This window comes from Rhea pennata, chromosome Z (assembly GCF_028389875.1).
Source record: "Rhea pennata isolate bPtePen1 chromosome Z, bPtePen1.pri, whole genome shotgun sequence".
Classification (NCBI taxonomy): Eukaryota; Metazoa; Chordata; class Aves; order Rheiformes; family Rheidae; genus Rhea; species Rhea pennata.
This window is the reverse complement of record NC_084702.1, coordinates 16,377,732-16,494,630: the sequence shown is the minus strand read 5'-3', so window position 1 is coordinate 16,494,630 and position 116,899 is coordinate 16,377,732. Positions and strand designations below refer to the sequence as shown.

Below are 116,899 nucleotides of genomic sequence, written 5' to 3'. Positions count from 1 at the left end.
ACACTATTAGTCAAATCACAATAAATCTAGTCAAAAGCCTTTAACAGAAAAGCAATGTTATCAAAATGGGACTGGAAGCAAAATACTGAGCAATGCACCATACTAATGAAACACCATTAAGTATAGTAATATACATCAATGTCAGACTATTGCCAGCTCAATCAAGCTGTATGATCCTTAATAAAACTCATTAGCTCGCTGACTGCTGTTGTAGCCTTTAATCCTAGTAAGACAGCTGTTGTAGCTTATGCTTATCAACAAGAGTGATGAAGTATGATCCAGTGTGAGCTGCCTTGAGGAATTATGAATGTGTTTGAAAGACATTCCCTCTGAAGCGTCTGATAGCTCATGCTATAGCCTCTACCAGCAAGCACAATGGAAGGCACAGAAAGTATTGCTTTTCTCCTTCAGTCCTTCATGAAGTAGCAAGTGAGGTTATGGAATTTGTCTTTAACTTTTTTTTTTTTCAGTCTCTCAAGCAGCTGTGATCAGAAGTCATGCGCTTCAGACAGTTGCAAAACTGAGGTTCTTGCTAAAGAAGCAGCTGGCCTTCCTTTGCTTAGGCAGATATGGATAGGTATCACAGTAACAGAATTTCCAGTTACAAATTTGAAATGAAAACATGAGGAGGTTTTAATACTAGTTTGACCATTAAAGACTGATATCTAGGGACAAGTCTTGAATTTGCCTGTTGGAAAACTCTGAGAAAAACATGCCCTAGATTTTTCTGCTTTTAAAGACTGGATCCAGTATTGGCCATGGACATCAGAGTATGGTACGGAATAAATGATGTTACTTTACAAGCATTATCTAAAGTCTTCAGGACAGTCGATGCCTAGCTCAGGAAGTGCCTTCCTTATTGCTTTGAAAGTTTTGTTACTGCTCTTGCACCATGACCACAGATCCCTAATCTTACTAACTGAAATCACATCCCTTGCCCAAAAGCCTACTTATAGTCCATGAATAAGCTCACTTGAATGGGGCAGGCATTTTCAGAAAAAATCTGATACACCAGTGGAATCGAGCTGTTGCTCACTTAAAAAATGCAAGCTGTGATTATCCCTGCCCAACTTGGATGGATCAGAAGGGCAATAAGGACTTTAACCTGGGGAGAAACTCATCTAGGTTTTGTCTTTGAGGAATTTCTGATCAACAGCCTCCACCATCATCATTGTCTAAAATGTTTGAGATTGGACCAAAAAGAAAGCCAAAGTATAAGCAACTCTAGCTTACTCACTATTCTAGTTCCCAGTGATGTTCTTTCAAATGCAGCTCAGTGTGAAATACGCAAATCCTCTTCAAGAAGGTGTAGGGAGTCTGTATCTTCCAGTGTGGGTGAATCATTCACCTTTGTACACCAGGCTGTGGAAATACAGTTTTTGTGTTTCTGGACAGAGTTTTTAAGTGTTTTTATATATGTATTTATATGTACACCATCAGTACTCAAGGGATGGAAAGCATAGCCCTCACACAAAAAGCTCTATAGAAAAGTGCTTTACTGTATTTTTGCAGAGGTTAATTTTTCCTGGTTTTCCACGGTAGGACTGCTTATAAAAGGGGACAGTAGCAATTTCTTGTCCAGTTAGAAAAAGAAAGTAGTATTTATCTGTGTGTGGAGCAGAGTCCTGCTAGGCAAGGCCACTGTCACCTGAGTGAGCCTGTTAGGGGACTGCTGGTGAAACTGCTCTGCAGGTGCAGAACTTTAGATTCCGAAGAAGCTCATGCCAGGAGTGTGGTGCCTCTGAAGGTTATGGCTGCAGCTAAAGGTGGGTTTCTAAAATTACAGATCTGACTCCAGAGGAATTCAGGCTTTTAAAACGCACTTCAAGTGTCTACAGTTCAAATACAACTTTCTGAGGAATTTCATTTCTTTCAGTATACTTGCCTTTGTCTTTTTCATTCAGCCACACTTTTTAGTGTTTGAGAGAAGTTTTGCAGTTTCTGAAAAGAAAAATCAGAATGGAAGTTTTCCACACTTTCAAAAAGTTACAGAACAATTGGAACGACCTCAAAACCTGATACTTGACAGTAAGTAGAAGTTGAAGAGAACAACGACTGCATAGCAAGGGAGCTCTGCACCTGTGTCCCTGTCAGCTCTCGGTCTGCACCCCTGGCAAGGGCGAATTACCAGTTTTACTCTTCCCGCGGAGAATGTAGCATTTGTCTGATGGGGACGGACAAACGCCATCTTCTCCGTTACACCGCGGCGAGCCGCTCCGAGCAGGGCGGTGCGGGGAAGGCGGCTGGAAGCGGCGGGACACCTCCGCCAGCCACGGGCCGCCCCGGCAAGCGGAGGTAGAGAAGGTGGGGGGGGGAGGGAGGGAGGCGGCGAGAGACACCGACGGCCGGGGGGGTCGGGGGAGGCCGGCTGCGCCGCGGGGACGGGGCTGGGGCGATGACTCAGAGCTGCCCGCGCGCGGCGGCGCATATAAGGCGGCAGCGGGCGCGTGGCGGCCGTTGGGCTCGAGGGCGGCGGCAGCGCGCGCGCGGCGACCGTTGGGCTCGAGGGCGGCAGCGGGCGGGCGGCGACCGTTCGGCTCGCGGGTGGCGGCGGCGGCAGCAGCAGCGCGCGCGCGCAGCACGCGGGGTGACAGTTAGGCTCGAGGGCGGCGGCGACCGTTGGGCTCGAGGGCGGCGGGGGCAGCCCCAGCGCGGGGCCATGGGGGCGAAGCTGCGGCTCCTCTGTGCCGCCGCCGCGCTGCTGTGCGCGGCGCAGCCGGGGCGGTTCCGCGCCCGCAGCGCTGCCGCCGCCGTGCTCGGCGGGGGCGAAGGGGAAGGGTACGTGGTGAAGCTCTGCGGCCGGGAGTTCATCCGCGCCGTCATCTTCACCTGCGGCGGGTCCCGCTGGAAGCGGCTCTCCCTGCTGGCTGTGGAGCCGCCGCCCGCGGCCGGTGAGTGAGTGGGGCCTGGTGGGGGTGGTGCGGGTAACAAAAACAAAATAACAGGTTTCAAAAAAAGAAAGGGTTGGGGGAAGCATGCTTTGTTCTGCCTAACTGTCCGCAGACCTGTGATACGCTCTCGGAAGTGGCAGGGAGTGCCTTCTGCCTTCCCTTCCTAAATCTTGGTACCTCTCTCGGCTGGGAAGGCCTGCGTGAGTTTTGCCTCTTCGTGCGGAGCTCTGGAGCGGCTCTGCTCACCGCCCTAGGCTCTGCCGCCTGGGTCTTAGGTGCGCGGTTGAGTTTGCTTCTGTGCTGCTCTGTGCAAAAGCAGAGTTAGCAAAGGGGAGGGTGAGTGGGAGTCTCTGCTTCGGTGCTTCCGTTTGCTTTTGAAACAGCAGCACATGCTTCAAGAACTGTTTTTTTTTCCAACTTCTATGAAACAGTTAATGGGTAAAATCTTTTTTCAGAGAATTTTACTGTTGTGTGTCCTAACTCAAACACGTTAAGAAAGCCTGAGCAGGTATTTTGTGAACTGAGAGTAGTTACAAACCACAGTAGTTTACCAAAGTAATTTTAAATGATGAGCTTCTTTGACTAGTGAATATAACATTTTTAATTAGGAGAACTTTGAAGTTATCACTAAAATATGTGAGAAAGGAGCATTTAGTGCTTTTGATTACTTAAGGTACTGAAAAATTGAAGAAATAAGATTTGACCTCAAGCAATCAATGCAGCACTATTCTGGGGAAGTTAACTTTTGAATCATAATAAATGATACACCTGGTATCAGATTGTGTTCTTTCCAGCATGTTTTGATTTCTTTTTTATTAACAGCAGCTTGTAAGAACCCCAGTCATGGAGAAGACACCCCACTGTGCTACATGCTAGCTAACAAGAAGTCTTTTCTTCCCCAAGAGACTAATGGGTAGTGGGTTTTGTATGCATTTGGGCAGTTATTCTGTTTGTTTAAAAGGTAGTGTATACCTATTAATTGAATTTACTTAAGCAAACATAATGTTCACTGGATCAAGTACACATGTTCTTTCAGCTTTTTCAGCTACCTGAAAAAAAGACATAAGACAACAAGACAAACAGTTATTTTATAGTTTTTTGACTTAAGAATTGAAGAAACTGCCTTGCCGCACGCTAGCTGAAACAAGCAATGCTTGTTGCTAGCTGAAACTTCTTTTACAGTAGCAAAAACAAGAGAAATGGTGTGATGTGTATGAGAATACAGCTAGGTTTTTGACAACACTAAGGTCAGTGAGGCCTTACAAATCAATTCTCTAGACCTATGCTATGCCTCCCTTTTTGTAGGAGAAGGAAAGAATAGTGAGTGGAAAGCATCTGCTGAAAATAGCTTTAGAAAAACACAATATGTAAGAAGCAGCTTATATAAAAACTCTTGTTTTAGTCCAGTGTTCAGTCCTTCCTCCCCCCCCCCCGCCAAAGTTTGTTCTTCAAATGATGCTAGTTTGTATGACTGGGAGAGGAGTGGTCTAATCTAGTTCATAAGTCACATGACAAAAATTTGGTCTCTAGTGTCTTTACAGCAAAATTCTATTGTAATAGAGCAGTGAATGTTATGTATTGATGCATCTAAACCAGCAACACTGTGGTTGTAATAAGATGCCTATACATCAGTCACAGTTCTAGCAGGGTACTTACTATGTCTAACAGGACCTGCCCTTCCTTATTAAGCAGCAAAGGTTTTAGAACAGATTCCCCTACAAGTAAACTCTAAATTATGGAATAGAGACTCTTCAGTAATGACTGTTCTCTTCAATAAAAATGATTTGGTTACTGCTAGCTGAATGTGTTTTTTCTGCTTTTAGAGCTATGTGCTTCTTTTGATGTTTCTTATAATAATATTTTAACTTTTTAAAAAAAGATCTTTTCTTTAAACAGATTTTATTGAAACAACAAGTAACAAACTGCTGGGAAACCTAAAGTTACAGTCATTTTCAGGTTCTGAACTGGAGCAGCTGCAGAGAAACAGCCCTCTGCTTGGATGGGAGACACTGAAAGACTTGTATAATTTAAATGATTATAATGAATATGCACCTGTGGCAGATGACTTCAAGGAATTTCTTCACCAGATAGAAGAAGCTGTTCAGGACAGAGGAGGAACAGGAATTGCAAACCCTGTGGGATCAAATAATTTCCCCTGGGCCAAGTATCCCAGAAGAAAACGGGAATCTCTGGGTTTGGCAGGAATGTGTTGCAAATGGGGCTGTACAAAAGCTGAGATTAGTACTATATGCAGAGTTTAAAATTCTCCCTGTGCTTATTTTAGATGCATGGAATCAGTGTTAGTAGCAGTGTTACTTGTCTGAATATTCTATGGAGGAAGAAAACTCACTGTATTTTATTTTGTCTGTAAACACCAGTAAATGGTGCAAGTTTTCTTTTTTTTAAAAAAAAAAAAAAAGAAAGAAAGAAGAAAAATCCACAAATGTAACTGTAATGATTTTGTTGCAGTAATTTTTGATCTATATTTTTTACTAAACCTTTACAGTTCCTTTTAATGTCTGATCTGTAAACTTATAGTACAAATTAATATCATATCCATTAAAAAGTAATAATACCAAATATTTTAGAATTGTTCTTTCTCTATCATCAGAAAGAACATCATGTGATGTTCTTGAGCTTAAAGTATTGGTACAGAGGTATACAAAAAGGGTGTTCTGCTGACTGAAACTTCTGAGAAAACTGACAAAGCTTGTTGATTATTTTGAATACTATTTTTCCCCTTTCCTTACAATTGTGGAGTTGGTTTATGCTATATCAACTTTTTCAGAATTTTACTGCCACACAGTAGCCTAAATATTTCTTCCTACTCACGGAAGGCCCTAAATGATTAGCAGGTGGAGTGCTAACACTTCAAATATTCCTGATTTACCTTACTCCCTCCCACCTTCCCCCCCCCCCCCCCCCCCCCCCGTCACTGCCTAGATTGGCTGTTTAATGTTTCAAATGACTGTTATTCTGCAGACATGTTTCTATGTTGTGCTGACCTATGCTACTTCAGATATGTTTCTAAATTGCTAATAGCTGTATTTGTAAATTGTTATTTCAACTTTTGTAGCTTCTGGACTTTTTTGCTTTCCACTGACTGTTCTTCCCAGCTGTAACAAGTTGTATTTCTAACTATGCTGATGATGACTTGAAGCTTTTTATTCTGACCTTGGTGGTGCTTGTGGTAATTAGTACCATAGCTTTAGTTTTGTATCACTAACTACATATTCATTAAACCATTCCTAAACAGCAGAGCATGTTTCATTTGACTGAGTAGTAAACTTCATAGCTTAGACTACCTGATCAGTACACTTCGCTGGTGATGCTTTGTTCTTCAAATTGTCTTTTGAAAAGTACTCTTTGATTAAACTAGTGCTTAATGAGGTTATTGCATTCCTTTATCACTCTTCCTCAGATATTATGGTTCCGGCATATAGACATCTATCTTTCTTTAAAACATATAAACTTTATTCAGGAGAGGCTAGGAGGAATAGGCATTCACTATGAACGTTGTTACCTTCCAGCTTTGTACAGGACTGAAAAGGACTATCTCTTTAGTCTTTATATTTAAATTTTGGTGATATGGTAATGATGTTTAGCAAGAAATGAGATGCCTTACTTTTTCTACTCAGGCTGAAAGAAAAAATTACTCTAAATTCTCCTGCAGTTTTCCTTGCAACTGCCTAGTTAAGGTTCTGTAGCCATTTACTTCCTAAACCTTAGATTAGAAAATCCAGCTACTCCATGACACAGAAAGCACTAGTTTTTGGCTACATCAAGATTTCCTATAAGAATATAAGAAGATCTTGACAGGAAATACTGTTTCACCCACCCTCACACCCAGGCTCAAGGGCTTTGGAAGTTCAGACTCTTTACTATGATAGAAACTAAATGCTACATGGAATCTCTAAGAAGAGCTACCGAAATAATCTAGAGAAAGTGCCCTGCTTGATGCAATTGAAAATTAGTCAGTGTGCTGTGTTCCTTTTCACTAGAAAATTTTCTGATAAACTTTTAGATTGAAATACTGGGAAAGGGGAGCAGTATGTATGCTGCTTGTTCAGCTTGTTTACTCCTCTACCACTGATCTGTCCAGATACACAGCATATAATACTGAGCAGGCTTTCCTCCTTTTGTGAAACAAAGATGTAGCTCGAACCCTAAGCTTGTGAGCCTAAATCTTGGACAGAACAACCAGGAGTTTAACTTTCAAAGTTAGACGTAACCTGGTGTTAAAACTCTAAATAACGTAGGAGGAAATTAGTGTTCAGGATGAACTGTTTCATGCTGAGACAAATTATAAATAGGAACATCAGTCTTTATCTCACATATGAGTCAAGATACATCAGTATGTGTAACCTGGAGAAAGGGTGTAATTTGTGGTTTCATGAGGCTGCTTAATAGTCCTACTCTTTAAAGGCTTTGGTCAACCATGACAAATATCAAATAAGTTGAATTAAAGTGAAATTAATTCTCTATTTTACAGTGTTGAAATATTTGTAAATTTTGAAATATTTACAGCATTGAAATATTCATTAGAGTATCCACAGGTTTTATTTTAAAGCAAATGGAGTCCTCCAACACTCTGGAGCTTTCTTTGATGGCAGATCATGTTTTTTGGTGGTTTCCCTACAGTATAATCAAAAGTGACAATTACGTATCACTCAATTGCCATGGGTCTAGTCCTGTGACAGGATACAATCTGTTTCTGATTACCTCACTTAGTGTCTAAACATGCTTTTGTAAGACCAGAAGCAAATCTATCACAAAAAATGAGGTGCCTGATTCTCAGTTACGTAGTGGAAGCAAGTGCATTTTAGTAAAGCAATACAGTAGAAGTGGGACTGTAGAAATCTCAGATGGGGAAAGGTTGATGCATCTGAGTTTATTTTGAATTATTCCTGCATTCCTAGTCTTTTTTTTTTTTTTTTTTTTTTTTTTTTTTTTTTTTTTTTGAGGGGAGGCTGTTAATGGCAAGAACAGACAACAACATAAGAAAGTATGTTTGTGTGTGGGGAGAAAACAGGGAAAGCCTAGAGTACGTGAAATAGTACTTCATGAGTTTCGTGAGTTGAGCCAACAAATAAATTTATAGGCATCCATCACTGGATACCACTAAGGTTTATAATATATTTTTTCCAACTGGAAATGAACTTCAGCTCATTCAAGGCTATTATTTCTCATAGAAGAGAAAAGACAGTTCTGAACTATTTGCTTTATAATTGTACTGAACATCATATTTCTCCTTGAGGTGCTACAAAATGTTCCTGGAAACTTATAGTAAGGATTTAAAGATGGGGCATTAGAATGAGTTATAATGATTCACTAAAACTATAGAGTAACTGTTGTGACTTGAAACCAAAAATCACTGCCAGTTATTTTTGTAGATTTTTTCCCCCAAAGAAAAGCAATAATATCTAGTACTAGCTTAGAGGAAGAGTGAGATAATGTTTATTTACTCCTCCTATTTAGTCATGTAACACTGCGGATAACATGGAAAAATGCAGGGATAAAGTAGTAGGATCAACTTTTTGCACATAATTTAAGCGGATCACTCTCTGAGCAGCCCAGCTTGCAGTGTTTATCACCTATGTCATCAACTGTATCTCTCTTTCTTCTAGAATACTTGGATCTAGGATACCTGATGATTTCCTTTCAAATGGCAATTCTTGTTTTTACTGTATTTTTCTGAGAAGCTGCTTCTGGTTGTTGATTTAGGTCATTTAAGATAGGTACATCTTCATTATCACCTGAAGGAAAAGACTTATTTGGTGACCTTTTCATAATGGTGGCCTGCTTTTCTACTGCTGTCCTACCTGGTTCAAAACCCAATGCCCACCTCAGCCTGAAATTTTCCATTTAGTCTTTAAAGTGGTGCCCAGCGACAGGGCAAGAGGCAACGGGCACAAACTGAAACACAAGAAGTTCCATCTGAACATGAGGAAAAATGTCTTTCCTGCGTGAGTGAGTGATAGAGCACTGGAACAGGTTGCCCAGAGAAATTGTGGAGTCTCCTCTGGAGATAGATACCCAAAACCTGCTTAGACTTGATCCTGTGCAAGGTGCACTAGGTGACCCTGTTTGAGCAGGAAGGTTGGACTAGATGATCTCCAGAGGTCCCTTCCAACCTCAACCATTCTGTGGTTTCCTTGTTCTTCTTGCCTTATTTAGAACCTATTTATAGAGATTTTATGTTCTAATTCCAAAATTTTAATAAAGTGGATGAACTTACGGACTCTAGGAGCAGGTGGCCCCACAAATAAAATTGCCACAGCAATATAGACAATAGCTCTTCCTGCTTCATTCCCAGCAGTGCCTTTGTTAAAGCCTGTCAGAATTCTTCATCTAAATTAGTAAGCAATACAAGGAAGGGTAGTTTGTCATACAACTAAAAAGTCAAGTACCTCAGACAATAATAAGGTGGAAGTTTGACAATACACAGAAATAGGGTTTAGTGGTCCTTGGTGGTACTAATGTGAAATTTGGAGTTTGGGTCATGGTTGAATGGGGATTTTCAGGACAGCAGTATTTCATACCAATGAATTTCCAATTCCCAGTTTAGGAGATGACTGAGTCTCTGTCGAGATCGGATTGTGATTTTTCCTGAAGATTCATTGCATGTCTGTACTGGGGGGTGGGGGTGGGGAGCGTTATGCCTGTCACTCAATTCCCGGACAATAGCCCCTAGCCAAATTATATGACATTTGTCAGTTTCATTTTGGCTGTTATGACAAAAACTGATTTGCATTAGCTAAAAGGAGGGAAAATTTAGTTTCCAGCTCATCTCTTGTATTCAAAGAATTGAAGTGACATGACAAGCATCTTTACTGGCATTGACATTATTTCTGCTGCCATTTCTGAAACAGGAAGTACATGTAAATCTAACGAATCCTAGAAACCTAGAAGACACAGCTCACACTTACTTCTGGTCCTATTTCATCAGTTTCTTATTTTACGGATTTTTTGATGTAAATCAAACAGAAAATGCTAGTGCTCCTGTGTTGCTGGAGTAGGTGTATATTATCATCCTGTTTGTTTTCCTCATTAGATAGACAGGGAAGAAAAAGTTAGCTCATATTTCTGGATGCTGGCAAAGTTGGAAGCAGACCCAGAGTAATTCTGGATGACTTTCTGAAACTGGTCTTACCTCCTCAGCAAGCAGCAGAGATGCAAGAGAAAATGCAGACTCCTTCCCTACCAAGCAAAACAGAGCCTGGATACATTTTTATCCAGCTACTGGTCCACAGTCACTCACCAGCATCAGCAAGTAGCTTCATTCCCACTGGAAATAGGCTCTTTTTCTCAGTTGTGCCACAGGTTGCCTTTTGCATTGAACAAACTTTTCACCGCAGAGATTCAACATGCAGCTGTATACATACATACAACATACAGCCCTGAGCGCAGCAGCTACAAGCACAGGAGCTGCTGGCTCCTCTCTCTGAATTTTTACTCCAGTAGTTCCTTGACTGTTACATGCGCCACTTTGTGTCACCCGCTGGTCTGATCTTGATGTCAAGCACTGTGCCCTTCTGGTAACACACTCCAGAGAGCCAGCACCACTAAAGTGGAAAGCAAGAGAGCACCAATATATGCATCAGCTTCTTTTCTCCCCTTAACCTCCCCGTCTACATTTCTCTGGTACTGGAGTTCTTCTGTATTCAATTTGCAATGCTAAATTTCTTCTTCAGTGACAGCTATTTTCACTTTTTAACCTTTAAGTGTATAAAGCCACATCTGTGTCTATGAATTTTCAAGAGCACATCATTGGTAAGGTGGCTGAGTGATACAGCAACTCTCTCACATACAGAAACTCGGATGAGAATCAAAAACAGGCGTTCTGCCGTCTACTACATGAAACAGACAGCTATTAACACACGCTACCTCATCAATAGCAACATACTTCCTTGCAGAATTAGTTGCATTAGAATTATCTGATGTTACAGGCAATCAAAATTGCAAAATATCACACTTCTACTTACTTTTTGTAGTAGTCAAAAGCATAAATCAGAAAAGACTATTTTCAGTATGACGCCTTCTACTTTTTTAGGGTTAACTCTTTCAGTGGCCTTTCATTTGCTTAACATTATAAAAATGAGAAATAAAAAGTTGGTGAGGGTATGTGAACCTTAATACATCTGTTTCTTCAGGAAAAGGTAGCAAATTTGGGGGTACTAGGAATGCTTACATAAAGCACTGGAACATAGTTAAGTGCATGATGATCTAGACATTTCACTTTTCACAAATTTTTATCTTTAAAAGAAAGTCCAGAAGGACATCGTAAGTTCATATAACTCATGTCCATCCCTTTGAAACCAAACCTTTTCCTTTGCAGAGTCTATCAAGGTCATTCTCCAAGGCCTAGCCTTTTCTTACATTATTTAGGCAAGTATTAGGCAGAACATTGTTGCCATTTTAGTTTCTCTAGATTGCCGTGTTGAGTTGGAAGACTTAAATACATAATGTTTCTTTCTGTATAGGTACACTCTCATGCCTTCCTTAGAAGAATCCAACTAATTTGTGGCATTTTTTTGAGTGATGGTCTATCAATCATCTACCTCCATTCCACATAACTGTATTGCTTTGAAGATTGGCAGATGATCATGAAATATCTGTCACTGTCCCTCATGCAGGCCTCAGACAAGGTGCTAATACACCAGATCGTTTTTGCTTTGGTTGACGAGCCCTTAGACCCAGTCATAGATCAATCTGCTGCCAGTGCAGACAAGTCCATGAAGGTAGGCCATCCGAGCAGTCCCCAGCAAGAGGCGCACCTTTGCCTCCTGAATTGCCTTCTCCAGGTTATGAGACAAAAAAGTGTTTGCTGTGCTTCTGGTGCTGCTGAAGATATGAGCTCAGCAAGCACAGAATGACTGTGAAAAACTAGAGAAATTACTTGCAGCATTTAGGAATAATATCAACAGCATAAAAACAGGGGCTGTTTGGTTATAGTGAAGGATCTGCCGTTACAGATGATGATTGCAAGCTGAGATGAGATAAAACTAACGTGTCATCGTAAAAACAAGCACACTGCGGCATACAAACAAGAATACTAACTGTAATTTATGTGAAATAATTCTCCTGTCTTGCACAAGGAAGGCCAGTAGTACTGTGTCCACTTTGTGACACAGCAGTTCAAGAAGGAGACAGTGTGGACACAGGAACAGAAATAATCAAAAGTATAGAAAATGTAGCTTATGAGAAACACTGAAGAAGTGGTAGTTGTTTAAGACAGAGAGGAGAAGACTGAGAGGGACCTACTAAAAGTTTTCAGTATGTAAAGATAGCAGCAAAGATAAAAGAAATATACATTTTTCATAACCAGTATAGCACCAAGAGCCATCACTCATTAGTTTAGATTATAGGAATATATCTTAGAATCACAGAAGATTTTTTTTTAAGAATAAAGTAAGCAAGCAGCAGAACAAACTTCTTGCAGAGGTAATGGGATCCTCACCATGGGATTATTCTGAAAGTATGTTGAGCAAACATCTATCAAGAATAACCAGAATATGACAAGGAAGAAAGGCCTGGAAAGGAACCAGAAAAAGGCATGTTTTCCGTGGTGTCATAATTATAAATTCTTCATAAATATCAGAGAAGAATTCATTCAGGGTACTTTCTTAGGAAGCAGATGAAGGTTGTACGGTAAAGGACTTGACTGCAATTGCTTGTTTCAATCTCTGTGTCTATTAGTCTAAAATATAGTTTAAATGTTAGAAGATTTGTAGATGTCTAGCCTGCCCAGAAGATCTCTAATCCTTTCCTCCTCAACCAAAGGAAAGTCTTCCCTTCTCCAGACTTTCTCCCTCACATCCAGGCTGCGGATTCCTGAGGGCTGCCCGTAGCAGTGAAGACTGCAGCGAAGAAGGCATTCAGTAATTCTGCCTTCTCTGTATCCCTTGTCACCAGGGCCCCCGCCCCATTCAGTAGTGGGCCCACATTTTCCCCAGTCCTCCTCTTGCTGCTGATGTATTTGAAGAAGCCCTTCCTGTTGTCCTTGACATCCCTTGCAGGACTCAATTCCAGCTGGGCCTTAGCCTTCCTCACAGCATCTCTACCTACTCTGACTGCATTCCTGTAATTCTCCTAAGTAGCCTGTCGCCTCTTCCGCATTCTGTGTACTTTCTTCTTCTGTCTGAATTTGGCCAGGAGCTCCTTGCTCACCCGTGCAGGTCTCCTGTCCCTTTTGCTACATTTTTTGCTCATAGGGATGCACCGCTCTTGAGCTTGGAGGAAGTGAGTTTGAATATTAGCCAGCTCTCCTGGACCTCCCTTTCTTCTAGGGCCTTAACCTGTGAGACTCCTCCAACTAGTCTCTGAAGAGCCCAAAGTCCGCTCTCCTGAAGTCCAGGGTTGCAGGCCTGCTTGTTGCTTAACTTCTTTCCTGCCAGATCCTGAACAACACCATCTCGTGGTCACTGCAGCCAAGGCTGCCCCCAACCTTCACATCTCTGAACAGTTCCTCTCTGTTGGTAAGGACAAGGTCCGTAGGACACCCTTCCTCATAGGCTCCTCCACCATTTGTGACAAGAAGTTGTCATCAATGCACTGCAGTAGCCTCCTGGACTGTTTGTGCCTTGCTGTGTTGTCCTTCCAGCAGATGTCAGGGTGGTTGAAGTCCCCCATGACCACCAGGGCCTGTGATTGTGAGGCTACTTCCACCTGTCTATAGAAGGCCTCATCAACTTCCTCTTCCTGGTCAGGTGGCCTGTAGTAGACACCCACAACAGTGTCCCCCATGCTAGCCTGCCCTTTGATCCTCACCTTTGATAAGCTCTCGACTGCCTCCTCCTCCTCCCCGCCTAGGCAGAGCTCAACGCATTCCAGCTGCTCTCTCACATAAAGAGCAACTCCACCACCTCGCCTTCCTGGCCTGTCTCTCCTAAAAAGCACATAGCCATCCATGGCAGCATTCCAGTCATGTGAGCTATCCCACCATGTCTCTGTGATTGCAATGAGATCATTGCTCTGCGATCGCACACAGATCTCCAGCTCCTCCTGTTTGTTCCCCATGCTGCATGCATTGGTGTACAGGCATTTCAAAGAGGTGGTCATGCCTGCAGGTTTCCCAGGAGGGGTGTACGGGGGTTGCCCGTAGCCATGTCCCAAATGCACATCCCCAGCTGCATGCACCCGTTGGAGGTCCCCCAACCCAACTTGTGTTTTGATGTCTATCCTGTCTGCATGACACTCCCCCTCCTACCTAATTGAAAGCCCTCTTTACTAGGCTGGCCAACCTGTTGGCAAAGGCAGATGTGCCCCGCTTGGTGAGGTGAATCCCCTCTCTCCCCACCAGTTGTTGGTCTTCAAACCATGTTCTGTGGTCATAGAATCCAAAACCCTGTTAGATGTTAGACAAGGTTGGGCAAGGCACTAATGCATGCACATACTAAAAAAAGAAGAAAGAACAAAAAGGTATACCAACACCTGATTTTGCTCAGCAAAGGATACATATCCCTCACCACCTTGCGTACCATTCATGAAGCACAGCTACCTCTCTCTCTGTGAGCTGGAAGCAGCACACTGTCCAGCCCACGGCATGGCTCCTTACAAACCTTTCGGTTTCTTTTCCGGGTTGCTTATAAAGGCGGCCCGTCCGCCTAAGTCAAATTCGGTGACGGTCATTTGGGAAACCAGATCTTACGTCCCCACAGTTATCGCTCAACCACAAGGGAGCGAGCAAGGGCAAAATTCAGCGCTTCCAGAAGACGGAGCGAGCTCTGTCGTCTGTGTGAAGAATTTTGCTCTTGCCTTCCGAAGAAGGGCGATGGAATATAGAGAGGCTATTATAATATAATAAAGAACTCACACATCCTTACCTTTACTTGCAAAGATGTGGAGGATGTCCACTGAGGATAGGAGAGCTCTTCGCGAGAAGGCCCTCGCAATCCTCTTCATGCGGCTTTGGGAGAGTCCAAGGTCGGCGAGCAATCTTCCATTACCTTCGTACCACTTCCCTCGTGCACCAATCGGGAAACCCAGGAACTCCACCTCGCCAGCTCTTGTCATCTCTTTCACCTGCTCCACCAGATGGCAATACTTCTGGACTTTCTCTGCCGCTGCGTCACTCAAAGATGTCATCTTGCTTTCGTAGCGTACCGTAAGGTCGACTACCTTCGCCCGAGATCCTTTCACCAATATCAAATCTGGCTTAAGAAGCTCGTTGTTCCCATCTCTGAAGTGGGGTTCTACATATACCTCCCACTCCAGCCTTTTCGCCTCCTTCACCAGCACTTCACACAAGATGTTATGCCTCCGGATCCGGGCATCCTGGACAGCAGGGCAGTATCCAATGATATGGGAGCAGGTTTCCCATTCTGCAGAACAATGTCTGCAACTCTTCGACACTTCAGGCCCCAGCCCACGCGCCAAATACTCCCTGGTGGGATAGACATTGGCGCGTAGCTGGATAGCCGTTAACAACTTCCTGTGAGGAATGCCTCTATAGTGTAACAGCTAATCATTACTGATGGTATCATTTTCAAAGTTCTTAATCCCACGGCCTTGAGATCTCAGATTGGCCCAGTTTTCAAACTCGCGTTTTCTCCACTTACTAGGAACTGGGTAGATGACTCTTGGGGCAGACCGCTCCCATTCCGTTGAGCCCTCGTCGCCTTCCGAAGCTGGAGGGGCAACCGCCAAAAACTCGCCGCCGACAGATGGAACTTGATCTGCTCTCCCTCCAGCAGCGATCCAAACTTTCCGAAACTCCTCTTGGATCCCTTCTCCTAGGACGACAGTCCTAGTGATGTTATCGCTGGAGCGAGCGATCCTCATCAAGCGGCGAGCCTGCAAAGATGGAATCTGGCTTGCAAGGCGTGGTAACCCAAAGCCGCCATCTCTATTGCTGGCATACAGGATGGCGTCGCATGTGCTGGGAGGCAGGTGAAGCCAGCGTTTCACTGCTGTTCTAATCTCCAGGTCCAGGGAATGGAGGTACGTAGCGTTTGCACCAGCATGATCTGCTGCATACAGCAGTCGAGGGAGCGCATATATCTTCAAGATTTCTACCTTCTGGAGTGGTTTTAGAGGGGCTCGCCCTATATTCTCTATCCACAAAGCCAGCTTCTCACGTAGCTCCGGACGGGCAAGACCGATCCATGGGTCTACCCCAAGGCCCAAATATCGCTCAGAGCTACCAGGCTCGATCATATCTAATTGAGAGCCATCGATCTTCCACGGATTGCAATCATTGATGACATAAGAGTCTTTTGTGGGCCTAATAAAGAATCCGTGGCATTTAGAAGCATTGACTTTCAGCCCCGTATGATGGCAAAACTCTTCCACCACTTCGATGTTCCGTTGCATATTCTCCCAGGAGTCACTCAAAAGGACCAGATCATCAGCGAACGCTAACGATGTTATAGAGCTGTCTCCATATTTAAACCCTCTTTCCAACTCTTCCAACTTACACAACAGAGGATCTATTGAAAGGTTGAACAGAAGCGGGGACATTGGATCTCCTTGCTTTACCCCGGTGAGGATGTTAATCTTTTCAGAACAGGTATTCCCGACTTCGATCCGGGTAACACTCTCCTTATACATTTCCGCGATGATATCACAAATGTGACTATCAACGCCCTTCTGACGCAAGACCTGGAAGATGTGTAGATGTTGGACCGAGTCGAAAGCCTTCGCTAGGTCCACGAAGACAACTCCCAGTGCCTTATGTTGTCGCTTGGCATGCTTGATTAACATTTGGAGAAGTGTCAGGTTTTCCGCACAGCCAGGAGAAGATATAAAACCCCTTTGACGGCTGTTAATCGGGCATGCACGCTGCAGCCGTGACGTCAAGATCCGTGAAAATAGGCGCAAAATGATCGACCCGATGGTAATGGGTCGCCAGTTGTTGATATCCTCTATTTTTCTCGGATCAGAGGATTTCGGAATCAGGACTGTTCTACATTCTTTAACCCAATCCGGGATCTTCCCGGCCAAGAGCCATAAATTGAACATCTCGGCCAATTGGCAGCCGTGGGGATCCATCTTCAAAGCGTCCCGCACCGACACGCCATCCGGACCGGGGGCAGAGGCTTTATTCATCTCTGCAAGATTTTTCGTGACCTCCACCGGGGAGATCATAAGCTTGAATGCAGAATTATCCGCCATTCCTACACTCCTGAAGGTTCCCAGGCCGCCGAAGGGCTTTCCCTCTTCCCACTTCTTTCGGAAGGAGCTATAAAGTTCCTCCATTGGAAGGGGGCACCGTAGTGCTTCGATGTTATCCAAGACGATACCAGCAAGCTTTCTCCGATCCAGATCGAATAGCTTCTGGTATCGGAGGTAATGGCCCTTCTTCACCGCCCTGCGTTTCATCCACCGTCTCTCTTCTCCCACAGGAACGGTTCTGGTCTGGTGCCTCCGATGTTTTTTCAGCTTCGCAGCAAGGGCATGCCCAGCCAGCTGTGAGAGACACTGCTCTGATGCCATCAAGACGATCTTCCCGCTGTCTTCGACACCCTCCAGGATCTTCTTACAAGCATCCTTCCAGATCGAAGACTGGGAACCTGAATTAATAGCTTCGGCAACATATCTTCTATACTCCTTCTTAACAAACTGAACCTCCATGCTCTCAACCGGTACATCCCCTGGGGCAGCCTTCTCCGGCGACGTTGTTGTTGATCTCGTTGTCGCCAGCTGCCGTCGCTTATCGCTGATTTGCTTCGCCGTTTTCATGGGCAAATGTTTGGCCAAGCTTATTAATAAATTTCTCATTCTTATACCTCTGTTCCAACTCGATCAATAGAGCTGTCTCCTCCTCCGACCAGCAGCTCTTGTGCATACCTTTCATCCCTTTACCCTTCGGACGAGCTTGCTCGATACGCTCCAGATTCCTAATTAGCGGATGCACAAGTCTCTTGTGCTGCGAGAGGCCGCTCTTCGTTTTGAACACTCTTCCGCATTCCTCACATCTCTCCTTCATATCCTCCAGTCCTTCCCCCTCTTCAGGTTCCAAATGGGCCCCTTGGCACCTCGGGAAGTGGCAGGCAATGCTATGATGTTTCTCATTAGTCCTCCCACACCGGGAGCACTGGAACAAGATTCTTCGCCGGCCGTGGGCTCTCCGAAGGTGTTCAATTAATGCCGCCATTTTCCCTATCCTGGTGCCGCAGCAAGGACATGCTGGATGTTGCTCTGGGACCTTCACAATGGGCGTACTCGCATCCATTGCATCCGGCCCTCTGGCACCTAGAATAGGACTAGTCACAATAGAAGGAGAAATTGCGGGCCTCGAGGGAGTCACAGGTACATCATCCTCCTCATCCCATTCCTGCCGGACTGACATCCCAGCTCCGACATTCGTGGGCGATTCGGTAGACGACAGCGCCTCATAAACCTCGGGCAGGTCTTTTACGCAACCAAGAAAGGAGGGGAGATCTCTCTCCCTCTCCCCGTCATAGGCCGAATTAAAGAAAGTCAAATTTTGTGTCAGGCGGACCCCATCACTTGATGTTATCACTGCAGGCAACGGCACTGCAGGCTCCGGGAGGATCTCTCCCGTTTGGGTGCCCACCGATATGAAATACACAACTCCTCTAGGGTTGTGAGCCATGTCTATGGGGGTTCGGATACAACCAGAAGAACCAATCCCCCAAGTTCAACTGGTGCGCCTTTAGGATAAGCCCTCAGGCAAAGGGCTTTGGACACGCAGAGCGGAAACCTGCGGTCGAGAATTTTGCGTCACCTAGAATACTATTGATTGGACGGTGAACTCAATCAATAGGGTGGAAGCGACTATAACACACACACTGGGGCAGAGGCCAACTCAGTTACCCAAAATAATGGGCATCTGGCGGGACCACGTGGAGGTGTGGCCTCTGCAGCTATGCCCAGTTAGTAACTACTGTCCCGTCTTAAGAGAGTCATAGTTACTCCCGCCTGCATGACCAGATGTTACTCAGTTCTCACCGCTACCACTTAGCTTGGCCCGTCCTCATCCCTTTCCAGAGCATGAGGGCTGAAATAACTCTGTGGAAGGTGAGAATGCTTCAAAAAAAAAGTTGCCTTTATTTCTGTGGAAAAAAATAATATTTGAGTATTTTGCTGTGAAAGACTCCAAGACACTGGAACTGGATCAATCTAAGTGAGGATTTACATTTCAAAGATTAGTTGAGGGGAAAGTGAGCCCACAATGGACTCAGGCATATACAGAGAGGCTATCAGAAAAGCCGTGATGAAGTCAAAAAGACAAGCACCAAAAATACACGCTCTGTACAATTCTGTGTACTTTTGCTGAAGCAGAACTGCTGCCCTCTGTGGGATGGAAGAACAAGCTGTACGACTTGCACAACTGGCCCTGTATCACCAAGCTTTCTACTCAAGTGCTACACAGTCTGTTACACATTTCATCTGAGATATTCTGGAAAATAATATGACCTCAATGCATGCATGCATTCTTACCTTTTCAAATCAAAACCCTTAATCTGATAATTAGCTTAACTCCAGATTAGGACACAGTACTATCCACAATTTCAAATGTGCCAGGCCACAACCTCTGCATAAATGTAACAAATGGAAGCAAGGTGCAGTGGCTGAAGAATTTTACTGAGCTAGCCTTCCTGTACAGAAACAGGTAGTTCTGAGGAGAGAGAGGTCACTTCAATCAGTCAGTCAGAGATTTACATGTCTCAGACGAGATTTGGGCAGAACACAAATGTCAAAAAAATGGATCCTAAAATAACGGTTCAAGTAATCATACTTCCAGTAGTGATCTTTGTTGCAGAAACTATTTGATTTTTTTTTTTTAGTAAAAAAGCACTAAGTTTGGTTTTAGAAATCATTACAAATTTCCCATTGTTACACCACTGTAGTGAAAAAAAATATTAACAAGATGCTTAAAATGCAGAATTGTCTATTTTACACACAAGAAGAATGTTCTTCGATGAACTGGAATTGTTATAGCACAGCTCCGTTCAGAAAATAAAATTTAACCCCCTGAAAAATAGATACCCAACAGACTGGCTATTGCCGTCTTGCAGTAGTCTAAAGTAATAATAATTTAATGCTATTTAGTCTTTCTCATTCTTTGCATTTTTTGCTGAATGTTGCATAAAAATTAAATTCTTACAGAATGACTATGTTTTCTTATTTAGCTAAAACTTTTAAAATCCTTTGTATCCCTGGATATCTTTTTATTGCCCAAAATAAAGCCACCTAGCACTTCAAGCATTTTTATCTTCTGCATTCTACTAATGCTCCTACTAATACTAGCTATAATTTTAATATTTAATATTTATACACTTTCTCCTAGTAATTGGTGTTGGTGAGCACTTGTCTGCCTTTTAGGGCAGAGACTCAGCTATGTCAATATTCTATTTTGGATGAACTTCTGAGTTAGCAGCTGCTGCCTCAATTACTTTATACTGTTCATATTATAACTGTAGCATTTGGCTTCTATTTTTTTTAAATGCTTTGCTGAACCGTATGACATAATATTGTGAAGAAACATTTGCAGATACTAGACATTCTGATTTCTCTCCTTATTACTCTCTGTGAAGAATATTTCACTTGCAGATTGAAATGTTTCTGAATTTAATTCAGGGTTCATGAAAGTCACTACAGCTAGTTACCAGAATTGAAGCCATATTGCCACCTACTATATAACATGGAGAGAAAATGCCCCTCATAAGATTGTTATATCTCCTATACTGTATTTTCCTCTTCATACCTACTAATTATCCCAGAAATTTGTTCACTAGTACAGGTAAAGATCCCTAATGATGTCAGAAGGTGTTGGGAGGAACACTACCTACAGTAACATTTAAACTTCAGTGGAATAGCACTTTCCACTCATGAAAGAAGTAACAATTTCAGGCAATCTGCTGAGAGAAAAAGATGCCTCATATGTGTGGGAAAAAGCAATTGAATTATATCAATTTTTTACTTCCATTGTAATACAGTAGCTTAAGTATATATTTGCATATTTGTACATATATATGAATATTTTGTACATAAATATGAATATGAGTGCCTCAGCACATTTGCTGATGATCCCAGGCTGGGAGGAGTGGCTGACACACCTGAGGGCTGTGCTGCCATTCAGAGAGACCTGGACAGGCTGGAGAGCTGGGCAGAGAGGAACCTCCTGAGGTTCAACAAGGGCCAGTGCAGAGTCCTGCACCTAGGGAGAAATAACCCTAGGCACCAGTACAGACTGGGGGCTGACCTGCTGGAGAGCAGCTCTGCAGAGAAGGACCTGGGAGTGCTGGTGGACAACAAGTTGACCCTGAGCCAGCAATGTGCCCTTGTGGCCAGGAAGGCCAATGGTCTCCTGGGCTGCATTAGGAAGAGTGTTGCCAGCAGGTCAAGGGAGGTGATCCTGCCCCTCATCTCCATCACTGCGTCCAGTTCTAAGCTCCCCAGTACAAGACAGACATGGAGCTACTGGAGAGAGTCCAGCTACGAGGATGATCAGAGGGCTGGAGCACCTGCCCTACGAGGAACGGCTGCGAGAGCTGGGCCTCTTCAGCCTGGGGAAGAGAAGCCTGAGGGGGGATCTGATCAATGTGTACAAGTACCTGAAGGGAGGGTGTCAAGGGGATGGGGACAAACTCTTTTCAGTTGTCCCGTGTGACAGGACAAGCGGCAGTGGACACAAACTGAACCTCAGGAAGTTCTGCCTGAGCGTGAGGGGGAATTTCTTCCCAGTGAGAGTGACGGAGCCCTGGCACAGGTTGCCCAGAGAGTTGGTGGAGTCTCCTTCTCTGGAGATCTTCAAGGCCCGCATGGATGCAGCCCTGTCCAACATGCTCTAGGTGACCCTGCTGTGCAGGGAGGTTGGACTAGATGATCTCCAGAGGTCCCTTCCAACCTTACTGGTTCTATGATTCTATGTTTGCATTTGTTCTCATAGTTTCCTTAATTTTAATGGCACTTCTAAAAACTTAACTGTTCAACAGCAGCATGACTTTGTTCAAGATAACTTTCATATATCTAAGCAATTCAAGATCACAAAGTAATACAAATGAAAAAGTGGTTTCATAGAAGTTTAACTCTGTTAGTTGTTCTAAATAACACCATTCTTACAACAAATCACAGGCAATTTGATAGTGGTTCCTCTCTTACAGACTTCTTTCTTTGTAAATACTGAAAAACAAAGTACTTCTTCATAGTGTAATAACTAGCTTAATGAAAACTAGATATTTAAAGTCAGACTTATTTTTAGGGAGTGTCCAGTATACAGCCTTTCCTCAGGCACACACAGGTTCCTTCCAAAACAGAAACACTACACATGGGTATTCTGAGAGACCCCACTAAACAGAGCAGCTTTCTTCAGTGGCTATTTAAAACATCAGAAACTATGTATTATATGTATTGTACATAAAAATACATGTATATATATTAAAAAATCCTGGCAGGTTGTGTCATTCATTAAAGTATTTTATTTTCACTATCCAAACTGAAAATAGATGCACAGTTAAGTTTCACGTCTTCATATGCAGTTTTCTAAAAGTTATCTCCTTCTTGTTCTGTTCATAAGCCAGGTGTTGAAGCATTTGCAGACAGCTACAAGCAGTATTTTTTTTTCCTAATTGGATCTGCACTTAATATATTGTAAACTTTTTATTCAAAATCAATTTTAGATACTTTTTTTCCAAACACCTTTTTACCAGTGCTGTCTGTCACTGATCAGTTCTCTGAGACCTTGCATAATACCTTAAGCAATTTCTTTTAGTATAATAATCCTTGGATTTTTCAGTCATATTAGGTCTCTGAATATTCTAGATTAAGGCAGAGGATATACAGTTCATAAGCATTTAGCAAATTTTTGTCATGGTATTACTTTTTCAGTGGACATTACTGTCTTTTCCATATATGACTATGCACTTCTCATTCCTGAAAGCTTCTTCAGTGTTTAACATCTGCCTTTTTTCATCAGTCTTGCTTCGTTTCTGCTCTTCGTCTCAGAACTCTATCCTTCACCTGTATATGACCATACATTTCTGAACAGCTTGCTTTCTTTAAGAGTTAATATTTATTCACGTTCCCTAAAGAAGTAACATCTCTTACCTAAAGAAGTAAGATCTCTTACCATACATTTCAAAATGGTTAAAGTTCCTCAACTAAAATGCAACAGTTAGAAAAAACCTTATTTTCCAAAGAAATCTTTTAAGTAATATTTAAATATCTTGGTACAGTTGTATTCATCAGGACATTCAACATTCTTTATTTCAGCTATGGAAGCTTTTGATCAATACTGCAGCTTGACAAGAATTTGGGGTTTTGATTATTCCTTTCTTTCTGGAAAGGTAACAGCTTCCTGAAAATTCATTCCTTCTCTGCTTATTACATGACTGTTGCAAGGTTGTGTAATACTTTTTTTAAATGAATTTTGAAGCTTAGCATATTCACACTGATAGACAACAAACTATTATAATACTTGACAATATGTTTTTGTAGAGATTCTTTAAGGTAGACTGTCCACTTGCAGAAAAAGTCTTTCATTTAAAGTATTTTATTCTACACCATAGCAGCAGTCATGCACACATAAAATAGTACTTTTTCCACAACAAATCATGACATTTTGGTTAGCATATCAATTACACTAAAATATGAAAAACAGAATGCCAATTTAAGAAAGTTTTTAAAGGAAGTAATTGATTCTTAATCCACAGATTTTATAACGTAAAAAATTTAGCATCATACAGTGCATATCTCAGTGTATGTGAGAAATCTGTGATTCTGTTCGCTCTAGGACTTAAATGTTCACACTGTAGAGTGTCACACATCCCCTGAGTCCTGAGCACTCCTTGATCCTATTCACCCAGCTGGGAATACTCAACCTGAATGATAAAGTCCTTTGTACACACAGACTTGTTAAATAGGCTATATATCCCTGACCAACAGCACAAAATAACACTGTGGTGTAAAGTTATGGCTTTTTCTGAAATTATGAAATATTAAAGGAAAATAAACCCACAAAATGCTTAAAAATCATTTCCTTTTTGAGTTCAAAATCATAATTATGCAATCAAACAGATCAAGAAGCAAAAGACTTTTTATTCACTTGAAAAAAACAGCAGACTGGAAGATCTCTTCATTGCATTACATAAACTTCCCTGAGATTTTTACATAAATTATGTTTGAGTCTACTATATATCGGAAACCAGTTTGCTAATGAGTGTCATACACTGCAAAATTTACACAGTTCCTGCATATGTTATCCCAGCTAAAATGCTGTTTAATGCTTTAAAGCTATATTTTCTTTTGTTACAAAAAATACATACACACAGTTGAGACTACAAATGCAAAAATGTTTCTTGCACAGAATTTTAAATCTTCAAAGCAATGTATAGAAATAGATAAAACAGATGTTATTTTGAACAAAGCACTTTAAAGTTCTTTGCAGCTTAAAAACTGATCATGAAACTACTTTTAAAAATTATCTGTGCAAGTGTTTGGTGACAAGAAAACCAATAAAAGTTTTACTGAATGCAACAGCCAGAAAGGGAGCTGATGCTGCCCTCCCTACTTGGCAATCTCCCATATTTTAAATCATAGTTTTGTATGAGTAACTGTGGGAGAGAAACATCATAGTGGTACAAAACACTGCTATACTGGCACTACGTTTTGCTGGATATGAAATTTTTTTTTAAATTGAGGTAATTAAACTTGAGATAAGATGAGTGTAATTATTTCACCATGGGGCCTCCTTAAGATTGTGATTAACTGCTCTGTGTCACAGACTCACTGCTGTGAATTTAAAAAAAGGTTAAATACAAATGTCGATGTCATCAAAACAATTTTTTCAAGGTGTGTAGCCCCTTCCTCAGCAAAAATTCAAGAAGGACAAGCACTGCACTTTGCAAGTAATCACATTTTAAGAGCAGGTAAAAATCTGATGATTTGAACTAAAAAAAGCACTATAAACTTTGGTATAGTGCTCTGAGATGAGTGACTATTTCTCACGTTTTATGCTTGTAAGCAAAACCAAAGATTGTCTTCCTCATGAATTCTTGCTATACTTTTTTCAAAAGGCTGAATTACATCCTGTAACTTATCTATTTACATAGCTCTGACCTCCTTCAAGTTCTCAGTATCTGGGATAATGTCCTTGCCCTTAGCTGAGTGTAGAGCAATTGCATTTTATATTTCTTCTTTCCAAATAATCTTACTCTTGAGTTTTACCACAGAAACAGGAGACAACCTTGGGCCAGTTTATGAAAGAATAGCTTTGGCATGGTTGTAACTGGCCACAAGCAGTCTGTTCAGGTTGCTGAAGGAAGGTATAAGGCGATCATCTTAGCAGTGAACCGAGGAACTGGGAAATAAAAGGCATTTTCTGTATTTTTAATTCTGCATAAAAATGTTTCTGATTTATAGATACATTTACCACTGCATGAAATTACAAACATGGGAAGAATAAAAGAGCAGCATTTTGAAGGGTCAGCAGTATGTTTAGCTTTTTCATGTTCAGAGATCAACTGAAGACACTGCCTTGGGGAAAGTGGCTTCTATGCTACTTGTTATCTCTGTTTCTTCAAATACGTAAAGGGAACCCCTAGTATTTACACAAGATGAGAACAGAAGAGTAAAAAAAGTGGGCAACGTTTTTGCTTTTTCATTTTAAACATCATTTTAAATTAAAGTTTTCACATGGATAAAGAGGTTTTCTGGCTCTCCAAATTAACAACAGTTTGCTCCCTTTCCCTCAAAATCCTTACAGAACAACACTGAGCCTATTATCTTTTGCATATATTGCTGGCCAATAACTGATTCAGGCAGGCATATTAAAAATTGCCAAGTTACACAATCACTTTCACTTTGTTATACAGAGAAGCATTTCTGCATCAACAATGAAAAGTTATAAAACTATTAACAAACACAAGCCCTTATGCAACACACAAAACAGGGTGCCAAGTCACTATACGTTCAGTGTGACTAGAAATATGTTCAGTGCATCTCCATTTCAACAAGGAAATGCACTGTCTTTTCATCTCAAAAAAAAAATCTCACCCTATTTGTTAGCCACCCTTTTTTTGCATTGCCGAGTAAGGCAAACAATGGTGTTGCTGACTGACCATATAATATATTATTTTATTTAGAAAAATAATTTTTCTCCCTATTGAGAATTTCAACAACATTTTCTCATAGTAACAAATATATCCTGATAAAGAAAACCAGCAAAATTCCTCAGTTTGCAGATTCAGATAGGATATTTGCCACCCAGATTTTACTTTCAGCAGAGACAGACGCATGTGTGTACATTTGTCAACTATACACAGCAGATCAAATACATTGTTTTGCATTCCAACATATTCTCTGAATGAGGCACAGTTTTCTCATCCACCCATGTTGTCCCTTATGTGATCCACTCGCTGAGCAAGATCCCTAAAGGTGGGGCGCTGCGTAACATTATTGTTCCAGCATTCTTTCATGATAGCATAAATCTGCAGAAAAAAGAACAAAATTATCAAATAATTCAATGCTGCAAATAGTTAACAGTTACTTGGAATTGGCCAAAAGAACATCCAAATTAATTTTATGGTTCCAAAAAACAGTGGTGCAAGATTATGCTTATTGTGGTCCTAAAATCCTGCAATTTATTTGCCTGATCTCAACAACAGAAAGAAGTGAGCATAGTTAGTTCTGCTCTGCATAATCCTTTATTATAAAAGGAGCAGCTGTCTTAGAATAGAAATTGACAGAACTAATTTGGAAGCTCTTAGCTCTTTAAGGATTTTGCTAAATTTTTAGATTCTTGGTATCACTTTTTGGAAAGCTCAAAAATGTTTAAAATGACTAATAATTAAAAGTCTGAACAAAGATTCAGATTTACAAAGACAGTAATTCTAAACTAAGCTTCTCCAACAGTTGTTTTCACACAGATTTCTATACATTCTTACATTAAATTCCCAAGTCTTAAATACTAAAAATAAGCCACAAATGTAACTGCACAAACTAAACTCACTTCTAATAAATGTAATTTATATGATTTTTGCAAGAATTTCCATTACAGTAAGCATGTAGGACCCTTTCCCCAAATCTGTGCACAATATCTGATCACAAAACAGCTTGCCAACCTCTTTACCACTAATTTTCTCACTAATCTAACACAGACTGTTACTACTGTCTCATACCTTCAATGACTTTTCAAATGTTGCTTAAAAATATGCAAAGCTCCCAAGACAAACGCAGCTTTCAGTTCTTTATTTTCAGTAAATCTGAAATTCCTATGCTGACCTGAGTCTAAAGCAGCTTGTAAGCTACAGATATCTGGAAGAGTTAAGATGTGTGATTCAAAGGGAAGAGTGCAGTTTCTGACAAAAACATTTCCACCTTGCGCTGATGTCTAGATTAGTGTCAGACATCAAAATCATCACTGGCTTGGATATAGTTTCAGTAAAAAATAAATAAAATATTCTGTACTTTCTTATTAGCATATTCAGGTAATCTACGAAAAGCCAAACCTCTGCCATTCAAAAAAAGAACTTAAAATACAAGGAAAAGTTATTCCAGAGATCTCCCTTGATTCCCTATAGCCTATTTCTTTCACAGTAACTTCCCTTTCCCACCTTCCCAGTAACACTCCTCCTCCTCTTTGCTAGACCACCTAAGCCTGATCTCTCCTGTGTCCAGTTTTGCAAAGATCACTTGAGTTATTTTCGAGTGTACCTGATTTTTAAAGAGATGCAGCAAGAGATCTCAGCTGTAAGTTATACACATGAAAATGCATTGATTATACTTGCTTTCTTTCCCTGCTAGTTCTCTTATTCAACCCTAACAGCTTGACTCAAGCTGAGGGGCACCGCACTGTCAAGAGTAGGCTATTACAAGACTTAGAAAAAGTAAGTAAGGATTTTTAAAAACACCTAGAATATTTGCAAAATAGAAGAACGCTGGGTTAACTTGTGTGTTTTAAGGATGGTTTTACATATATACAATTCAGTATCCATGAAAAGCATGTATATAAATTCAAAGGATCTGAACATGCAAAGACTGATGCATAGACTTAACATGAATGGGAATCCCATAGCCTGTAGGTAACTCCTTGCTAAGAATGCTTGCCGATAAAAAAAAATATATATATATATATATATATACACATGAAAAACAGGTATTATGGGGAGGATGAAGTGTAGGAAAATAACTGACTAGAATAAAAGGTTATTTAATGTCTATCATGTTTAATTCTAAAATTTAAGTAAATACTAAGGTTGTACTGTTAGATGTTACAAATTTTAAAATAATGCACATTTTGCAGTTTTAAACAAGAATCTTTATATAAAGCTTCCATGGAGTAAATTCTGTATGCTAATCCCCTCATTGCCTAATAAATACGTATTTTTGAAATGAAATCTGAGTGCACACATATAGCAACAGATCACAATAACCCCGCTTCATATATTTAGAAAGACTGTATTTTTGGGTCCTGAGGGAATGCAATCTGAATATTCAGAAAATAAATACGATTATACTCATCACAGGTCTGATAAAACAGCACAACTATTTAGGCTGCATAAATAGCGCAGCAATCCATGTAGGATTTGAATAGATTTTGCATTTACCATCTATTCACTCTGACCTTTCAGACTTTGGTAACGTATTACTATAGCACCTCACCTCATCAGGGCATCCGTCTGGCCTTGGCAGTCGTCCATTGTTCTTCAAAAGCTCAATCAAATGAAATACAATCATCTGCCCTTGCTTATCGTTGCCAATCATGCGCATGAACTCCTGAAATAGAAAGTCAACTATGATAAATAACTTTTAAATGAAAGAGTTGCAAAATTATCACTAAGAAAGAATTCTTTATAAGAATAAATTCTAAATTCCTTAAAAATTCTATAAATCAAACAACTGACAGCAATGACAAAGTTCTGAATAACAGTGACAAGTCTAGACAATATATCAACAATTACCTACCTTCCATACCTTTTTTAATTTAAGAAAACAGGATGATACATTTGGAATTTAAAGTGAAAACTTAAAACCCTCTAAAAATGTTGAACAATATCCAATGGTTAATTATTTTTAAAAGTAGAAACTTGACAGCTAATTCTAAAGAGCTCTATGAAATATTAAAAAAGTCTTGGTGATTTGAAAAAATCTTAGTCAAACCAAAAAAAAGCAATGTCATACCGATGTAAAAATAAGAACATAAAGAGGATTTTATTAAATGTGTAATTTCAGGCCAGAAAGGGTAGCATAATTAAAACTAGTGATCCATCTAAGCCAGGCTGAAATAAATCTTTCTGTTCAAAATCATGATAACATAGAAAACAGATACAAATTTGACTTGGATTGCCAGAGATGAAAGTGAATAAGGAAGTATCAACTGAAAAGGATTTCTAAAAATAACATAAAGGGATTTGTTTTCCCTCCAATGCTACGTAAATTTTTATGATGAATGGTGCAAAAATGTAAAATAATTGTTGGCCAAATGTGTAAATAGCCAAAGTCACAGAAATGATTAATTATTATAAAGAAGCCAGCTAAATGGACTGCCTTTGTTTATTGACAAAATAAGACTTTTCCTGACACATACCAACATGAAAACCTAGTTGATGAAGTACTGAACTCAGGTAAAACTGATTTATTCAAAGCATATACCATCTGAACCCAAGATTAACTCTGCTACTTCTCACTTCATAATTCTGGAAGAAAAACTCCAGATGTTTGCAATGCGTATGTTATTGTGCAGGGAGAGCTGCTCTTGTTTTTAGAGCACCTCCTTTATCTCTTCATAGTTGCATCAAAAGGTCAAGGTGATCAATGCAGAGCTGAGACACTGGCAAAGGGTGAAAACAGCTCCAGTAACTGTGTAAGGCTCAACTGTCCTCTGTTACACTTGTTGAGAAATGCTATGTATTAGCTGTAATGAGAATTGTGAATCTGCACATGTAGCTGTCTCTTTCTCTGACCTGTGTAAACTTCTCTTTAAAAGACATCTGTTAACCATCTCCAAAAACCTACTTTCTTTCCTGAATTTCAATAATTAAGATTGATTAAGATTTAAAAACAAGATTTTCAAATTTGTTTCAGAAAGTTTGAGGCTGAATAGGATCTTCATAGGCTATTGGATAATTTTCCAGATCTCATGCTTCTTATGACTTGATGCTAAAGCTTTTCAGCATGTTGCATTTTCTAATTGAACACTGCCTCACAAACACAAAGACCTCTCCAGAAAAGGAGGTATCTACCTATCCAGTAAATATCTACTTGTTTAGGGACAGGTACAATCTGCATCTTTTGAAAAATTCAGAAATGAGATTGAGAACGATTGATTTATGTACGTACTGCTGGTGGGCTTTTACTCTTTTCAATATAAGTGAAGAGTTCATACAGAACCACACCAAAACTCCACACATCTGAGGCCACAGAAAATTTGCTCTCTGTCAGAGATTCTGGAGCATACCTGCAACATACAATAAAAGGAATATTATTCTGTGATGACTGGTATCTTTTTTTTATTGTTGTTGTTTTGAACATATTTCTTTCATGAAGATAGAAATTTTATCATGAATAAATTTTCTCTGTTCATAAGCATTAACACATGCTTATTTCCTTCATCTTTGCTAGTACCTATACTTTTAATATTAGTTAAATGAGATTGAAAACACAAATCAACTTCTATAAAAAGTTAATGGTAACTATATCCAAGTGTTTTAACAGAGCTGTAGATATTCTTCCTCTCTGTAATGTAAGTAAACAAGACTGATGTGATAAGGCCTGGAAAGGGACATTCTAGTCAGCAAAGATCCCTCCATCACCTTCACTAAGCCTTGAATTGTGTCCCATGTACTTCTGGCCTTAAGTTTTACTACTGCCCAAAACATCCATTGTGATTCCATTTTAATTTATTTCATTCTATCTTGTAAATATCATGTTTTAGAGGGCCTAAGGCAGCTACATTGCCTAAAATAATATGTAAAGAATTGCATTTTTTAAAAATCAAGACAGAGGGAATTAGAGGATTTCATAACTAAGGTACTTTCCTAGGTCTTAAGTATGAACACATAGTATAAAGGTATACACTCTATGTTCTGAATGCAGTCTACTGATTTCCATTTCATAAACATTCAGACACCTGAATGCTCTGCCTAGTCTATAATTAGCAGGGATGAAGTGCTGTGAGATTTAAATCCAGCTGGTCAGCAGAGGATCTAACCAACATAGCAGCTAGCAGACAAGAATAACCTGTTATTAAGGGCCTGAAAGAGTCTTAGAGAACAGGCCCTATAAAGTTTCTCTTGTCTCTGAGTGTCTTTCCTGTGGCATGCTATTTCTTTTAAATAGCTATTTAGGTAATTTCTAGGGGTTTTGCTGTGTGTGAAAGTAATTTGAAAGATCCACATTTATATATTGTTTTGTAAAGTCAAACATTGTGCATGTGACTTATACAGTGCTGAGTAACCGACTTTGAGTTTGCACTTAGGAATTCCGTAACAAACAAAACTATTGGCTGAAATTGCAAAAATGAAAATAAGCCATGCTTTCATATACTGAAGACGACTTACCAAAATATAGGGCTTTCTCCAGGCTCTTTCACTTTGTAATATTCTTTGTCCTGTGGCAAGACTTTCGTCAAACCAAAATCTCCAATTTTAACTCTGTTCTCATTCTCCACTAAGATATTCCTGGTTGCTAAATCCCGGTGAACATACCTTTTTGTACCCAGATACTCCATGCCCTAAAACATAAATGTCACAAACACAACAGAGACAAAAAGCTATTGCCACCATTAAGTAGCTACACTTTCACTGAAGGGGTGGACATCAATGCTGTACTTGTAATTTCACAAGGTTTCTTTCGCTTTTCTTTTCTAAGTGAGGAACCTCAAAAATATTAGGACCCAAGGGCCCAACCTTCTTCTCAGACTGTTACTCCCAGTACCACTAGGTGGCATCACTGCTTTGTCACAACATCTCATTCTGCACTAGAACAGAAGTTCTAAAATGTCCTACTCTCTATTTTCTGCTTACCTTCCATGACTGTCCTGAAAAATATCAAACCTAGGTTTTTCAAAGCTAGGCTCCTTGGTTTCAGACAATTAATCAATGTAAATGCTGTACCTTTTTACCACTACTAAAATCTGTACTGAAAAGAGTCACAAAGCTTCTGTAACGAATAATAATTTCACAAGTTTTTTGTTATAGTCAATATTTTCCAGGCTCTTAGAGATATTTAATTGGTATCATGCAAACTCTAATAATGCAGTTGAGTTTAATGATGTGATTGCAAAGATTTCCACCATCTATGTTCATGCTAGCTGTGGAAAAAAATTGCTAGGAGCTACCTTTAAAAAAACAGTTCCTTTTTTAGATTACTACTGTCTCAGATGGCAGGTGTTCCCACACACACTTCACAGAGTTCTCCAGCAAGGGCTCCTGAAGTGCTTTAAGCTTGAAAAACCTAAAATTTACTCTTAAACTCTTCTCCTACCAGCCAGGGTTAAGAAAGTACAGGGTTCCAAAAGAACAAAAAGGAACATCCCCAAATCAGATACATTGAAGGGAAGTTCCTTATCTGTCCTTCTATTGGCAAGACTATGCAAAGCCGTATAAGGAGCCCTGTTGCTTGCTACCACACAGATGGCAGATGCAGTAATCAGTAGCTATAGAAATGTCCCTCTTAGCAAATGCAATCCCTGAAAATACTACTTTTCATAGTATGAGATATGCACAAAAAAATTCTCATCTTTGAGTCAAGATCCCTTTCCCAGGTTAGTAGTAAGAACTAAAAATACTGCAAGAGAGCAGAGATACCCATCCATCTTAACCCACAGGTACAGGTAAACATGCGACACCTTGATTTCTTTCTCATACGTTTGAGACAAAAGCAGAAAGATAGAGAATGATTTTTCATTAGAAAGCTAAATAGTGACAGAAATACAAAGCCAAAAGAAAAGAGATTTGAGATGCTGGAAGATAAAACATTGCAGAAATGTAAACAGATATAAGAAAGTGGAGAAAAGGGTAAGATAAAAGAAAACTGGAAAAAATGATCAGATTTCATTTTTGTGATCGTAACATTAGGTACTAGTTAAATTCTTTTTTTATATATCATCATAAAATTAGTGTGCATTTTGTCAAACTGCAACAGCCAACTTTGAAGACTTTATTTCTTAAAACGGCATTTCAAACTAAGCATAAGACTACCAGCCCTTTGAGGTTCACAGTGGAATTCTGTGTTAGTGCCTGTGAGGAAATATTAAATTGTTTTGTAGCAACAGAATACTGCAGCTGAGAATGAAATCATAGAGTAACCAATTTAACCTTTGCTACGCATATAGCACAGCAACAACAGCGCAAAGCAAATCACATACAATATAAATATAATTCTCAGGCTTTGTTTCCCTTGGAATTCAAGAATAGGTACTTTTTAAGAACAAGTTCTTTATGCACACACTCCCATACTGTGTATACCCATGCTTTTGTCACATGAAAGCAAAACTTTTTTCCAGTTAAATATTTGTAGAAGTCTGTTCTAACTCCATTCCTCTTGGTTGGTATTTGGAAGTTCAGACCTGTGCATCATCTCCTCTTTGAGTTCTTTATTACCATCTTGTAGAGCTGCAATATTTTGATGTTTGATTTGTTCTAATATATGTAACAGTCTTTTTCTTTGTATCCTCTGGCCTGAGTTCCCTTCCCAAAATTTCTTTGTTTTTGTACTACCTGAAAAGACCAAAATCTACCTGTCAACCCCTCCTGTCAAATGACTTCATCTCAGAGAGCCAGTGAGAAATGTTGTCACTGCTCTTCAAGCTTTAAATAAAGCTTGAGTGTAAACTCAGATTTTAGAACTTTGTATCAAAGTAAACAAGGCAGATGTCTTCTGACTCTTCAGGTACTACTTGGCAGAGCTGGCCACAGAACAAAACAGATTAATAGTTGCAGCCTTTGCCTTTTTAAAAATCCCTGTTATATCTTTATTCCATGAAAGATTCACTGCCACCTTCCTCCTAGCTGGAGCTGCGTTTTAGACCCTTACAGCTCCTTGGCTGAAGGAATATTGTTTTCAGTCACTTATGAGCACTGAGAATAGCAGTTATTTTGTTGCAGAAATAATACTTATCTTTTCAGATTTGAGACCTAGAAGAACAACTTCTTGTTTTGGGCTTCAGAAGGCTTTCTGAGCCCTCTTTTGGTAGGTGGCCATGAGTTCAACCTTCCTCTTTGTGAAGGGACAGACTGGTGAACATTCTGCATTTTTCAAGCCCACTACATGTTGCCCATTAAGGAGTCCTTGCTGAAGACTTCCCATGGGTCCTGGCAACTCCTTGTTTCTTGCTGCCTTTCAGAGAACAGCATGAACACGTGAGATCAGCTGCTAAAGGAGCCTGCAGCCTCCTTCTGTATATGCTGCAGATTCAGTAGCCAAAAGGTGTACCCACTCACTTCAGCTTCAAGCAGGGATTTATCAAGCTCTGTTCAACGGATACAAGTTTAGACTTCCTGGAAAAGATCTTGGATTTAGCACATTATCTCCTGTCTGATTCCTGTCAGGTCTTTTCTGTGGATACTACAGAAGGAAAATCCGCTCCTTCGAATGTGGCAGGGCACAAGTTTACTAGATTTAAGCTACTGAAGAATACTCAGTAATGGAAAGTAACTTACTGTTTCAATTTCTTTGGTATGGAATCAAGGAAAGAAAGTTTAAAAATATCCCAAGTAAATGTCTTGAGGGTTTAGGGCTTTTTTTTTTTCTTTTCTCTTTTTGTTGGAATTACTAATTACACAGTGAAGTCTAAAGTGTCCTAGTTTCTCTTATCTTAAGCATAATACTAGAGTAAAGCTAGGGAAGGCATAACCCCATTCACAACAAAGATCAAACATCTGTTTCCCTTTTGGAATTATAGGATAGATATTTAGAGTCAAACAATAAGAATAGGAAATGGTTTATTACAACTTTAAGCACTGCTGTGGCATCTAGCTCTTCATTCAGAAATCTGATATATGCATCTTTGCTCTTTTTGCTAGAATAATCCCTTACATTTTGAAGTAAACTTCTTAAACATATGCATACGCTGATATATTAGTTTTACAGCTGAATGCCCAAATCTTGAAAAATCAGTTAATATTTTATGAACAACTTGCTTAGGTTAATATATTAACTCCTGCAAAATTCCATTTAAACTGTCATTAGGAGAAAAGAGGCTTTAATTCTTCTAACTGTAATGTAAACTAACCTTAAACTAAATAAGAAACTAAACAAAAACAAATGGTGTACTTTTTTCCTCAGTCAAGATAGGCCAGTCTCAGCATTCTGCCCCAAGACACTCAGAGGTTTATCAGTTTAAGTACATGAATATATACTGCTATCTTGTTTAAGGTTAGAAGCTAAGGCTAGAAGCTCAACACTATTATTTAAGAGGCAATGAAACAACTAACTTCTCTAAAAAACGAGGAAAGACAAAAACTTGTTTTAAAATATCAATCATCTGAAAGTTCTCTTACCTTGCATATCTGAGAGGCATACAACAAAAGCTTCTTGTGATCCAGTCTCTCTTTGTGTTTCTGCAGATAATCTCGTAAACTTCCATATGGTAAATATTCCATAATTAGTCTCAGATTCCTACGACCTTTTACAACACAAAAACATACAAATAACTATTTCTTCCCAAAAGTTCTGAAATATAACTATTTACAAATATTTATGAATAACTGTAATAGATTATGGCATTATTACCCAATTTATTCTGTATACACACTCTATCACTATGCAATTGTTCAAATATTAGTTAACTACATATATTAACAAAGTACCATTTATCTAAACATGACAAAAATGTGGAGATCCTTGATACCTGAAGCATTACTAATTGAGATCATCTCACCAATACTTTAGCTAGTAATGCCAAAACAAAACAAAAACACCGCACGTCTGTGTTTATATAATCCCTCCTCATTTTTAAGGTGAAACTCAGAATGGCAATGGACATCAACATGTCCACAATCTTTTTAAAAGACAGATGCTGGGCAAAAATATGCTTTCACTCATCAACTTTAATATGGTCAACAATTCACTCAAACATAACAGGAAAATGTTTAAGAAACTGATAAGTCTCTTATCATATAGACAGTACAAAAAAGTGATTAATATCCACCCTTGAGATACTACATTGAGCAAAAAACAGTTACAAAATTAGTATATTTTCCTACTTAACCTCAAATGCTTTTCGAGGAAGACTTCTTTGTACTTTAAGATAAAGATACTGAGGAACTACTCAAAATGTTACTTCCCTTAAATCAATCAAATTATGCAATGAGTTGACAGAATAAAATCAAGTCCATCTTGCACTGTGAACTACTGCATGACAGAGATTACTTTTTTTGATTTGTACTCTCAAAGTTCAGATAAAGTTAGGAAAATGAGGTGGATTGAGAACTGGCTGAAAGGCAGAGCTCAGAGGGTTGGCATCAGCAGCACCCAGTCTAGTTGGAGGCCTGTGGTTAGTAGCGTCTCCCAGGGCTCAGTACTTGGTCCCATCCTGTTCAACTTCATCAATGACCTGGATGAGGGGACAGAGTGCCTCCTCAGCAAGTCTGCTGATGAACCCAAGCTGGGAGGAGTGGCTGGTAAACCCGAAGGCTGCACTGCCATTCAGAGGGTCCTGAACAAGCTGGATAGTTGGGTGGAAAGTAACTTCCTGAGGTTCAACAAGGGCAAGTGCAGAGTCCTGCACCTAGGGAGAAATAACCCTAGGCAGCAGTATAAGCTGGAGGCTGACCTGCTGGGGAGCAGCTCTGCAGAGAAGGACCTGGGAGTGCTGGTGGGTGACAGGTTGACCATGAGCCAGCAATGTGCCCTTGTGGCCAGGAAGGCCAATGGTCTCCTGGTGTGCATTAGGAAGAGAGTTGCCAGTAGGTCGAGGGAGGTGATCCTGCCCCTCTCCTCAGCCCTGGGGAGGCCTCATCTCGATCACTGTGTCCAGTTGTGGGCTCCCCAGGACAAGAGAAAGACATGGAGCTACTGGAGAGAGTCCAGCGTAGGGCTACAAAGATGATCAGAGGGCTGGAGCACCTGCCCTATGAGGAACGGCTGCGAGAGCTGGGCCTGTTCAGCCTGGGGAAGAGAACCCTGAGGGGGGATCTTATCAATGTGTACAAGTACCTGAAGGGAGGGTGTCAAGGGGATGGGGACAAACTCCTTTCAGCTGTCCCATGTGACAGGACAAGAGGCAATGGGCAGAAACTGAACCACAGGAAGTTCCATCTGAATATGAGAAAAAAAACCATCTTTCTTGCGAGAGTGACGGAGCACTGGTCTAGGTTGCCCAGAGCGGTTGTGGAGTCTCCTTCTCTGGAAATCTTCAAGGCCCACCTGGATGCAACCCTGTCTAACATGCTCTAGGTGACCCTGCCTGAGCAGGGGGGTTGGACTAGATGACCTCCAGGGGTCCCTTCCAACCTTACTGATTCTGTGATTCTATGACAAGTCAGTGACCTTCATAAGCAATTCTCTCTGTTTCTCAGTATACAACATTTATTGTCTATATGAAGGTGTACTCAATATATACATACCAGCACTGTAGCACACTCCTTTGTATTTAACAATGTTATCATGCTGCAGAGATTTCAGGATTTCAATTTCCCTTTCAAAGTCTCTAAGGTGCTCTTCTGTGCTATGTTGCAGCTTTTTCACAGCCACCACCTCTCCAGTATTATCTTGTAGGGGGTCATACCTGCACATCTCAACACTGCCAAAATTTCCCTAAATTACAAACAGAAATATTTGAATTAAAAACCAGCCTGCACCAATTTTTCCCATTTAAGTACTTGTACATATTACCTTAATGCTAACTGTATTAATATTAAGGTAAACAGACTTTTATTTATGCGAAAAGCCATAAAACTTCCCTGAGAGACAGAAAGAGGGCAAAATTACAGGAAAAAGTTCCGTAAGAGTACGGAACACATTCACAGAAAGGAAGCAAACTGCGCTGGAGCAAAGGAGGGCAAGAAGAGGGGATAACATTCATTCATGTTCGCCCCCATCTCCATAAATTTCCTTCCAGTTCAGAACTGTCGGTTTGCAATATTCCTGTTTTCCTGCACTTGCAAAATGTGACATTTAGGTTCCTCCTAGCTCCTAGTTCTCCTCTGTTTCTTGAGGCTTTTTTCCATTATTTGTTTTTCTATTCTGTCTTCCTCCCTTTCTCCATTTTCTTTATCTTCCCTTTCATCATTCTTACCTATCCCTTTGTTTCTCTCCTTCATAAACTATCCTATATTTCAGCTGCTTTGCTTTTAGGCTTATTTTCACTCCTACAGTGAACCATTCTGGAAAAATTATATTAGGTAAAGTTCTGTCAGCTGCACCAGGTCATCTGTCTAGGAGTGTTTCACACCATCCAGCTGCAGTAACTTGCAAAAATTTTCACTCCAAACAGTGGCTTCTGCAGCCTAAAACTTTCACAGCCTACCAAATAGAGACATTTTGGACTTCATGGACTGCATACTCATGCTTCCTGGAATATCCATGTACCAAAAAAGCCACTAGCACAATTTTAAATAAATATCAAGTGTAAAGAATAGGAACAGATTATGTCAGATAGGGCTGTGCATTATTTTACCATACAAAACATTTTAGCCATTCAATGTCACTAGATCCACTGTAGAGATTAGTTATCATTATTCTGTCATTCGACTGATAAACTGAAAAAAAAGATCTAAAAGGAACTGTGTGTTATGACTAGATATAACTGAAATTGTTAATTTCTGTAACAGAAATGTTCAGTGTAAATAGTGTATATGGGATGATCAGAAGATAATTGAAATGACAGTTCTTTCCCAGCAATCAGAAAATTTCAAAACATCCTACCTTGCCAAGTTGCTGCAAAAACTTAAGATGTCTTTCTTCAAATTGTGTTGGGTCCCGATCTTCAAATGCCCCAGAAAATCCAAGAGTACCAATTCTCATGTTTGGCAACATATCATTTTCTGTCAATAGCTCGTAATCTGAGGTGTGTTGGGGGGGAATAGGAGGCAAGAGAGAAGTAGATGGGAAAATGAAGAAACTCATCATGCTGCCATGAACATGCTGCCATGTTCTACCCTTTGCTAGGCATATTTCTGAGCATAGTGGAATATTAACAACCCCCTTGATTTCTACATAATAATTTTTGGCCATAAAACCAGGAAGTATTACAAAATAACCAAATGATGTTTCCTGACTCATATTGAGTTTTCTTTTAATTTCCAAACATGTTCTTTTTGGTGGTCAATTCTACTTCAAATATAGCAACTATTGTGCAATGATTCCACTACTGCAGAGGGAAGAAATGCAAACTCCACAAAGGTTTCTGATAATATGTGTTAGAAAATTAAAAAAAAAGCCAGATATCTATTTTATGCACTGGGAGAAAGAAGAGAGTCACAAATAAAATGTACTTGGTTAAAAAACTCAAAACCTTTGGGACAGACATGAAACAAGTGATGCTTTCAGTGATAATGCTAACTTTTAGTGTACTCTCAAATTAAAAAGCAGTAACACAGCACACTTTTACTATCTTATGTTTATGGTAACGGACTGTGGCTGGGTCAGTACATCAAAATGGTAGGCACCGCATGAAAACAAACTGACAGCAATCATGTTTCTTTTTAATAGTGCAGTCTTGTCCTATCATAGACTCACCTGGAGTGAACAAACTATTCAAGTCACGTATAATGGCTCTAAATGAAGGCCGGAAATCTGGCTCATAATCCATGCAGTTGTTTATAAGGTTTGCTAGTTCTGTCCAGTTAGGGGCAGGAAGCTGGTGTCTGTCTTCATAAAACTGTAGTTTCTGGGATTAAAGAGGTTGGAGACATTTTAGCATGCAACTATGAAGAGTTGTAACAGCCACAGGATTCTGACCAGAGCAGCCAAAAAAAATGCAGCTCTCAATCTAGACTCATTATCTCACCAACATGCCCATTTGACTGATTTACATCAAGGTTGACAATATAGCAAGATGGCATATTTTAAAGCAACTGGCTCACAAATTCCTGGGCAGCTACTAGTGGAAGATGAGAAAAGAGAAAGATAATGAGTCTACACTCATGGTATCTCCTTTGCAGATTAAAAAATACAGGTTAGTAGAAGAGACGAGGGCATCTTCTGAAACATCTAGATCTACCTAGACTTAGAAGTTATTCTAGGAGCCTATCGTTTTAAGAGTTGACACCAAAACAGGAGAAATGAGATCAGGCTTTGTAAGGAGAAGCTATCAGCTGCATCACAGTGATAATATTACAAATCTTCTAGGAGATTTAGCAGGAGAAATAATTACCTCTTCTTTGGAAGCAAAAATATTAAATATACAAGAAATAATATTTCTATGAAACATGGGATCCCTTTTGCCCTAGTTGAGACAAAATTAATGCTTCTGGTTTAGCTAAGATAGAACTTAGGTTTCCGCAACACAAACTATTACAATATTTACAATGCTCAATTTCAGTATAACTAGAAAATTAATGCCAATTAAAAGTCAGGTACATTTTTAGGAATATGTCATGTTTAGTTATATGGTGGAAACAGTTGCAACAAAACAACAGAAATGCAGACAAAATACACTAGCAAAGCTGTACTTTGTACCCATAAAAAAAAATCAAAGCGAACAACATAAAACAAACCTCAAACCATTACTTCTGATCATTGTCTACTAGTAGAAGTGCAGTTTTGCTGCGGTGGTCAGAGGCCACACCACTTCACATGCTAATGAATATAGTTACAGTAACAGATGTTTTAAATTAGAAGTGTCCAAAGAACTGTTATGACTGGAGATTCAGTACTACTTACCCTTGGAGAATCCAGTGCACTCAGAGGCTTGTCTCCCCCACTGCAGATTTCCCACAATGTAGTGCCAAAGCTCCATTTGTCTGTGGCCAGGTTTAATTGTTTAGGGTTCTCAATACATTCAGGTGGAACCCACGGTATTCTCTCAAGAAGAACTGTGTAATTATGCAAACAAAATATCATGTTAAGATCAGTAATGAAAACAAAGTTCTGTAATATGTTAGATTTATTTAAAAAGTTCTACAACGTGTCTGATTTAACAAAAATATTTTGTATATGCACAGATATTTAATTTTCTAATGCATTTTGAATATCTTTCCAAATTTTTGTTCTTGACTAGAAAATACTATAGAATATTTACAAAAATAGTATTTATAAAAATCAGAATATGAGATCATTAGTTTTGTTGTAAAATGAAACCAATCCTATAAAGCTGCCTTCACCTCATTTCCATATCATACTTTTCCTTTCACTTTAATACTTTCCCTGATGTTACCAAGTTTAAAAGCTACCACAAAGGAATTAGATGGTGAAAAGTAAAAAATCCTATGTTAGTGATTGATATTGGACATTATATAATGGCACAGTAATGTAACAGAGCAATAAAAATGAATTTCAAACTTATTGACTGTAATCTTTTGGTAATGATTGTAATAAAAATTTAAATTAATATCGTATTTACTATGATTTACAGTATTTTAAATTCAGATCTTGGCAGGATTAATGGAGGCTTTCAATTTAAAAGTGATCTTAAACAGCTTACCGGAAAATATGGTATAGCAGTGCTTATAGCCTCTTATATGCATTATTTCTTTCAGCATGTACTAACTCTTCAAGTATATCCTATTTCCATTTTTTCCAAAATTACTTAAGAGTAGACAAAAATAATAAAGTCCCAACAATTTTATTAGCATATAAATGTTGCACACATTGCACATTTCTTTTAGTCTGAGTTAATTTCATGTTTATAAAAGCAACAGAACAGCTCAATAGCAAAAACGATAACCCAGTATTTTTAGCATCATCAATGATATCAGGTATTCATCATGAGATGCACTGGGGATAATTCTGAACTGCAAGGCAGCATTTTCAGAAAGTGCTTTTAGTTTAAACTCTGAAAGCTTCTCCAAACTACAAAACACAACAGTTTAATCTTGACAATAACAGGACAGTACTTTAGATCATACTAATAGTACTGCCAGTGAAAGAAGATTGTATACAGCGATAACTGCAGAGAAAAAACACCACGGAATGGAGAATGTGGCTTTCTTTACTGTAGCTATTTGCTGATAAACAAAATAAACTCAAAATAGCTAACTAGGATTTCAGGTTATTTTAAAGTGAAGGAAACTAACTAAAACAGAAGTATATCAGGTAGTGATCAGAGAAGAACCTCAAACTTTTATTTTATAGTCAGAAGCATTAAACAAAAAGCTGACGTGAAGACTTACTGTCTTTTGGTAAAACTGTGATACTGATGCCAGGATCACTAAGTTTTATAAAAGGAAGGTTTCCAGACTTCCTGTCTTCTTCTCTGATAAGCAAGATGTTTTTTGCACAAACATTCCCATGAACAAGGCCTTTATCCTCCTGATGAATGGAAATGCAACTTTTACATACACACAAAAACATCTTAAAACTGAAGAGGTACTTTTAAACAAGTACTTCCCAGCATGAAAGAAATATCAGTAAAGAAAGTGATAAAAGATTAAGTTGATCAAATTGCTTAGACATTTCAACAGTTCCCTTCACAGAGTTACAGTTTCTTGAAATTTTGATTCATGTTATCTACCTATCTAAACTTTGAGTTTAAAATTCTTTAACAACATTGTCAACTTGGGTGAATACTGATCTATTACTCCGATCCATGTAGAACAAACATAAGAAGAATCAAATATTGTTAAAAGAGTTTCATTTAATCAAATATCTTGTCTCAAGTAATGGTTTTTGTGCAAAATTTGAATGGACTGAATAGAGAATACTGGGGCCTAAGGCATTAAAAAAAAAAAGTAAAAAAAGTAAAAAAGGTACTAGCAGTTTGAATAGTAATACTTTTTCCTTCCTGTGATCAGATACTACTTGGTTAGCTACCACTTCCTGAGAAAACAGCAAAAAAAAAAAAAAAGAAAGAAAGAATTTAGGTTGAAAATGGATTTTGCTTCACAATAAACAAAGCATTGAAAGACAACGGAAAAATTCAAGTGCAAAGTGCACCCTTTGTGTAAGGTACAATGGCCTGTCCTTGGCTATCTACTAACCTTACCTGGTGTATGCCCACCCTATTTTCAAATATCCCACCCGAATTCAAGAAAAATGGTAAGCAACCAGTTATTCTAGTTGTGTAAGCCTGAAAATCTTGAATCCAGCCTGAAACATTTGAATCCAGTCATTAACAGAATAGAAGAATAAATCACCTACCAGAAAATGCATGGCTAATGCCAGCTGTTTAGCTACTTCCAACTTCCACAAGATAGTGATAGCATTTTTATTCTTTTTCAAATATGTGTCCAAGGATCCAAATTTTACATATTCCTGTACGAGGATATCTGATTTAAAATGTTGAGAGAGTAACAATTAAAAACAACAAAAATAAATGGAATTTCAGGGCAGATACCACACTCTAGTATTGTACTTTTCTTTCTTTGTGCTTTTCTGTCAGCCACTTACAAATTCAAAGCTATATCACATCTGAATATTGTCACAAATATTCCAAGTTCTTTACACTTCTTCAAGGTGTAAAAGTTTGCATATTTTCTTCCAAAACACAAAGTCATTTCTAAAACAGATTTTCAATAGTCTTTCTTTCACAAAATAGGCTAATCCTTAACAAATCTACTTAGCATCCTTCCACCCTCATGCTAAAAGTGAAATAAATGAGTTTGTAATAAGCATTGTTGTGTACAGCAATATCAGTGTAATAGGTATAATAAATGAATTTCCAGCTGTTCACTTCTTACTTGCTTACAGTCTGTACTTCGACTGAAAAATAGCATAATTTGCTGAAACAAGAGATGTTTCTCTTGAAAACGGGCTGGTAAGAGTTTATCTTGCATAGCACTGAAAACTTTTATATATTGATGACATATGCCTCCATGTAGTCACACAGTGAATAACCCAAGAAACAAGATCCATTTCAAAATGCTGCGTCTGTCAGCTTCAAAAGACATTTTCAAATCATACGACCAAATTTTTGTCTTCAGTTGCAAGACATACACGCTATAATACTACTCATTTACACTCTAAAAACACTGAAAACTATTGGAATTACATTTAGTTATAAAATACTTTTAGATTAATTTTATAACTAATAGACATTTTTACAACTATGTGAAGCAATTTTCATTAAATCTGTACATAAACTATATAAACTACAGCAAGTCGAACAGCCACTCTTGGTATTTCTTGGTAACTGCCTCTTACTAAACCATAGATTTAATAAACCTCCTTCGTCTTCAGAAATAAAATAGATTATGGCAGGCAACCATGCTCTAAACGAGAAATAAGTAACTGTATCCATCCTCAGATAACTTTTTTAAAAATATATTGCATATCTAATAGGAATTTTTATATACAGTTCTTAGAATGGGTATGCTTATAGTATCATGAATAAACTAGGAAAAGCAACTTGTGGGTGTATTTACAAAGAAACTGGTATGACAAGTTCTCAACCAATTATGGCTCTGTCTTTTCCAACCTCCTAATGGAAGCAACTCTTGATACAGAAAAAGCTCCCTCCAGCTATCATGGAAAAAAAGTGCAGATTCCCTCTATCTGCATGCAGAGCATGTCTTAACATAACATATAAACAATTATGGTAAAATGATTCATTTTGTGATGAAAATACGTCTTTTGCACAAACTGGCACTGATACCAAACAGTTCAAGAAGAGAAAAGCTGCCAGAGTAAGCTCCAGTAGTGTATTGGAAGATAGTATACATGGAAGACCGGATCAACTGTTCAAAATTAAAATTTCATTTTAAGATGTTATAAATGCACCCTACTTCTGAAGATAATGCAATGACTGAGTTTATGTTTGCAAAGATTGTCTTGAAATAAACAGCCATCATGTTTTTAGAACTGCATCTCTAAGTCAAACTTCCCACAATTACATTTTTTCTCACAAAGTCGACACATGCACAGGTATTGGGCAGGAGTTAAATGTTTCTGATCACCACAAACGGTGATTTTCTTCGGCAGCCAACCACTTCTATTTTTATTTGACCACAGTTAACAAAAATGTAGATGGGAAAATTTTCTGGGGTATCAAATGCTAATTTCACAAGCTTTGCAAAACTTTCCGTTAACAAGATTTTCAGATGAAACAGATATGACAGTGAAACATTTGCAAAAGTTACTACTCACACTCATATTTACATAAGTTTTCCACATTTTCTCTGCTACCATAGTTATTTCAATTTGGTTTCAGACACTAAGACTTAATAAATATTCCCTTTGCAGTAGCATAAGTTTCCAGCAGCTGTGGTGTTTATTCTTTTCTTCTTTTACAAGGAACCGAGCACAAACTAATTACAGCTGTACAAAATTGGTATACATAAATTCTACTTACTTTCTTCTCCACAAACACAGACTCCATAATTTAATACTAAATGCTTGTAAGAAAGCTGGCTCATCATACTTGCTGCCTCAAAGAAGGACTTTGAGGAAGGAGAAAGAGAGAGAGAGAGAGAGAGAGAGAGAAAAATAGGAATGAAGACAAACCCGAAATACATTAATGATCTCTAACAAAATGTTCATTTTTTAAAACTATTTCAATTTGCATCTCATTGCAAACCTCCTGTGTAATACAAACTATATTCCTTGTTTGTGCATAAAACTTTTTTTAATTAACTGAGAATGCATACTCAAATGCATTCCAAAGAGTTCCCAATTTATTCCTTTACACAAAACTATTACGTTGAAGACGAGAAGTACTATATCACTCATCCAATACTGTAGACCTTACCTCCCCTTGTCAGTAAAGTTTCAGATGTTTTTATTACTTTAGTTGCTCATGATCCTTTTCAGTGGCCTGTCCAACTATGTCTTTTGTACAGATCACTCCCCTACTCAAAGTCAAAATTAGGTAATTTTCTTCTAATCAATTGTATTTACATTTCTTTATTCTTGGGGTCAACAGATTTTCGCCTAACTTTAGAATATAAGTACATTACTCATTGAATTAAAATTAAAAATGCTAGGTGCTCTTTATTGTGTTATTAAAATGTCCAAAGTGCATGCCCTCATAGCTTGCAAATATTAGCTATCAGAATGTCTTTCTTTTTTGCTAATGCTTTAGTATTTTTTTTTTAATAGTTGAAAATTTTGCTAAACAATAGACTGGTTCTCTTTGTTTGCTGAAAAGGCTTCTAGGATATATAGGAATTTAATACAAATATACAATCAAAATAGATAATAAATAGCCATATAAAGCTACATAATACATTAAAAAATACGATATTCTGTTAACTTTTTAAAACTTAAATTTTCACATACATAAGCTTAGGTTCAGTTGTGCTAACAGTGGTTTGGTCTCTGCAGAAGGTCTGTCTTGTTTGCTCACAGCTTCACTCAAGCACTTAAAGGCCTAATAGAGTATGGATGATTGTACATATAGGAAGTGTTTATCATATATACACACTTCCAATATTTATGACTTAATTTTAAATGTTTATTTCATTGAAAAATTAATATGATTACAAAAAAATGGCAAAAAGGCAACAGAAAAAAAGTAACTGGAAATGTTGGTACTTCATCTGTATATAACAGAGAGGTCTGTGGCCAAACTCTCTCTTGTGCTGCCTGCATGGTCTCTCAGTGGACAGCTCAAAAATCCCTAAAGGATCGGGGGGAGATAGAGTATGTAAGTGTGCTTCCCAGAGCCAGTTCCAAATCTATCCTCTCAGTGTCATGAGGCCAAGAATAAACTCAGTTTTGAACAGTCCTCTACTATATAACAAATACTCCAAGTTGTTCACTGTAAGAAAAAAATATGTTCTATATATCTTATCAACAATCATACCAACCTCAGAGTAGTTTCTGTGTACTTTATCCAGAACCTTTAAAAGAACTTCAGTCTGATGGAGCTGTCCATAGTCTCCCACTTCTTTTCTTATACCTTTGAAAATCTTAGTAAATGTGCCCTGTCCAAGACTTTCTTCCTAAAAGACAGAAAAATCAGAAATCTCTGCCTGGCCTAGGAAAAATCTCAAACTTTCACCTAAACAAGTATATGCTAAATTTCACAGTTAACACACATCTTGAGTCAGACTGACAGGATTGAGAAACAACTACATTAGAAAGTACAGAACTTTTGCTTGACTTCTTGTGGATTTCAGAGAATGAACTGCTGCAACAGCTAGAGAGCAGGGAGCTACTATTACTGAAAGATATTTAGACATCTGTAGGCACAGAGAAAACAATTGCTATTGCAGTCAGAAGGACATTTTTAGTAAGAGGGGGAAAAAGACTATCTGTATTATAGGAAGGTTCTAAATATTCTTCCCCCCCCCACACACACAAGTCTAAGGCCTAAAGAAAGGTTACAGCAAAATTCCTTACTTCAGATAAGAGTATTTTAAGTATATACTGTGTTTTTATAAATTAGTATGTATAAAATCAATCACTTGCAGTGGACAATGCAATTAAAGGGCTTACAAATATCAAGTCCTCATTCCGGATTTTGTGAAAGACCATCTGGTTGACATTATTGTGTCTCTGTAGCGTAGGTGATGAAGGTACATCAGAAACACTATTGCTTCTGAAAACTAGGAGATTTGATTTATCTGTGAAGAAAATAGAGTAGGGAGAAAAAAGAAAATAAAGCTGCAAAATATAAAACTATTAACAATATAATTTCAACAGAATTATTAATGAGAAAAAAAAAGAGGCTATCATACCAAGAGAAATTCATTCAAAAGGTCACACAATATTTCAAAGATCTATTAAACAAATTCAAAATCTTTATTCTTTTAATCAGCAAAAAAGATTGGGGGGTTAGCTTTAGCTCAGTTAGTTAGAGCATAGTGCTAATAACGCCAAGGTCGCAGGTTCAATCTCCGTACGGGCCACTCGTTTGAGGGTTGGACTAGATGATCTCCAGAGGTCCCTTCCAACCTTACCGATTCTATGATTCTATGATTCAAGTTCATCAGCTATTTTTACTATTTTTGACAAGCACATTCTGAAAATACCCCATCCTCCTTCCACATCTTAACTTCTGCTGTATTTTGGATAACAATTGGGGTGGAAAAAGAGTATGTAAATTACCTTCTTACTTTATATTATGAAGTCTTTCTAACACAGACACTTGCACCTCTATGCCTCTCTAGAACTTGTAAGTATTTTTGCCTCTGGCAGCACTTTAGAGATCCTCATTGCCTCATATTTACCAGAATAATTATTCTTCAAGTGATCTTGAAAAAACTCTCTCTGGGGAGTGAAGCAAATCTGCTAGTGAAACCAAAGCTGACAGGTACACATTTGTAGATAAATGTGTGCATGCATACATGATTATACTTATCCAGTACTTCATAATTCAGATGTACATATATTATTGTTTGAGTTCTATGGAAATAAGATTTTGCAATTTTTCTCTGTAACACGCACATGTACATTTACTTGCCAATTCTCTTCTAAACATTTGAATCCACTGGCTAATTTCAATCAAATTTGAAAGAGATAAAGACATGTATCAAATATTTTGTGCTCTTGAGTTTCTGTTTAAATATAGACTCAAAGAGAGAGGGGAAAGAGGCAAAGAGGGGAAGAGGCAAAGAGAGACACCTACTAATACTCACTGTATAAAAAAGAGGGCACACATTCATTATTAGAATGCATAAAAGAGAAAGCATGAGTATCTAGGAAAAATCTTTAATATAAATTCAAGTCTGGTGAGATTTCAGAAAATCCTCTTCGCCACCAGGTATTCCATTTCATGTATGCTTTTCACTGTTAAATAAAGGTTGAAATCACATTATAGCCTTGGCATAGTTCAGTCAAGATGTCAAGCAAACTGAAAATCAGGTATTGTTTGTTCCGTTGCTTATGAAACTATCCAGTGAGAAGTGTTAATATTTAGTAGCTGTGTCCTTTTCAAGACACAGCAACACTTGGCTGAAGAAGAAATGTTGCTGCACACAATCCACTGCAATTAAGAAAACAGTTTTACTTCAAATACAAAACTGTTACAGTTAACACAGTTAATTCTGGAAGATCATCTCCTAACCAAGTTAAGATATGGCAGCCACTAGGACTGAAAACTCTACGATAAAGATGAACAAACAGGTAAGTGCAAAAAAACCCAACCAACCAAACAAAAGCCCACACAAACATATTAATCTACCTCCCTGGAAGTCAGTTAATCTATTTTTGCATTTTTAAATCCTCAAGCTAAAACTTTGACATACATGTTTAGAAATAAGTTACCATCTCTTACCTTTTGGTTTTGGAGGACAGCATTTGATAAACTGGAAAATTATGCTGTCCGAACGGACAGTTTCTGTCTGGTAACAGGTCAACAGATCCTTAAGATTACCAAAACTTCTTTTGGTTCCACTAAGATTATACTCTCCGTTCTCATTTTTTGTAATTAAGCAGTGCTTATAATCCGTGGCATTTTCACGCTGCAGATTTTTCATTAAAAAGAAATATTTACTATTTAGAAGATATTTATTATTTAAAAACCTTTTTTGAATACAGAGCACTATACTAATTAAAGAGAAAATCCGTCAATAGGATATTACCCTAATTTGTTATCTTGATCTCACTATGTAATACTGATTGTGAGATACTATTCCCAAAGGAATTAGTGTGCTAACATTAAGAAAAACAAACATTACGAATCTCCAACCATGGAGACTTCAAAGCAGAGAACAGATCTATCTTGCAAACTAGTAAGAAAAGTTGTTTCATCCTAAAAAATAATAATAATATTAAAATAAAATTTTGCTGGAAGTAATAACCCAAATGCTCAAATTGAATGCCTGTTAGAAATGGCACTGATGAGGATAAACTCTTCTCACAAGCATTTGGAGATCTCAGCTGTGTTTCTATTTTCCTGTTGTCTACAGTGCAGTTTTAAGCACCTTGTTTCTAGCACAGATTCTCATTATGCACAGAACTATTTTTTGTTTTTATGATGAATCTCGAAAAGATCGCACCGGCCTTTTCTAAACAAGAGGATCTCTTAACACTGCTTCTACGTGCCTTCATATTAACAATGTGGAAAACATTCCAACAAGTTCTGAATCTCAAAAGCCTTTTAATTGCTTGCCCAGAAATAATCAGAATGAGAAAAAAACTGGCAAGGTCAATTAATGGCAGACTTAGCTTGGTCTGGACACTCAGACTTTTGAAACTCAATGATCTCTTAGTCTAATAAATAAATAAATAAACAAATAAACAAACAAAAATTAAAAAAAATCCCTTTCAGGTAAACTTTACTGACAGGACATACATTTAAAATGTAACTGAACTCAAAATGATTGTTTACTTCTTCACCCAGACAGCAACTTTTTTTCTTGTTTTCAGAAATGTGTGCATCTCTGATAATATTTAGTAAGTTTGCTAGCTTGCTGCAAACCACCAAGAAAACCTACATATTACCTCCCCTACTTATGAACTCCCAAAGCCCTGCTAATTAGGAAAACAAAACCACGTAATTATATAACAGCAATATTGCACAGAGCAGAAGTACATCTGTCTCTTTAGTAGCATAAAAATTGCAGGCATTTCAAATGTGGTTTCCATTCTAGGTGACATCGTATGTCCAACAGATCTGTGTTGATATAACTGCTGCCATACAATGTTTGCCATACAATGTCCAGCACTGTGACGGAAAAGGCAAAAAACAAACAAAAATACCCCCAGAAACCCTCCCCAAACTAAGGAGGACCTGCAGAGAACTGACAGATCAGAGTTAACTGTATATCTAGTCTAATCAAGCCCTAATCTGTTAGGAAAAGAACAAACAACAACAAAAACTAAAAAGCTATCACCATCAAAAAACTACTTTGTCTCTAAGGATCACTGCACCCTTTCCAGAACTCTCAAGCTCTCTCCCTGCCAACTCCCTTGTGATGGTCAGCAGTCACAAATGGTAGAGACCATAATATGCTTCTTGCACGTTCAACAAAAATCATCAACTTGATGCAAGTAACTATAGAATCAAAGATTCTGAAGAGAAAACTCAGAATAATTTGCAGCATAGCTTCTGCTCACTATTATAATGCAATAAAGAGTACACAGATAATATCAAAGGCAGAATACCAACCTCTATAGCAAAGGTGAGGAAATACTTTTTAAAATCTTTAGGACTGCAACGAAGAACATAGAAGCCAGTCTGATTACCTGCTTTCTTCAGTTTACTAATAGCAAAGTCCATGCTATAATAAAAAGAAAAAAATGTTTAATACTACATAATTTCAAAAACTAACAACATCACAGACTAGCAAACACTAACAAACACTCAGATGTCTAATATGCTGATGACAAAGTTCTCAGTTCTTTAGAATTTCACTTAAGCCAACTTTTTGGTCCCTTTATTTTACAATATTCAAAGTGGTTGCTTATACAGAGAGAAACATATTAAAAATTCTTACTACTGAAAACACCACAATTACTCACTTCATGAGAAACCTTAAAGTCTAAAGGAAATATATTTCTCTAGGCTTAAGATATGACTTTCAAGTTTCATCATGGATGAAACTGTAATAAAAGCTTCCTCATACACATTACTATAATTTTCCCTGACTATTTCAGTTTAGCTCCACTAAGAAGGAATAAAATGGTTTGGAAAGATTTAAACCCCTTGCATATCTTTCTCAGCAGCCCTAAAAAAAAGGTCAAAATATGGCATTAGTCAAGGTCTGCCAGACACAAAAAACGTAATTAAAGTTTTATCTGCCACCATCCTTCTCCTACTTCATCTCTTCTGAGGATTTTAGCACCTCTCCTCTTTCTGTCCCTGGGAAATTTCCAGAAAGATCTACAGAGTAGGATTGTGTTAGTTTTATGCAACACAGGGTGACTTTCCTGCATATATCAGGATATCCAAGCTTTCCACATGCTGAAGAAAACAGCCATTTTATTCTGCCTTATTAAAGCACGGCTAAACTCAGCATTCATCCTTCTGTAAACAATAAAAAATACTATATCAACTGTTGAAAAAAAAAATCAATACAGGCACCAAATTCTCTCTCTAAAAACTGGAGAAAATAAAGAAACAACCAGCATTAAAAACAAATAGAACATCCAGTTTATGTAGCCAGCAGTTTCTTGTATTCCTTGCTCAAATATTGAAGCTAGTGCTAATTTGCCTTTTACTCTTTGCAACTCGGATACTATTTCTGCTGGAGGCTGCAGTGAAAACATGAGATTCTTTGTTTATTCCATAATACATTGTTGCCATGGTAATAACTAATTTTGTAAATTCAGCATCATGTCTTTACTGCCTTAGTTGGAGAAAAAGGGAATTCTAAAGGAAGAAAATCAAAATCAGAATATTTCATTTTATTTTTCATAATACTTCAAGAAGACACTGTATTTTGCAAAGAAAAAAAAAAAAGGAAAAAATCTGAAGCATTTTGTATTACATATATGTAACAAATTTACTTCAAGATGTCCAGCATGGTTCACAGTTGGCTAAAGCTCATCTTTCAAAAGCAAAAGCACCTAGTTATGCTACTAGAAAATAGCTTACAAAATTGGCCCATGGCAGTTGCTTTGGATATTTTCAAGCACTGATGGTGGTGCTACTTCTTTACAGAGATAATGGTGGGCATCTGCAGTTAATCTGTAATATCCATCAATTAATGATACAAAGGAGAGTGCTTCCCTTAATGACTGAAATTCAGCCTCCTGTTGAATTTAGACGGAGAACAAAGACAGAAAGAGAGAGAGATTATTCAATTTGTAATAGGCAATACAAAATTCTTGGATATGGCAATAGTATAAAACATATAAATATAAGCATACACTAAATATACTCAGACTGTTTTTTATTACTGTTTGTATAGTTTAACTCGCAGGTGCACAAAAGTTGGTAGCAACCTTCAATGTCAAAATGAAGCACAAAATAAACAAATGTGCTGTAGAAAGCAGTCTAAACATATGAAATAGCTGAGGGATGCAAACAAGAGGAAATAGTTGAAAGGGAAAAACTGAACTGATACTGTTTAGCATGACAAACATCTCTTACAATGGCATCACAGCCAAAATCAATTTCCTACAGGAAAGACTCTACTTATCAAAGATTCATGGGACTCTCCTCAATTAGCAAAGAAAAACCTGTAGAAAAGTACTTGACTGCAAATTCAATGAACAGACAGCAAAAACTGGCCTCCTGAGCTGGGTTATAGAGAGATCTTTGCCTACTGAACAACAAAAGAGGTGCAACAAAGGGCAGCTGGGTGGCTGATGATGAGGTCAAAGAAAAGCAAGGTGTTTAAAGGTCTCTGTAGAATGCTTTGAACAGTCAAAGCGGGGCAAGATTAAATTCATCTGTAACATCATATTCATTACAGTCAACAATGTAAAAATCAGACTGTATTCTGTTAGCTATCTATGGTTAGGTTTTTTTTCCTGTTTGTTTTTTTTAAACTTTTGATTGTTGTGTTAGAGCATTAAAGACTGCCCTTACTTTAACTGAGAAGTGGTACTGCATCATTTACAAAGTCACACTAGATTTCATTCAGTAATGTAGCCAAACAGAACAGGCTTCAGTATGTGCTCTAAAAACTCACACAGGACTTTGGAGACACCCTTAGTGGCTGAACATGATTCCAAGGCAACCTTCTTTTCCAAACTAACAAACAAAAAAGCTGGTGCTCTTGATCAAGAGACAAGAACTTGTATGGTGTCTTCACATTCCTTTTTAAAAGAGGACCTGCTAACAACTGTATTTCAAACTGTTTCACCCACACAAATGCCAGATCTGGAACGCCAGCAATTTTAAACAATTTATGTATCCTTCAGCCACTGTGTCAAGTATATTTTTATAGGGGATTCTACCATCTATATGAAAAGCTGAACTAAATTACAAATAGCAATAACTGTTGCATGTAAAGCGTCCACATGAAAGCATGGACCACCACACTCTAAAGCATGGAAGTGCTGCTGCGCTACAAACTTCAGCTCTGACTTACTCTATAATAGCAGTGGGTTTTGATAAGGTTTTAGAAAGTGAGTTTTTCCTCAGAAGTATAGGCACGGAAGTACCCAACTCTACCACTACAGAGAACTTTTAAAGAGAATTTTAAGAGTTCAAGGTTAAGAAAGCCTCCTCCATTTATCTGAAATAATTGTACATTCTAAGCATCATATATACATATCACAGAAATGCCAGCTACTCTTATGTTTTAATAAGATATTTTGAAAACAATTTCAAGTTCTTTGTAATTCTGCACTATTATTGCAGGAAATGAAATATATGAAATATAATGAAATACAAAGCAAAGTAAACTATATGATTTTTCCCCAAAAAAAGTGGCATTTGAAAGACAAGAAAATTAATTATTTCTCATTGAAATGTTTTGGGGGCTTTTTTTCTTACAGAAATGAAGAAGTGCTTAAACTGCACATCTACAACTTTTCCCTAACACAGGCAGCAGCTCTCCAGTCACACAAATGCCTGGGATGGGGAGTCCTGAAGCCACACAAATCACTCAAAGACAAAGGAAGAAACAACTATATGGCAGTTGTATCTGCAAAGGGTGATTCACCTGCAATGCTAGAGTTCAGACTGAAGCAGTTGTGAGGTTTCTTTTTACATGCATGTATAAATAAATTTTCAAAGTGCTTCTTTAAAGTGTTTGAAATAGTAAAAGCTTTGATATTTATTTTGTTCCCATGTTCCATTTCTGTGCATCATCACTCCTTCAGAGCATTTTGAAGCCTCTTTTCAATGTTGGTCACTGGCAGTTAGCTTATCATGTCATCACACAAATAGTATGCTAGATACCTAAAATCACATAGTCAGGTATAAGCGCCCAGAGGAAAGGACCAATCTGTGTATAAGAAATTCAGCTCAGCTGCAATTGTTTGTTTCTGCTTCAGTCAATGCAGACAACTTGGAACGCACATGATCTTCTCTGTTCTCATACAGTGCTTAAAAAGCTAAAATGCAGTTTCATCTCATGCTTAACTAACATACATTAATACAATACCATAAATATTACAGCAATCACAGTCTGCTCAAAACATTTTTTTTTAAACAAACAGCAAGTCAACAGACCAGATTCTTGCTGTCTTGCTTGTGAATGGTGACAATTCTTCTCTCACTAGAACCTTCCTGGCTTGCTTGCTTGATGCTGACATCAATGATATCAGGAAAATCACAGTATGTTTGTAAATCCTAGGAGAAAATATATATTGCTGATGTTATAACTAAAATTGCAATTAGAAATTTACTTGCAGCATTAGAATTCCTACAACTCTAAGCTAGTATTTCTACCATGTTACAGGAGGGAATTCAAAAAAGAAGAAATGAACCCCAAAATTGATGCTGATCTTTACTTAGATACTACACATGTATTTCTGTATAAAATTCTTTGTACTTTCTTTCAATACCTCATATCTGCACCTCAACTCACTCACTTTGACAGTCTTCAGTCAGACCACTAGGGGTTAAGTCAAAATATATTGCTCGAAAGGAGACATGTCAATTTGAAAGTATAATTCCTGAAGAAGTAGTGCTGTTGATTGTGAAGTTACCAGATTTAATGCAACAAAATTTACACTTCCAAAACCTGAGCCTAGCAACAAAGAGGACTCGAAAATCTTAAATATGTCATTAAAAGAAAGAAAAGGATTTTGTGTTTGTAGAAACTTCACTAGGTGCATCAACAAAAAAAGGCACAAAGATCCAGAAATTGTGAAAGGAAATATCCATATAGGGGTTTTTGATTTAGGCATTTCATTGATCTGTACACTGGTATTTTGTGAGAATAAAGAATGTCATATTTTGCATAATCTTTTTTTAGGGGCTTTTCTTTGGGAATTTATTATCAGCACCCTGATCAGAGAGGTTTAGAGAGGCTATTAACAATACAAAATTTCATGGCTCCATTCAGAGGGATACAAGCAGCCATATCTGGTTCTAGAAAGACATATGTAGCAGGAATAAACAAAGGATCTTACAGAGGGTTCTCCTCCCAGCCATGATCATCACTGACTAAGTAACTGGAAGAATCTATACTAATCACATGGGAAGTAACAGACATACTGTCTTTTGATGACTAATCCAAAGTGTTTTTCTAACATGGTATTCCATGTCACTTCCTTCAGTCTTCCACAACAAAACCAAAATCAAGTCATATAGATCAAGGGCTCCTTTTCTTGCTTTCAGTAGAATTGTAGATGCTAAGTACCAACTTTATACAAAGATAGAGTTATATATTTAAAATAATTCTTCCAAAGTGAATAGTTTATTCACATAAGACTACTTGTTTACATGACTGCAACTTTTCCGCAAGCATATACTAAGTATGTACCGAGTCTTAAAGACTAGATCATCAGCCAGCATAAATCAGCACAAACGCACTGAAGTCCCTGAAGCTCTGCTAATACCAGGCTGCTGGAAACGTGAACTGTGATAACACTTTTTTCCTCCACCTACCCCAAATATGTTATTCCCACCTTCAAAACGTAAACATCTTGTTCCAATTCAATTCTTCAGTAAAGTTCATCAGTACATTTGATGAAATAGGAGGTATGATCACACTTCTGGACAGGTTTATTCCATTACTAAGTTTTCATAACCAATCATTTGTACACAGTTTCTGTATTACTGCAAATATATGCAGCCTCCTTCACATGTCATCAGTAAATGGGGAGGACAACATTTATGAACCATGAAAAGTAATTTTAAAATCTATGTGAAAAAGATCAATTTAAATACTATTCTTATTAGAGGTTTTTTTGTCATGCACAAACAGCATAACATGTAAAAATTTTTATAAAACAATTTATGAAGTTATATATACAAATGTGGTATAAAGACACCAGATGACTTAAATCAACTTGCAAAATCTTGCAAGTGCAGTTGGCACTTACAGGCAACTTAATAAAGGTAAAGGGGTGACATATAACAAAGGGTCAGGTAACTGAACCTAGTACAGATCTAAAACTGTTATTAAAAAAAAGTTTAAAAAACTAGGAATGCAATTTTTTTAATACAATAAAAAAATATTTTTACAAATTATTATAAACCTTTGCAAGAATATAACCTATTTCATAGTTTGGTCTTGACTGCTTGATTCCAACACTCAAGTGTTATCTGATGAGTAAGTAACAAACTCTGGTTAATCTGACCAATGAATAGTCACGCTGGTATATCATACACAGAGTGAAACAAAACTGTTAAGTAAAGATGTAACTGCATATGATTACTACAAGTTATTGAACATTTAGCTTCTAATTCCTGAACAAAATGTATATGGACCCTGTAGTCATAGAAGCCATTTTAAATTTGTTAGCTTAGATGTTGGTAGAAGTTTAACTGCAGTAGGAAGAATGTATAGGCAATTTTATCCTGTTTTCCTTCTTAAAACCCCGATCTCAAGGAGTTTGAGGGCAGTATGCATTTTACCAGTTCCTGAATCCAGGCCTCTTACTTTTTTTAAATCAGTTTTTACAATAGCAATGGTCCAACCCTGAATTTTTCATTTGTTAAACTATTTACTGTTGAAGTATTGTCTTTTATATAATACATTGATTAAAAACTAATTTTAAAATGCTATCCTGTTTAAGACAACACAAATTTATGTGAACCTCAGCTACACAGAAATTTTATCATCACTGTGAAGTCAATTTTAACAATAAGAACTTCTAACATAAGCAAATCGCTATTACATGATAAATGGCAAAATTAAAATAATAAGGCAGCTGCATTCAAAGAGATTACCTGTTCTGCCAGTGTCTCACAGTCCTTAAGTTTTCCTCTTGAGCACTGAATTCCACCATTTCCAGTTATTACAATGGTTGCAAAACTCTCCTCTCCAGAAGGATCTCCACCAGGCTCTTTTACTTCAAAAACCTCTGAATAGAAGGCAGACTGAAGGGTTTCCAGATTTATAAGATACTTAAGTTTCAAGTTTCTGGCAGTAGCTTTGCATTGGCCAAACTGTTGTATAAATTTGCGGAACCTGTACCTTATTCTCTTTCGTGTCAAAATGTGGTAGTCTTGAATTTTTGCTCGAACACATTTAGGCAAAAATGTTTTGTAGCTGTGAATATACAACCAGCAAAAAAAAAAAAAAATCTAATTTTATCCATTGATCTACCAAAAAATAACCATTTCTGTGCTAAAAATGTCAACATGTAAATACTTTCTTCCTTAAATGTAATATTTTTTAAAATGAAGCATAACAAAGGTCCTTTCTTCAGTCTGTATTTTATTATTTCAAATACACACCTATCTCTTCTTCCATTTTTTCCTTTTTTTTCATTCAATTTCAACATATATTACATAGATGCACTTCCCATAATACAGACATTTGTGTTTCAGTCATTACTGAAGTTTTGATGAAAGACAATAGAAGAAAACTCCAAGTTAAACATTAGGTAATTGCTTTGTTTGGTATAGAAGCTGGAAAGGGGTAAATAGGATGGCAAATAACAGGGACAGTGACAGTCAGATTTTCTGGTTGAAAATACAAACCAGCTGATTCTCATTTAAGTTTCCTATACCACAATCTATATTCTATCTAGGGTAAAAAGTTGTTTGACACTCACAACCAGCTGATCAGTTTGCTTGCCTATTCAACCCTTTATGCAAAATTTCATTAAGAGACAGAAAAGAAGAATTAATTATCAAGCACAGACAGAATTAACTTAGCTGGAGTGGAAACTGATTAGGAAATGAAATAGAAGATGAAGGCAAAAGTATACAATTCTTTCTTCATCTGAACCTTCACTATAAAGGTCTTCTTTCAGGCCACCTATATCCCTGTGCCTAGTGACACAGTCTATGGGAATGAAACACTACTCATAGTACAGATATACACAAGTATATAGGATTAGATGGGATGCTTCTGAGAATGCTGAAGAAGCTGGTATTACATATATATATGTTATTAGGGAGACTGATATCCCTTCATCTTTGAAAGCTCATGGCAATCAGGAAAGGTTCCTACACCATACTCTTCAGGAAGAGAAAGAAGGAGAATTTGAGGAACTACAGGCGAGGCAGCCTAGCCTCAGTTCTCAAGAAGGATTATGGAGCAAGTCTTCCTGGAATAGCCATACACAAGCACATGATGAAAGAAAATTAGGAATAGACAACATGGGTTTGCCATATTCACGAATGAATAATTTGACTGCCTTTTATGATCTGACAGAAATTTCAACAAAGCAAATGAAGTCCTGCACCTGGGACAGCATTATCCTATGTAGCAGTACAGGCTAGGGGCCAACAGACTGGGAAATAGTTTTGCAAAAAAGACATGGGGATCCTGGTTGAGTATGAGTCACAATGCATCTCTTAAGGTGATGAAAGCTAAGCATATATGAGACTGCATTAATAAGAGCCTAGACAGCAGGTAAAAGGAGCTGATCATCCTCTTCTTGCTTGTGAAATCACATACGAACTTCCTCTATCCAGTTTTGGTCATCCTAGTACAAAAACAGATGTGCGTGAACTACAGTGATTTTAGCTGAAAGCCATCCAAGACAGTTAAGGGCCTAGAGCACATTATATTAGACAGGAGGCCTAGGGGAGCATGATTTGGCAAGAAGTTGGCTAAAATAGAGGGCTTTTAATTACCACCATCTGTTAGATGAAGATAGTAAAGAAGATGGAATCAGGCTATTCTCAGATGCACACAATGAAAGGGCAAGAGGCAATGGACACACAGCAAAACAAGAGAGATTCAGATTAGACAAGGAAAAAAATCCTCCCTCAATGAAAATGATTATATGCAAGACATAGCTGCTCAGATATATGGTAAACATCTTTGTCCTTGGAGATGTTCAAAACTTGAATGGACAAGGCCCTGAGAAACTTAATCTAACTTTGAAATTGGCCCTGATCTGAACATGGGGTTTGATTTGATGACTTCTAAAGGTCTCTGCCAATACAAATTATTGCTTATATCATTTTCCACATAAGCAGCTGCTGTCTGTCCATATACCCACAAACCTGAAGAATAGGAGTCATCATACAGGCCTTCCATTAAATTTGCAGTTTACACTACAAGTAAATTTACAGAATCACTCTACTGGGGTAGAGGGGGGATATCAACTGTCAATAGTTGAACAACTCCACCCAGATGCTATTGTGTTTCAGGTGCCATGTAAATGTAATACAGTTTTGAAGCATGGAGTTACCTGACTGAATTGTAAATAGCCAGTGGGGTTTGGTCCTTTTCTTTGGCTACTCTCATCATATCCAGAACAGCCATCCCAAGGCATTCCTCTTGCGTTTCATGAGTAACGGGCATTTGTATCCATCCATTCAAAAAATCATCTCGCCACTGAGAAAGCAGGATATGAGAAATCGAAATACAACTTTTGCATTGCTGTTTAACAGTAAAATTTTTTAAATGACTGAATTCTTCTGACTGAACCTTTTGTCTCCAAATAGTTGCACATATTCATATTGGATACTTGCTACCATCAGGCTGAGTAACATTGCTCCTAATATTCTACTGTCGAAGTCCAACAGGGTCAATATGGAGAAGCTGATGTCCCACGTTTTATCAGTTCAAAACGAAAGTTGCACTGAAAGACTTCCACATGCCAGTGGCACAAGAAAGGAGATACAGTCTGTCACTGATCTCTCTTCAACAGTCATTTGAGTTTCCTCTCTCGAGGAATACAGTATGACCCTGAATTTCATTTTTGTATTTAGAGTGGGCTTCAAGCAGTCAAAAGAGCCTACAAAGCTACTATGAAAAGCTGTGAAAGGGAGCAAAGATTAACAACCTTTACTTAATTAGATTAGGGGGAGGTAGGAGGAAAAAAATCATACCTGTGCAAATAGGTAAGACATGACAATATCATCAAGAACAGGGCTTTCTGCACCCCGAAGAATGCCATACCGATATGCTCTGCTTGTGCCATTGCAATACCAGTGGGGAAAATAAAACCTGTTAGAAAATATTTAGGTAAATATCAATAAACAAATACTTTAATTACCAATACCAGCCATTCTCTTTCACAGACTTGTAGTTAGTGCCAACTGGTGTAGAGGGCCAATATGAAGCCCACTGAGTCAACAGAAGGCTTTGGATCCAGTTTTCGGTGTCTTGAAGCACAGCATTTAAATAGGGTGAGAAGCTGACTAACAAGAGCTAACAGCTCTGCAAAGTAATTTTCATTGATCAGAATAGAGAGAATCTTGTGTTACTGTCTTGCAGTTTCCTTTGGGATGGGACTACACAGACTGGTCAGGAGAAAAAAAGGAGAAAAAAAAAATCACACCCTGGGATCAAGAGTCTCAACAATCGTCGTTTTGAATAGAATTTATGGGACATCTCATCCCTTGAAAAATTCGGAAGGGGACAAGATTATGCTTCACCTAAGCAAACCACATAGCAGTAACACCAAACACAACAGTCCTCTCTACTCAAGCTCTCACTTGAATATAATGGTTTGCAATGGGATCTTTAAACTTTTTCTACTGCATCTACCAAAGTTCTTGAAATGATCAGATCATATACATTTAGACTACTAAATAAATTTGTAAAAAAAAAAAAAAAAAAAAAAAAAGTGATTTTACAGTGAGTTTTATGTACAGCATTGGAGAAGTTAATAAGGGTATGTCAGATTAAAACAACATTGAAACAGCTTGCCCAGAGAAATAGTGTAATCTTCACAGCTTTCAAGTATTGAGTAGACAAAATCCTGACCTAGTGGTTATGACATTCTGTTTTGAACAAAGGGTGGACCAGATGACCTCCAAAAGTCTTTTCCAACAAATATATTAACAGTTCTATGCAATTTCTAGAAATTTATGTTACTATACTAATGAAATGTACAAACTAAGGAAACTTTTTCAGGGTCTCAATTTGCAGCTAATTACCAAAGGAATAATCAGACCACATTATGTAATTCAAAGAAATGAGTTCCTTTAGTATGAAAAACTGAATAGAGCTTTAAAATTCCACTTTCAAAAATCAGATTAGACACAAATAGTTCTATTGCAGACATCCTACAGACTACATGAGACAATTTTACATCTCAAAACTCCCAGTAATTCCAAACAGATAAGCACACAGGAGCTCAAATGGAGAAAAAAATTTAAGAGATTATTAAGAAAAAAATATATTTTTACTTCTATTTTATTTTTATTGTGTGTTTCTTCAACCTGAAATGGCAAACAGTAATCTGTGGAATGACAGCAGATAAAAGTACATTATTTAAAATTACTCAATTTTATTATTTTATCTGTATCTTTTACACAGATCTTTCCAACAATATGCCCATATGTTTTTTTGAGACACTATCATTTAATGAACTATCTTACTGTTTTTTTTTTCTACATAGCTTTTGCATTAATGGGAAAAGAGTTACATTTGCGTTTTATTACCTTATTCGGTAAAGTAGAGTGAATCTAGTTGTTTCATCCACATGGAAGATGTGATTTGGGGGATACCAAATTCTCTCTGTTTTACTCATGAGTGCGAACATGTTATGATACACTGGCATGATACCTGAACAAAGAACAGAGAAATAAACATTTGTAAGAAACCATTTTTACACAGAAACAGACTTTTTTTTTTAAAAAAAACCATTTTTGCATGCTAGCAGTAGCAATTTGACAAATTCTCCAATTATTCACTGTGCTGCTCTGTCACTGGCAGTACCATTGCAACCAGCACCCTATAAAGTGCAGGTCATTTTTGTCAATCTATTTTCTCATTCTTCCTTTATGTTCTCTTACTAAAGACTGTATTCACCTGCTATCCTATACTTTATGCTTAGATTACCAAATTTTCTCAGAATGGCATTTAATGCAATAGGCACTCAACCTCCTTGTTTAATTAAGAAATAGCAGTGAAGAACAGTGCATTGTCTTTACTTACTTTTTCCAAAAACAGACCCAGGCCTTGATCTTATGTTTTTATACTGAAGGAAAATTAAATGCAAAGTAATACAAAGAAAATCATCACGACTAGGACAACCACACGCCATCTACACTTCATTAGCTCAGTTAAGGACAAAAATAAACAAGTACTGTTAACTACACAAAACTGGAAAATAATTTTCCCAAAACAATTCAGAATTGTTTTAACAAGAACTAACAACCAGATCTACTCAATCACAAACTACAGAAATCAATTTTTTGTATTTGGAAGGACATTTCCTGTCTTCTGTGTTTCTTTGTAAAGAACTATAATATCAAAGAAACTAAGATGTATTCTAACACTTTAAAGGAAAATAACATTTCTCACCTCGTTTCCTTCCCCTCTGTTATAGTAAATGTTGTCACTATAGAAGATAAGTGGGTCAAGATGATTCAAAACAACTACCTGAACGAGCAATATGAAACATGAGCCTTATTTATGTAGCTTTGTAACACAGAACTAACTGAATTTTCTGCAAAAGGAATATATGAAAAATAGTTAAGTCCAACTATGTTTAACTGCTGTTAAATATTCAGAGCAATAGCTGAGAACACTAAGGAAAAAGATTCCTTAGTTTCATCTTGGTTAATCAAGGATACAGAAAGCATAAACACAGAGAAGGAACACAGAACTGTTCTGGCACAAAAACACTGTTCAAAAATCTGTCAGAGAAATTAAAGAGATTTAAAAAAAAAGCATTAAAAACAGAGAGATAAGGAAATTGACAAAACAGAGGCTCCAAGTTTAAACACACTCATAATTTCAAAAAGTAGGCATTTGACGGAACTTAAAGAGAATATTTAACATACAAAGTAATGTTGTTCAGAGCTCAGGCACTAGTAGAAACATATTTAGTCAGAACAAAAAAGTTCCAACTCAGATGCAAAAAGGATCACTATCAGTATAACAAGCAAAGTGTAGAGTAAGCCTGCCCTGCAAACTAAGACATAACTGCAATCTGTACACATAGCAGTTAAAGCATATGAGTTCAGGCATCCACAGGATTTCCCAAGAAACTGAAGACCACACCACTATAGCTGTGTTGAAATCACGACCCAGCTAAGCTACTTTAAAGTGAATTCAGTTATCATTACATCAATTTCAGTGACATCACCAAACTGCAGAACATACATCCCTCCAAAACAGAATAGATGACATACAATTAAATTCTCCTCCTTAAGTGAAAATGAGTAATATAATCTATTACAGAAGCTGCAAGAACAGCTTAATACAGCTAAAAATCTGACTAAAACAGAATATAGTAAAGGCAATACACAGTAAATTTATCTCTGAAAATATATCCTGCAATAGGAGTGAAATTTAAGTAAATGAAGATTGTATGTTCCAAGGAAAATACTTTCTTCCAGTGCTCTCTTAGTGCCATGAAAAACAATATAGAAGATACATTCAAATCCAAAGCTTGCAGAAACTGGGAATGCTTAACAAGGAAACTTAAGAAAATAAGAAACCCTTTGTTAAAACCATCTAAAAAACTTTCATATATTTATAAAATAAATATTCACCTTGATTCCTTAATCAAGTTTAGCATTTTGCCTTTGTCCTAACTCTTTTATTTCTGTCCAGACTTTCTGAGGAACAATTTGGGTTCAAAACAGTGGTTTTACACCTCACATGGCACAGTATGATGCTATTCTGCCTTCCTTCTTCATTTCACCCATTTTCCTCTCTATAAAGTAGAGAAGGGTGAGCCATAAAAAAACTTGATGTTTTCACAGTATGCTCTCAAGAAGATATTTCTGTACACAGGGATGGTTTTAAACAAATGAATTGAAGAATAATTTTGAAAAGAAGCTAAGATGGGGTGGTGTAAGGCCCATAGTCCACAGGATGTGACCTTAAGACTTTAAGAATGTGAAGTCCATGAGTATACTGAAAGGAAGTCAAGGAATACAAAAAGAAATACAATATATATAAAACATGCATACACTGGAATTTGTCACTGTCATGAAAGCTAACGGTAACTGTATTTTACATAGAAATAAAGCAAAAACGTAACACACTCAGAAAGAAAAACTATTCTGTTACTTTTACAACTCTCCCCCACTCCCCCCCCCCCCAAAAAAAAAGACTGTGATTTCAGTCTTTTGGATTGCTGAAAAAACTTTTTAACAAAATCATCTATTGAGCTTGAATTTATTTGAGAAAACAGAACAGCAGATAAAACTGGCTAACAAATTCTGTATTTTGAAGGAGCTTTACAGAATCAGAGAAGCAGTCAGACTGTTTCCTATTTTAAGGCACAATCAGCTTTATCCCTGCTAGCACCTGTTTTTCTTAATGATTTCCAACAGCGAGAATTCCACAATCAGCCCTAGCATTACATGCCAATGGGTCAACATCATGTGACTGACGAGTATGTTCACACTCAAAACATGGACACAGTCACGAGAGGAGAGCAGAGCTGCTGCAGGACCTAAGGACTCTGAGGGAAGAACACTATCAACTCTTCAGCAGCACCAGAGTTTTAATTCGCTTTGTGTTTCCTGGTTGCAGGTACAGTCTGAGAGAGGACAGATGCCACAGTACTGGAGCATGCTACAGTGTTGTGTATCCATGAGATGGAAATGCTGAAATTTGGAAAATGGGTTAAAGGCATAAGACTTGACAGCATGAAAGGATGAACTGCAACCATTGACAAACTGTATTAAAATTTCTTATACTTGAAGAGGAAAGGAGATACTAGTCTAGTCTACACATCAAACAATAAGACAAGCAATAAAATGTGACACTCAGGGTAGGTCATAATGAAACAAAACTGTGTTTATGTTAAAGCAGGCAAGATACTTTTATTTTTCACTCATACAATTCAGCTGAAGGAATAAATCAATGCACTGTTATCTTAGAAATTAAAAGAAAATTATTAATGATTCTGGTAAGTTACATTTTATAAATGGCTTTTTTAACTGATTCCACAGGATTGAACAGATTTTGTAACTATCTGGTCTGTTGATTAAAATGCTAAATCCATTTACAAGAATATTTTACTGCAAATTACTGGTACAGAATAATTGCACCAACACAGTATACTAAACATACTTACTTTCTGGATAAAAGTACATACATTCAAAATTTAAATTCAAAGACTTGAGATGTCCCAAGAAAACTGTATCTGATCAGCCCATTCTGCAACAAAACTCATGTCATGCTTTTTTATTCTACCTACCAATTTTTAAAAACAGCTTTACAAATTTTTTTAAAATTTATATTTTGAGTTAAACTGAACCTATGAACAAACACTTTACACTGTTATATAAGTAATTCCCTTGTAAAATATTACACCAGGTCTGCTTTATCCCTGTCTCACAGCACCTCTAGTAGCTCCCCCAAACCATTACCACTGCTTCCATTCAAATGGCCTTAATTGCTTGGTATTTCTATAAAACGAACTCATGCTCCCTAAAACCAATTTAAAGTAGTAATTTCATTTACGATTACTTTGAGGGAAAGAAGAAAAAGAAAGGATTTAAGATTATGATTTGGAAAAAAAATCTCAGACAGTAAATTTCAAAGACCTATTACAATGATTCTACTACCTCTAAAAAAGTTCCTGATCTGTTATGTTTCATTTTCATGGTTAGTTCCTCTGAGATCATTTTCCCTCTCACGCTGAAATCGAAGACTTCTCTTGTTCCTAGTGTTATCTTCAAAAATTGTTACACAGTAGTCTGTTACATGGCACTACTAGCGAAGTCCATGATAATGAATATTCACATAAACCTTAATTTCAAGATACTTCATTTATTATGGTATTTCAAGTTAGAAAATTTGATTTCTCATTTTGTGTTCAGTTTCCTATATAAATCTGAACAACCTGCCAGAAATTTTGTACTTACTGTAGCTCCTTTACAAAAAATAGGAAGTTGTTTTACATAATGTGAGGAATGGTTTAACTTCTGCTTGTCTCAAACTGGCATGCAATGACAGAATAATATTTATACAGTCTGACGGTTATACAGCCAATGCATACTATATACAACAGCTCTAAAGCCAAATCAGCATACACTGGAAACCCATTAATTGTTTGAAATATGCAAAAGGTATGCCATATTTTCTGTAGGACTGGTAACACTAGACTAGATCCAACCCTGCTTACAAAAACAAGTAACACACACAAATAACACACACACAGTCATACTTCTATACAACTAATACTGCCAGAGACCAACAATTGCTCAAATCACAGAGGAAGTTCATTGAAAACTACCAAATTTGTTGTATTTTGGACATTTCTACGACCTGAACTGCCCTCTTCTTATTAAATATTCTGATTCATAGCAAATTCGTTAAAGAATTTTGGCAACATAAATACTGTTTGAGAGCATTGGCTTTGCTCTCTACGTGCTCTGCCTTACAAAACCTCCCAGAAAACAAAAGTCATAATAACTAGTACCTTGTGATTCAAGCACTAATACCTCTTAAGGAAGGAAACAAAAACTTCCAGTCATTTCAGCCTTCTTCATCAATTCAGAAGGAAATGAGGTCATAAATCCTTTTGAAAAATAGGTTGCGTAATGCTGCCTTAATAGCTACCAGGTAGAAAACAGCCTTCAGAAGAGTTTCTCTGCTTTGGTTCTATATTGATAAAGCCTCAACATGATAGAACGTTTTCATAGGAGATATAGAATTAAGTACAAAATCACTGCAAATAGAATTTACAAATCCTGATGAAGAATGATGAAATAAAAGAAACAAAGATAAGAACTGCTCACTAGGAAGGATCATCCACATAGAATTATTCTGAAAACAGTCAAGGAGCTAGGAAATAGCTATAGGTACAAAACAGGAGCTGCTACCCCAAAAAAGCAGAAGCCCTGAGAGGGATTGGTGAGATCACAGAAAACAAGCAACATCATATCATAGCAAGCACATCTTCAAATGATGTAGCAGGAAACAGGACTAACTGTATTCCTAGATTAGTTGGAATAGGATTCTCTATGTTTGTGACATAGGTTAGAAGAATATTACACACAGCCTGGCCTGTGCATTTTCCTGTGAAACTGGAGATGGTACAGAAGACGGTCAAAAAAATTAAAACTATTAAGACAGCTGAGCTGGAAAAAAATCAATCAATTTAAGCTTTATCAAAAAAAGGAAAGAAAAAGACTTAAAAACAATCTCGTTACAGTATATGTCTCCCTAGAGCTGGTGATGAGGAAAGGAAGAAAAAATATAACTTGAACTGAAATGGCTGGAAGCTGAAGCAAGGCAAACTCTAGTTAGAAACAAGGAAGAAAAAGGACAGACAAGCAATAACCACAGAAACAGCTAATCAAGTATTCAAGGAATTTATTTTCCTATTGAATTCAAACTAGATTGGGAGCTTCTCTTGAAGATGAGCTTTAACTAACAGAAAAGTACATTCATTACAAGAATAACTGAAAAAAATTGTAATCAGATGTCTTGTTATTCATTTTAATTAGACTCTGCAAGGCCTAAAGAATTCCAAGGAACAACAGCTCTTAACCCAGAAGAATCTTTGTGAAACTAGCCCATGCTCAAACTACCAACTCAGATTACACAACTTACTAACAGTTATTACAAGACATTCCATAGCACAGAAAAAACTGGTAGAGCCCTCAAAAGATTTAAATCATTAAGAGGTTACTTAAGCAACAGTTCACAATGAAATAGCAAAAAACAAACAAACAAAAAAACCCAAAAGGATAAGGTGGTTAAACATAACAAAATACTAAGTACAGTCAGAGTCAGCAGCTTCATATTTGTGACTCACTGGAAAAGTAGTAATTGGAATTACAGACCCCTTCAACTTCATTTGCACCTGTAATGAGGCACTTGAAGTCAAAAGACAAATCTAGCCTTGTACCACTGACAGTCTAAAAATCTCTAAAATCAGAGATACAGACAGTGTGCATGCATGCATGCGTGCTTAGAGTGAAAAGGTAGTTACTTTAATATCCAGAATTTATTGGGATTAATTTATTTTTCTTCCAAAATTCCTGAATGATGAACTCAGCATACTTCTGCATTAAAAAAAAAAGGGGGGGGGTGGGGGGAAGTGCACAAAATGCATTTTTGAATCATTTTACTACAGGTTGCAGCTTCTGGGCAAATATAAGCATTCCTAGATGTAAACAGGAAAGCATCTTTTAATTTCCTACCCTGTTATATTTACTCATTTTATTTCCTGAATGATTAGGAAAAGAAATAACCACACAAGTAGTCCTATTTTCCTTAATATAACAGTTTCCATCTTCAAAGTTATTCAACCACTAACAATAAATTATACAAGTTGACGCTACACAATTGTCAGGACTAACGTTTTGCAGAGTTGCACCATAATATAATTCTAATGCTTTCAAGCTCCAGCTGTAATTTAACCATCCAAACTACATCTCAGGTCAGCAAAAGAAAGCTTCCAGATAAATGACAGTGTACTTTTAAATCACTTGAAAGAGACAGCAGCCACCTGACTCTAACCTCATCCTCACAATACTTTTGACAGGAACAGTTTTGTAGCCCGCTGCTCTCCAACCACTTCTGACACTAGAAAGACACTGGAGAGATTACATTTTCAATCAAAATGCTACTAGGAAATTCGCTAGGAAAAATCATTATGTATACACTTACCACAAGCTTTACAAGCAACGGCACAGATCTCTTCTGCAACATATTCTCCAGCTGGAAATTGCAGGTAATCGTCTCCTGTCTTCCCAGGGGAATGATAAAGGCGCACTTGAAGCAATGGTTCAGTCTGCTTGGGTGCACTGGTATTCCCAAGGATGTCACCGTTTTGGTGGATAGTAGAAGTGGCTGTGCCTTCCATGTTTGTCATTGTAAGACAGGCCATTGTTGGTTTGGGTTCTGTTCAGAGCATTTGCCTAGAAGAAACATAAGGAGTACTCCTTGACTAATTGTATTTGGTTTTACTTGTAATAGCCTCATCTAATGATAGTACTGTTCTGATGCATGGAAAACATGAATGCCTACTAACTGAGGGCTAGAGAATAGCTTAGAAGGTTTAGTGGAAGTGAGTTTCATTTTGACTTACTATATAGTCTAACTATACTATATTAGGACTATACTATATAGTCCTAACTCAGAAAAGTAACTATGACAGAAAAATAAAGGTAGTCCAACTGGATCATCTATTATCTTTCACTGAATTGTATACATTACAGGCACACCTGAGTAGCTGACACATGCTAGTTAAACTGTGATGGCAAAAATACTCTTTTAAATGATACCTGTGCAAATCATTATAATCCCAGTTTAAGATAAAAGATCGTGCTAAGAACATACAAGACAAAATAATTACCCAGATCACAAATTGGCACTGATAAAGGGGAAAAAAGGGTAGGAATATCACCTTTCAGTTGTGCTTTACTTTTAGGCAGACACTTAAAATAAAACATGACATGTCAACTGAGAGAAGATTCAAAATGAACAAGTAGACATGACAAGTCTTCCTACCTACAGTAGATTCAAAACAAGATGACCTCCTCTCAGGCTAATCACATAACTCTACTTCCTAGTAACTCAAATTAAAAATACTCTCTCATAAACATAATCAAAAAGAGATGAATAACTTTATACAGAACCACTGATATGTTTGGTAAGTTTAAAAAAGAAACGAGACTGACAGTATATCCCAAAGGCCAATATTTGCTCTGTTGCGACTCCATCATAATTTTAATCAGTATAATCTATGCTTATGGTAAAAGCTTTGATCACAACCTATAAGCCTTGCTTTCATTAAAACCATATGCTAAATAGCTACCACTTGGAATTCAATTAGCTACATCTAATAATAGCTAGAAGAGCTATAAACAAGTTGATAGTCAAAGATTAGATTTATAAATGTTACCTACTGTTTTAAATAGGTAAATGAGTATTTCACTCTTGAAGCATAATTTACAACAGCTTCTGTTTATACTGAATTATAGTATTTTATCATAAAACAGCTGTTTGGAACACGATTTTTAAATTTTCTGTTCATGATTACAAAATCCAAGGAAAGGATGAGTGTATGATTACACATTCATGTGGGCCTAAGATACTCCACAGAATCAGAACACAAAAATTAGTCATCTTTTGTTGAATTAAATATCTTAAAGGAGGAAGACTTAATTTAATGAGCTACGCTACAGATAAAAATATTAAGTTACACATAAAAGAAAACTACAGTACCTTCATGGTAATTCTGAAAAAAAGAGTCACCATCACCACAAGAAAAGTATATAATTTTAATTCCTAAATTGAAGCAACACAAAAGCCAGTATATCACAGAAGTTGAAATCTGCATTTCAATGTGCAAGTATCACTCACTGAATGAATGCCTACTTGTGCCTGATCCATAGAGCATATGGGTCCTCAGTGTCTCAGCCAAATACCTCAAAATGTACAGATTTGTGCTTTTCACTGCAAAAGCAGCACACTAGTAGCAAGTCAATGCTCAATTAAGGGGGGAGAGTTGGAGGGAGAGGGGGGCCTTCTCTTGAGCCATGAAGAAAATCATATTTCTTAGAAGAAAATAACCATTATATCCCTAAAAACATCACCATACTTAAAAGGTATTTTAGTTCCTCTTTGTCAACAATATGCAAGGCAGTAATGTTTGTGTCATTCTCCTTTAATTAGCATAGCAGTTTTCTAAAATACTACAATAATCCTCTATTGGAAGTACACCTTTACTTCTGCTACTATTGAATTGACAGATCCTTCCATTTCATTTATATTACAAGATATAATGTTATTTCTATAGAATGCTAAATGGAAATACTGCTGTCATGCTCCCAGTTTTATACAATAACCTAAAAACCTGGCCAATTTCAAATGAACTAAAAAGACCTGAAAACTACATGCCTGTTTCTGGCTCTCCTTCCCAGATTTTGTATCTCTGGGGACGGACTTGCCAATTCCAAAAAAAAAAAAAGCTAGCACTGCCTCCTTATTTCTACATGGGGGGGGGGAGGGAAACAAACAAAAGAAACAACTTGCTTAATCATATCTAAGAATGTGAAATCGAATATGTACAAAGTATAGTCAAAAATGTAAATATTCTACTTTTCTCTATTCTCTTTGTTGCTTTAATTCTAAGGGTTCCATTAAATAACAGCATGTGAACAATCTCCAGAGAGACAATCTGTATATTCACATCATCACTTCAATTTAAACTGTTTTCAAGTTTCAACATTGTCTTTTATGCCAAAGTGCAGATGAAGCAGACAGGTAAAGCAGACAGCAAGTAATGAAATCTCCCTGAATCAGCTTCTTCACAGAAAAAGAAAAAATACATCTTCTAGGCATTGATCTTATAAAGGAAACAGTTCTACTACTAAGGGTCAAAAGAGCTATATGTGTGCAGTAACTGAAACACGTGGTTCCTATTCACAGGAAAGTGGTGTGAAAGAGCAATTCCTATCAACTGAATTGCTTTCACCTGTGTTTCTTAAGCGATAAGCCACCAACTGGACATTGTCATTTTCCCTCTCTTTGCTCCATTGAGAGATCATTGCTTCAGCCCAGAAACATGAAACATGGCAAAAGAAATATTTGTTCAGCTTTTTTAACAGTTAGAATTCAAGGCTACATTTTAAGTAGTTCTGGAGACATTAGCCAGCCTGTTAGCAGAATATAACTTGAGTATCATTTTTTAGGATATGCGTAACAGACTGGTTATCACACTGTTATATAGAAGAATTTATGTTTGTATAAAGTATTTTTATAGCTGGTATAACAGATTTAATATACATAAATACAACTTTTCTAGGTAAGTTCTTGACAGTACCAGAAAAGTATGGTTTCTCAAACAGCAGCAATGTACCAAGCCCACATACAGCTGGAAGTAGATGTTTGAAATATAATAATCAAGTTAAAAATGGCTTGTCTATTCATATACAACAGGAATATATTACCTAAAATTTGGAAGGTATATAAATGTTAATGATTTAGAGATTCAAGTTGCTAACCATACAAGACTCGATTCTGGAACAGAAGAACAGTGACCTGATCCAACAGGATAATTTTTATATTCCTGATCAGAATAATATTCCAAATTTGAGTTTGAAAGATCAGCATAATCATTCCTCCCACTGCTCTAAGTCACCAGCATCCACAATTCAATATGTTTACCTGCAGTTCTCTATTCCTCTCTGTAACACCAACTCCACTAACTGAGAACCTATGTTATTTATTCTTATGCATAGCTGCAATGATTCATATTATTGTTTTATTTCTACCAGGCAGAAATTAGTTAACTAGTCTGAAACTACTACTGATATAGTAAATCTCATTAAATGTTTTTTTTCATATGCCCTCAACACCAGGATCAGAAGTCACACAACTTCGAAAATACACCTTTGGAGGTTCAAAATCAGAGCATTCTCTCACTACAAATAAATTCCTTGGTTGCTGATTACCTTTAATCACTTAAGAAAGCTCTGTATGAAACAGGAGGTACACAAGAGATGAAGTCTTTTAAATAAGCACATCACAAGTCACTTACTTGCTGCCGCTTTCACAGGAGGCCAAATAAAGTACACATACAGGTGGAACATAACCTATAGGTAATAAAAACACAATATAAAAAGATAAGCTGATGGCTGTGAACAATACATAATAGATCATTATTTAACACTACACTACTCCATTGACTATTCATTAAAATCTATGTTTAGCTTCAGATGAAGTGATCCCCTCCTATTTCTTCTGTCTATATTCCTACTGTCTTTTTTCAAACACACTCTGTCTTCTTGGTTCTAGTAAGGAGTGCTCCCCAGTTCCAGCAAGATATGAAATGGACACCTGATCTGAAGTATAATTCTCTATTCTTTTGCACTCACCATGTCCTTTTCTTTCATTATTTAAGTATTTAAAAGTATCTTTAAGTATTTAAAAGTAATAAATATCTTTTACTACATGAACTATTTGACATACTGTATGTGTAAATATGGCATCAGTTTAAGAAAATTGTTGGTATTACACAAAGAAAGGAGAAATGATAAGGGGAAAAAAATACATAAAGCAAGAGATGGTATGTTCACTTCATTTAGTAACACTTCCTTTAGCCAAAACAATCAATTCTAACCTAATTGAAAATTGATAGTAGCTACTCCTTTCAATTCAGTTGAAAATTAACAAGTGCTTTGGTGTTAACCAGTAACATGAAAGACAAGGGCACATTTACCATTGCCTTTTTTGCACATGTCTGCAATTGCAAGAAACACCATTTGAAAGAAAGCATTTAAGCACAACAGCAGCTTTCTGCATCAGTAAAAATAGATAAAGTTCCATATTGTGACTCTCCAGACACAGGAAAGAGCCTCATAAAGAAGCAAAAGTGAATTTTAACACTGACTAGAAGAAAAAATAAAAATGCATTGAAAGATTAAAAGGGGCAGAATTCAGAATGGGAGTACTCTGCAAATTTTGGATTGATGTCTCTCCAGATAGAAATCTTTTCCGACAGGAGAGAACAGGAAGCCAACACAACAATATCTTCAAAAAAATCTCTCTAGTGAGCCTCTCATCAATATCCCAAGAAAAAAGAACCTATCTCAGTGAGCAGTAAATTCAGCTTCTCTCGCTGTGGAAATCAAACTGTTTCAAAAATGATTAGTGTTTTTCTCCTTGCAGTATCAGCTTCAGACAACACCAGTTTTGCCTTGTTTGGACAGCTGTGAACTTTGTGTGCACCTCCAGGGATGCCCCTTTAATTGCTGTCTAGTCAGCCAGTGAAGATAGTACCCACTATGCGAGCTCTCCAGACCTATATTAAAATACAAAAGAAAACTGCTGAGGGAAGAGCAGTCTACTGCTGTTCGAGTATGCAGATCTGACAGCACGAGCTTTAAGTGAAGAAGCACAGAATCGCTGCTTATTCATGTAAGTTCAGGGTGGAAGGTATTTCTGGGTATTCTAAATTATTTTCTGGTTTAAAAGGGCCATTCCATTCTCCACTGAATCTTTCCCTTCATCTCATTCACAACTGCCTTGCATTCATAACTCCCTGTCAGACTTTTGACTTTGAGCAGAAGCATGTGAAGATTCACCTGACTGCAGCGAATTGTGTACCTTTTCCACAAACGCCAGATCAATTGCACAACACTGTTGTTAGTTATACGAGACAGCTGCCAATAAACAGATGGAACAAACCAGGTTTATCTAAGAACTCAAGTCCCTTCCACTCTCTGGGTAGCAGTGCCCAGTGGAATGAGGCAACATTTTGAATGTTGCAACACTTTGAATGATGATAAGCTCAGTGGCATTGCAGTGTGCATTTCAAATGCAACAGTTGCATAAAGCAGCCTAATATCTAGCCTATCATACTTCATATGCCAAATAGAAAAATGGCCATTTGCTTATGAGAGAACAGGTCACAGTCTGGGACAAAAACCAAAGAAATTCAGAGAGGAAAACCTGGTTTATTGTGGCTATCATGACATCTTAAAAAGAAAACTGAAGCACATTTTCTGTACAAATCCACAGATCTTCCTATTAAAAATAGGTTCAGCACCAAAGTCTTATAAAAATACCCACTTTGCACACTTCTAGACTGATTAAGTTTTATCTGACACAACTTGCTCTAGCAACAGACAATTCCTAAGATTCTCACCTATATTTCTGTGTTTCTGGCAGCATACCATCTTGCTAGCAACCTTGTTTTCCCATTTGCTTTCCTTCTATTTGCTCAAATCTAAGTCAGTTTGTATTTCTGGCAGCTGCAGGAATTTAAATGCCCAATTCTAAAACAAATTTAAGAGTCTAATTAGACTCAGTTATGATGAATTTCTACATCATCTATCCAATTGCCGTAATTTGCAAAGAATACAACACAGAGGAGATTCTACAGTCTGAAACAATCACTTCTCAGTAGGCTTTTACAATTCCTACGAACACAATTAGTAGATCTACTGTGGCTATGTCACTGAGCACCTTTAATATTCATTCTACAAGCAAGTGATGGGGAAGATCAAATTAGCCTTTTCTATTCACAAGTAAGACTTGTATATATAGACTGTCTCCCTGTCATTGTCAGGACAGCTTGTATAAACTTAAAACCTACAAAAATGTACACAATTTCCATCTGCTTGTACACACACCCTTCCTCCAAAGGGTTTGGAAGATCTTGATCACTAAAGCCTTCCCAAGTTATGGTAGGTATGTAGGTAGACAAGAGGCTAAAAATATCTCACAAGAAACATCCTATCAGGTTTCACATTGGTAAGCACTAACGGGAGAGTATCAGTAGGTGCTAAAGAATAATATGGGTCTTCTCATAAAAAACAGTTTCTTTTATCTCTAAAAGGATTAGAATAAGAAGAAAAGTCAGTCAACAGTTTCTCACTTCTGACTGTATTGGTCAGTTTGTTGTTTTACACTTAGTATTTTTATCCAAAACATCTTCAGGGTCCAGTTTCAATACGCAGACTGAAAAAGAACAACTAAGATCTGTCATGATACACATCCAGCATGTCCTATTGTACTACAAAAACTTTTTAAAAAAACTTGAAAACAAAACAATAGCAGATCTATTGTACATGCAATATGCAGTAACCCTCACATTTCTTTCGTGTTCATAATCTGATTCTTTTCTGAGACACAAAGGTAAAAATACAAGAAACCAAACGCATACATGTTTTTGATAGGCAAAAGTAGTTTCTTTAAAGGAATAGTGTGTGCAGAAGTGCCACTGCTCCTTGAAGGATGGACCAGAGACTCTTAAAAGCATTTGTTCAGTCTGAACACACTAAATCACTAGCTTGTACTTCTCACACAAAAAAACATAGCAAGAGATACACATCTTCAAACACAAATTCACCAGAAAATGTTTCTCTTACTAATTCTACCAAAGTCACAGTGTGCCACAATACCTTTAAAAGTACTCAAGCAATCTGGAAAACCCAAGAACTCTCTTCTAATACATTTTTGTTTTTGAGGGATCTAAAACTTGTCTTGCTGTGAGGTCAAGTCACAGACACAGGAGAAAAGACTACTCATACTAAAAGCAAGTACAGAAATTTATATGACTTTGAATTTTCCTGTTTAGTCAGCTGTACATTAATATCAGAGAAGGATTTTAATAGATCAAGATTTCAATGCACATAGTTACAAGCAGATGCAGAAAGAAGATGACAGATCTCTACCTTATCAATGACAAAACATGTGCTAAAAAAACCTGAGGAAATGGAGATAACATTTGCTTACAGTTTTTACTTGGCAAACCACTGTCTATATCAGCAATTCAGTAGCGTCCATGAACCTTTGCATAAGGAAAGAGTCATGTTCCCAGCCTGGTCCAGTAATATGAACAGACTAACCAGAGAGAAGCAGTGAGTATAAGGATTTGAATTTTTTCATTCCAAATAGAAATCTCATTCTTTTTATTTCTAAGTTCTGCATAAGAGAATGAAGCCCTTACCCTAGCTTATTCCAGGAAGAAAGCAATCTTTGGGTGCTGTCTGGAAAGCTGAATGAACAATAGATCCTAGAAGCTTGTTCTTCACAGTAGCCTGCCAAGTCGGTAAATTGCCAGAAAAGCAATCAAATCAGAAACCTGCCGACAGGAACAGCTCTGCCTAAGTTCCATCAGAACTTTGGCAAAAGTTGGTCTGTATCTGCAAAACATTTCTGTTTCACCATGCTGATAAATTTCAACAAGACAGTATTTCATCAGAAAATTTCCAAGCAATTCTAAGGGTTGCCCAATTGTTTTGGCCGAGTTTGTCTCCCCAGACAGAGTGATCTGAGTCCATTCAGAGCCACCATTATCCGCACAGCTTTATATGCACAGAGGACACAGGAGCAGTAGCCACAATAGGTCAGAGAGACCTTTTGCAGGAAGTATGTGAAAAATGACTTCAATTTCCCATGATTCCCTTATACAAGTCTCTCAAATTCTTCTAAACAATGCAATAAAAGATGACTGTAGCAAATTTAAGATAGAAATGAGCAGGTCGGTCTGCATATACTTGTTGGCAACTGAAGGGAGGAAAGACCTCCAAAACATTCTCAACATTTCATTTTTTTCTTACAAATAAAGTCCAATACATACAGGAACTAAGTGATATTTTCACAGGTACGGTGTATCGTGCTAGCTTTTCTGTTGCATAAACTATACAAAAAAAAGAATTCTGCTCAAAAGCTCAGATCATGGAATAAGGGCTAAATAGAGTACAAGTCTCAATCCGATTCTTTGATTTCTTTCAAAAAGATAAAAAAAGAAATTGCTGATGCTTTTGTGTACACTGAGCAAATTCTTTCTCTGTAAGTCCACCCCAAGTACACTCAAAGTTAAAATAGCTTGCTGGCTATCAGCCTCATTCTGCCTAGCAGCTTTTAATTATAAAATACGATGGACCACTGTCCTACACAGAACAGTTGAAGTATAGGCTTCTACGTAATAAAAACTTCCAATGAATTACCAAGAAATTAGGAGACAATGAAAAACAACAACAGAAAAACCCATCCCACACATTTCAAAGTGGGGGAAAAATACTCTGATTCATCACAGGAACAGAAAAAAAAATTATTCTTCTACAAAATGTCATTTTTGTTGAAAACAGTTTAGGGAAAAATCCTTCAATCTTCACTAGAGGACACACAAGACAGTTACAGCTACATTCACAGTTTATAATAAATACTGAAAGTGCAAAAGAAAGCAAAAAGTGTAAAGGCAGCAGTAGCAAGTACTCTGTCAGATTGCTTGGATATTTTAAGCACTGTAAGATTCCTACTTCTAGTCAGATCAGATAAGTGGGAAGATGATACTGTAAGATATTTCTGAAGAAAACTAGCTGTCCTTTTGTAAAGTATAATTCCCATCTCATAACTGAAGAGGAATTTGTCAAAACATGAACCAAGAGTAGTTACTATAGTGCTGTGCTGCCAAAGAATAGCATCAATAGTTAGAAAGCAAATGCCAGTTTAGTAAATGCTGTCAAGAACCAAGCAAGCTACAGTAGCCCTCAGAAGTCACATATGTTTCATGTTGCAATCTGAGAAAGCTGAACAGTGGTACAGCAGACATTAAGTGTATTGCAATGGAAAAGGTTTCAAAATTGTTACTCCTTCCTAGTCTTTGATGGCCTGTCCTTTCCCTGTGCAGATAGAGGGTTCTCAGCTAAATGTCTGCTCTCAAAAGAAACAGAACATCCAAGACACCACTTGCAGTAGTTTGGCACTTTTGAATCGCATCAGACTTTCAATACATTCTTTTTTCTCTCCAGTTACTGGAGTGCTCTGGAGTTCCACATCTACAAAAAAAAACCCTGTCTTCTGTGCAAACAACATGGTTTTATCAAGCAGAGTTGTATCCTGGTAGGGAAAAAAAATAAAAAATAAAGTTTCTCTTTCTTCACAGAAGATACAGCGTTTCCTCACATCAAACCGCTCCTTCAAGAAAATAGGTCATAACTCTTTCCAACCTCCATTGGCTATTAGGATAAACTGACTAATTTGCAGCTGTTCAGCAACCTTTCCCAAACCTAGATTTTAAAAAGTTAAACCCTTGCAGACTTTCCTTCTGAATTCTATCATCTCCTTTTTCTTGCCCTCTTATCTCACTTCCCCAGTGTGGCCACTTCCCTCCTCAGAGGTTAGTGAAACTACTGCCTCTGAAGTAACTGTCATATGTGTTTACATAGTGAATAGAAATTCACATGGGCTAAGAGCTGTAATTTCTTCAGGTGAATTAAGAGCAGAGCATTATTTGGGTGCAGGGGGAATGGCCATAACACTGCTATCCTCTTGTAGGCAAGTAGGAGGTACATAGAAGAAAGAACAAAAGAGAAAAGATGGAAAAGTGTCCAAAAAGGTTTAAAACAAGGTTTCAGGGGCTCTTTTTCTTCCTGTTCCATGCTTCTCTGCAGAGCTGACTATATGAAGAAGTGTTCAGCTTCAAGAATCAGGAGATTATGATTGAGATTACTATCCTCTATCAAACTTCTAAATCTCTATTTTTCAGGGCAAAAGTATAACTTTACAGACTACAGACTTTACCATAGAGGGTAAAAATATCACAGAGAATATCATCCCTACCATCTTTTCTACTTAGAGACTGGAAAGCAAAAAGATTTTCTTTATAAAACTATACATATAAAATTTCTTTACAGCTGTTCCCATCGTTGTTTCTTCTTCGGAGTTTCCTACTTTTCCAGTTTTTGCCACCTGACAGTGAATCCTGAGATGGTGTCATCAAAAAAAGTGGAAGTTCTGGATGAATTAAACTAGCCTCTTATTTGTATATGCAGTCCCAATTTTTGTAGTATTGGAAGAGAATCTGAAAGCACGTGCTTCACCAAATTAGCCTTTTTCAGAAAAAAAAAATTGTCAGAACATAAACAGGATAACCTTGAAGTCAGAGTGAATCAGCAATCTCTACACAACAGCCAATAGCAAGATTCCAGTGTCTTCTCTGGGCTCTCTAGAAGCCTACATCTTCAGTCTACCGTGCTTTTTCAACTTCTCTTAATTACTTCAGTTTAGAAATTACATATCAATAGGCCAGACTTGATGAAAATTCCATGCATGAATTCCCTCCACAAAGTGTTTTTATTACTGTGGAAAAGTGCTTAAAGTTTCAAGTCTTATAGGAGAAACAAAGTAAATTTTTTTACAATGACATAGCAGTTACAGTAACTTGGAAAGTGATTAACTTTGAATTTTGTTTATAGAAAAGACAATTCTACATAACACAATCTAAATATGATTTTTACAATTTTATTTAGCTTTCTTTGGTATTGCAGCAATAGCTAAAACTGTAGTCAAGGTTAGAGCTCACTGTACTAAGTAATCCATTTAGCAAAAACCTTGTCCTTTAAAACAAACAAAAACCAAGCACTTCCCCCAACTTTCGTATTATATAGATTCAATAGGGCTACAAACGGATGAAAATATGCATGAACTACATTACACTTAAATCATTCTAAAACCTTGTGCTGGTTACATAACATGATACAAGTGAATACAAAAAACAAATAAACTCCCCCCCAAACACTCACACACGATATTCAAGGCACAATTTAATGAGACAGTGCCACAGAAGTACTTGAAAGTAAATGATCTCCATAAACAAAATAATTACTAGTATTTTTAAAATCAACCCTTCTAAGCGCATATAAGTTCAAAAACCTATCCAATAGTGATTTAGAGTTCAATTGTACAATATATTAATATTGCAGTTTCTGTTATCCCTCAATAGAATGGCTGAAGTATGTTAAAAAAGGAATAGTTTTTTTAAATACTATTTTAATGCTTTATATTATTGAATAATTTAAGGTAGCAATGTTGACAATTTTACCTTTCCAATTCAGGAAAATGCACTTGCTTGATAGTTTATTTAATGCTTCCTTAATCATCAATGGCCTGAGAGCCCTTCACTTGTTCCCTATCTGAAATACCAGCCAGCTTTCACAAAGATACAGCACTACATGCTTTGCCAAGATCATGTTATCTCTATAAACACAGATTGTCAGAAAAAAATGGAATCCAAAAAAACAGAACTCTGAAAGTAAACAAAAGTTTGTCATAAAAATATGCTGTTCCTGGAGATTATGCAAAATTCTTATCAAAATGAACAACTTTAAAATAAAGTGTAAAAGTATACTTAGGACAATCCTATCTTCTAAATGCAACATTTCAAATATTTGGTGGTGGTGGGTTTTTTTCCTTTTTCTTTTCTTTTCTCTAAGACAGCTTTTTCAACTGAGTCAAATGCTCATTTTATGCATCCAGTATTTACGGATGATTGTTTAGTGCAAAACTAATCTTTTCAATTTTACACTTTGCTTCTAAGAGAGAACAAGATATTTCTGTATAAGATCAATTTATGAAGAACTCCCTATGTTCATTTTGCTTATATTCCTAAATTCTGAAATAAGAGCAACACAAAGCTGTCTTCTTGACTCTTAGTACTATATGCTAAAAAAGACAGTAAGGTTACTGCAGAGAGCAATAGCCTAGTAATTCTTTACTACTAATTCAAAAAGGTCCAGCAGACCACTTAACATGAAATCAAGAGGGAAAAAAAAAAAAAAAAAAAAAAAAAAAAAAGAAGAAGAAGAAGAAGGAAAAGCAAATTATTATTTAAGCAGAGGTAATTACAGCCTGTATAGTATACAATGGCAGAAGATTGAAGATATATAAATAGGTATTAGAAACACAACAATTTTCTTTATTAGAAACACAACAATTTTCTTTATTTCAGAAATAAGAACATCAGACTACTGGAACAAGCAGCCAAGAAAGCAGCAGATTCTAGATTTCTTGATTTTAAAACATCATGAGTAGATGTACTCTTGAAAAAACACACTTTAGATAAATCGCAGTTAATGGATATTGTGCAGGAGGAAAGTTGAAACCTAACAGGTCTATGAAATACAGAAGATCAGATAGGATGATATAATGTTCTTTTCTGGATTTCAAAATGTATCTTTAAAGATTGTGCTATTATCAGTTCCTTTACAAGAAGGCATTGTAATGTAAAGTTGAAACATCTCTAGCATGACTGTATTTTTAAGCCAATAATTTTTTTTTATAACAAAATTACATTACAAAATTCCCACTGAACAAATTAAATTATTCAGTTATTTTTTAAAAAGCTTATCTGATGCTAGAAAATAAAAAGAAAATTAAAAACATCAATTCTTTAGGTACATATTTCAAAGTCTAGTACTAGCTTTGCCTCTGGGCTCTTAACTTCAGGTCTTCCATCTATATGTCAATGACTGACAATAAGCTCACATTACTTCCAAGAAAATTCTTCAGATGTACCCATTGAGTAATTTGAACCAATACACATCAGTTCTTCCTGCTGAATTCCAAACCAGAAACCATATTCTTTTAATCATCTTGCCTGAAGGTGGTATTTTCCCACTAACTGTCATTCTACAATGGCAATGTAATCTCTTCAAAACTGAGGATACTTTAGTCTCTAAGTAACAGAACAAGACTGACTTCTTTCTAGATCAAATTCATGAATCACTTTAAGTAACTTTTCAGAATCTATTTACATATTTATTTTTAGCTTTAATTCAACTCTCAAACTATGAATATTAAGGAAAGAGCTATTGCAAAGGAGTAGACTTTTATGGACTTCAAAAACCACACCTAAAATAAAAAAGGACTAAGAATTACAAACTAATAGTTTAACATGTGGCTAATGGACAAACGACAAAAAACAAGCTGTATTAGTAACAATTATGTTACTAACAACATCGTTAAAATAATAACAATAACAACAACAATTACTAAAAACCCACAGCTAGCTCAAGGAAAAAGGCCAGTTAAAAGTAATTGTATTCAGTAAAATAGAATACAGCAAGAAGCTGTATTACTTTTAGTTAGATTAATTAGAACTACAGCTAAAAACACAAGTGAAATATACTGTCTTACAGTTAAGTTTTCTTTTTAACATACCAACTGCACAGAAAAATCTGTGTCTCCACAACTAGTCTGGAAATCAGCTGAACTAGTCACTTTAAGAGGTTTTTGCACACATGGTTTCACATATAAAACAAATTGCAGAGATGTACTGAAATTAAGTAGGAATTTTACAATTGATCAAGATTTCCCCTCTCTTTATGCATTCTGTGAGCTTCTGAGGACCTACCCTGCATAAGCAATGAATGCATTTATTAAATGTACACTCCAATTAGCAAGCTGAATTCTATTAAAATCTTAAGCAGATACTGAAAGTATTTGAAAGGATCTCTTCTGACCAACCATTTCATTTTCTAAAAATGGGTATCGTTCTACCTGCTCATACTCTTAATATTTACCATGTCTGGTCATCTACCAGTAAATGATAATTCAAAGGGATTTTTTTTTCTTCAACAGCACGTAGAAAGGACTTCGACCGCTAGTACATGCAAGAAACAGTCCACCCACACCTAGATCCAAACCAAACAACAAGATATTTGTCTGCCAATTCATCAAATTATAGCTGAATCAAGTTTCATTTTCTTACACCAAACAAGAGAGTGCACAGTGCAATTACACATAGTGCAATTACATCCCTCTGAGCAGCATATATATTTTTTAGATAGAGACAACATTTTTGCTACTGAATTTATTTAAAAATAAACAAAATCCACCAAAACAGCTCTGTTGTAGATGATAGAACAAACTTCTAATAGTGATAAGTTTATCACCAATGTCATCACATTACTTCCACTATTCCAGACAATGTTTGGTAATTTGCATAATTCCATAACTAACACAATAATTTCCATATTTTTAGTCTGCACTGCACTTCAGCACCAGAGTAATTTTTCACAGTGCTTCAGAGAAAACATTATTATCTTTCTTATTTTCTAGATATAACAGAAGCACAAAAGAGTCTAAACTATTTGCTTAAGTTCACACTGCGAAGCACCAGTAGGTCAGACCAACATAATTCCTTGAATATAATTCCTTGTTTCTCAATGTATTTAATGTACCAAATTATGTTATTTTCTACTGAAAGAATGAACTAACTCATAATTCCTTTCAAGGAAGGTAAATAGATGAAAGATTAAGTAACAAGATCTCTCAAGCACAAAGGAAATGCTGTTGAAATCTCCGATTTGCTTAAACATTGCAAAACAAAATCCATTTTAAAATTCAACTCTTACCACAAGTTTTGCCATAAGCAGAATGTCAGTTTCATTTTTTAGTTTTAGCATGTAGAAGAAAACTCTGAGGGGAAAGAAAAAGAATCCTCCTACTCCCAAAAAACACTGAGCTTGACACCAGCAGCACGTTTTAAAAACAAAACACAAAAGCATTAAGAGGAAAAGACGAGAGAGATTTAACACACATCTTGAGGTAAGGTACACCACAAGATGATTCTACCATCTGCTTTCAGGATTTCCCTTCACAATTACACTTCATGTATTTTTCACTTTACTGAACTCTAGCAACTGCAACACTGCCACAATCATCTTTGTCACAGGTATGTCTGTGAGTGCCTGATAGGTCACCATGATACTGCTCATGCCTTCAACAGAAATAGGATTCTTAGTGGCTCTGCAGTACTGACCCAGTCTAATTGCCTTTAGCATGCAGATGTGTTGCCTCTGCATCATTCCAAACATTACAAAAATGAGGTCACAGAAATTGGACTTGGTTATTTTTCCATCCCCACTCAGGGCCAATACTGAGGGGTTCTAAAAGAAATCAAATTCATCTCCTTTAGCTTTTTCCACTTTAAACTATTCATAAACAGTATCACCATTTAACCCTCGACCACATCAGTCTGCTGGCATGATCAGTATATGTCACCACTACCATATGTAAGGACATTACATGCTGGGACAGATCCTGACAGGCACTTCAGAAAGTCTCAGTCAGAACTACAAGAGGTGGTATGCTCTGTCTGTCAATTTCTTTCTGATAAAAGGAATTATGGTAGTTTGATAACTGTCATAATCCATAATGGCTGTTATCAAAATAACTTATGAAATAGCACAGCAGAAGGGAGTTCTCCTTTGCACTTTAACAGCTACATGCTATTGTTGACAGCAAGACAGCATAATAAAGGAAAGGATTCATCCTCTGGTGAAGGATTCCTTTTCAGCTGATGTGGAGTCTTTCTAAAACCCCTATTATCCACCTTTCTGACTACCTCCTGTTAAGCAATATGCAGCACCTCACAGCACCTGAGTCGCATCCAAAGATTTCTGCCCATTTTATGTGTTGTGGCTGCTTTCTGACAGAAGAGAGGCTAGAAATGGATAACACAGACAAAGCCTTTTGGCAAAAAATGAGAGAATTGAGAGAGAAAACAGGATGAGACGACAGATACCAGAAGTTGACAGTTATAGCAGAATAATAGATCTTCTACAGATAAACATTTAAGAATCCTTGTTATACATGTTGACTCTAAATCCAAATGTTGCTTGAGCAGCCCCCAAACTTGAATCGTTTGAATAAAGTTGTGTTCAAAGGGATGTATTAATATGGCAAGTTTGAGCCCAGAGGTTTAAAGTTTCTTCACCTCTTTCCCCATCCTCCCTCCGAAAGCTTTTCCAGTGGAAAGAAATTCTTTTCTTCCCTCTTACCTCCACATCCACAACTGAGAATAGAACCTGCTTCCAATTTCACCCCAGATCGTCTCAGTCGCATAGTATTTACTCCACCTTATTTACTGCTGTTTGAGAAAAGTGGATCCCTAGATAGGCGTAAAGCTCAATGCACATTAAGTAAACAGATGATCACGTATCAGCAGATGCATAAAAACCCAGCAGATCAGAATCTACATCATCTCAGGAGGTAAAAAAAAATATTTGTAATAGCTACTGAATATGATCAAAAGTCTGGATCCAGTCCGACGCCTGGAAAAATACACTGAAAGAGGAAGGAAATTAAGGCATCTTGCCACAATCAGTTTCTGCTGAAGTGTTCTGTTTTTTAACCTTCTGAAATGTAACTGAATATAAATGAAAATGTAGGAAGAAACTCTCTACTGCTGAGAAGAAAATACCTTCTCATGATGATTTTTTTTGCTGGGTGCAGTGTTAGCCATCAGAGGAACGAGATATTTTATGATGGGAGAGGAGGGAAGAAAAGGCAGGAGCCTTAGCTCAAGTGCAAGATGGAGACAGCTCACTACAAGTATCATACTTGGCAGAGAAATCAAGAAAACTGGGAAAAAAGTTAACATCAGTTCCACTTTCTCTCCTGTACCTCTACACTGCTGTCTAGCTATATAAGGCTCTTTCCTTGCTCTCTTATCTGAGGGTATATCAGTCTCTTCTACCCATGTCCCAGACTCACCCAAGAGAACTGGTAAGTATTCATCTTTTCAGCAAAGATCCCTCCCCAACTTGCTAACATTCTGCAAGTTCTGCCTGGCATGCCCAGGCAAATAGATCTATATACTACATCTGTATATATAAGGATCACATCCCATACCAGAGAGTAACAAGCTTATTAATCTTCCATTCCAATGGTGTCTAAATCATAGCTACCTGTAAGTAGAAAAAAGAAGCGGGATGAGCTACCTCTAAAATACATAGTTTGGGGGGAGGTAGGAATTATGACTTTAATCTTCACCAAATATTTATTTTATTCTTCCACCACTCTCTAAGCAGTATTTACTCACTTCTTAAAAAATAGATGCTGGAAAAAATGACAAAGGAGGATTTGATCGTGTTGTAGATCTTCAGAGAATGGTGATTAGGGTCTCTATGCCAAAGATTTCTGTGATCTCTGATTCTCTAAAAATGGGGAGTAAGTGGCCTTAACAGCCTTTCAGGTGTCTCCCAATTACAAATGCCACGTTCTTGTAGCTGACATTCCTAATCCTTGTTTCTGATAAAGGTAGAAAAAATGAGATGTATAAAATCATATTTGAGATAGAAAATAAGGCCAGGAAAGACTTTAATGCGAAAAGCAAGCCTTCAGAAGCTCCTTCTGCGTGAAAAACATGAGAAGGCTTGAGCAGTCTCTCAACAAAGCCCTTGAACAAGACTAAGTTAATACAGATCTCCAAATTGCCTTTTGAGCCTTCACACTGGTATTCACGCTTCACAAAACAACGATGGTGCCTGCTATTCCTCAAATAATTGACATACAATGTGGCACAAGAGGACAAACTATGCACATCCCCAGAGAGAGAACAAGGGGCGTTTGGACTCCCAGCTATTGAAAAATGCTACCTGTCAGAGAGACCTCTGGTTTTACTGAATGTAACCAGAACTGTGAATATTTGCAGCAAAGTATTCCTCCTGGACAATAAAGCAGTTCTAAACCCTGTGGTTCCAGCCAGATTCTTCATGATCTGCCACACTCAAACAAAAATAAGAGACGTAGAACTAGCTGCGCTGTTCTCATACCACCTAGGATGCACAGTGTGCCAAACTGAAAGTGATTACAATCATCTGGTTTTTCCTTAAGTCCATACAAAATAGAACAGAACTGAACAAATGGTTTGGCATAGTCCACCAGTTCACACATGAGAATTTCATAGCTGAATAGTGAACTATTCAATTTGCCCTGTTTCTTGGCAATCTGTCTGCTCAGACAGACCAGTTTTGCTTCTTCTTGGATACAAGGAATTACATTGTTTCCCCAGAGCTTTTAAAATGACCACTTTAAATATAAATAGACTTGGTGTGCTAAGTATTCCAGTGATACTACACAGATGTTTGAAAAGGTTGACAGAACATATTAACATCAATCAATCACTCCTTTCTTGAGCCAAAGAGACATACAATCTGTTCTATGAATTTCAGTGGTCTACTTATTGATGGTCTTCTAAAGAGATAGTCAGTCACCTCCCAGACAGGTTTTGGAGCAGCTTGCCATTTCCTGGTTTCTTGCCACAGGACTACTAGTATGGGTTTTTTTTGTTGTTGTTGTTGTTTCTTCTTGTAACATGACTCGAGAGGATTCAGTATCCTACAAAAGTCAAATAGGTCCAAGCGCAGACTGAAGAGAAACTTGAACAGTACTTCAAGTGAGGGCAATACATTAGCTGATCCTCACCTGCCAATGTTAAATTGAAATTGGTCTTTCTACAACGTGATTCCTCAGCCATGCTATTCATTCAGGTTTAAGAGTGGTTGTCAGCTTCAAAACACAGCAAACTGGATGGCATACATTTTTTTGTCCATTGAAGCGACTGTCAAAGTTAATTAAATTAAAAAAAAAAAAAAAATGAGGAGCAAGCCGTTAGCCATTTCTCAAATACTAACTTGCCTCTCAACTGGTTTCTTTCTATGAAATACTGATGACATCTCTACATTAAGGTAGCTGACTCTGAGCTGACAAGTCTCCTTACATATTGTTCCAGCACATGGACAACTGCTTTATGGGCCTGACTGCGACAGAGAATACAGCAGATATTTTATCAGTAAAAGAATGGAGATCACAAAGACCAGAGTTCTGACATAACCTCTCCACAATATTTCCACTGCAGTCAGTTGAGTCAAAACCGAACATTGCTGATACTCCCATCCAACATCTCCTTCCTCATCTCCTTTACATATCATTATCATAATATTTATAGCTGATGTATGAAAAGTAAAAACAGGTAACCTGTCTTTAAATGAGTTTTTTCTTAACCTTTTTGAATTAATAATATCAACATGTAATTTTAACATCAATAGATCTTAAAAATCAGCAGAATACAAGTCACTATAAATTATTTTGAGATTATTAGCATTCTTCCCAGACTATCAATATGACAAGCTTGAGAAATTCTTTAATTTCCCTACAGTCATCAGTGCATGATAGGAATTTCTTACTAACTATTCACCCAGACTCAGTCATTCCCTGTACAAAAAAAGGCATTTGCACAGCAATGGCAGTTAAATTTCTGGACCCCCTTAATATTTCCCTAGATGCTGTTCACAGCGGTTACTAGAAGTTGAGCGGCAACTGCAGTCATACCAGACAATACAGTAGCTTTTGATGTAACCACTAACGGATTGTAATTTGACAACAAGCATTTCCTTTATTGTGAATAAAACTACTCTCCACTAGCAAGGACAGCACAATACAAATGAACTAGTGCTTCTGGCCACACCACTTTCAGGCATATGAACTCGTCAACAAACACAACAGACATAAGCCGTATTTTTTAAAAAGATGCATTATCAAGAAGCTGATGTGTTGCACATGCTTCAGCCACTGCCTAACTACCTTCCTTTCCTATTCTTCACTGAAGACCCAGAAAAGAGAATCTTTCTTGTTTCAACAGTTAAACTCCTAAACATTTGCTTCCCTTCAACTTAGCTCCATTCTTTGACCTTTAACGCTTTAACGCTTCATAGTCCAAGGTGTTGCTTTTACTGCTACAGTGAAAGTATAACAGTAAACATTCCTGGAAGATCCACACTCTGGTTATAGCTAACAGCAACGAATGAAATGCTCACTTCCTTCACACTTACTGGTTAAAAAACGGTTCTTCCTAAACTAGTTCAACAGTTCCATTCCTTTCACTTCTATTAGGCATTCAATCCTCCTTTTCCTCAAAGACTACTATATAATAAGCATTTTAACATTTGTAAATCCAATTCCTATTTTGAAATAATACCTCCCAAGCATTTAGCTACAGTAACAAAGGCTCTTCTGTTTCTTAATAAACACATATTCATAGCCATTCTGAAACAGTTTTAACTGTGCACACAAACTTCATTGTGTGCACTGCAATGTAATATACATTCATATATTAGGTCATCTTTGCTTTGTTGATCATCCCCTTTTAAATACATTTTGTTTACTGACAGATATTCAGAAAACATATTTCAGAATCATCTATAAGGCCATCTTTCCTTGAATCTGAATGCTTTCAGTGTTTTGCACACTAAGCATTTTTAGATTAATTTTTTTTTTATTATCCACTTATTTCTGTTGCTTTTGTTCATTCTGCACCTAAATTACTATTAGAGAACATGGTTTTGAGAGTTAACTCCCTCTTAGTACAGTTTTTCCAAGCTGTTTACTTGAAAATTGCTATATAGGATCAGATGAAAGGCATACCTAGCTCTTCTTCCAACTGTGGCCAAGAAAAGGTATCAAGGAAAAAGTGCATGAGCAGCACAGTTTTACAGCAGTACTTCCCCAGTGTAGTCTCACAGAAATGTATGATACACAAGCTTCCTAAGCCAGGATGAATACATAGTCATCTATGTTCTTTAAAAACAACACTTAAAGAAGTAAAATGAGTGGGGTTTTTGTTTGATGAGCCTCTTTACAGTATTAACTATCATTATACTGTAGTCCTTGTTATTATCACATTCAAGACCTCCTTGGACTCCTCTATTTTCAGGAATCTTATCTGTGACTTAAGGCAGAAGGGTATTTAATCATTTGCTGAGATTGTCTTCATACATCCCGTTCCCTTCCTTCCTTCCCAGTTTTAAAAGCATTCTGCATCAAAGGTGTTTTACTCATTCTTTCCCAATGTCTTTTGCTCTCACTATACATTAGCTTATATAATAGTTCAATTGTTTCTCACCAGCATCACTCCCCAGAGATTGCCAAAAACCCTACAGCTGTGTATTGGGCACTAATCAACACAGGTATGTGTAGTAAGAAAAGAACAGCAACTACTTGGAAGAACAAAGATACTGTCAGCTGCTAAGTTTAAAAAAGAGAGTGTGCACGCATGCGAGAGAGAGCACACAAGAGAGCTCACACTGACACAGAAGTCAGGAAGAAAGCTACTACCATTATTTCATTTCCTTAAGTCATCTGTGAGTAAGAAGTGACTGACTGGGACAAAATTTCTGTTCTTATGACACATTGTCTGGTCATAAGGTTCAAGATCTTTTAAAGAATAAAAAGCCTTAATTCTTTTCTCAAAAACAATTTTTAAAGTGAAATATAACAACATACTTATTAGCTTGTACTGCCTAATCATACCATGACTACAGCAAACTTTAAGAACATTATGCCATTTCTAAAGGCAAAACTGTTAATGCAATCATTTCTAACTTAATACAAACAAACCAAAATAACATTTTGTCAGGCTCATTACTATAGGGAGACTTTACTTTTATTTTTTTTTGCTTCTGTATGTTGCCCTATGCCCTGCTCTTATAACCTATTATAGTACAGATCTTCTCCTCAGCTTCCACTGATTTCAACTCCTTATCATAGCATTCTCATCACTAAACATAGACCTCTCTAATTCTTCTCACAGCCCTGACAACTCAAACTTCTGGCCCTTGGCTGGCCTTCTTTGCCTTCCTGTCTTTATTTGATCTAAGCCTAAGAACCATTCCCTTCAACTGGCCTTCATCAAGCAATAGTCCCAATCTACTCTCTCATGTACTGCATCTCCCCTGTATAGTCTTCAGTCTCATGATTCCATCAGCTATTTCACAATTTTCTCACATCAGCACTGGTCACTTCTCATTCATTTCCCTATTTTCATTTGGCTTATATGGTTATTGAATCTCCCATCCCTTCTCTTTTTATTTCTCTTCCCTCTATTCTCCCATCCTCAAGTCTGCTAACAACCCATCTTTCTCTTACTTCAGTTCAGAATCTCTCCTACTTCTGTCTTCGCTCTCAAACTGAGGATCATCTTACAAGCAATCAGTTTGACTTCCTCCAGTATACATTCTCCTTCTCCTCCAACACTTGTCATTTCATTAAGAAAAGCACATTCTCTTCAACATAACTTAACCCCATGCTGCTTAACTCCCTTTTCAGACTACCTTCTTCCTGTTCTGAGGGAAAGTAAACTGCTAAATGGTCTTACCTCTCGTCTCTTCTCTCTCTTTTTTTCCCCACCACTTTCCTGCACTTGCTGTATATCACAAATTGACATGTTTGTGTGATCCCATCCTCTAATTTCTGTATTTCACAGAATCACAGAGTGGTTGAAGTTGGATGATCTGGAGATCATCTAGTCCAACCCACCCATTCAAGCAGGGTCACCTAGAGCACATTGCACAAGATTGTATACAGGCAGTTTTTGAGTATCTCCTGAGAAGAGACTCCACAACATCTCTAAGCAACCTGTTATGGTGCTCTGTCACCCTCAGAGTGAAGAAGTTTTTCCTCATATTCAGATGGAACTTCCTGTACACAATAAAATACGTAGAATGCCACTAAACTGATTTTGCTCATCTGTCTTTACAATAATGGTAATGTGTAACAGGGAACTGATTCTTAGAAAGCCTATGTGGAATTTATGCCAAAAGAGAAAAGCATAGAGTATTACTTATGCCTACATACAGTAGTAGTATTCCACGCTACCATCACTACTACTAGAATACTTCAGTTTTCATTTCTCTTCCAAAAGAGAATTAGACTCCGGATAAAAAAGACTTTGTAATGAAGTCACCCCTTGTGGGTGGGCTCCCAAGACAAAAGTTTGCAGTAACACACAACTGTTCTAGTATGAAACATGTAAACTGCACTTTTAATCATATCAATGATAACAATAAAAAACAGTTGAACATAAAATATTATTTGCTATTTTTAAAAGCCTTTGTATGTATGCTGTGAAAGAGAAATCAGAAAGACTAGGAATGTATTATCCACAGACTATACAGGAATATGCAGACAGACAATGTTATCTCACAGATCAATATTACAGATGAATAGTAAGCTCTTATTTAAAATTGTATGGCGTGGAACTAAGCTACTTAATATTCTGGCAAATTTCTATCTTGTTTTCAAAGGTTTACAAGGCATAGGAAAGCCCTTAGCTGGAATACAGCAATTACTGTCGAATACCCAAGACCCAGTGACTTCAATGGGAGTCAGGCAGTTCTTTAAACCCCTTTGACCTTCAAACACCAGAACTATTAGACAGAAAGGTGTCTGAGTGTTCTCAAAGGCTACTGCTCAGCACTTGTAGCACTAAGTTAGAGATTCTGCTTTTTTCTCCCCCAAATATTTGATCACCCATCAAAATCACATATCATTCTTCATTTTCCAAGTCCTAATTTCAAAACATTTTCCTTCTTCTCTTTTAATGCTTCCTCTCTCTGACTCTTATCACTTTCTACAGTTTTTCTCCCCCATCCTACTAAGCAATCTGCTTTTCCTGTGACCTAACCAGGAAAGAGAATCAGAACTTGACCAAGTTGGAGGAAACAGGATCATTACCAGACACTCAGCAAGTCAGTTTCCAAGTAATGAAACAAAACCTAAAGCAGCACAGCTGATAAAAGTTTCTTAGATCATGAAGAAAGCACCAGCTACGAGCAGTTCTTGTATAATGTAAGAAAGATAAGCCATTATAAAATATTAATATCATATTAAATAACTAGGAAAACAGGACAAGAAATAGAAAAGAAGGTCATTTCCCCCTTGAGTAAAGACACACAACATGGCAGCAAGATTAGGCAGAACTGTAAATCCATTTGGCAAAAACAATGACTTATATGAAATACAACAGAGAAAAAGGCAGAATTACACAGCCTAAAATCCTTGAAGACCTAGAAAGGACTTGAAGGAGGTGGCGGCAACTGGCTTCTCTACTGACTTCTCCTGATCCATAAATAGGAAAAGACAGAAGTAGATTAAAGGAAACACCCTTAGTTGCTTGTGCTTATGGTGGAGCACTTCTGATTATACTGGATGACCAGCAGAGAGAGCTGTATGAATGGGAAAGCCTGCATCTCAAAATGGCACTAGTAAATACAGACTACCTAGAGCAGCAGTACGGGCATTTAATTAATAATGTAAGGTTAAGGATAGTAAGTATGCAAATGTGGTGCACACATAAGATTGACAGATCACAAGAAAATTGATACCACACAAACACATTTTGTCAATGCTCATATACTAGAGTTAAGTATCTTGCTAACACATGAAAAGAACTGGAGACAGTTCTAAAGAATTGGAGTTCTGAAAAAAAAAAAGATCTATGTAAAATGGCATTCTTGAAGTCATCAGAACAAGTTACATACTGAAAGAAGCAAGTTATTAATGAAGCTGCTAAAGTAGGAGAAGTAACTGTTACCTTTATTAGTACTGCAATTTCAAGCAGTATTTTGAATTCATACAGGATCAGCGTGTTGATTTCAAAAGTCCAAAGGAAAACTACAACATGCTTTACCCTACCTTCTGTGTCTTTCAGCATGTGTCCCTGATGAACTGGTCTACCTGCTAACTTTTTAGCATGTAAATATATCCATCTACCATTTAAATCACAAAAAAACTGACTTGCGTATACTTAAATATAGATAGGCTCACTAAAAGTATTATTCATGTACACTGGTTTTGCAGACCTATAATTTCCATTTCACAAACCATAGGATTATCTACAACTGGCAGCAAAGAGCTAACATTGCCTCACAGACCAAACACAAGATTGAAAATGGCTTCAAGACCAATACTCTCCTGCTTCTTCTCTCAACTTCAAGTATTTAATAAAACTTCACATTTGAAATATCTGTTGCAGTAACAGGCCACAAAAATTTACCTCCAAGAGACAGCTACATTTCGAGTTGAACAACCAGCTCAATTAATTTATAATATCAGTAAATGTAAAGCCTGCTGCACTTCTGTTTCATTACGACCAAAAATTATGACTAATGATTTATTTACCAACTCAAGCATCAGACTTACTCAAAAAAAATCTTGAATTTGTTAATGTAGTCTAATTTCCCTTTAGAGGACAGCAGTTTCACAGTACCTTAAACTAACGAAAATCTGGAATACTGACGTCACACTCTCACCTGGTATTCCTACCTGCTCCCTTTTACCAGCACTTGCATTAGTACACCGACAACATTCAGAAAATAAACTCAACTAAGACTATTTTAAAGATTTCAGTAGGACTAGTTCTCGACACTTCTCATTCTACAGTCACAGGAATGCTAGCACAGACACAAGGAAGTGTACAAGAACATGGCTCAGTCATGCACTGATGTAAACTGACACAGAAGTACATGTTCAACATAATTACCACTGAAAATGGAAGCTTTCTAAACATAAAGGAAAATCAGCAGAGTTAAGTAAAGCTTTTTCATAGTGAAAACTTCTATTCTTCTAGAACACTCTAGAAGAATCTGAAAGCAAAAGTTTTTATAGAGGAAAAAGGCCATGAACATACTTATTTCATTGTATGACACTGAAATTAAACAAATAAATTTGTGAAAGTTCAAGAGCCTCTTGCAAGGATTTCGACTTAGTATCCCACTACATTCCACTTAGACATTTTAATGATGTTGCTATACATATTATCAAAGTAATTATCAACAGGGAATTAAAACCAAGTAGGACTATTTATGCTCCAATTATGATTATTCACACTAGTGTAACACAATTCAGTATTTACCTTGGTGTAAGAAAATACATTGCTTTCATACAGCAGCAAATACAAAAATCACAGCTGTTACTGTAAATTGTACATATAAAGATGATCAAGACTGATAACATGGCAATTAATAATAAAGAATCATAGACTAATACAGTTTGGAAGGGACTGTTGGTCATTTGATCCAATATCCCTTCTCAGAGAAGGGTCAGTTTTTCTCAGGCTGCTAAAGGCCCATCCAGTCAGGTTTTTAAAATCTTTAGGGATGGAGATTTCACAATCGTTTACCTCTCTGGAGAATTTGTTTCAGTATCTGATCACCCTCATTCTAAAAAAGTTTTTCCTTAATACCTAATGATAATTCCCCACGTTTCTTCTTGTGTTTGTTGTTTCTTATCCTATCATCATGAATCTTCCAAAACAAAATGGTGGAGTTCGGGATTATGCAAAGAGGGAGCAGGGCAAAGAGGACGATCACAACCCTGGACTTTAGGAGAGCAAACTTTGACCTTCTCAGGGAGCTACTTGGAAGAGTCCATGGGATAGGGCCCTAGAAGTAAAAGGGGTCCAAGAAAGCTTTTTGATATTCAATGATCACGTGCTGCCAGCTGAAGAGTGGTCAACCTCAGTGAGTAAGAAGTCAGGTAAAGCGGGCAGGAGACCTGCACGGATGAGCAAAGAGCTCCTGGCAAACCTCAGAAAATTGTGTGCAGGAGATGGAAGCATAGACAGCCCACATGGGACAAATACAGGGACATCGTCCAAGTATGCAGGGAGGCGACTAGGAGAACCAAGCCCCAGCTGGATTTTAACGTGGTGAGGGATGTCAAGGACTGCAAGAACAGCTTCTTTAAACTTACCAGTTACAAAAGGAAGACTAGGGAGAATGTGGGCCTGCTGCTGCGTAACAAAGCCCTGGTATATGCCCTGGTAACAAAGCACAGAAAAGACAGAATTACCAAATGTCTTCTTTGTTTCACTTATTACCTCTAAACCTAGCCCTCAGGAATCCCAGCTCCTGGAGACCAGCGGCAAGGTCTGGAAAGAGGAAGATTTTCTCTTCGTGGAAGATAGTGTTAGGTATCACTTAAGCAAACTGGACATCCACAAGTTTATGGGCCCTGATGGGATGCACTCACAAGTGCTGAGGGAGTTGCCAGATGTCATTGCAAGGCCACACTCAATCATCTTTGAAAAGACATGGAGAACAGGAGAGGTTCCTGAGGCCAAAAAAGCTAATGTCACTCCAGCCTTCAAAAAGGAAGACCAAGGGAACTACAGGCCAGTCAGTCTCACCTTGATCCCTGGAAAGGTAATGGAGCAGCTAACCCTACATTTCATTCTCAAGCATGTAGAGGTTAAGAGTCTGATCAGGAGAAATCACCACGTATTCATACAGGGGAAATAATGCTTAAGCAATCTTAAAGGGTTCTGTGATGGGATGACTGGCTGGTAAACGAGGGGAGAGCAGTGGATGTTGTCTACCTTGACTTCAGGAAGGCTTCTGACACTGTCTCTCACAACATTCTCACAGGCAAGTTCAGGAACTGTGGGCTACATGAGCAGACAGTGAAATGGACTGAGAACTGGCTGCACAGAAGAACTCAGAGAGTTGTGATTAGTGGCACAAAGTCTATTTTGGGGGCCTGTAACTAGTGGTGTCCCCCAAGGGTCAATACGGGTCCAGTCCTGTTCAACTTACTCATCAACAACCTGAATGAAGGAACAGAGTGCCTCCTCAGCAAGTCTGCTGATGATACAAAATAGAAGGTCTGTGCTGCCATTCAGAGGGACCTCAACAGGCTGGAGAGCTGGGCAGAGAGGAACTTCACGAGGCTCAAAGGGAAGTGCACAGTCCTGGCTTTAGGGAGGAATAATCTCATGCAGCAGCACATGCAGGTGGCTGACCTACTGAAAAGTAGCTCTGCAGACTGGACACAGAGTCCTGGTGGGTAACAAGTTGGATATCATTAGCAATGTAAACTTGTGGCAAAGGCCGCCAACAGCCTCCTGGGCTGCATTAGGCAGAGAACTGCCAGCACATTCAGGGGGAAATCCTTCCCCTCTATTTACACCTAGCCCTAGTGAGGCTGCATCTGGAGCACTGGGTCTAGTTCTGAGCTCCTCAATACAAGAGAGACACGGAGCTACTGAAGTGAGTCCAGTAAAGGGTCACTAAGATGATAAAGAGACTGGAGCATTTCTCCTATGAGGAAGGCTGCAAGAGCTGGGCCAGCTTAGCCTGGAGAAGAGAAGGCTGAGGGGCAATCTTTTCAACGTGTATAAACATCTGAAGGAAGAATGTAAAAAGGATGGCGCCAGTGGTGCCCAGCAATAAGACAAGAAGCAATGGACATTAACTGAAACCCATGAAGGTCCATCTGAACAAATGGAAAAGCTTCCTTACTGTGAGCACTGAAACAGGTTGCCTAGAGAGGTTGGGGAATCTCCATCCTCGGAGATATTGAAAAGTCATCTGGACATGGTCCTGGCCAACATGCTTTAGGTCACCCTGCCTGAGCAGGAGACTGGGTGATCATCAGAGGTCCCTTCCAGCCTCAATCACTCTGTGATTATGTACATTCAATTTTATTTCCATCATTTTTATATTTTACATACACACACACATATATATATATATAGGCATACACACACACAGAGGGAGAAACAAACACATATACACAGACATATTGTGGGGGAGAGATGTACTATATATATACACATATGTATGTATGTGTGTGTGTGTATATATATATATATGTATATATATATACAAAAAAATAAATCAAGATACTTAGTCATCAAGGGTGAAGGCAATTTTACCTTCACACACAACCTATGTCAAATCCAAAACCAGAATACAGCTCTGTAATCCCAGCACAAGTGACACTTAAAGCTTGAAGAAAACACACACATGTAAATCACAAATATTAAAGCATTAAACAATCACAAGCAAAAAGTCAAGATTAAATCAAACAAAACTGTTGTTATAAGCATTTTTTTGTCACTACTGAAGTAAAATGTTTGATACAATCACTGAACTTGCTGGAGCAGATTCTGATTAATTAAAGTCTCAAAATCACAAGAACTGTATGAGAAAGAACAGTAATCTTACAGATCTACTCTTAATCAGAAATTTTGCAATGCAATAAAGGAAAATGTAAAGTGGCTGGTTTGATTTTAAACTATCTTTGGGCTAGCATGATTTAGTAACAGCTGTCTTGAGCAGTGTAGATCAAATTACATGAAGACAAATCCTCTTCTTGAAGCTGAAGGATATTTCATAGCACTGTACTGTACACTATGTAAAAATATATGACAAACTCATATCCTACTCTACTCAGCTTAAATGACCAGCAATTTCCATTAGTAGACTTTAAAAAAAAATAAGGCAGAAGGAGGCAGACTGACTTCTGAAACTGGAGACTACCTTTTGGGCTTCTGCACAAAAGTTCCCATATAAAGAGCATTCAACCCCCCACACACTTTTGTATTTTTGATAACTAGGACATGTAGTGGGATGGATATGTCACCCAGCAAGCATCATAACTACATTCAAATTGAAAAAAAAATAAATAATTTCAGAGAAGAACCATCTTAATGGGAAAAAGATTTTCCTAACTGTACAGTGTTTGGCAATTAAAGGACTTTCTGCCCTTTGTGATTACAATAAAGTATTTGACTATTCATTTGTCAATAAATACAAGAAAGGAACATGTTTATTGCTATCCTACTCATGCCTCCTTAATCCTCCACTACCTTTAGAGGGTTCAAATCAAGTGGAACTCCAAGTTCTCCTTTACACTGCACCTAGCTTACACTGTAAGAAATATCTAGGACAAGGAAGCTTGTTAAAGATTTACCAAAACCAGCAAGTCTATTAATAATAAACAGCAGCGGCTGCTATGCAGAAATTTCCTTCAAAGTAACGAGTCCAGGGAGGTTTAAATTTACTGGTGGTTGCCTCCAAAAGGCTACATCTTCTCTTTTATGTAGATGAACAACCTTTCATCTTTTTTATGTAGATGAACAACCTTTCAACTGCCTCCGTACTAACTCAGGAATCAACTTTGTTTAAAAAAAAATCTGACTATATAAAATAATCCTAGATTTATTCAGCTACCCACTGAATCATAACATATTATTCAAGCATTTTTGTTCATCACCTCTGCATATCTCAAAATGACAGTAGAGAAATATTCAAATTAATTTTGTAAGTTTACCAAGTCTCTGACTGAAAGCCCAAACATGCAGAGTACATTTGAATCCTGACAGCAAAAAGGCTAGAAACCAAATGAAACAGGCTTCCAGGAAGCCTATAGGAAACAGGCTGCTGCTAAGTCAAATTAAGAAGTCTAACATTGTTGACACGCTTTTCACATAGGAATCATGCATTTAATAATTTATCAATTTACATTCTTAAGAATTTGTATTGCACAGTGAGTTGGATATTTGTACAGAGAGTTGGGTACTTTACACCAGAAAGAGATCAGAATTTAGCTGTAGAATGATAATACTGAATATTTTTTGTAGTTTTTTTAATACACATAAACAAAAATATTATCAGGCTGCAGATCTTCTTTAAAGGTACTTGAAATTTGCCTATTTTCAGAGCTGCAATCATGTATGCAACTATGACTGTTCTTTTGTTCTTAAGATATTTTATTTATATTGTATGTGATTAAATTAAAGCTACCTACACTTACCTTTAAAAAAGATGTTTCTGAGTTCCTTCAACTATTGTACCAACATTGTATGAGTAAGTGCAAGAATTTTGTCAGCACAGTGCCCACCCACCATTCCTACACCAGCAGTACTAGCAATAAAGCAGGAAGATTAATACAAATCTACTAGTGTTTCCTATTTATGCTACTGATCTCTAGTTAATTCAGGAGCTGTCCTTCATCAATCAATGAAGGATACGTAGCATTGACTATCCCATCTTGTAGAGCCCTTCAGAAACAGGTCTGGTAGCACAGTCTTCATGAGTTTCTCAAGGCCCTAGCATCACAAAAAGCATTGCCAGTCAAATTTTTTTTCCCCTTTTTTTGGGTGATTGAACACTTACCTCCTCATTGGCTTCTGCATCAGGACCTCAATTCTCTTGCTTCTGAGGCTTGTTTGTAGAAAATGTTGGTAACAGCTCTTCTAAGCTTCCACACACCTTTCTTTCAAATTCCAATGCCTTGCCAATCCTCTCCCCCCTCACTCTACTCCTACTTCACTTTGTAAGTACTTCTACTCTCTAAACAAACAAGAATACACAAACAAGTGCACACCTCTGCTATCATCTTTCTTTTATACTCTGCTTTTAAGTATTTGCCAATAATTACCACATCGTATAATGAACTTCAGTCATGTCACTAATATGGGGATTACAGCTAGACAGGCACAAAGGCTTCCCCTGTAGCCCAACTGTCTTCCTAGGACCACAATTGCTCTAGAATCAATAATTTCCATGCTGCCTTTGCTCAGTTGATGAGGATCCTCCTCACTGGCCAGTAATGCAGTTCGTGAGCTTCTCCAATGTGACAGCATGACTTAGGCATCTAAGTGACTAAATAGGTCTCTTTTTACCATTCAAATACAAACATATTGCCTGCAAAATCTCAAAGCACTTGGAAGCTGAGCCTCCAGTCTGGCAGTATTAAAACTACTATGGCAGTTGGATCTCAGTTAACTTTTTCCTCTAGTTTTATACTCTTCCCCTTCTCTTCTGTATGTCATTACTAAAAAGACAAAAATAAAACAAAAAAACACATAAAAAAAAACTATCTTCAGTCCTTTTCATTTGCATCTGTATCCCTGATCTGGTCTGTATTTTGTGAATCTTTCCTACTTAAAATTCCTTTTCCTTTGCTTGTTTTGGACATTTCCCCTTTCCACTGCTTTCCTAACAGGATTCCGCAAAGAAACTAATTCTTCTGTTTGAGACACTTTTTCCCCTTCTCTAGAAGTGTGTGCGTGGGGGGGAAATGTACAAAAAGCCAACTCTCCCTACTATTTCGTTTGCTTATCTCTCAAGAGCACTTTGTTCATTACAAGTGCTTCTGGAGATGATAATATGCAATGTTTTCTGGTAAAACACTTTAAGTCAGTAGTTAGAAACAATCCTTTAAGAGTACAAATTATTGATCAGACTATACATGACCATCAAGACTGCAGAGACTGCCTTCTAATGGAGCAAATTAGCTTATAAATTTCCATAAACCCTAGAAATATATGAAAAGAAGATTCTAGAAGGCTCATTTTTAGGCTAGCATTAAACACAGCATTGACAAATTTTCCTGGTAAGTGCACTACAATTTTTTTTATATCAAGTCACAATTAACCTTAGACCATAGTGTTAAAAGTTCCACTAGTTCCAGCACTATGTGTAAGCTAAAGTCATGTATGCAAATATGTTCCATATTCTTCATAAAAGGAATGCAATTGCAGATCTCAAATGATGTTACCAATTCTAGGTATCATGTATTTGTTCCAAGGAAAGAATCTAATCATCATAGTAATCCTAACAGAAAACATGACAACTGGAATTCTTTACTTGACCATGACTTCCAAAATCCTAGGGCAAAAACGAAAAGACAAACTAACAAACTGACACCCGCATATGCAGTCCATATAATCGACAGCTGACCTGCCATTTCTTTCCTTACTTGTACACACCATTTAACACTTTAAATACGACTGTAATCACATAATGAGATTAGCTAAAGCTTGACTTTGTGTAAGCTTGTCCAGCAATAGCATTTTGATGATCAGCTTCCTAAATAATGTGAATACCTTTCAAATGTTTTTAAACAGAAGCAGTAATATCAGCTAATAATGTATTAAAATTTTGAAAGCAGGTGACTTTAATTTTGATTAATCATATGCTCCATAAAAGAGGCACATTACAGCTTTACAAATGGGGTGATAAACAAATACATAAGCAATAATACTATGCTAAAGACATTATCTCATAAAAAAAACATTGGAATTATACAGTATTTTATTGTAAACACTTCATGTGTAATTATGTATAAAATTGTTTCTGCAACTTAGAAAATTCTAATAATATATAACAATTCATTACGATTCATTAGCACTGCAATCTGATACTTTAGTAACATCCTCAAAAAGGACTTTATCCATTACACAAAGAAAAAAAAAAAAGCCTGTAGGAACAAACAGCAAAGAGAGATCACAAAAAACGACTGCAAGACTAATCTGTACAACATCTGCGACAGTAGAACAGAGATGTGATAAAACAAAGAGCAAGATTTGTTCAACAAATTGCTATTTAATCTCATCTAATGGCCTACAGAAAGAAAGGTCTGTAGTCTGATATTGAAGTTTCTGCTCATTCCTCTGCTCATTCCAGGTAAAATCTACTGATGAAAAATAAGCAAGGGTGTGTGTGCGCGTGCCCATGTTAGAGACAATACTTGTTGGAAGAATCAATTCTAGTTCTTTTTGGAAAAAAATATTTAGATTCTTTAATGCTCACATACAGCCAGAGTGTCTAGCCTTCAACCAAGGTGAAGAAAGAGTCAGCTACACACTCAAATACAGAAAAAATAGCCCCAAAATTCTATCAGGTTATAAGCTATCTATACAGAAGTAACAAAAAAGAGTCTTTGAATTTTTATCACAACACAGTACTCCTCTCCACTATCAAAATTTCAGCCTCATTGAGATTTGAAATTGTACAACACATTCCAAGAACTGTTTACTACTAATTAAATGTGTACATGAACAGCTAAGGTTTAAAACAAACAAATACCAACAAAAAAACACATATAGGATTTTCACTATCCGTACTTTCAATACAGAACTACTCACCCACCCACAATTACTTGCACCTTTTTCCCATCTGTCATCTGTTCTTTTTCCTCATTCATTATACATTTTGCCTTTTTCTTCCAACTTCACTTCAAAATAAACATCAATTCTCCTCCAGTCTACTGTAAGGCCACCTGCTGGTCTACATTTTTTCTCACCCTAGACAAAAAATGATTTTTCTCATTCCTCATACTTCAAAATAAATTGTGATCACAGCATCACAGCCTTCCCAACCAAAACTAATAGAACTGAGTCTATGCAAAATCTAGTTTTCACAAGCAATTTTTTGCTAACAAATCATAACCAATTTCCTCTTCAAAATCAGCAACAATTCTCCTTCAATTGAAAAATCCATTTTCCAGCCAATTTTAAACATTGTTTCCCAACTGGCAGATACAACTATATCTTACCAATTAGGAAAGTTCCTGAGCCTAAATATTTCTTTCATTTAATGCATCTTCCATTTTTTTTATTCTCTGCCAATTTTCCTTTCTAGATGTATTCAAAACTTGACTGGAGAGTTTAACCTAGAACAGATTCTTCTGTTTCAAGTAGTAGATGCTAGTAACCTGGACGAGGACATGGATCCAAAAACACAAAAGGTATTTTACCAATGTAAACTGAAAGATCAAACGGCTGGATCTGGGCCCTGTCATTTGGTTCCAAGTAGGTCAGATTTTTACACTGCCAAGATCAGAAAAAGTATCTTAAAAATTCCTTGGCTCTGGGAACAACTCTGCAGCTAATGGCTCTTTCATTAATAGGAAAAAAAAAGAAGAAAAAAAAAATCATAGGAAGGAAACAAAGTCACAATAGGAGAGAAATGGCTGAACAGAATCGAGGCAAAAAAAAAAGATCTGAAGAACAGTAAAGAGATGGTAAGAAGGTAAAAACTGATGAAGGAACAAAGTTGTTTACAAACCTGCTCTAACTTTAAGTCATTTCATTTCCAGAGCCCTGCTGACTTCCTGTTGCTGGCTGTAAATTCACCTACTATTCACTAGTACACAAAAGAAAAGCAGCAATGTTTTTGGTCTTGCAAGAAAGAAAGAAAATTCATTTTTTACAGCACATGGAATATGACTACGTCAAAGCAATATATTACATTTTCCCCATACTATTTTTAGCTGGGACTCATTTATTTGTAACTTCAAAATAGTTATCTTGTAATAATATACTGCAATATAATTCATAGCAATAAGTCTGGCTCTACAATTTTTAGAAATGTCTATTTTTCCACAGTCTGCAATGTAGGCTTACTAAATGAGTTCATAAGTCCATCTAACTCTGCTGCTACATCTCGTATTTTTTGGCCAGGGAGGCTATGTGCTTTAGGTTCCACACCTCCCCCCCCCCCCCCCCCCCCCGCCCTTTGGTCTCTCTTTTCCTGTTTCTTAATGTGTTATCATAGAGGATGATTTCCTGTCTTATTTTCTTAACAGCAAAGGATGTCCATCTGTTTTGTTTATTTTATTACTTTCTCTAAAAACTCAATGAGTAATTGGAAATGAAATCAGGATGGAAGAGACATTGTACCAAACAACACGTAACTATTTTAAATTTTATTGTAACAAATTAGCAATTAGATGAGAATTTGTATTTGCTTTTGAACTGGAAATGAGCAAAGATAGCTTTATCCAGTAACACTACACAGGTAATACATGCATGTCTACTGTGTCCAAATGGATATACTTCTACAGCAGAGAAAAAGGATCAAAATGAGAGTATGAAATTTTGGATTTCTTAAAGTGCTGCTTTGCCTGTTTTCAACTAATATCACATAGTCAAGACTAAGAACTAAATTTTTAGCTCATCTTAATTTGGTAATAAGGCAAGGCAGCAATTTGAGATTTAAAAACTAATATAAAACAAAAGGAAAGAAGAGGAAGTAGAATACAAAATTTTAACATATATACATAGTTAGCTTTTTTCAAGAATAGTAATAAGTCTCAGTAAGAAATAAAAGAACATTGGTATAATAATATTTTATTGCTAGAAGTATAAGCTTTTATTAAATTAAGAGAGTAAAATCATTAAAAATACAAAAAATGGAATACTGATTTTTCATTTACATTCCTCAAGAGAAGCTTACATTCTACCTTGTGGTAGTCAGTCCCATATATTAGTAAGAAAAGACGTTACAGGAGGAAATTCAAAGATTTTTTTGTTTAGCAACACAAAGATTTAAACCATTCTGACTTGTAAATTCATAATAAAGAAGTCAGTCTGGAAACAGAACCGCATCCCACTGGCGTACCTTTTAATCAGTTAGTAAGACATTCCAATCAAACAATTTATTTGTCTCAACTGGTTGAAAGTTTAATGACTTGTCAAAAACAAAAGGTCTTACTCTTCAAAGAGTTTGTTGGGCTTAAAGGTCAGCGAATCTTACAGAACGAAGGATAATAAAAATAATTCAAATATAAAAATGTATACATATAAATTATATGTAAATATATACATATGCAACAACCTCAGGGCAAGACAGATTAATGAAGTTAATAGAAATTTGTTTAAATTACAATTGAGACTGGAGAACATTTCATACAAAGTGTTCCTGGTTTGGCTTTGTATTTTCCAGCTGCTGTTCCTCAGTTATTCACATTCCCTTTGATTGAAAAAGGAATAGGTTTTAATAGTTAAACCAATCAAATAATACTTTTGTACTGTTTGAATAAATACATACATATGTGTATGTATCATCAACCAAGACACACATTACACTGCATTTTTAAATAAGCAGCTATGAAGCTCAATATGTAGCTAGATTCTGGGATTTAGTTAGTTACATACAATACGCTGGCATTTTTTTTCTCCCAAGATTTGATTTTTAACTTATTTCTGGCAAGTTGTATTTGGAAATTGGGACAGCAACTAAAACATACAGACAAAACATTTTAAAACTGACATTATTAAATACCATAGTTCTAAAGAGATGCTACATAACAAAGCATGTTATAAAAACATTTTACATTTTAAACTAACCAGTTCGCTAAAGAAGGGAAACACTGTAATTACATGAGCTGAACAGATTGTTTCTTGCCACAATGTTCTTCAAGGGTTTGAAACCAAAATATCTCATCTTATTTTTATACATAAATTTGCAGGGGAAAATGTTCCTGCTTGGTTGCTGAAGAGCCACTGACTCCCTACTGTTCTGGCTTTTTTAAAACTTCGGCAATGTTCACATCATATTTGAATGCAGAATTCTGTGTTGAGTTCCACCCCTCATTAACTACAGTACAAAAAGACATTGATCAATTAGGGCGACTTCAGCAGAACCCACCAAGATGGTCAGGGCCTGGAGCCCACACAGCAGTGAGGAGAGCCTGAGGACGCTGGGCTTGTTCAGCCTCAGGCAGAGAGGACTTCAGAGGGACCTAATGCACCCTTGCACCTTCAAAGAGGTTATTGAAAAGGTAGAGCCAGACTCTTCATAGAATAAGAGAAAACAGGACTACGCTGAAACAGAGAGCTTCACATGGGATAAGGAGAAAGCTTTTCACCCTGAGGACAGCCTAGCAGTGGAGCCAGAGCCCAGAGAAGTTATGCCATCTCCATTCTCAGAGGTTTTCACTACCTGACTGGATGAAGTCCTGAGCAACCTTCTCTGATCTCATGGCTGATTCTGTTTTGGACTGGAGGTTGGACCAGAAGCCTCCCAAATTATGCCATTAGTCTATGCATATAGTGTCTGTATTTAATCAAAAGTTTTATTATTTGACTAACTCTAGGCTTTAGCAGAATTGTCACAATAATCTCTAAATGGTTTAGTTTAAAATAAATGGTAATTTAAAGAAAAACTTTTTATCTATATTAATTATCTGTCCACCCAGATCAGGCATGTTATGCTTTTGACTTCCTTCTGCAGATACAGTTAGTGGGCTCTGCAGACTTTCCCTGGTTCCACACAAATTCAACCTATTGTTTTAAAACTACGACAAAGGGCACTGAAGGTCAGTTCCCCTTAGGCAAACTTAGTCGGAAAGACTGTAATTATATTATGACAAAGAGAAACAATACATTATCTCTTAGTCAAGACAAACTTCAGATTTGGTAGAAGAAAAATAATTTGACACATTAACACAAAGCAACAAGTGAATACCACATGCAGTTTAAAAGTTAATTTTTTTCACATTTCCAGAACCAGCTTCAAGTAAACTAATAGGGCAACTCAAAGACATTTCACAGAAACTGTAGGGCAGTTCACAAGGCTACCGCCACAGCAAACAACTACACAAAACCAATGCTGAGATGCTGTTTTTTGGAGACTATCCTTTGAAACAAAGTAGAATATTTTTTTGAAAACAAGTAGCTTGCAGCCTTTTTGCCCTTGCCAGCTGTGATAGCTTTCACCTGTGGTTAACTGTTGCTGTAATATCAGATAACAGAAAGTTTTAAACATTCCTTTTAAAGAAAATCTAGCCATAAGTAGTACTATTTCATCACCTCATGCAATCTTTTAACCATAGCATAAAATCTTAAATTATTAACTAGACAATGTATATTATCAAGCTATCCGGAAACTTTAGTATTACTCAAGACTAAACGTCTAAGAACACTAAAAATCTTTACTGTGCTAAAACTCATGGAAACACCAAAAGTTTACATTACAATTTTTTAAAACAAAAAAAAGCTTGCATTTTAAAGTTAGTTTAACACTCAGTTTTGTAAGTCCACAGACAAAAATATTGATAAGCTATCAGACCAAGAGCTCTGCCACTTGCTTGGAAAACAGACTTGGAGGAGTACCAAAGCCCAAGAAAATTGGTATGGTTAATGGTTTAAATTTGCTGCAGTCAAAAGATATCATTATACATGCTCTTAATATACCTGAAACAGCCTGGGTAGCAGAAGTAATATGAAATTTGCAGTGTCCTGTGCAATCCACACTGCTGCGCCTCCAACACATGTGGCTGTTGGCACTTGAGCTAGTACAGGTATACTCATCTACGCTACAATCAAACTTGCAAGTATACTGTAGAAATAGCTTCAAATTGTTTTGGCTCTCACTTATATTGGTATAATCTCATTAACTTCAACTGACTAAACCTGTAAGGCTTTTTTCTTCTTCTTTTCAGTCTGAATCTCTATTTCATCACACTGCTTTTATATTAGCAAATACACAGCGATTAGAATTGAAGAGTCTAGCTCATTTTTTACATTTACCTTGCACAGGCAAGGTGAATCCAAGTTTTAAAAGTTATTAGAAGTTCTAGTAAGAGGTTCAGATTCTTACTGTCACAAGCTTAAACTTAATCTCCTCAACTCCTGCAAGCACACTCCCAAATTACCCATGGGTACTCAGCGGAACTTTTGTCTTTTCAAAGCACCAGTCACTAAGGTAAATATTCCTGGTTCCAGCTTTAAGGATTAACAGGCTGGTGAGAACAGAATATCCTAATGTTAGCCAGTTACCTTGAAATCACCTTTAACTGAAGCCAAGTTAAGATAAAAGCAACCAAAAGTATTTATTCCCAAACAGACAACAGAGTTGCAAAGGTTTATGAAGGCACAGGTATAGAGCAATTAAGAGATAACCATGCACCTATTTACACAATTGTTAGGTTAGTTCCAAAGTCTCAACCTTTTGGAACCCAGTTGTTGCCCTGACACATGCTTTGCCCACAGCTGAGGATCTGATTCTTATGCAATCCCACATCCCGATTCCACTGTGAACCCAAACTTTCCTTTATAGCTCACTCCATCTTTGGGGTTATCCAAGATGTGGTTACACAATGGTTGTTTTTGGCAGGGAGTTCAGTTTAAGAAATTATCCTGTCCACTCCCTTTCCTTCTTGTCACTTGTTCCAAAAAAGAAAACAAGAAGTTGTTGTTTTAACTTAGGTCACTTAACTGCTACATTTTATAGTAAAACCCTACAAAGAGCTATGGCATTTACAAAACTTGGGGCACAGCAAATTCTAGTGTTTATAAGAGGCTGAGGAAAGAAATTTCTTAAATTGATCATAACACATTACAAAAATACAATATCTAACTTTCTCTTAGATCTCTGGGACACACGTCTCTGACTTCCTGATTTACAACCCCTGACAGAAGGTTCCTCTGTTTAGATTCCCACCTGTCTTCCCCAGCGTTAGAAATTTTCCTGCCCTGTGCCATCAGCTACAGAGCAGGTACAGCCTGCTCCCTCCTGCTCAAAGCTTGGCTGCTCTATTAGTGAAACATCATACATATGAGAATTAGAATACCCTTTTCAATCAACTAAAGTCTCAGTAAGAAACACCTTCATCTGTTGAGCCTTATACTTCATACAGGATGTATACTCATGATACATGTATCAATTCAATTCATCTGCTCATATAATATGCCTTCTAACTGAGACCATACAGACAGTTTCCTTGGAGTAATAAACAATTGAAAAAGTTTGCATACTCATCCTTGTCTTTGAGGATACTGTAATGAGTATTGTGAAGAAGATGTATATATTAACCAGTGCTCCCTAGCAATTACAAGCCTTAGTGCCTCTCTTGTCACCATAGTAAGTCAAAACCTCCTAACAGAAGGGCCAAAACCCTTTCACTGTTTAGGTTTCTGCCCATTCTCCCTAGCATTAGAAATTCTCCTGTCCCTTGGCCACGAGCTGATGAGCAAGTAGAGCCTGTTACTGCTCTAAATAGAGTAAAACCTCAAGATACTAAAATATCAAAGAACAAAAGAGTACCACTAACAGTTTTTACTCCTCATAGAAATTTGAAAAAGTTGCATAATGGACTCAATTTGTCAATGTAATAAGAATATATCTGTTCCTTATAAAGAACATAATTAACATTGATCTTTAATCATATGAGTAGGCATCCAGATGTCATAACTATTTTGAAAATCAAGTGTGTAATTTTGGAAAACAAGCTTAAGATCTGATTTTACTAGAGGATAAAAAAATGAAGACTTTGCTATGTACATGTTATTATAGGGTTATAATATATCATACATTGAATGATTAGCAGTGCTAGTACAGTACAAGAATCAAAAGAGTACTGAAGTGCCAGTGCTACAAATTATGTTAAAATAGTCAGGAACATGATCAGAAATTCCAAGTGCAATTTCCAAAGTCAGTTTGTACAAGAAACGCTTCTCTCTGTGTAAGTTATATTTCACAGGGAGAAACAGTTTGCAGATAAAGCTGAAAAAACAGACAAACTTTCAGGCTAACCAATCCTCTTGGCAGCTTTCACACAACAACCTATGAAATGGAAATAGTTTGACTTAGTGTCTGATTTTGATTGTTTCACTTGATAAATAAAGAATTTTGCAGGTTTCGCTTAATTCAACTCCTTTAATTCCCTCTGATTTTGAAGGATAAGAACATTTTGCCTTCTGTTTCATCGTTGTCTACAACACTAGAGTGAAAACTTTTCGAATTCTGCTTGGACACTCATACAGACCAGTTGCTATTTGTTTCCAACTCCTGAATTTCCAGCATATGGGAGTACTCCTTTATAAAACTGGGATGCTCTTTTGCTTTGTGGAGAAGCACGAAGAGAGCTGAGAATTACTGTCCTTTGCAACTGCACTATATTTAGCTTATGAACAAATATAATAGTATCGAAACATTTTTCAGAACCAGCACTAAACATGAAAGAATGTCAAAATTCTCTATAACTGGGAAATGCTGCAAAAGAGAACATTTTTGCTACCTTATACTGGCTACTGTAATTTCATAGTGCCTATTTTAAAACCTGCAATCACCAACTATACCACACACAGACTTAATTTTCTTTTTTTTCCCCCCAAAATCATCCTTCAACATGAACCTTCAATTTGAAAGCTGTGGGTTTTTAAGAGCTTTTTTGTCTTTGTAAACTCAAAGCCTCCTATGCTGTTTGACTACCACAACAACTTTCCAAAGAAACTTTTTAACACACACACACACATACATACAGCCCTTTCATCAGGGATTTAATGGTTGTTTTCCAACAGGCTTTGTCTTCAAATGCTTTTTATTAGACTCTTAGTTAAATTTTACTGATATATTCAATGAAACTCAGACATCACCTGTGGCCCCATTTCTATAACAGAACCCAAGCAAGTAATCCCACAGTTTCACACTGAAGTAAACAAGGCTCCCCATCTAAACGCACTTTAACAATTGAGGTCTCCAAAGATTGCTTACTATAGGTAAAAAAAACTTATTGTATATTTACATGTAGCAAGATCAGAAATTTAAAGCTCAAGATGCCTCTCCTATTTAAAAAATTTCTTATAGTGATGGATCCCCAGGCAGTCGCACACTGCATTAAAGAAGAATTATGAGCGAAATCTATGTACCCCAGTAGCTGACCAAGATTGAGAATAAAAATCAGAAATACTCATTTAGAATATATAAAACATTCTTAAATATCATTCTAATTTATATATTCAAAATGTCAATGCTAAAATAGAAAATCTACTACCATCCCTCTTAAAACATTAAGAACCAAAAATCTCAGTAGTGTTTGTTCCTATGCTTCATTTTAGAGAAGCAGGATGACTTACACTCTGGGGAAAAATAAATAAATAAATAAATAAAAGGTCTCACAAACTGATCTCAACTGATTTGCTAATTATTCTTATAAAAGGCTAGATAAACAACAATAAAGTTTCTTTGCCCTGATTGGTGTTTATCTGATTTTTAACTTATACATGCAAATAACTTTAAACATATTGTTTTGAATATATATAGTTACATATTTAAAACATTAATACAATATATGCTTAACGAGAACTATCTGTAGAAGACATTCTTAACCTGTAAAATCAACTGGAACACCCATGAGCACATGAAATGAAGAAATGATGGATAAAGAAAAAGGAAGCTGATGCATAAAGGGGAATCAGCTAAAATAACTGCCAACAAGAGTTTCACATCAAGAATAACATCCAGTTCAGGAACTGAAATAAAAGCTAGAACATGTAACTACAGGGGGAAACACACACAAAGCAAGAAATGCAATCCTGTACATACTTACGCAAGCATATAAGCACTTCCAAAGTCACAGTCTAAAGAATCTATTTTCTGTTTAAAAGTTCATTAAATCCTCCAAAACTATTTCCCAAGTTTGGTATTGGATTTTTTTTTTTTTTTTTTTAAAGTCTCTGGACAAGTGTTGAACAGCAGATTTGAAACCACCGAAGTGATAATTAATTAAACTCAAGACTAGAGCAGATCAAGAAATTCCAACAAAACTGAAAGCTAGCAGAGTGAGAAACAGAAGGCAAATAACATTATATCAACAAATACATAAAAAATAAATGTCTGAAAGAATAGTTTACAGCTATTCCCATACTGTGTTGAATTTTAAACTGAATGTAGTAAGTTTAAAAAGAAATCCATGTAGCAGGCTGCGCAGCTCAACAGAATCTCTGCTTAATACATCAATGTAAACACAGAGCAAGAAAAAAAGTCTTCCAGTGAATAAAGAATTGGACTGAAAATATTCTGATCTTACCTTGATTTCACAGAAAAATATAATTAATTCATAAAAAAGCAACAAAATAAATACTAATGATACTAAGAAAAGGGGGGGAGGGAAATAGGCCAAAAGAAGGCACGTAGATATGTAAAAGCAACATATTTAGAAGAAAAGGCAATATGTAACATTACTATGGAAATCTGTGCCATGAAGACATAGATGGAAGGTCTACTGGGGTTTTAGAAGGCCAAAATATGTATTGATTTAAAAGAATATCTATAGTTACTGCACCACACGACTTTTTCCCACAAGTCAGATTTAAATATGAGTATTTGAATGTGAAACGCAGTCATTTCATAATATTAGATGGACTTATCTATAAGCATGTCATTCTACTTGTCTGCTCAAGAACCATCTATATTTTCTTCCAAAGGAAATGGCTTTCTCATACAGGACAACCGGCCTGAAAGAAACCTAGAAATTACTTTAAACATCAAATCAGATGAAACACAGTACCCTAGACAATATAAGCGGTTACATCTTGTCCATGTGAATCGGGTGTCTCCCTTTATGTTCAGCACTGCATTACCAGAGGTTAAAACTGGAGTGAATTCTCCTCCAGTATCAGTCAGGCTACAACTGACACAGATATCAGACTTAAAGAACTGAAGTCACACTTCATATACCTCTCACTGTACTCCCATCTTCCCGGCCTTTTAAGTGACAGAATACACTCTCTAGAGCAACACAGCATTGAGCAAAATAAAATAGATAGCATATACCAGTAAAACAGACTATATTGTTCTTCTACTGGAAGATTTAAAGAAACTTCACAGTATGTAAGTATTTTTGTTTTGTTGTTCAAGTTTCCATAGAGATACATCTACCTTATGGAATATTCTGCAAAATTTCATACCCAAATATTCAAGAAAGCTCCTCACTTACCTATTGATAAAGAAATCACATCTAAAACAAATTAGAGAAACTGGAGTTTCAGTTGAGCTGAAACACTGACTGAAACTTTGCCAGTCGTACACCTATTAGTCATCTTACTGGGCTTATGCTGAAAACCTTGTGGGTGGACATATGAATTCATACAGAACTCTCTGAAATAAGTACACAGTCAGGGTTAGAGGCTTTGAAATAACAGCCCTATTAAGTTAAATGGAAAAAACACTACTCCGTATTGCCTAATAACAGTGTTAATAGTTGCATACAAGCACAGGTAAAAAGAGGAAAATATAATAAAAATGAGACTCTGTAATAGCATAGTACCACTACAATATGACAATTCAGATTGGAAGGGATCTCAGGAGGTCATCTAGTCCAACCTCTTACTCAAAGCTCCCATTATTCTTATAAAAAAGCCATAATATTTTGGTTGACTTCTTCTGTGTCAATTATTTTTTCAAAATATCATTAGAACTAACTTGTTTCACGTTTACATGTCATCCTGCTTTTTAATGAAAGTTTTCTAACATTTTGACAGTAGTTTCATTTTATCCATAAGCAACACCATTTAAATCATGTTTTTTTAATATTACTTCATTTCTGAATCTTGTTTATTTCCCTCCTGAGGCTGTTTCAGCCAAAATGCTAGAATATTTCCTGTAATTGCAAGCAAAATCACTTAACTTTCTGTTTACATAAGGCCATACTGTAAGAATGTTCCAGAGCTCAGATAAAGAGACCAACGGCAAAAATTGTAACCTTGTTCAGTAATTGCTATCCTTACAATTTCAGCAACAGGATGCTGCCGCTAGTAGAAGATGACATTGACATTCACTTTAATCATACTCTGTGATCACGCGTAACATTAACTCCACTTATTTTGGGAATGGTTATTCTACAAAGATTTTAAATTGCTTTTTATGACTCCATTCACCACTCTTAACAGCTACAAATGAGAAGCAACAGCAGTAATCTCCTTTCATTTTCCATTTTACTGTTCCAGTCAATCTGACTTGATCAAAAAGAATGTTGAGCCATTTTCTGCATTCTGCAAACTTCTTTCTCATTAAATTTCACCTCCCAGCAGGAAACTCTACTTCACTATATTGCTGTCATTTACCAAAATGAAAAAGCTCTGTAAATACCTCAAAAGTAAAGCCCCTCTGAAAAGAAGGGTCCTACTGCTTACTACTATTATCATTTCAAACAGGAATGCTGTTTGAAACTTATTATGTAACTGTCCATTTACACCTCTGAAATCATTTGGGACTCCTCCTCATCAAGCAAAAGAGTGATCACAATTATCTTCCTGTTTAGTCCTAAAATTTTTATGTCACCAACCCTAAGCAGGGAAGATCTGCGGGCATGACTGCAGAACGCTACCACGGTGGGGGGGGGGGGGGGGGCGGGGGAAGAAAAGTAACCCATAGATCAAAATTCCCCATTTCAGCAGTGCACATAATCTCTCTACACTTTCCTGTCAATATTAACTTTTAATAAAATACAAGATTTAGTAATATTCCTCGCTCACATGTACATTAAATTTGCCAAATAAAAACAACAGAGAGAGAGAGATGACATACTGGAGAATTGTACACGGATAAGAGGTCATGAACGCTAACCATTCAGCATTGATCTCACACACAAATACCACATTTGGAAGCAAAAGTATCCACCGCAATTCACCCAGTTATTTCTGAATGTTTCCCTCTCTGCTCTGCAACCAAAAAGAAAAGCCTCTGTCTCTCTGGTATCAAATGATTTACGAATATCCAAAGCAGGGCATTATTCTCTCCCTTGTCACAGGTGGATGGGAGGGGCACACAGAGGAAATTTTAAGAGAGTGTCAATCAGTTTGTGATTGCATTTGAGCTATACCAAAAATCTGAAAAAGTTTTACTCGCAGTTCTTCTCTCGGAAAGATCTCCCTTGTGAAAAAATAAGAGAAACGCACTAACGCACAACTTCTGCCTAAGGGAACAGACGCAAAGCAACACAAACAAATAAATACGTATGTATTATTACTTATTTTACAAATATATATATTTATTTGTTTGTGACTTCCTTCCTTCCGGAACGAGACTTCTTTAAGCGCCACAGGTAAACGCTCCCCGGAAAGCACCGCAGCGCGCAGCCCCTCCGCGGGGCGCCACAGCCGAAAGCGGCCGGGCAGGCTGCCGCATCCCCGCGCACGGCGCGGCGCGGTGCGGGACGGGACGGGACGTGCCCCGCCGGCCGGCACCGCTGCTTGCCCACGACGCAACGCACCGCTGACCCGGCACGAGAGACCCTTCCGCGCCGCCCGCAGCGCCCCGCGCTCGCCTCCGCGCTCAGGTGCGGCCCGGGCGGCGGCCCCCCGCGGGGTCCCGCCCGCGGAGCTCAACCGCCACCCCGCCCGCCGCGGCCGTTGCCGCCGACCCGCGGAGGGCGGCCCCGCGTCGGGACCGGGCGGCGCCGTCTCCGCGCACTCACCCGGCGGCGGCTCGGCGGCTCGGTGCGCGCGGGCTGCTCCCCGTCGGCGGCGGGTCTGTCGCCATGCGCGGAGGTGGGGCGGGACGGCGTGCCGAGCCGCGCCGCGCCGCGCTCTGCCCGCCGCCTCCGCGCCTCCCCGCCCCGCCCTTCCCGCGCGGGGCGGGGGGAGGGGCAGCAGGCAGCCGCCCTCTCGCCGGCGCTGGACGCGGGCCGCGAGGCCCGCGCCGCCTACGTCATCACGCAGCTGCTAGGAGACGCGCGGGCGGGGCGGGGCGGGGCGGCCGTTACGGGCGTTACGGGCGTTACTCGGCGCCGTTCGCCGCCCCCCTCCGGAAGGGCGGGTGGGAGCGTGGTAGCCGCTGCGAAGAGCGGGGCCGATGTCGACGCGGTGGTGGGTGGGCGCGGGGAGCGAGAGTGCCCCCGGCCGGCTGGCCGGCACCCCCGTTCCCTTCCCCCGGCAGTGCCGGGAACAACGGTGCCTTGTCTGTCGTGTCCTCCGCCCGCCCGCGGGGTGAGCGTGGCGAGGAGCCCTTCAGCAAAGCCCGCAGGCAGAAGTGGCAGGGACAGGCCCGGCCTTGTTCGGCCGTGGCGGGGAAAAGCCGCGCGTCTGAGCTGCGGTCGCCCTGAACAGTGGTGCTGTGTGTCCTCGTTAGGCCCGAGGAAAAAGACACCTTTTCTTCAGCAGTAAAGGTGGTGCGTGCTATGCAGGGCCTAGCTCTTAGGATTTATTTCAGAGTTGTTTGCCTACAGATGCATGCTTTCCTTCAGCATTTTATATGATGACTTTTCTTTCCCTTGCCAAATGAATATGCTTCATAAAAAAGCTCTGGACTAGTGAACCAGATTGTTTACTGGGGACAA

The 116,899-nt window shown here is 37.5% G+C and overlaps 2 protein-coding genes across 11 annotated transcripts; one reads left to right on the top strand and one right to left on the bottom strand.

Annotated features, from left to right (window-relative positions):
* Nucleotides 1–2,659: 2,659 nt before the first annotated feature.
* On the top strand, nt 2,660–5,166 carry LOC134153958 (relaxin-3-like). The gene is made up of 2 exons (XM_062600529.1): nt 2,660–2,891; nt 4,788–5,166. The coding sequence occupies exons 1-2, from the start codon at nt 2,660–2,662 to the stop codon at nt 5,150–5,152; spliced, it is 597 nt and encodes a 198-aa protein (XP_062456513.1). The 3' UTR covers nt 5,153–5,166.
* Nucleotides 5,167–23,336: 18,170 nt separating this feature from the next.
* Nucleotides 23,337–116,152, bottom strand: JAK2 (Janus kinase 2). Of its 10 annotated transcripts, none has more exons than XM_062600245.1 (25): nt 116,039–116,152; nt 73,173–73,227; nt 69,296–69,546; nt 62,149–62,272; nt 60,589–60,706; nt 59,946–60,091; nt 57,523–57,844; nt 54,853–54,972; nt 52,321–52,478; nt 50,893–51,004; nt 49,057–49,243; nt 47,277–47,404; nt 46,646–46,780; nt 45,190–45,277; nt 43,041–43,168; nt 42,074–42,212; nt 40,626–40,777; nt 39,480–39,630; nt 38,667–38,803; nt 37,367–37,556; nt 35,300–35,424; nt 31,358–31,530; nt 30,138–30,255; nt 28,461–28,574; nt 23,337–26,287 (listed from the first exon to the last, which is right to left on the bottom strand). In XM_062600245.1, the coding sequence occupies exons 3-25, from the start codon at nt 69,513–69,515 to the stop codon at nt 26,180–26,182; spliced, it is 3,393 nt and encodes a 1,130-aa protein (XP_062456229.1). In that variant the 5' UTR covers nt 69,516–69,546; nt 73,173–73,227; nt 116,039–116,152; the 3' UTR covers nt 23,337–26,179. The 10 variants fall into 10 exon arrangements, with proteins under 10 accessions (XP_062456229.1, XP_062456230.1, XP_062456228.1 ...); XM_062600246.1 differs by lacking the exon at nt 116,039–116,152 and adding an exon at nt 85,708–85,761; XM_062600244.1 differs by lacking the exon at nt 116,039–116,152 and adding an exon at nt 80,967–81,052.
* Between the last annotated feature and the right edge of the window lie 747 nt (nt 116,153–116,899).

Coding starts and splice junctions, on each gene's coding strand:
- LOC134153958 (XM_062600529.1), top strand. CDS start 2,660: ATGGGGGCGAAGCTGCGGCTCCTCTGTGCCGCCGCCGCGCTGCTGTGC. Junction 2,892..4,787: donor GGAGCCGCCGCCCGCGGCCG/GTGAGTGAGTGG, acceptor TTCTTTAAACAG/ATTTTATTGAAACAACAAGT.
- JAK2 (XM_062600245.1), bottom strand. CDS start 69,515: ATGGCCTGTCTTACAATGACAAACATGGAAGGCACAGCCACTTCTACT. Junction 60,092..60,588: donor TGTCTTACCTATTTGCACAG/GTATGATTTTTT, acceptor CTGCTTTCTCAG/TGGCGAGATGATTTTTTGAA. Junction 37,557..38,666: donor TTTTGCAGCAACTTGGCAAG/GTAGGATGTTTT, acceptor TTTGTAATTTAG/GGAAATTTTGGCAGTGTTGA.